The 144,179-nt window shown below is 45.7% G+C and overlaps 1 protein-coding gene across 1 annotated transcript; it reads right to left on the reverse strand.

The window, feature by feature from the left end:
* Positions 1 to 39,741: 39,741 nt before the first annotated feature.
* NGFR (nerve growth factor receptor) lies at positions 39,742 to 113,648 on the reverse strand. Its single transcript, XM_029573892.1, has 6 exons — positions 113,469 to 113,648; positions 109,990 to 110,131; positions 77,044 to 77,403; positions 47,176 to 47,419; positions 44,506 to 44,663; positions 39,742 to 42,689 (listed from the first exon to the last, which is right to left on the reverse strand). The coding sequence occupies exons 1-6, from the start codon at positions 113,520 to 113,522 to the stop codon at positions 42,388 to 42,390; spliced, it is 1,260 nt and encodes a 419-aa protein (XP_029429752.1). The 5' UTR covers positions 113,523 to 113,648; the 3' UTR covers positions 39,742 to 42,387.
* Positions 113,649 to 144,179: the final 30,531 nt, after the last annotated feature.

The following is a 144,179-nucleotide window of genomic DNA, read 5'->3' on the forward strand; positions in this document are numbered from 1 at the left end:
GGCCCCGAAGTGCTAAGGTGGCTCCTTGTGTCTGTTCTGCTATCCCTGGGGGTTACCCAGGGTATTTTTTTCCCCAACGTTTGCTGGTTTTGCCAAAAAGCAACTGGACTCACTATGTTGGTGCCCAAATAAATCTTTACTGATGAAAATGAGTCAAATGGCAAAAATCTGAATCCACATCAGCACAAGGATTTTCGCTTGTCCTAATTTCCTCCTCAGTCTGTACAGGAAGATTAAATGCCACCCAGGGGAATTCCTACTCTCCCGGATTTGGGAAAATATGGGCCCCGGGTGGGCAGGGTGTCCTTTAGCTGGGCAGAGCCACTCCTTCCAACTGGCGATGCTACAATGTTGCAGTCTCTGCACTGAGAGATAAACTTTCTCTCTTCCCAGGGGTTTGGAAGCACCGAATGGATAATTTCACGGATGTTAGGCTTTGCATTTGCCTACAGTTTGTTGATTCAGAGTTTGTTATGGATGCAGTCCTTACTATTTCCTTTGGATCCCTGATGGGAGGGATCCCTTGGAGCAGGATTCTAGATGCTCCCGACAGGAAGGAAGGGCAGTCAGAACTTCCTCCTGGATTTATTTATTTATTTATTTTATTTATCGCGTTTTATATACCATCGTTCGGTTTCGCCATCACAACGGTTTACAAAGTTTCGATGATTAACAGAGTTTCCAAAAGGTTTAACATAGAAAGTATCTTTTTATAAACTTAGTTTATGGTTAATCTTAACATGTTTCAGTTCATTGTTGTAATATTCTCTTGTATCGCGTCTACCAGCTATGCTAGTGTTAATAGGATGGGAGTGGTGTTTTTAAGTCATTGGGTGAGTTGATATGCTTTGGTGAACATCCATGTTTTTAGTTCTTTTTTAAAAGTTTTTAAGTTTTCTTGTGTTCTTAGTTCAGTTGGGAGGCAGTTCCAGAGTTTAGGGCTTCCTAGAGAAATTGCTCTCTTTTTAGTTGAGGTGAGTTGTTTAGAACGAGCAGATGGAATCTTTAATAGTCCTCTATTTGCTGATCTGAGGTTTCTGTTTGGTGCATGCAATTTTATGGGTGAACTTAGCCAGTTTGTTTGTTCTTCATATATTATTGTGTGTAGTATGGATAATATTTTGTATTCCATCCTAAATTTTATTGGGAGCCAGTGCAGTGATATCAGTGTCGGAGTAATGTGATCATGTTTTTTAGATCCAGTTAGTATTCTTGCCGCTGCGTTTTGTAGGATTTTGAGTGGTCGTATGATGTTGAGGGGCAAGTTGGAGGGAGTTGCAGTAGTCCAGGTTGGAGAAGATGAGTAGTTGAAGGACTGATCTGAAGTCATTGTGGGAGAGGAAAGGTATTAATTGACGAAGTGTTAGGAGTTTATGATATCCGTTTTTGATTTTAGTTGTGATGTGGTTCTTGAAGGAAAGTTCCTAGTCAATTATGACTCCTAGATTGTGGGCATGATTGACCGGAGAGATAACCACTTTTTGGTTCATCAGGTTGAATGGTGGTAGTGTTCTTTCTGTCTAATATGATTATTTCAGTTTTATCAAAGTTAAGGATGAGTTTCATGCTGGTTAGTATTTGCTTTATTCTGTTTAGGTAAATGGCTGTTTTTTTTGTAGGATTCTTCCAGCGAGTTGTGTATTGGTATTAATATTTGTATGTCATCCGCATAGATGAAGTGGGTCAGATTAAGGGTTGATAGGAAGTGACATATTAGAAGCAGATAGATGTTGAAGAGTGTTGCTGATAGAGCGGAGCCTTGGGGAACTCCGGTGTCTAGGTTTATTTTTTTTTAAAGGGTGTCGTTGATCACACTTGGTAGGTTCTTTGTGATAGGTATGATGTGAACCATTGTAGGGTATTTTCTTTTGCACCAATTTCTAATAATAATCTATTTATTAAATTTTTCAAAATATACAGAACAAAAAGTTCAGAAATAATAACATTTAAAGATGAGGATTTTACATGAAAAACATTTTGAGATATAATAAAGAAAACAAACAATCCCCATTCTATACATATCATAATAATACAGGTAATTGAGAGGGGACAAAATGTCTTATAAGCAGAATAACAGGAAAATATATTTAAACTAATACAGAATATGCTTCGGAATAACTAGTGTTACTTGTTTTTATGTCAACATCCCCCTAAAGATCAATTAGAGTGGGAGGTGAGAGACAAACACAACTGTTCTGGCTCTCCAAATCTATATCTTGAATTTCTATATACTATAGTACAATAACATGGAAATCGCAATGTATACTTAGCTCCCTTTGCCATAGTTTCTTCCCTCATTTCTAGAAATTTTTTCCTTTTGATTTGGGTAGTCTTTGCAATACCAGGAAAAAGTTTTATCAGGTAGCCGTAGAATTTCAACGATTGGTTATGGAAGAATGTTCTTAGGATTAAATCTATTTCAGCAGATGTTGCTAATTGTACAAATAATGTCGCTCTATCTTCCACTACTAATTCGTAGGATTTTTCCAAGATGGATGATAAATCAAATGTGGCTGCTTCTTTCTCTTTCTCTTTCTCTTTCTGTTCTTCAGAATTTCTTGCTCCAGTTGATTTGGAGAAGTAGTACATTTTTTCAATCTTAGGTAGATCTTGTTCTGAGAATTTTAATAAATTAAGACTATAACTTCTAAAAAGTTCTCGGTGTGCAAGTAACCCCAAATTGGGAAAATTAAGAATTCTTATATTATTTCTTCTAGTTAAATTCTCAAGGTTTTCCATCTTCAATATTTGAATAGTCTCCAACTTTATCAAGTTTGCTTGAATTTTTCCCATTTCCACTATTTTCTTTTCCATACCATCCACGGAAGTTTCAATTTTTTCAATTCTTCCTTCCAAAAGTTGATTCTTGGAAATACTCTCTTTTACCATCGCTGTTAAGGATGTTATTGCATTTTCCATGGAAGAAATAGCCTTCAGGATATCCCCCAAATTACATTAGAAGACATAGATTCGGGGATACCACAAATCACTTGTATTTCTCCCTCTCCTCCTTCTTTCTTCAGGGGGTCAGCTTCCACGATAGCTCACTGCAGTGCTTCATTAGATAGGCCTCTGGAGCCTGATATCTCAAGGCTCACCAAGGGTAGTGCATAACATTCACTCCCTCTCTGAGATCCTACCTCTAGCGATATTGATGATTTTCCTTCCGACAGGGCAGATGTAATCGGGTCGAATTCTCTCCCCTCAAACGGGGGGGCTGGAACAGTTGGCGCGCCGGGGCTCAGCGATGTTTCCAAGGCCAGGAGGCTTAGCGTCTGCTCATCACCAACTCCTCCAGCGGCCCCTTCCTCCGGCATTGCCAACGCTAGTCCTGCAAACACTTCCTCAATCCAAGGTTGGCGGGATAATGAAACTGGAGTTGAAGTAATATCTTTTAGCTTTGCTTTCCATTTTGTATGTGGCATATCCACAGGAAAAATAGTAGAATTTCAGGCAATATCTAGCAAAGCAAGCAGTTAACCCCGGGAGCTCAGCATTTTACCGTCCTTCTTCGGCAGCCATTTTGTCCCCTTTTGCACCAATTTCTGATAGGCGGTCAATCATGATAGAATGGCTTACCGTGTCAAAGGCAGCTGATAGGTCGAGTAGGACTAGCAGGTAGTTGTGGCCCTTTTCGAAACCTTTGAGTACGGTGTCATTTAATGATAGTAGTAGAGTCTCTGTGTTCAGTTGTTTCCTGAAGCCAAATTGTATGGGTAGTAGGATGTTGTTTTCTTCAAGGTGGTCACTGAGATGGGAGTGGACGATTTTCTCAATGATTTTGGCAATGAAGGGTAGATTTGATATGGGTCGATAGTTCAGTGGGTTTTCTGGATCAAGATTGTTCTTTTTCATAATGGGTTTGATAATTGCAGATTTTAGGCATTCTGGGTAGTTTCCTTCAGTGAGGGATAGGTTTACAATGTCAGTCAGAGATTCATTGATGGTTCAATATTTTTGATCGTCGTAATGGGTATGGCATCAATAGGGTGTTTAGCTGGGTTCATTGTTTTGATGATCATTTGGATTTCCAGTGAAGATGCTGTCTCAAAGTTGGATCTTAAAATTAGGCATACAAAACTCAGAATAACACTGGGGTGGCTCCCAGCAGGTCACTGACACTTCCTTCCTCATTGAGGTTAATGGATTACATGTCTTCCCTAATCTGCCCAGGTCCAGATCCAGGGTTCCCTGTACCCTGAGTCCAGGAGCTGAACAGGCATCAGCAAAGCCCCTATTCTTAAAAGGTAAAAGTTCAAAAAATGTACCCAGAGGGAGCATCCCAACCAGACAGGTTGTGCACTGATTAGGGAAACCCTTCCTGACTCTGGCCTGGATCGTAAAACAACAAAAAGCTTAACTCTCTCTATCTCTGAACTCTGTCCTAAATTCAAAGGACCTCCTCCTACCACTGAGATTATCAATAACCTGAAACCATTGTCTAATCCCCTTAATCCCTACACTACTTAAACCGATTAAACTGGATATTGCTCCATTTATTACTAAGTTCATTAATTCATCACTTCAATGTGGTGTCATCCCTGACCCACTAAAACAAGATTCTGTCCGACCCATAATCAGAAAACCTTCAGCTGATCCTACTGTCATCTCCATTACTGCCCGATCTCCTCTCTATCTTTCATGGCCAAAAGCTTAGAAACAACAGTTCTTCACCAACTCAGCAACTTTATTTATCCTTAACCAATATCAGTTTGCATTCAGGAAGCACTACAACAAGGAATTACTGCTGCTCTCCAGTGAGACAGGGTTTTGACCAAAGCTCAGCGTTCTTTCTGTATTTCTTTGACATCTCTGCTACATTTGACACTGTTAATCATTCCATCTTACTTTCAAGATTGCACTCTGTAGGTATAACTGGTTCTGTTCTGGCCTGGTTCTCTTCATACTTCAACAACAGGACCCAACAAGTCCAAATCTACTCTTTTACCTTCTCTGTGGCGCCTCTGAAATCTGGGGAACCCCGAGGATCTGCTCTCTGCTGACTTATTTAACCTTTACTTTTATGCTGCACCCTTGCTGACCTTGGAGTTCAATATAAAATGTATGCCGACGATATTCAATTCTTTTACCCACTGAAAGAAACATGGGACCTTACAGAATCTTTCCTCATCCACTGTCTTACAACTATCCAAAAATAGCTCCACAGCAATAAATTAGCCCTCGACATCTCTAAAACAGAAATCATTATTTTATCACATTATCCTATCGATAGCACACTCAATAATTTTTCTTTTGAATCCCATTCCATCACCATCTCCCAATGTGTATGCAATCTGGGTGTCACAATTGACCCCTCTCTCTCTATGCGCAACCACATAAGAAATATTATCAACTCCTCCTACAAACTACGTTTACTCCGTCACCTTAAACCCTTCTTGAACACTCTGATTTCTGGTCTGTCCTTCAATCATTCTCTACTATTCTCCTCTTCAAAAAAGCATTCCCGAACCTAAACGATAACGGATTATCCCCAGTATGTCCCTCCTTGGAGAGAGCTGACTACTGACCACGCTACTGGCCCCCTGACTTGATAGAGTGAATTCTCTTGTGCCTATATGTTGTTCCCCTCTTACTGAAGAATTCTGTAATGTCCTGTTCTCTCCTGTTCATTTGACTGTGCATGTTCATATTGTACCCCGCTCTGAACGTAGGGAGCTATTTTATAGTATTACCAGTGGGCAGGCCATAGCAAGTCCCACAGAAGGAAGGGCTGCATCTGCATGGACCTCCCAAAATTCATCCTACACTGACTAGCTGACACAGTCACTAAATACCCAGGGCTTATTGGTAACCCGACAAGCACCCGGGTTACACATACCTGGAAACTTTTGTTTTCCAGATGCCCTGAAATTGTCATAGATTAGTTGGGGAAGATAGGGGAAGGCACTCACACACATCCTCTTTCTCTCTCTGTCTGTCTCTCTCTCTCTCACACACACACACACACACACACACAAACACACACACACACTTACAGCTTCCGTCTTACACATACTCCCCTTCTCACACACAGACACACACAGAATCCTCCTTCACACGCATACACAAAGCCTCCCCCCTAACATATTCCCCCTTTCACACACTAACACATATTCTCATACTCACACATTCTCCCCTCTCATATACATACACTCCCAACCTCATACACTCCCCCCTCTCTCACATACTCCCACCTCACACACTGTTACCTTTCACACAGATACATTCCCCCATACATATACAGTTTCTTTCTCTCTCTCTCTCTCACACACACACACACACACACACACTCACTCTCTCACTCGCACATAGCTTCTTACACCCGCACACAGACAGCCTCTCACACACCCAGTCGCAAAGCCTCTAGCATGTGCACCCACACACACAAATAAGCACACTTACACTCTCATGGCCCTCCCTGCTTTTCTGGGCCTCTTCATCAGCTGCCAGTGGAATGGGGTCTGCTGGTGTCTTGCCTGACTTCTCTCCCTCTCTTCAGCCACCAATAGGATGGGGTCTGCTGGCAGCAACTACTGTGAGGGAGGTTGTCCCGGGACCCGCTGTGGAATCATGAAGGTGAGCAGGCCCGTGCGTGGGATTACTGCACCCCAAATGCATGACTCTTCACTTCTTGGTATTGAATTCTAGTTGCCAATCCTTCGATCACTCCAAGTTTTCTTAGATTACTTCCAGGGGCGGATTGGAGCGTGGCCGTGAGCGTGGAGCGTGGCCGCTCGGCAGACCACTTGATGTGTCCTGGGCCGGCCTGGGCGGCGAATACCCGGGCCGGTCTGACGTCGTGAATCCGCCGCTGATTACTTCTCATTCTCTTTACTTTTTCAGGTGTATCTATCCACTCTTGCACAAAAAGGCAAATTTTGTCTTCTATCCCCTCTGCTATATCGCTTACAAAGATATTGAAGAGAATGACTCCCAGAACTTATCCTTGAGGCATTCCACTTATCACTATTCTCTCTTCAGAATAGGTTTCATTTACTATTATACACTGTCATCTGTTAGTCAGTTTGTAATCTATTGTATTTGTATTTTTGTTTTGTATTTATTTAATTTTATATTTGTTTTTCAGGAAGATCAAAGCAGATTACATTCAGGTACTATAGGTAGTTCTCTGTTCCCAGAGGGGCGGATTTTAAATGCCCTGCGCACGTAAATCCGGCCGGATTTACGTGCGCAGGGCCCTCGCGCGCTGGCGCACCTATTTTGCATAGGCTGCCGGCGCGCGCAGAGCCCTGGGACGCGCGTAAGTCCCGGGTTTTTTTAAAAGGGGCGGGAGGGGGCGTGTTGGGGGGCGTGGCAGAATGATGTGGCGTTTCGGGGGCGTGACGTGGCATTTTGGGGGTGACGACGCGAGCGTGGTTTCGGCCCGGGGGCGTTCCGGGGGCGTGGCCGCGGCCTCCGGACCAGCCCCCGGGACCAGAACATGGTGCGGGGCAGCCGGCCGGTGCGCATGCGCAGATTTACGTCTGCTTTTAGCAGGCGTAAATCATGAAACAAAGGTAAGGGGGGGGTTTAGATGGGGCCGGGGGGGTGGGTTAGGTAGGGGAAGGGAGGGGAGGGGAAGGTGGGGGTAGGGCGAAGGAAAGTTCCCTCCGAGGCCGCTCCGAAATTGGAGCGGCCTCGGAGGGAACAGGCAGCGCGCGCTGGGCTCGGCACGCGCAGGTTGCACAAATGTGCAACCTGCGCGCGCCGACCCCGGATTTTATAAGATACACGCGCCGACCTCGAATTTTATAAGATACGTGCGGCTACGCGCGTATCTTATAAAATCCAGCGAACTTTTGTTTGCGCCTGGTGCGCGAACAAAAGTACGCGATCGCGCAATTTTAGAAAATCTACCCTCCAGTGCTCACAATCTAACTGGGAGATGCATCTAACCACAGTAGGGCTCTAATGCACGTTAAACAGTGTATATTGCACAATATATGCAATATTTGTCATGGCCCTTCCCAGTTGCCATCCTTATTATAATGATCCTCTTTTCCTTTTATGAATAATGCAAATACATGTAAAGCAGCTCATTACTAGGCAATTTCATGTTAATATTTTATCGTGGCCTACCGAGAAAGTGTTCAACCATGATAAAATAACAACTCCTCCTGGGGATTCATTAAATGAATGTTAGAGCCATGGGACCCTAATCCTCCCATTTTACATTTAAAGGGCCATGTAAGTGGCCAAAATCCCATGGCAAAAAGACAATGTTGAGCAGGGTTCAGAGCTGTCCCCTGGCTCAACCTAGGGCTGCCACTTGAGGTGGCCGTAACACCCCAAAGTGTAAAAACTAGAGTACAGTCTGTGCACAGTGATGACCCCCCAACCTTCAACCCTGTCATAAAAAAAATTAAGTGTGTCACCCCTTTCCAAATACTTAAAGGGGGTATGTAATAGGGGCATAGTCAGGTTGGCACCATTTTGAAAAATGGCTCCGACCAGGTCAGAGGCTAGAGAGCGCCCCAGGCCCTATCACTGGAACCGCAGCAGATTTTTGAAGTTTTGGGGGTATGGGCAGGGGATCAGGGAATTCGGGGAGTGCTTGGTGATGCAGGGGGGTTCAGGATGGGGGTACCACTGAACCCCAATGATTTTTTAATTCATGTGGAGAATGGACTGAGGGAGGGGAGGGAGGCACTATACCCCCAATGTTTTTGGTTTCCTTTTGGGATGAGGGTGGGAGGAGGAGGGGCCATTGACAATCTTTAAGTATTTGGAAATGGGGGGGGGGGGGGGCACAGTTCAGTTTTTGATGACATTGTTGGGAGTTGGAGGCCATCGCCTGGGGTCTATCTAATCTCCCTTTTGTATCTAAGTTGCTGGAAAAAGTAGTTGTTTGTCAACTCAATGGTAAATTGCTGGATAAAAATATGATCTTGGGTGAGTCACAATTTGGGCTTTGTAAACAGTACTGAAGGTACTTTCATTGTACTATTTTATTCCCTTTATCGTTAATTAGATCAGGGGATTGAAACTGTGATGGACTTCACGTCAGCATTTTATACCATCGATCATTTGCTCTTGATTTACCATTTGTCATCTTTGGGGATCTTTGATACTTGTTTAGAGTAGTTTAGTTCTTACTAAGATGTTCGCATACAGCATGTGGTGCTAGGCAATTGTTTCTCTTCTGTGCCTGTGAAGAATGATGGTCCACAGGGTGCGATTATATCACCTATTTTATTCAATTTGTATCTTTTACCTTTAGCTATATTGTTGTGAGACCAGGGTATGTCTTTTTTAACATATGCCGACAACACACAGCTCTGTATTCCCATTGGGTAAAAATAGAGACGTTATGCTGGATAGATTGAATAATTTTAATCTTACTTGCTAGGTGGTTCAGATCAAATTAAAACTAAGCCCATTCAAATCTGAATTACTCTGGATAAGGAAACTTTCCCCTTTGTTAATGGCCCCTTTGGTTGTATTGGATGGTTCTAGTTTGACTTTCTCTAATATGCTATGTTTTGTTGGAGTATTTATATACTCTCATCTTGACATTATAGATCAGTCAGCAGCTGTTATTAAATATGCTTCTGTTTGTACAGTATGTGGCAAAGCAGATGCATCTTTTAATTTAAAAATCTGATTTGGTTACAATAATGCAAGCCTTTGGGTAGTCTGGGCTTAATTACTGTAAAAGTATATATTTGGATTTTCCTAATTATGCTGTACAGAGTCTTCAGATTATTCAAAATAATGCTGGTAGTCTGGCTAATGGCTGCCATAAATGGGATCATGACATGTAACACCTTTATTGGCCAATTTATATTTGGTACCTATTAGGGATATGCATACTAATTATTTTCATCCTCATTTTGTTTTTTGGAGATTTTTGTTCATTTTACGTTTTCAGGGTTTCAGGTTTTTACATTTTGTTTGTGTTTATTTCATTTTCGGCAATTAATGCATACTATTAGTGTTGTGGGTGTGGATCCTTGGACCAAGGTAGAGTTGGCGCAACCTAGGTTCCTCACCCTCGGCTGGTGGAGCTGGCTGTGGCAGAGTCCCAACTGGAGCTTCACCTGTACCAGTCCTCATTCCCCATAGATTGAGCCCTCGATTGCCCAGACCAGCAGGACTTAGGCGTGGGTCTCTATTCAGAAGGTCAAAGTCCATGAAAACGGGCGAGTCACAGGCTAGGGTCCGGGGCAGGATAGGTACAGGCGTGGTTGACAGTCTGGCAGTGGTCGGAGGCAGACAGAGTTCAATCATAGATGAGAATCAGGCAGTGGTCAGTGGCAGGCAGAGTTCAGTCATAGTCAAGGATTGAATAAGCCAAGGTCAAATTCAGAGATCTATCCGAAGGAAGATGGGACAGAAAGGCAAGCAGGGAGGGAAGGAACAGCACAGGTGGGCTGGAGAAAACACATTATCAAAGGTAAAGCATATGTGCATTTTCCCCTTTGAAGTTACCATGGGCACTGACAACTTGTGAACAGTTGCACCTGTTGTTTATGTGAATAGATTTCTCATGGAAAATAATGTGTGTAGATCTGAAAATCTTATTTACATGTGTTATTTTCTAATCTGATCCAAAGGTCACCCCTGGGAATGTTTCCCCTAAAAGCAGATTAAAGTATATGCATTTTGGCAAATTCCATGAGCTTTTAGATTGAGGGATGACAGGTTTCAGACAGCCAGTTTACAGGGATTAATCTCTGGTTACCCCTATAAATGACCCAAACTTATCACTAGTTCCCTCTGAGTGTAGCCCAACAAGGGTTTTGTGGAATGCTACATTTCTTTTCCTCTCCATACACATAATTGTTTCTCATATACACACACACAGGATTGGACAATGCAATCTGACACTGGGCAATCAAGGCTAGTTTATAGTTCATAATAACACCCTAATGCCATGCATGATTTGTTTACATGTTCACTGATCCATTAAGTATATAATTTACTCTATCATATGACTAGCCATAGAGCATAGTGTAAAAGCTGGAATCCAGCATTAGACTGCTTTGGTGTTGGTCTATTAGGTAACATTTGCTGTCTTGGATTACTAGCAATAGGAATACATCTGTGGGCTGCCTAATGAGCCTGGTAAAACTCTGTATAATCCTTGTGGAAATGAATGAATAGCTGCTATAGTGGCAACATATATCACATGACCCAAGACAATATTGAATGTCACTAGAATCTTGGCAATATCCTTTATATATTTTTTCCTGCTTCAAAATGTTTTCCATTTACCACTTCATGTATTACTTTGGCGACACGTACAAAATGATCTCAATATAAGTTCTTGAATCTGAATCTTAAACTGCATTCATAAACAGGGACCCAATTTATTGCAGGTCCCCTGCTGCTGACTTTGTTGAGGGAGGGGGCATATTTGTGATTTTTTTCATTTCATGTCCTCCACCTCTCTCTCTCAGTTTCCCCCTTTCCTCTTTCCCAGATCAGCCTCTGTCACCAGACCTCCTCGGCTGTGGTTACCTTGTGTCTGCCTCCTCTGCTGGAAAACTCCAGTCTGGGGATTTGAACTATGTGGGGACTCCATCATTTCCTGAGGTGAGCGTGCTCCTCTTGTGGGCCAGGGAGGGACGCTCAGTGACATGGGAATGTGGGGTAGCTTCTAGTGGGACCTCCTCTTCTACAGCAGCAGGGGAAGGTGGGTTTCTGCTGGAACTTCTGATGGCTGGGGGAACTGCCCTTAAATAGTACTTTGGGCATGCTCATGCTGCACCTGGCACTTTCAGCCATGATGGATGGGATTTCACAGTCTTAGGCAGCAATCTAAATTTCATCTTTAGCCATCATCTGTCTGAAATTTTGTGGAATTTGGGGATTTACTGCTGCCACAGTATAATCAGGTTCCCTGTCCCTCTGTGTCTTGCTTCATTTATTTTTAATGTAAATGGGTGGAAAATTATAAAATGTCGATTTTAAAAAACTGAAAAATGCTTAGAATTTGCTTGAGTTATTGTGCTCTTAATGCATCACTAAGAATTTATTCACATTAAACATGATTTTACAAGCCCACAATACCTGTTAAGTAAATGGAATACATCAAGAGAAACTAGGGGTGATCCACATAAAATATGAATATCAAGGACCAGATTTAAGTTTTAAGAAAAAATAGTGCAACTTAAACCTTGAAATAAATCTACCTTTTGCAGAAAGGATTTAATTTTCTAGCAACTTAAGGTAAATGAAAAAAAAAAAACTACTCAGAAAAATCTGTGCAAAAAAATCTGCAAGAAACATTGCAGGACATTGCCTGATTCTTAAATTTCGCCCCTAGGAGCAAACATTTCAGTCATATTTCCTGTGGAAAATGTTTCTATAGATGTTTCTCCTTGCCTCAATTTGTAGGGAATTGAAAGGGTAACTTTTGAAAGCCCTAGTCTGGATCTATGCAGGTAAACAAAAGGGGTTATGTATATAGCTTTTTTGAATCTGTGATGATCCATTGCCAAATTCACCTCCAGCCTGTAGGTGGTGCTGTGAATTACTTGGACTATCTATTTAGTCCTCCCAGCTTTTTGCCTTTCACATTCCCCCATTGGTCATCTTATTTCCTGCCTAGTTGTGTATTTATACTAAAGTTTGGAACTATTTTATCAGAATATTTTATTTGGAATCAGAGCTACTCCCGTTACCCATGCCTTGCTGGCTAACAGCACCTGAGAGTTGAACCCAAGGGTAATTTAGTTGGTAAAAGCAGAAGACACCTAGCTTCTCTGTCCTCACATTTTGTCCACTAGATTTGCCTCCTCAGACTTCCAGCTACTCATGTCTGTGGCAACCCACCAATGATTTTTTTTCACAGAATCTGACTAAGTAAATTGTAAGCAGTGTAAAAGTACGTGTACTTTCACAATGTGCAAACTTTCAACTGCATTAAAAGGAGGCCATCCAGGGAGTATTTTGGTTAAGAACTGCTAAGGGAAGTGCAGAGGCAAAAATGTTTTGGTTCACTTATTCATTTCATAGGTCACAATCATTCATTTGATTCATTCCAAATGAAAAAAACAATTTTGTGTATTAATTTTATTTGTTCATTTGTTTCCCATTACAGTCAATAGGGGAAGCAATGCAGCCCATTTTAGGCTCCCAAGTACAGACATCGTCAGAAGGGTAAAGACATTCTAACACATCAAGACTATATTAACATGGCACCAAAAGATGCATGGATAGCCTAAGGACTAGCAATGGTAACATCACTTCTCTAAGGTACCATCAGAGGAGTAATGTAGCAGCAGGAGTGGCCAAAACACCTCAAGGTTCCAATAATGGGACAAAGGGCAACAACAACAGTAACATAAACCTTTCAAGGCTGCACAAGAGGGATAAAGTGGTGCCAAATGTGGAATGGACAGCACAAGGCAAAGGGGAAAACAGGCATGAAATACCCCAAGATAGAGGGTCAAAACAACAAAAGGAATTGCATGAAGACCCAAAAGCATCATTAGAGGTACAGAACAGCCACCCACAATGGCAAGAACACTGAGACTCTGAATGAGGGGCAAAGAGTACCAACCAAATTGTTACAAACCCCTAGGCATGGAGAAGCCAAGAGAAATCCTTGGAGGAGACCACATCCTTTCTGTACTGCATCATTAGGGGATGGGTGGCAGTTCAGGTTTAAAGTTGGTCTTCCCCTTTGCTGTGTATAATCTTAACCTTTTCAGTATCATCTGCCTCCTCCACCTCCTCACTGGAGGCTAAGATGCTACTGACTAGTGGCTCCAAATTATCTTCAGCCAGAAATTGTTCAATATCCTGTAATTCAAGAAATCCAGGATTTGAATCTTCTTCTGAATCATTTTTTTCAAATACTGCTTCCATTACCTGAGCAGTAGTAATAAAGGAGGAGCATGGTCCTGGTTTTGGGTGCTGCACTTTTGCAGCCCCTGCCTTTTGCTATGGTATAATCAATTGAATGCTAAATACTGGATGAGACCAATAGTCATTAGAACCTTAAGGGGAAGAGAGTTTGAAGAAAAAGTCCAAGAGAGCATGAGACCATTTATGATAACTAGATAAGGTCTATATAAAACATTGGATTGGCAGGGCAAGACCAAAACTCATCTACTACCATACGGGAAGAGAAGTTTGAAAGAACATTGTAAACAGCCAGAGTAGAACGATGCAAAGATACCGAGTGAATTGGAGCAGTAGCAGCAACAGTGGCACTGGAAATTAAAATCACAAACAGTAGGTGCAGAATATTGCATCAAGAAGAGTGGCAACAAGGGCCCAAGATATACAGTGAAGGCTGAGGCAAGGAAAATAATTAGATCAAAAGCCCAAGGCACCAATAGGGGCAAAACAGTACCAGAGTGGAATGAAGGGCACTATGAGTGGTGCAGCAAGTGTACAAAGCATCAGATTGCTAGGACAAGATAAAAAGTTGGCGAGTACATAAGGGAAGGTAATTTGAAAAGAACCTCAAAAACAGCTGGAGCAGAGGAAGAACCACCCAAGGTACCAAGTGGCTTGGAGCACCAGAAATAGTAGCACTGGAGTTAGAGTGACATTGCTTAGCAAACAGAGCTAGAATGCTTAACAGCAGCACATACTGTCTATTGGCTAGCCTAAGAAGTATACTACTGTAGTACAGTACATTACTAAATCCAGCAGCTCTTACAGGGAATGCAAAAATGTCTGTCATACCCTGTGTATTTGTGCTTACTTCCTGTAAACACACAAACTGTGAGACAAAACTGCAGTCTGCTTTTGAAATTAAAATAAGGTGCAGATTAGAAGACAAAGTAAAAGCCAAGTCATACAGTGCGAAGAATCACTAACAGCATAGAGGCATAAAATCCCCAAGGCATAAAGTATGGACAAGATATCACATACAGCACAGATGCATCAAAATTCCCAAAGCATAGAGGTCAGAAGGGATATTGCAAACAGTACAGAGGCATCAAAACCCCAAGGTATAGTGTCAGGAGCATGGCAGCAAGACCTCCAAGATGTAGCATCAGGGCATAACAACTAGGCAGAGTGTCAGCAAGATCCCCAAGATTATAGCATCAAGTCAGAGTGGCAATAAGATCCCCAAAGTGTAGAATATGGAGTATTGCAGCAAGGCAGAATGGCATAAGCACCCTCCAAGGTGTAGCATCAGGGGAATGGCAACAAGTCAGGGGAGTGGCAGCAAGATCTCCAAGGTGTAGTATCAGAGGCATGGCAGCTAGGCAGAGTAGCATAGAAATGATGGACGAAGCGTTTCAGCTCATCTGTGCTCAGTGGGGCTCTCCAGCCATGGATCTGATGGCAACATTCCAGAATGCCAAGGTTCCATGATTTTTTCCTCGGCGCAGAGACACAAGAGCAGAGTGCATGGATGCCCTGGTTTTCCTCTGGCCGATGGACATTCTATTTTATGTGTTTCCTCCTTGGCCTCCTATAGGCCGGACGCTTTGCCACATAGAATTACACCCAGAAGAAGTGATTCTGGTAGTTCCCGAGTGACTGCGACGTCCCTGGTTTGCAGATCTAGTCAATCTGGCCATGGACGGTCCCTTGTGGTTTCCGGACAGGCCAAATTTACTTCATCAGGGACCTGTCTGTTTCGATCAGATAGAGCGCTTTTGTCTAGCAGCATAGCTTTTGAGAGGAAGAGATTGAAGTCCAGAGGCTACTTCGATGCTATGGTGACCACGTTGTTACATTCCCATAAGGAGTCCACATCCTTATCTTATGTCCGGGTCTGGAAAGTTTTTGAGGCGTGGTGTCTCGACAGGAGTATTATACCTCTCCGGGCGAATATACCAGACATTTTGACTTTTCTTCAAGCTGGGTTAACGAAGGGATTATTGTGTAGTTCCTTGCACGTACAAGTGGTGGCACTAGGTTCTTTGCGGGATACCATCCAAGGGTCGAGCTTGGCGCCATACCCCGCCGGTGATACAGCTGTGTCCATCTTGGAATCTGAATTTGGTGCTTAAAGCCTTGTGTTCGGCACCTTTTGAACCCTTGCGGAGAGCAACCTTGAAGGATCTCACGTTAAAAATTGTATTTTTGGTGGCTATCACTTCTGCACACCGGATATCGGAGCTTCAGGCCTTGTCCTGTAAGGAGCCCTTCTTGATGTTTTCGGATTCGGGGGTTTCCCTGCGCACGGTTCCTTCCTTTCTTCCCAAGGTGGTGTCATTTCATTTAAATCAGTCAGTCCTTCTCCGATTTGGACAGATCGGATCCGGGTGCAAAAGAATTGCGGAAACTGGACTTTCGTCGGGCCTTGCTTCACTACCTGGAGATTACTAATAGTTTCCGGGTGTCGGATCATCTTTTTGTGCTCTGGAGTGGTCCATGTAGAGGTAACATGGCTTCTAAGACCATGATAGCTCGCTGGGTGAAGGAGGCTATAAACTCTGCTTATTTGTTGAGTGGTCGGCCCTTACTGGCAGGCGACCGGGCTCACTCCACTTGATCTCAGGCTATATCTTGGGCGGAATGTCAGCAGGTTACTCCAGAGGAGATTTTCCGAGCAGCTACATGGAAGTCTTTGCATACCTTTGCTAAGCATTACCGTCTGGATGTTCGGGCATCCAGTACCGGTCAATTTGGAGAAGGAGTGCTGCGAGTGGGCCTCTCTGGATCCCATCCCAAGTAAGTAGAGCTCTGGTACATCCCAGGAGTCTGGACTGATCCGGGTACGTACAAGGAAAATAAAATTGGTTCTTACCTGATAATTTTCGTTCCTGTATTACCACGGATCAGTCCAGAGTCCCACCCTGCTTAGATACTCGAAGGTCATGGAGAGTCTGCACTGTTACCTACTTATTATTGTTCTTTTCGTTGATTGATCAATCACAGTTTGGTTCCAGATGGCACGGGTTCTGTTCTCTGTTGGGGGTCATTGAGCCTGTTCCTGTTGTTAGGTTACTGTATATAGTTAGTTTGGGTTTTTATTTCCATTCTGCTTTGACATTAAGTAATACTGCCAGACTGTAGGTGGCACCCTCCTAAATAAGGTGGAGTTTATTAGTAAACTTCTGTCTCCATCCTGCTAGAGGGGGGGCATAACCCAGGAGTCTGGTCTGATCCGTGGTACTACAGGAATGAAAATTATCAGGTAAGAACCAATTTTCTTTTTTACCCACAGAATTTTCAAAATTATCCCACCAAAAACCTGCACACATTTATATCTGCTAATGTGTGTGCATAATTTTTCAGGGAAAATGCCATTAATATTTTTGAAAATGCAAAAGTATACATCTAATTCCAAACAGCCTTGGCTTTGTCAATAGGCACCCATTATACAGATGCCTAGGTGGCAAACATTTAGGGGCAGCAGGCTGGCTATGATTTCCTGCCTTCCAGCTCTGCTTAATCTCATTCAGCAGAATCCAACCTTCTGTTACCCTGTAACAGACTCTTATAGGAGATGTAGGAGTAAAAGCACCAGAATTGCCTAGGAGTAGCAAAATCTTAAAACTGTCCCTGATTCCATGCCCTGATCCAAACCATATCCAAAGCATGCTTCTTCAAACTGCGTGTAAAAGTACGCACAGGCCCTGTGTATATACTTTTTTTGCCTACAGATTCTGTGGACAATTTTGTAAAACTCATTTTTGCAGGTAAATCACATTTTACTTAAGGAAATTGCTTTGAAAATTACCTTCCTAATTTAAAAAATGTACATGCGCAGCTAACCTGTGCACTTTTCACCTTCATTTGAACAACTTAAAGTATGTGGGAAATTTGTATCTGCATAGCAACCTGATCTTCAAACACAATCTGTATAGGTAATTTATGTTTGAAAATTAGGTTGGCTTTTGTGCAGGCTGAAAAGTATGGGGTAGATTTTTTTTAAAAACGAGCACGCGTCCATCCATGTGAGCGTGCTACATGGCACGTGCACATGGACGCGCAATTTTATAACATGCGTGCTCTGAATCCAGGTGGTACCCAGGGATCCCACAGGGCTCCTACCAGAAAAAGTGTAAGGGGCAGATTTTTAAAAAGTACGCCTCGGAGGGAACTTTCTTTCCGGCGCCCCCACCTTCCCTTTCCTTCCCCTAACTAACCCGCTTCCAGGCCCTAACTAATTCCCCCCCTACCTCTATTTCAAAAGTTACGCCTGCCTGAGGCAGGAGTAACTTATGTGCGCCGGCGCGCCATGTTCTGGTCCTGGGGCTGGTCCGGAGGCCACGGCCCCGGCCCCGGAACGCTCCCTGATGACCCGCTGACCACGACACGCCCCCCCCGACACGCTTTCCCCCCAGGAAAGCCCTGGGACTTTCGCGTGTCCCGGGGCTTGTGCAAGCCGCCGAGCCTATGCAACATAGGCTCGGCGCGTGCAGGGGGTGGAAGGGGCAGCTTTTTGGGGGTTACGCGCGTATCCCTTTGAAAATCTGCCCCTAACAGTTTACTTCTGTTATGGATCTCATATAAGTTAAAAAATAAAGAAAACTAGGTAGATCTGTGGGGTTTTAAGGGTTGGGGGGAGTGAAGGCTATCAAATTGGGGTGGGGTGTTGGAGGACCTCTCTCTTAACTGGGAAAACTGGAGACGAACTGGTAAAACTGGGAATGGTGTCGGTGCGTGCCTCTTTTAAAATTCCCCGATTTACACGGTAGAAATGGGATTTGCGCATCCACCCGCAGGCCCACTTAAAATTTGGTGTATATGCGCGTACAGCCAGGCCATTTTATAACACGCAGCCATAAACACACACAGGTTATAAAATTACTGTGTCTTTGGGTGCTGGCCAACGCGCGTGCATACATGAGCACCTGTACGCTGGTTTGTAAGTTACTGTCCCTGCTCCTCCTATCTCCTAATTTCAAGCAAACTTAAAGGGACTGCCCAGAGTCTCTGTGTAGAGAGCTGCTTGTAAAACCTATCCAGGAGGGATGGGGCCATTCCAGCACTCTCAAAGGGAGGGCTGCCCATGAATGGTACCTCTCCCCTCCCCTCACTTCCAGAACTCTCTAACCTTCACTGTCCCTAGCAAAAAGGACTTTTCCAGGGCCTTAATGGCAATGGACATTACACACAGACATTTCATACTGAAAATATGAACATACTGAAGATGGGCACTTGCATTGTTTTCATTTCATTTTCTACTTATTTCATTTTCATTTTCATTATGTATTTATTTCTGTATTTTGATTTAATTAGTTTCATTTTGTTTCTTTGAAATAAAATAAGGAACAATGCAAATGAAAAAACAAAAACAAAGTAAGACACCCTTCCCCCTGCTGAAAAAAAGGCAGTGCCTCAGAAATTTAAATATTCAAAGCCCCTCCCCACCCCCCAAATGCATCTTACCCCCACCATTGGTCTTTAAAGTCCAAACAGAGAAGGAGGGGTCCCCAGGTGCTCCTGGCCCTCCAGCTTGGGATTTCAGAATGGTGCCAGCAGGTCTTCAGGCCAGCGCCATTTTGTTGTGCATCTGTGCTAGCCTCAGAGCCAGCTGGTGCCATTTTGAAATACTGCTTCAGTGGGGCAGGAGCGACTGGGGATCGCTCCTGCCCCATTTAGACTTTAAAGACCAACAACAGGATAAGAGGCATCCAGGGGAGTGGGAGAGACAGTTCCAGAAGCCTTGATTTTTTTTAATTTTTTGCAGTGGAAGCAAGGAGTGGGGGTGGGTGGGGAGAAGCACTGGAGTGGGGCTGCTGCCTGCTCAGTGAGAAAATCAAAACTAAAAACGAATGAAATGCAATTTGCTTTATTTCTTTTGCAAAGGAAAATGAATTGAAGCATTTCCTGGTTTGTTTTTTTAAACAAAAGCCCGTCCCTTTCTCTTTGAAACAGTCTGCAAAGTCTACAGGTAAAATACCCACGGACATCATTCCAAGGCTGACAGTTTGAAAATTGACCCCATAGGGAGAATTTCAATAGGTTTTTGGAATCGGCCAAGTTCATTTCTTCCTTAATCTAGTAGGAGAAGTTCAAGGCCATGTCAAAATATCTTAATCCTCTCATTCTTTCTGTTCATCTCTCACTGGTGAATGACTCATTCTTTACATTTTTCTTCCTCCTGGGCAACTGGCATAGCATGCTGAGAACAGCAGCACCCTGGCTTCTGACTGGCATCTGCTTCTAGGTTACTTCTGCATGTGCTAAATGGATTTGTTTAAGAAGGCGTGAGAGAAGAAAGAATTTTGACATTTTTCTCACGTTTGCCAAACCAAACATCCATACGTTTCAGCAGGGTGGGTCTTTTGATGCACATACGAACAGTCAAGAGATGCCGCAGAGCAGAGGAATATTAGGCAGGGCTTGATTTGTAGACAAAAAAAGGAAGCGGGGCAAGGAAGAGGGGAGACAGAGTAGGACCAGGTGTGTGAGGGCCAGGGCTGGGTTTTAACTCCCTCTCTCCCAAACATACATACACAACTCTTTCTCTTCCTCCTTATCCCAGTGATCCTCCATCCTCAGCTCCCACCAGTGCTCAAACCCCCAACCATTCTTCACTTGACGAGCTCTGTTGGGAAAAGGATGGCTGGGGTTGAACACTGGAGGGCCAGGGGTTGGAGAATTACTGGGGTAAGGAGGAGGAGGATAGAGAAAATGGGGCACTTTCTCTCTGCTCTGGGAATCCTGGTGCTCCATTCCCAGCCCCCCCCCCCCCCCCTATGAATCCCCCAATGGTCCTTGTGGGTCTAGGACTCCCAGGTCTCACCCTTATCCCTGGAATTCTTCATGCCTACCCTTCTCCCCCAAAATTTCCCTCACCCTCTCCTTATCCTATAAGGCATATACCTCATCTTTGAGCTAGAATCAGTTGCTTTAGGGGACAAGGGCAGACTAGTATGTGCCGTCTGCTCTCTGCAGCCTCCTCAGACTGGAGTGGGGGAGGGCGAGGATGTCTAGAATTCAAAGGCATGGTCTACGCTTTGCCTCTTCTTGGGAAGAAGGAAGAGAGTACCACTTTGTGCTCACTTCACTTGCCCCCCCCCCCTTCTAACTCCTCCCCTCATTCACTCTTCTTTGACCCTCTAACCATCACACTCACACCTCAGTCCCTCAAATTCCCTCACTCATACCCACAGCACTTTGGATCCCCTCACTCACTCTCTCCCGGATCTCCTCCACACAACACACAGTCCCTCTTTTGTTTTCCCACGTCCCTCACTCACGCCCTCCCTGATCCTCTCACCTCTTGCCTTCTCTTATATCCCCTCACTCATTCTCATGCTTTTCCCCTTGCAGCCTAACATTCCTTTCCCTCTCTTTCATCTCTAACTTCCTCACCCCACCCTATCCCTAGATAAGAAAATATCAGCCCAGAGGATTTTATCAAAACCGACCCATGGGGTATCTTATTACCTTGTACACTTTCCCTGCAGTACATGTTTTAACAGCTCCCATAAGGATAAGCATACCAAGCCAACCCTTTAGAGATACATCTTGTGACCTGAAGCCTAGCAGAAGTGAGCCAAAAAAAATCTCCCTCTTCCATCCATATAATTGGTTGGATCCCCTACAAGTTTGGTTACATCTCTTTTATATATATATATATATATATATATATATATATATATATATATATATATATTATACTCAGACACAAAGGGCCAGATTTTTAAACTTATGCACGAGCGTAGATTTGTTCGCGCAACCCGGCGCGAACAAATCTAGGCCCGATTTTATAACATGCGTGCGCTGCTGCACTCATCTTATAAAATCCAGGGTCGGCGCGTGCAAGGGGGTGCACACGTGCACCTTGCGCACGCCAAGCCCGAGGGGAGCCCCAATGGTTTTCCCCATTCCCTCCAAGGCCGCTCCAAAATCGGAGCGGCCTTGGAGGGAACTTTTTTTCTGGCCCCCTCCACCTTTCCCTCCCTTCCCCTATCTAACCCACCCCCTAGCCCTACCTAAATCCCTCCCTACATTATCTCGTTGAGTTACGCCTGCCTTTGGCAGGTGTAACTTGCGCGCACCGGCTCGCCATCCCCGGCACAGGCCCCACCCCTGACTGCCCCCGAAATGTGTCCACGCCCCTGCCCCTGGACTGCCCCTGAACTGCTGCCACGCCCCCGGCCCTGCCCCAGGACCCCCCATTTTTGAAAGCCCCGGCACATACGCACGTCCCGGGGCTTGTGCGAGCCGCCGAGCCTATGCAAAATAGGCTCGGCGTGCGTAGGGGTAGGTTTTTGGGGGTTACGCGTGTAACCCTTTGAAAATCTACCCCAAAGTGTGTGGCTGGGCATCTCTTTCTCTTTGGCATAAAAACATACCCACACACACAAAGACACTCACATATATACACACACTCTCTCTCTCTCAATCTCTCTCTCATACACACTGCTGTTATGGTGCTGCTCCTTATGTGCTCACACAAGACCTGATTTTAAAAAGTATTTACCTGCTTAAAACTGGGTTTTACATCTGTAAATATTTATTTATTTATTTATTTAGATTTTTTTTTTTTTTTATATTCCGCCTTTCTTGCTTTTTCAGCACTTCAAAGGGGATTACATTCAGATACTATAGGTATTTCCCAATCCCCAGAGGGCTTACAATCTAACCGCATCATCCTTCAAAATGCATTATGGTACCATTATTCTAGGATGAGAGAACATAGTACAAAATTTCATCACACCAAATGATGTCAAATCTTCACCAAGGTGTACTGTGCTGTTCGTACGTCTTACTCTACATGCGAAACTGGGCCCTAAACCCGAAACCACCACTAACACCTCACCTCACTCTCTCTCTCCAGCACAGGATGTGAAAAGTAGGGTTTATCGCACAGCATGAAGCAGTAAGTTACCACGTGGTGTGGGTACCATGGGCGTTATCAAAACATTTTGATGAATCTAGGGGTAAGTTTGTACCTGAGGCAATGGAGGGTAAAGTGACTTGCCCAAGGTCACAAGGAGCAACAGTGGGACTTGAACTTTGGTCTCTCAGTTCATAGCCCACTACTCTAACCACTAGGCTACTCCTCCTCCCAAAATATATTTTGAAAATTGCTACAATATAGGCCCCAAAATACATTTTGAAAATTGCTACAATATAGGCCATTGTATTGTCCATAGGATTTACTCATTTTAGTGCGCTTTTGAAAATTGCTATGATAGTATGTTATATTTTCGAATATAACTCCTTTGAAAATTACATCCACAGTGAGTGCCCATCATTCCAGCACTACTGTATCATTATATAAAGCTCATCCTTGCTGCTAGCCCTTCCCAGTTTGCAGGAGCCCCCTCCTTTTCCTATACATAACTCTTCTCGGAAACCATACTTTCCAAGAGACTCACTGTTTATACCACCAGCTGCCTTTCTCAGCATTCAGCCCAGCCACCTCAAACAGAAGACTCACTAGCACTGCACAGGTACTTTGTATTGGTTCACCTTCTTTCTTTCTTTCTGTTCCTGTAGCTTGCTGCCACTCCTCTGCTCCCACACCCCAAAATCCTCAACTCCAGCACATTCCCATTGACTGTCTCTGCAGCCGTTTGGTCTTCTTCTGCCATCATTTCTATGTTTCTATGTTTCTTTGTTCATCATAACTACTCCAGGTGAGGGCTCTAAGGGAGGACAAAGCCATAGCGGAGAGATTAAATGAATTCTTTACTTCAGTCTTTACTGAGGAAGATGTAAGCCTGAAATACCCATGTCAGATGTGATATTTAAAATTGATGATTCAGAGGAACTGAAACAAATCTCAGTGAACTTGGAAATTGTACTAGGGCAAATTGATTAACTAAAGAATAGCAGATCACCTTGACCAGATGGTATACATCCCACAGTGCTGAAAGAACTGAAAAAAGAAATTGCAGACTTACTGTTAGTAATCTGTAAACTAGCTTTAAAATCAGCTATGGTCCACAAAATTGAAGGGTGGCCAATGTAACACTGGTTTTTAAAAAGGGTTCAAGGGGTGATCTGGGAAATTACAGACCAGTAAGCCTGATGCCAGTGCTGGTTAAAATGGTTGAAACTATTCTAACAAATAAAATTACTAAACATAATTTTAGGTGGTACAAAAATGTGGTTTGTAAGGTCCCTTCTTACAATATGTACAAAGATTATATAATCGACTTACTAGGAGGCGGCTGGTACAGCTGCCATTTGCTTGCTGGTGCGCGCAAATTACTACTGCTCTAGAGAAGCAGCATCTTCAAAAATAAAGAAAAAAAAGGTCCTTAATTGGAGCAGACTGGGAGGGAACTGGGGAAGGCTGGGATACTTCACCACACGAAATTTGCAGAACTGTACTCCCCCTTGTGCGAGTGGATTACTAAATGCGGCACATGTGTGTGCGCCGGGAAGCGAGCGTACCTTTCAAAATCTACCCGTAAGATTTTGTCTTAGAAATGTTAATTATGTAAAAATGATGTAATCCTTTTACATAAAATGTTAAAATATTTTCTTTGGAAGAACAAAAAATTACGGATACAGTTGTAGATGTTGTTTAGAAAGAAGAAATTGAGTGGTGTCAATCTGCCTGATGTTCATATGTATAATGCTGCTTGTTGGTTACGATTTTGGGAGACTGGGTACTGAATACTGAAAGATATATAAATTGTAGTTTAGAAATGGGATTTTTTATATTTTATTACCTTATTACCCCATTAATGTAGTGCAAATTGTTGGGAATTGTTTATCTAAACATGTAAAATATTATCCATAGATTGTTCAAGTATGTAATAAGAGCGTGCAGGTAAAAAAAATTAGTTTTCAATTTTTGGTTCGTTTTTGGGAGGTTTTTTCCTCATAGATTTCGGTTTGTGAAATATTTGATTTGTTTCATTCATGTGAAAAAAGCAAAGCAAACATTAAAAAAAAAAAGAACAAAAAAATGAAACAGGGCCTCCTAACATAGCTGAGTAAACCACAGAATCTCCCAAGGCTTTCTGTCCCTCCCTCCCACCCATTCATAAAAATGATGATGCCAGGATCCTCCCTGGATTCCACTTACTCATTCTGGTGGGGATCTGCCAGCAAGGCCTAGGCCCAGACTGAAGCCTAACCTTGCATAGACTAAGGATGTGGTACATCATTGCAACTTTGTCCTTAATCTACACAAGGCAGTTGCCTCAGCCTAGGCCAGAGCCTGGGACCAGGCACAATGCTGCTGCCTGGTCTGGAGGCCAGGTCCCAAAGCTGGGGCCTAGGCTAGAGCCCAGGCTCAGCTCTGACACCATGGCACAGACCAGAAGCTGGGTTTGAAAGCCAGGGCCTCAGCCTGGACCCAAGCTCAATCCCGGGTCCTGGCCCAGAGGCCAGATCTCAATTTCTAGGCCTCAGCCAGGTCATGGACACAGGCCCAACGCTGCAGCCTGGCTCGGAGACTGGGCCCTGGAATCAGGCCTGGTCTGGGCTGAGACCCCGTTGTCAGGTCTCGGTATTCTGGGCCAAGCCATGGTGCCGAGCCTGGGCCCTGGCCCTGGCCTAAGCTGAGGTCTAGGTGCCAGGACTCAGCCTCTGGGCCAGGCCCTGGTGTCAGGCCTGCATCTGGGTCGAGGCTACAGCATCAGGCCTGGGCCCAAACATCAGGATCTGGCCTGGCTGCTTCCACAGATACTCAGTGGATCAGGTGAGGGATTGTTAGGGAGGGGCTCAGGTCTGAGTCCAGGCCACAGAGTCAGCCTGGGTCTAGGCTAAGACCCCCAATGACGTGGTCGGGCCTAGGCTGCGGCCCCTCATTTTGGCTTTGGCCTATACCCTAGGTGAGGCCCTGGCTTTGAGCCTAGGATTAGGGCTAGGCCGAGGTGCTGGCATCGCGCTTGTGATAGGTGGCAGCCCCTGCTTTGGGCTGTGATCTATGTCCTAGGCAAGGCCCTGGTCTCGGGCCTAGGCTTAATCCTAATGCATTCATTTAAAGCAAGTGCAACGAATAAGGTTTGTTTCATTCGGGGGGGGGGGAGAATCTCGATTCATTTTGGTGCCCCCTGAATGAAATGAATTCCCTTATTCATCACATTTTGCACATTCATTTTAAACACATATCTCTAGAACATAAAGCCTGGGCAAAACTGAGTAGTAAATGATTGCTGTCTACCAAATTCTCTTTATTGGTCATGCTCAGTCACAGTCCTGAGTTGCTTGCTGCTGGAGAAGGATTTTTTGGCAGAGGGCTGTGTCTGGTCTCTTGTGTTGTTGATCTTAAGACTGCTAATCTTACAATTGAGTCATTTGAGAATCTGAAGAGAAAATATGGTCTTCATTCTCATCACTGGGTATGCAAACTTACAAGCAAGACATTCATATTCAACGGAAAGCAGAAAAACATTTTATTCAGGCTTATAAGAAAGTATTAAAGGGTAAAAACAACATAATAGGATGGTATAATTTTTGCAGGGATAATTTATCAGACGATATATTGTTTCCTCAGAGTAGATATTGGTGCGATTTGTTACAAACATCTGTGCAAGCAACAGATATGTCTTATTTTTATACATATCTATATGAAAAACGTTTAGATGTGCAACTGTGAGAAATGCAATTTAATCTATAACATTCTCCCTATATTGATAAATTTTGATTGTTTCATATGGGACTTACAGAATCTGATGTATGTGTTGTGTTGCTTTCTTTGATTGTCCTAAAATGTTATCTTTTTGGATGATGATTCTGCAGATTAATTATATTTTTCATGTAAATTTGACAATGAATAAACATTTTGTAGTTTTTGGCATTATAGAAATGGATGTTACCATTCCGGCTGAGCACCGCACTATGACTGAGATGCCCTTGTTAGTTGTCAGGAAATGTACCATATATTACTAAAGTGGATTAGCACAGAAGCTCCTGACGTAGAAATGTGGTTTAGACCAGTGGTTCTGAACAGGTGTCACGAGGTCACGGAAGATGTGTCGCAGACCCAGCAGAAGGCTGCTCTGTCCTCATCAGTCTGGACAGGAGCTGGCTGATTTCTCCTTTAGTGGGTATGACAGGAAGCTGCTCGTGCTTCCTTCTCCTCTTCCTGGCCCAGTAGGAGGTTTTTCCCTTCTCTTTCACCCACATCAGGGCGAGATATCACCAACTCCTCTTCATATGGGCCTGGCAGGACACCAACTTTATCTTCCTCTGCCTGGCCTGGCAGTGAGGCTGCTGCTGCTTTCTTCACCCCATGGGGCCTAGACAAGAAAGCAGGTGCATGAGAGAGAGGTGCGTGCTCTGTAGATCCACTTCCGCTGCTGCTGCCGCCTCATCTTCTTCCTCTCCTCACTGCTTCTTGCTCTCATCTGCTGCTGGTAAAGCGGGAGGGAGGCTATGGATTGGACTGAAGGCAGCTCCAGAACACTCTCAGAAATGATTCATGATGCTACTAGCTCTGCTCCATTTCCACGGGGGAGCCAGAACTGGGTTACTCTGTCAGCTCTACTCTGCATCCGTGGGTCCCAGAAAAAAAGGTGGCAGCTTGCTCTGCTGGGTCATTCCACCAGACGTTAAGTCCTAAGTAACAGACACAAAAAGAGGTGGAACTAATTTCGCACGAGTTTGAAACTTTTGAACAGTAATGCCATTCAGCAAGGCCAAGCTTGAAGTCTTGTCAATTAGCACTACTGTTCATAAGTTTCAAACTTGAAGTAATTCAACCTTTTTTCTTTGTGCCTGTCCTTAGCCCTGCAGTGTCTCGTTCAGGATCACCCCCTCCCCTCCTGTTCCCTGCAGAACAGGAGGGAAAGAGGGATGGGGAACGGGAGAGGGTAAGGAGATTAGGAAGAGTGGCCGTTCTATCCTCCGTCTGCTCCAAGTTCACCCCTCTCCTTTTCTTCTCTGCAAACTACCTGGATGCGAGGGGCCGAAGCAGTACAACTCTTAAGTCTGGAAAGAAGTGGAGGAGCTGTTCCAGGCTGCTTCCCAAGAAACTAAGCCTGATAGTAGGGGGAAGTTGGATTATGGTAGTAGTATGGAGGGTTGAGTACACATAAAAGTAATAATTGGTACAGATCAGAGTGAATGCAATGGCAGGTTTAGGCAGATGCCAACATTACACCATTAATGCCAGGGCCACGCTATTGCTGCCATCACTCATATCTTCTGGCAAATCTCCAACCTCTGCTGCGCCCCCTTTGCTCCCATCCCTAGGAAAACTCCAATCTCTGTCACACTCTTCTGCCCCAAAGCCTGAATTTTAAAAAGCCCGTGTGCGTAAAATCCAGGGGATACACGTGTGGCTGGGCCGTGCGCACGCTGAGCACATTTTAGAAACGGCCCGGCCACACGTGTATCTCTCGGTATGCACAGAAGTACCAGGCCATCAAAAAGGGGCAGAGTGGGGGGGGGGGGGGGGGCAGAGTCTGGACAGGGAGGGGCGAGACGGGGGCTGACCAGGACAATATACATTATGCCCTGTCCCAGGGAAGCGCGCGCCAGCAGCCTGCAGGCGCACCGAAGTTACTTCTGTTTGAAAGGAGCAGTAAGTAATAAAACAGAAAAATTGAGGCTAGCTAGGTAGGGTTAGGGGTCAGGGAGGAGAGGTGAAAAGGTAGGAAGGGAAGTTAGGGGGATAGGGAACTGGGAAAACCCTACTCGCATCACCACGCATACTTTTTAAAAATCCTCCCCCACTGCACGCGGGAAAGGCTACCCGCCCACACATGCGCGTGTGGACATTAAAATCTGGCATGCATATGCGTGGAGGAATCATATTTTATAACATGCGTGTGCCAATGTGCGCATGTTATAAAATAGCTGCATCCATGTATGCTCACTGGGAACCGCGCGCGTGCACGCACATGGACGCCTATGCACGTTTTTGAATATCGACCCCCAAATCTCCATTCAAACAATGCGATCCTCTCATACAGGGAGCACATGGACTAAGCCCGTGCTCACTGGATGAGTCCTCCCTACATGGAAGCCCAGAGGGGTCACGGTCTTGCGAGCAGGCTTAGCCTCACACTCACTGTATCAGAGGATTGAGTCACTGGAATGAAAGGGGAGAGCAGCGGAAGAGGCTTGTGGAGGTCCAGAGCAGGACATGATCTGGGGGATGGTGGGAGCTGGAAATGTCCTGCCTCCCAAATTTTACCACTGTAAGCGTAGGCCTGAAAGCATGTAGAGAGCAGTAAGAAGTTGGAACTTAAATTGGAGCAGAAGTATAGAGGCTGGTCAAGATAGGGGATACTATTAATCGCCTGAAGTACAGGGGATCAGTGGGGGAGTGACTGATGCAGAACACAGCTGGTATAGCATTGGAATCTGGGGTTGCAGATTGGGAAGCTAGGGTGCAGTAGGACATAGGCTGCTGCACATGGGGTCATATTAGTGGGAGTAGCATTGGGAAACTGGGGTGTAGGGTGAGCAGTAGAAGAAAGCTTGGTGCAGGCGGGAGTTGTATTGCGGGATTAGGACTGCAACAATGCAGAAAGAAATAGGGTTAATGCAGATGGGAGTGATATTGAGAGGCTGAGGTATACATGAGAGTAGAATTGTGAGAGTGGGGTACAGATGGGAGAATAGTTTTCAGATTGGGATGCAGATTAACATAAGAACATAAGAAATTGCCATGCTGGGTCAGACCAAGGGTCCATCAAGCCCAACATCCTGTTTCCACAGAGGCCGAACCAGGCCACAAGAACTGGCAATTACCCAAACACTAAGAAGATCCCATGTTACTGATAAAATTAATAGCAGTGGCTATTCCCTAAGTAAACTTGATTAATAGCCTTTAATGGACTTCTCCTCCAAGAACTTATCCAAACCTTTTTTGAACCCAGCTACACTAACTGCACTAACCACATCCTCTGGCAACAAATTCCAGAGCTTAATTGTGCGTTGAGACTAAGTAGTAAGAGAAAGATTGGTTGAAATTGGTGTAGTATTGGGGGTTGGAGGTTCACTGCTGAAGAAAGGAAGATAGTTTATGCACATACCTGGGAACTTTTGATTTCCAGTCACCCTGAGATTGTTGCAGATTAGTGGTGGGAAGGGGCGTGGCCAGTGGCAGCATGCAAACGTTCTCTCTCACACATACGTGCACACTAACAGACTTGCATGTTCACTCTCATGCTCTCTTTCACACACGACGTTCTTACACACACAGGCTCACTCCCCTCTCTTTCACACACTGTCACACACGTGCACATTTGCTCACTTCTCTCCCACTTGCACTTACTTCTCTGCCTTTCATATCCATGCTCAGTCATTCTGTCTCCTCATTCTTTCCAGGGATGCTGCCCCTCTTTTTTTTTTCCTCTGCGTGGGCCCAATGCTCCTCCTCCTTCCTGCCTTTTTCTTTCAGGGTTTGCTTCTGCAGCCGCACCCAGAGCTCGTTGGCTGTTGGTCCGAGGCCCTTCAGAATTCCGGAGTCTCTGGGCCAAATGCAAAGAGTCCCAGTTGCGTTTATGCAAATGGGAGAGGTATTGGGGTGAAGAATGCGGGAATCGTATTGCGAGATTTGGGTGCATGTGAATGTGGTAGGATGTGGTTGATGATCAGTCGAGAGCAGTAGGTAAAGGATGTGAAAAGATAGCAACAGGAAGAGGTTTCGTGTAAAGTAGAACAGCAAGATGGCGAGCACAAGGGACGAGACTGGGTGTGTGCTTGCCTTGGACATGGTCTGGGTGCCGAGAGTTGCAGTGGAATCAGTTTAAGGTGCAGAACAGAGTTATTGGAACAGGCTGTCTGCAGATAAAAATAGCAAAATGAAAAGCACTGGTACTGAAAACGTTTGGGCTTGAAAGCATGGGGGAAACCCTGGAGTAAATTAAGTACAAGGGACTGTAGCACTGATAATGGAAACCTGCCCCTGGTCCATCTGTACCACTTGGTATAACCTCTATGGGTCACTCTTCACGAACCTCTTTGCTACCCAGTGTCTGATTTAAAGAAAAATGGAATTTCTTTTCCATATTTTATTTTCTTTATAGTGTAGCAGCTCAATTTTAAAAAGGTTTGCCCAGATAACTTTGGAAGGCGGCAGGGTAAACATCTGACTTTGGAAATTCCCTCTCCCCACTTCCCCCAACTGACTAAATGTGTTTGTTCAAATTCACAGAGCACACAAATGTAGCCGGCATGGATTTTCAGCATTAACCAGTTAAATTTTAGCCAGACATCTCTGACTGTACAAACAGCTGCCCTAAATTTTATCCGGCTATAGATTTCATCCATTAACCTAGCAGATTAGCTTTGACTAAATATTTGGCTAAACATAACTCCATAAAATTACCCAATTGCCTTTGCTGCTTACTCCTTTAACCGCCCATCCCTGGTAAAATCTATGGGAAAACCTCACCCCCTCTATGCCTAATCCCATGCCTGGACCTTAGTGCCAGGACTTGACCTCCGACCTGGGCCTAGGCTTGGGCCTTGCCAACAGAACCTGGCCTCGGAACAAGCCCCAGCATCGGGCCTAGGACTAGGCCCAAGTCCAATTTTCGACAAGGGGACCCAGCCTTGATCACGCCCCAGGATCAGACCTGTGCCTAAGCTGAGGGCCTAGGCTTGGGCTTCAATGACAGGACCTCGCCTCAGGCCAGTCCCTAGTGACGGGACTAGGATGAAGCTTGGTCCTGCTGGGGCTCATTCATCACATTTTTCATTTTTGTTTCAAAGAAATCCTTGGACAGAGGCATTGCCAGGCACTGAAAAGACCTGTAAGCATGGGCTCATTAGGTCCTCATTTCTCCTTCCCACTCTGAGATTTTGATAAAATGAGCAAACACTACACTAGAAGCTATTAAGACCCCCCCCTATTTTAACCACCCAATTAAACTTTATTCTTCATCCAATTCTATATGAAAGTGAAGTCGGTGGTTTGAACAGTATGGGACAGAATCTCAATATAAACCAAGCACACCCAGTTCTGTAAACACTGTGCATCCACAAAAACTCTCTAACAATAAACATAAATAAGACTTTTCCCCTTAAAGTTTACCCTACACAATATTTTTCAGATTCTGGTACAGTAATCTATTCTCAAAATGTACCTAAACAATTCTTAGGGTTTGTCACCACCAATAATTTGAATCCAATACAAAAGTCTAGGACTGATGGGTATATCCTACATAGAAAAGAGCTTATTATTATGCAACAAAAGAAGCCAAATTTGCCAACAATATCTTGCTGTTCCCAAATGTAAATTGTATGTAGGAGATCCATCCAAATTAGGGATTTTGAACTGGGTCCAGAGATATTTTACAGTGAGCTGTTATTAATATTCTCTGTCAAGCAATAAAGGGCTCCGACCCTTAGTGTCTCTGGCTTTATTTTCTGGCTCAGCATCTCTCTTCTCTCAATCTCCGGTTTTGTCGCTGTTCCTTTTTTTGTTTGTTTGTTTTTCCTATCTCTCTGGTGTCTTCCTTTTTACTTCTTTTATCAGGACTTTCTCTTCCTTTTCTTTTTCTGTCCCTTATCCCCTTACACTACTAATCTCCGTATTCCTCTTCTTGCTTATTGCCTCTTTCTATTCTTTCTGCCCTTCTTCTAGTTCTCCTCCTTTTTCTCTTATACACTCTCGTCCTATTCCTTCTCTTTCTCCTATGCTTTCTCTTTCTCTTCCTCATCTTATGTCCTTCCTCCTACATAATTGCTATAGATTCCTCCCTCCCCCCCAAATTATCCAGGGTCCTCCCATCTTCTGCTATCCCCAATCTTCTATCTCTTCATCTTCTTTCACCCAATACCTAGTCTTGTTCCCCTCACCTTTCCTACATTTAAGGTCTCCTCTCTTTCTCCCTCTATTCTTCTCTCTGTTTGCTGTCTCTGCTCTCCGTCCCAGGTTCAACATTTCCTCTCTTTGATCCCAGAGATGCTCCCAGTCCCTAGAAGGATCTCCCTACATTCCATGTCCCTCTCCATATTCCTGGAAAGCAATCCCTTCCCTTCAATTCGCCTGTCCCCATTCCTTGGAAAGCTCAGCTTTCCACACATTCTCTTCCAGGCCCTCCAGGTCTCTCTGCTCTGACCCCATTTTCTCCACCCCTGATGCACTCTCTCCCCACACCGTGGACTTCTTTCTCTATTCTGGAGACTACTCCTTTTCTCCTTACACTTCTCCCCTCGATCCGCCTTACTCTTCTCATCAACTCTCACCTCCAGCCCAGCATGTGGTGACACTTATCTTTTCCATGTGCTGCCCTCCCCCCCCCCCCCCCAAACACACACACATTGCCAGCAGAAGCAGCAATGCTTAATAGAGTGCCAGCTTCCTCTGCCATGCAGGGTCAGTTTCACTTAAGTGTAGCTGAGGTTAAAAAAGGTTTCGATAAGTTCTTTGAGGAGAAGTCCAAAAACTGCAATTTATGAATATGGAATAGCCACTGCTTGTTATCAGCATTAGTAGCATGGGATATACTTTAGGTACTTGCCAGGTACTTGTGACTTGGATTGGCCACTGTTGGAAACAGAATACTGGGCTTGATGGACCCTTGATCTGACCCAGTATGGCATATCTTATGTTCTTATGACACTTAATATTCATTTATTCATTTCACTCTGGCAAATAGAGCAGTTCCCATTCAGAACAGAACTGACTTCTCCTGCACCATCTCCCTTCTCTGCTAGTCTCAACCAACTCACCCACCTCGCTCCTCCTAGTTTTTTTCAGACCACTCACCTGCCAGTCATGCTCACCCCTCTCCCAGACTTACAACCTTACTGACCTGCTCCATTCAACATCAGGCACCTCCACTCTTGCAAGAAGCTAAACACAAAAGTACACAATGCACAGACTAACAAGCACAGAATAATAAACATGTCCTCACAACAGATTCTCTCACATACAGTAGACATAAACAAAAGAGCTAGGGATGGGATAAATCAAGGTTAAACACACAAATACCAGCAATCAGCAATCCCAAAAATTGCATGAGAATTCAAACGCCTATCAACTGCAATCCTCTAAGTAAGGCCTATAGGCAGAGCTCTGCCCAACAGACAAAATGGCCTCTTTCCAGTTAGGCTGCTCTTTTTATAGAACTCAAAGTTTTATAGCGCTCAGTTCACTTTACGACTATTTTTCTACACACATAGGGGCCAATGCAATACAGTGCGCTCAGCCGTGCGCAGTTTAACCTGAAGTTGGACGCAGGTTGTATAGGTGCTACCTAATCCCCTCATGCAATAAGGGGATTACTCTTGATATTCTTGGAACGGAGAGGAAGTGAGTGGAATGGCGGCTGGTAACGGCGATAAGTTCGTTTGGTAAAGAAAGTGAGAGGCCAGTATATGGTGGTGTAACATCCATACTTTTACACAGAAAGACTGAGTTCCTTGAAGTGCGTCCGGTCAGCCGGCTTTTCACTAATCGGGTAAGAGGAGTAAAAAGGAAGTGTTTTAGATGCACCTTATAAGCGTGGGCATTGTGGTCTGGATATGTGGTAACTATCATTAATAGGAAATATTCGCTCATCAAGAATGATGTTTGATTAGAATTAAGAAGTGATCCCCTGAAGAAGCCCGATTAGGGGTGAAACGAGGTGCCTTGTCGGGTGATTGGTGTTAAAATATTTGTTGATGAAGATTCGGGTGATCGGTGTAAGAAACTTCGTTTGTGAAAAACTGAGAAGCAGTATTGAAATGGGTGATCATTTGGAAACACTGTTGGATTGAACAAACTATTTGGCTCTGATTAGATAAATCCCTATGGAATATACGGAGAGTACTGTTTAATAATTGAAACAATAATTGAAGTATATCATTAGATGATACTGAATAAAATTATTTAAATGGGGTATGTAGTTTTTAAGTGAATGAATGATGAGTGAATGTGAGTATGTGTTATTAGGGGGTTAGGGTAGTGGCTATGGGTGATTAGTTCCAGTACATGTCCGGACTAGGTATATATTAAAATCATCATTAAAATTCATCATTAAAGTTATTATAATATACAGTGTGATGATATATGTCTATGTTGAGGAGTGATATGTACTAATGTATATGTACTGTTGAATATGGTGGTTTTTGAAATCATGTATTAAATTGCTGTCTATTTGTGATGCTAAAAATGATATAATAATATCCATGTGGTTTGATATGGAATAATAAAGTATATTAAAATGTATTAATTTAAGGTGATATTGAACATCAGTTTAAGGTGATATTGAATATTTATGTTAATAATCCTAGGATTCCCTAAGTGTGTTGGGTTGTATATTTATTGAGGGGATTGAATAGTTCTCCTTGAGTGATTGTGCCAGATGAGGCTATTAGGCAATCACCCGCAGTGGAAAAAAAAAAAAAAATGTGTATCTAAAGATGCACATTTTTATGCTCAAAAATGAACACCTGCCTAAGCAGGCGTTAATTGCTGAGCACTCTCAAAAGTTGTACAGAAAAGCCAAAAATACTGCTTTTCTGTACATCTTCCTACTTAATATCATTGCAATATTAAGAAGGAGGAACAAAATCTTAAAACAAATTAAAAAAAAAAAAAAGTGCCGCGGTCGAGTTCAGGAAACCGATGCTCAGTTAACATTCAGCATCCGTTTTCTAAACCAGCGGACAGCTGACCGCTCGCGAGCTCCCATTGTCAAGGAGGTGCTATGGGTGCGCAAGCGACCCTAACACTTCCTTGACAACACGACCCCTAATTTAAATATTGCATGGTGCCCCCAGGAGGGTGCGTTAAGAAAGAGGGCGCTGAGTGTCCAGCGCCCTCTTTCAGCGCATTTTAATTGCATCGACCCCATAAAGCATGATTTTCCAGTACAAACCATTACTTTTTTGTGCATAAAACGTAATAAACACAAAAAGCACATGGTTATAGGCATTCCATAATTGTAAGTCCACAGATTTTGGGTTTTTTTGTAGGCAATGGTGTTTTTTTATGCAACACTTATGCATACAAAAACCATAATTTGTGTGCATAAAATTATTAATGTGCATACAGTGCCTACTTTCCACTTTGTACAGAAAATGTTATGATTTAGGCGCACTCTGCCTGATGCAGAAAACTTGTGTGACCGTTATCACGGCCTTATGCTCACATTTTTGTGTCGGTGCCCCTGTTTAGGTAATTGATGTGCCATTAGTTTACTGCCTTGGGAGTTAAGTTTTTATTTTCCCACTATGGTGAGAGCACCTCTTCTTTTAAAAGTTTTTCATAAAGAGTGCATTAGGGCTTTCATAAATGTCTGCATTCATCGTTTCACCATCTGACCATACAGCGCTGCCCGTTCAAATACCCACAGTCCTAGCCGTGGATGCACAACCAATGCTAAACGTTCACCCAGAAAATTAATAAATCAAATCCTGTCTCACTCACCAAACTCCTCACCATATACATGCACTGACACAATCGTACATACTGCTGCTACCCTCAGAATAAATAACTGACAGGTTCTGTCACATGAATGTTTCTTCATTGCAAGAATTTCTAATAAACTGGCATTTGTATGACACAGAGCTCTTATTACTGAGTGACAATAACAGTTATTAACAGGAAGAAAAAACACTTTCATTGTAACAAAACCATTTAATAAAAAGGCAAACCAAAGCCTCAAACTTTGGCTGTTTTTTGGTTCTTTTTGCGGCTTTGAACATGGTGTGTGTGGCGGGCACTCACCCTCACAGTGGGAGGAGGCTGCAGGGTATAATGGGACATGAAAGTGAGAGGCACCATTTCTTCAGAATGGGAGATGTAAACACCGTATCAACAGGTTCTGGTATAAAGTCTCAGAGGGCACCCGATAGGTGTGCAGTCCATGCTTTGTGTCCGCTGCTATATTTACAGTTCCCATTGTGCGCCGCAGAATATTTCTGATACCCTCAGAGCCATGCGAGACGACAGGGTCACCAAGAGCCCAATGTTGGCAGTGTCACTACTCCAACTGTTGAGGGAGCGTTCCTGATCCCGTCAGAGCCATGAGAGCACAAGGTGGCATTGCTGCAGTTGTGCCATGAACAATCCTGAGCCATGTGAGACAATGGTGCACTGAATAATCCTGATGCCCTAGGAAAAGCTGCAGCTGCAAACATAATCGTATGTTTGGAAGCACACAAAAGCAGGGGATTCATAGCCCTCTGTACCCTTTTGCTGAGTGTTCTGTATTTAGTGGTTGTATCTTTAATCTTTTGCAGAGCTGTGGGAGCTATCCCTCAATCCCAGTATTATATGATGGGATTGACAATGCATGCCCATGAGCCCATGCCTTTAAAAGACTCCTTCTTCATTCCCTCCTTTCTTTCTGTCTATCTCTTCCCCTTGTCAGACATTGCCCACAGCTCAGCCATGGAGGAATTTCTCCGTCATCCCCATAATAAAGTTTCCAACATCTCCATATCCAGTCGTCCACCCGCTATAGGGCAGGGCACGGGTGCCAAAGACGGAAGAAGAGCTGATCAGGGGCTCTGGACTGCTCTGAGGTGAGAAACGTGGGCTGGGCTTCAAAGAACAGCAAGACCTCAATTCAGCCCCCTAGGAATTTGTAGAACTTTTCCCACTAACTACACTTAAAAGGGATTGGCCCTAGAGTTAAAAATGTAGACATTTAGCATTGAATACTTTGCGCAATTGATTTTGCAAAAGTGCAACTGAAATGTTCCTTAAATAAACTAAGGAGGGAGGAATTTGTAAACCCCAGAGGCACTGCTCCAAATTTTTAAAGGGAAACAGTGTGGGTACTTTTAGCCTACAGAGAGGGAGAATAACTCCCAACTACTTTTATCCACAGAGAGGGTATTTTCATAGGTAAACTGATACTTTACCCACGGAAATGACTTGTTATAAATCTGTCAATCATGTATCCGTGTCAGTTTACCTGGACCCATGCTTTACACTTGCAGCTGTGTGCGGGACCAGCGCTGAATCTATACATGCACGAAGGAGCAGCTGCTTGGAAGCAGGCATAGCTTTGTGCCTGTCTGTTTCAGGGCATACTTTCAAAAACTGAAAATATAGGTGTAAACTATTTCACCTCTGGAAGGCCTTTTGAGCGTGCTTTTACATGCACAGCCTCCACCCCTCCTCCAGGGTAATTCTTTTTAAAAATTACTTATGCTCATAAAACTGGGGTTTATGTGGATAAATCCTTTTGAAAATTAACCCATAAATCTCTCTTGAATAGGAAAAAAAAATTGAAAACCAAGATGAGCTGTATAACTGGGGCTCCTTCTATTACAGCAAATAAGAGAGAATGGAAATTCCATTTTCCCCTGTATTTTCATTTGAAAAAAAAATGGATAAGAAAATTACCAGAAACACTTAAGAAAAAGCTGCCATTATCCAGAACAGCCTCGTGGAATAGAAAAAGCTATATTAACCATCGATGGATGGACACAGCTTAGGAGGGTGGTGGTCACCATAATCTCCACTTCAATGAAGAGCATCACACAAAAGTATCAGCATCTCAGCAGCTTCAAAAATAGGAATATATTTATTCACAGTCCTCAAAAGGCCAATGTTTTGGGTAGTGTCTCTTGGAGAATTCGCTGTAAGTAGGTGCAGTAAAAGTACTTGCGTATTTTGTAACTTTACAGGCTATTTGAAAGCCACCTCCCAATTTTAAAAAAATAAAATAAATAAATATGGGAAAATATTGTTAGAAAAGCATAAAAAGTGAGCAGCATAAGACAAGAACCCCAGTTATATCAAGAGTTTTACAAGCATCTCAAACATGGCTGTGTAAAGAGCATAGGCCCCCAACTTTGTTTATCGACTAAGACTGCAACCTCTTACCCTGCTCCTAAAGTCTGACCCCTGACCTCCATTCTAAGATTATGACTCACATAGGACTCTGACCCCTGTCCTTCAAAACCAAGCCTGTGACCCAACCTCCTTCACTCAAGGCTGTGACCCTGGCCCCTAGATGAAACTGTGACACCCCCCTAAACCTACTGCAGCCCTTGCCTCCTCTCTGAGGCTCTCACTTTAGACCCCTCTATCATGAACTAATGCAAGCTTACAATGCAACACAAAATTATACAGTGGTTATTACACTGAACAGATTCGGGCCTATAGGGTTCAGTCTTCTGGTTATCTATCAGTCTTACAGTAATTACATCACCACATCTTTCAATAGAAAACATTATCCAATGATAAAAACATCTAATGATGGAACATACTTAACCTTAGTAGGCAGAATTCCCTATAACATGATCAAGAATCCGTTCTTATGGTAAATTATATTTTCCTTTTTTGTAGTTTTGAAGACTACACCCTCTTGTCTTTTTCTTGTTAAATGCAAATATACTGAGCATTATTTTCAACTGTTTTGCCAGAGTCATAAAATGGAATTTCTAGTAGCCACATTGATTCCAAAGAAAACTGGATTCTTGGCAGGCTGTGATACCTTTTTATTGGACTGATATATGGATAATTCAAAGATGATGTACATAAGTTTTCCAGACTACATTAGGTATGCTATCTGAAAAAGGGACATGTGTGATCTGAAAAAAATGTTTTAATTAATGTATGTGTCGTTTTTGCTTCTTATGTTTATTTATTGTAAACCGATATGATGGAACCCCGATATTTCAGTATATAAAGAATAATAAACTATAAACTATAAAAACCCATGATTACCATCATCTTGGGATAATTCTTATATCAGTCCAATAAACTATATCACAACCTAGAAGGAGCATAGGAGAAACGTTTGAAAAAACAAAACAGAGTTACATGTTCATTTCACGTATTGACCTTTAAAGTACTATATATATATAATTTAAAAAAAATTCAATGTCAGGCCATAGGATCACCTCTATAGGCACCAGTTCTATATATTCTAAAAATCTATTAATATGAAGGTGCACCATATCTAACAGAGGACTATATTTATATATATATATGTGTGTGTGTGTGTGTATGTATATATATATATATATATATATATATATATATATATATATAGTCCTCTGTTAGATATGGTGCACCTTTATATTAACAGATTTTTAGAATATATAGAACTGGTGCATATAGTGGTTATCCTATGGCCTGACATTGAATTTTTTTTAAATTAGCTCTTCTGGATATTTTGCCTGGTTTCTGAATTCAGAGACATAACGTATCAAGTTAGCTCAGACTTTCTTATATTTGTACTATGTAATCACCTTACAATCATATTATCTATAGAAATGAATGATGCAGAATAGCACTGGAGTGTTTCTTCTCTCCTTGTGAACTTGCATGTTTGCCCCTTTGGAGTTGAGTCCATTTTTAAATGAGTGTTGGATGTTTGAGCTTCAGTAGCATCACCAGTGAAAGCTTTACCTACTGTGTCTAACATTTGTGGCTTTTGGTCATCATAACACCATGATGCTTTTCATCACCATCACTAATCTATTTATTGGCCAGCTTATGCACAGCGTGCTAGTCACCATGACGAAACTCTTTTGCCATCTACTTGCCTAGGCCACCAAGCTATCCTAATCAGCGTGATTTGAAGCTATCCCCATAGGACCTGATTTGAAGATTCTCAGGAGAGGCACCAATGGTTTATTAGTGACAGTCTCATGGAGGAGATGCAGGTGCCCCTGGGTTGAGGTTTGGTGGTCCATTAATAGAGTAGTTCACACAGTGTCTCATACAGTGTGTCACGTAATATGAAGCCTGAAGATATGACCCAGGCTGCTCCTGAGAAATGTTCTACAGCTGGAGGTCCCTGCAGGGTCCTCCATGGCAATGTAGTAGATCTACCTGAAGTGTCTTCCTGGAGGAGCCAGGTATAACACAGTGATGATTGTGCTTTACTCATTCACTGATTCACTAGTACTAGGTGTAACAGTGATTGCTCCCTCACTGGTGTAAGGTTTAACAAACACAATGCTAGGTGCAACACAGGAGCTATGTGTTTGTCCTTTAACACTGAGGACTGCAGTTGTTTTTGTTATAATGTCTGGTTTTACTACCTGCTTTACTCTTGTACATAAAACACTGAGTGCTTGCTGTCTGCTCTCACATGCAGGACACTGGGGTATCTGCTTGTTCTGTCACCATTATGGCGGCTTACACAATGGCTATGAGAGAGGAAGGCCTTGCCTTTTTTCATCTAGCTGGCTAGTGCTAGGAGCCTGAGAAGAGAATGATTGTCATTTGGAGGTACTGACCGATCTGGCTACAAAGTCACAAACTGCCCAGATGTCACAGGTTATGAGGGCAAGGAAGGTGGATTAGTAGAATGTATACTAGAGGTGATAGGTTTGTGTTTACATATATGTTCATATTGTCCAGTAATTGCATGTTGATAACTGTATGGGTCTGTACATTATATGATATCTTGGCCTATAATCTGCGTTATGTACTCAGGGAAAACACAGTGCAGATAGGAAGACGACAAAAATTGGTTTGCCCACTGTATAGTAGTCAGGTAATGCTCCCTGCAGTCATTCTTATCACCTACACAATGGTGCAGTCGGATTTCCTTGCAGTGATGCTATAATATACTATGTGATAATGAAGTCAGTGCCCTGTCTGGTCACGCTGTTTCCCCAAGCGTGAAGGTGTAGGTATTGAAGCTTGCTGTCATACTGTAATATCTCCATTCAACAGTGTGTAGGAGTCTTTGCTTCAAAAATATTTTACCTTCTATACAATGGTGCAAGCTGTGATCCTTGTAGAGATGCTGTAACCTTCCCATAAGAGGGTGAAGCAAGGATTCCTGCAACAAAGCTGTAAACCCTCCCCACATGCAGTGGTACAAGCAATGATCCCTACAGTGATGCCGTAAACCCCCCCCCCCCCACCTTCTCCATGCGATAGTGCAAGCAGTGATCTCAGCATGGATACTCTACCCTCCCCATGCAATGTGCAGTGATCCCTGCAATTAAGGTGTAAACCCCATGCAATGGTACAAGCTGTGATCCCTGTGCCGATGCTATAACCTTCCCAGAGAGATATAAGGAGCACTCATTACAACAACATGGTTTCACTCGCGTGATGCCTTTTCTTCTCTTGATCAGGCAGTTTACCTAACATGCAAGGGAGCAGACAACTCTTCCTGTAACAATGGCACAAACCTCCATGCATTGTTCAAGGTTGTTTTTCCTGCAATGCCTCACATGCCCCCTCTGCCATAATACAGGAACTCTCTCTGCAGACACACAAGGGTGAACATTCTCTAATTAGAAAGGTGGCCTGGTGCCTGCACATCAGAGAGGAGGAGGAGCAGGATGGTGGAGGAGAGTGGGAGAAGGCAGAATGGTGGAAGGGGAAGTGAAGAAAGGATGAGAAGGGAGCAGAGAGAGGAAAAGACAGGAAGCAGTAAAAAGGGGAACTTGGTGAGATGACAGCCAAATACTCTCCTTTGGTACCGCTTGAGTGTCTAAGAGACAGTCTTCTACAACTAACATATTTCTTTCCTTATAGCATTTTTCCAGTCCTGAATGTTCAAGTGGGAGAAATGAGGGGGGTGAAAAACAAGACAACGCAACAGGAAGTAACAATACTGAACGTAATGGATCAGTGCATACAGGATTGTTGGTAAATACTGGGGTTCCAGTCCCCGTTTCCTTCACATCTTTTCTCCTTGGAGTTCCTCCCAAGGTCAAAGTTCCAAAAACCCAGGAGAGAGGCAGACAGTACGAGCACCCTCCCCTCCCCTCTCACACAGGAGACGTTGCGGTGGACTCGCTGTACAAGCTCTCCACAATGTCTTCACGCTGGATCTTACGTAGGGCGGAGCAGAGCACATCCATGGTGGCGCTGTCCTTGCTGGACCAATCGCTGAGCAAAGCTCGCACTGGACATTCTTCCTGCGTGAATGTGTCTATGAAGTCATCTTTGTACCCCAGCTCCCCTGCCAGGTTACGCCAGGTGTCTTCCATGGAGCCGTTCAAGAGTTTCTCCACCTCCTCCTGTTTAGTGGGTGACAGGTTGGTGTACAGTTGAGTGCCTCCCTTCAGAGCTGTGGGGAAAAAGGGGACACAGTCTTAAAGAAGAAAAAGAAATCACACTTTCCACTCAAACTCCTCTGTAAGGCCTCCCCTCCTTCCTTCCCTGGTGAAGCTTCTCTCCTCATGTCTTGTTCCCTGTAGGACCTCCTTCCTTATTCTTTTCTTCCCACTGAGAACTCTCTCCTGTGTGTCGCCTCGATTCTCACTAATTCCTTTTCTCCCTTGTAAGCCTTACCCAATTCTTTTCTTCCCTCTCCAGAAGGCTTTCTCCTCAATTCCTCGGTGAGGCCTCTGTGAGAGAAAGAGTAAGGAGACCCTCTCCTCAGTCCTTCCTTCCTTTCCCTGAGAAGCCTCTTATTTCACGCCTTGCCTCATCTTTGTAAACTGACTATCAAGGATTTGGGCAAATTCTAGGGTACTGGAGAGATTCAGATGGAACAATTGTATAATATTTTGTACGGAAGATGCCAATATTTGCATTCCTGCGCATATTAAAATATAGGACCTTCTGTCTGTGAAAGCACGTTACGAGGGCTAGAACAAGGGCCATTCAAAGTTCTCCAGGATGCCGCGGTCGAGTGGAGCTTTGAGCCAATGCACCATAACCCGACTTGGCCTGAAGGGGTAGGGATACAGAGGACAAGTTTCAAAGCGATCTACATACATCTAAACAGCCTTTAACCCACCTTAATCAGCTATCTGAACACCGTCCCTCCCTCAGTGTGGCTAAAAGTCTGCATGTTCTGGGCACCTGTAGCCACATGGAGAGAAGACGTTCCTGGGGGGGTGGGGGGGGGGGGGTGTATTTAGGTCAGGACAGGAAATGTTTTGCACTTAGATTGCATCTTCAACTCTAAGCACGCACTTTCCCAGCAAAATTTCTACCCAGCGGGAAAGCAGGCGCAAGTTGTCCTGGGTGAACGCATGCAGCAAGCTTCTAAGGGAATGTACCGGCAATACTTTCACTTGAAAACTGGTGCCGGTCTGCCAGTAGTGACATGATAATCATAATCAAAATGAAATTGTTTAGATCTAAATCATAAAAAAACAGTGAAACGGTCTCCAATTTGGACACAAGTCTTTGGACTGCAAGAGTTTAGGCTGATGCTTTTCTTTTCTGTTCTCTCTTTTACTTGATTGAATTTTCTTCCTGATAATTGTGAGGGATGGTAGAGGCAGGGCTATTGTGATAGAGGGAAATTGTTTTGACTGTTATTATCGATTTAAGGCTTGTTTATTTGTTGCTAACATCATTATAGATCCAATTAGGTTAACATTTAAAAGAGATATTTTCTCCAAATCCCATGATGTTTGTTTCTGTCTGTAGTGATAATGAGATATCATTAAGATGATAGTTTGATGATGTACAACTGCTGTTTTGATAGGGCCCAATATTCAAAGACATCTGGTTATCTAAATTATCCGGATCTAACTTATCTGGATATCTTAGGAGGGATATTCACAGCACGTGTTTCAGAGTATAGAATGTTCTAGAACAAGAAGTCAGAATATAAAGCTTTAGGGGAGTCAACTCAAAAGGTGGCAGAGGCAAAAAAAATAAAAAAGTAACAGAATTTAAGAAATCATGGAATAAACACAGAGGATTCCGAGTTGTGAAGGGAAAGCCAGAGAATCAACTGGAGTTTATGGTATTGCAGAGGAATAAAATTGGACAGACTGCTTGGGAATTACCGTCCTTCTGTGCTTGCAGGTCTGTGTTTTTGGGATTATTTCTGGGGCATGAATATCCAAACCCCTCTACTGATCCAGCTTTGGTCTCCTTCCTTCTCCCATGGGGGTCCCACCCTTGGCCTTTTTGCTTCTTACCTTGCATTTGTGGCTGAGTCTGTGGCTGCTGGTCATGCAAGCTCTGGCTGTCCACGGAGATGCCACTGTCACTGTGCAGCTTCTCACCCTCTGGAGATGGAGTCTGATTTACAGGTCGGTTATTGGCTCTGGGCTTATTTTGTTTGCAGCTATTCCACCTGGAGAAAAAAATAAAAAAATGGATAAAATATATAGCACATAACTACCTCTCAGCCACTTTACAACTGCACTTTGCCATTCTTATCTTCCCTCTCCCATACAGTAACAGCTGCAACCTCGTCACAACTGTACTCAGCCCCCATAGGGCTTATTTCTGTCTGCCCTTGTCTGCAGATATCTATGCCTGCCTCTTGGGTTCTGAGGCAATAACTACCTCAAAACTTCCTTTCCTCCCCCTCACTCAGCACCGGCCTTACCATTAGATGAGCAAGACAGTTAACTAGCCTGCCAAAACTGGGGAGGATGGCAAACGGGCCTAGCCAGTGGAAGATAAACAGAACCCACCGGGTGAAGCATGGTGGCCGGTGGGGAATTCCCAGATTCCACCAGCAGAAGTGCTGTGGGGTAAAGTAATATTACTGGTGAAATCCTTAGGCCTTGCCAGTTGATGGAACTAGCCAGCTGGAGCAAAAGAAGCCTATACCATGGCTCCACTAGGGGTGTGCATTCGTTTTGAACTTAAATGTAAAACGCTACTTATTTTTTTTTTTTTTAACTTAAAAAAAGTGATGAGGCGAAAACGATCGGATTTCCAACTTATTCAACATAGCTATGTTGAATACGTTGGAAATCGCGATTGTTGATCCAAAATAAAAATTTAAACCCCTCACCTTCCTTAATCCCCCCCCAAAGACTTACCACAACTCCCTGGTCTCTGGGGCCTCCTGACACCCCCAAGCTGGCCAAAAGTTCCTTTTGGGTCGAACGAGGGTCCCGGAGCGAACGCGCGGGGAATCACGTGACGCCGTGTCACTCCGACGTGACGCCGACGTCACGTGCTCCTTGCAAAGGAGTTCAGAAATGGCGTCCTGACCCCGCTGGACCACCAGGGAGTTTTGGTAAGTCTTGGGGGGGGGGGGGGATTAAGGAGGGTGAGGGGTTTAAATTTTTATTTGCACATATGGACATAGACTCAACTTATGGAATTCTCCATATGTCCATATTGACCGCAAATGACCCCCCCCCCCCTTTTGACTTATGGACTTATGAACTTAAACTTTTGGTCTGCACATCCCTAGGCTCCACCTCTTCTTCCATGCTTGCACCATGAGCATGTTCAAAACTCATGAGCCAGCAATGGCACCTCCTGATGCTGATCTTGTGCACTGTGAGATTTACATCGAGAAGTGCCACTGCTGACCCCAAAATTTGGAATATGCTCATAGTGCCAGTACTGAGGAGAAGATAAAGTGGTGGGGAGCCATAGGACAGGCCCCCGCCACTCGTTTAACATGAGGGAGGGAGAAAAAGAACCAAGAAACAGATGATGGGGGAGGGAGGCAGAGGCCAGATGCATGCTGGGGAAGAGGGAAAGGGAAGCAGGAGAGACAGGAAGCATGAATTCTGGGGAAGGGGGAAACGCAGGGCGGGTTAAGAGGCAATGTGTAGATGCTGATAGAGAAACAAAGGGTGGATGCTAGGGGAGGGGGAGAGAGGCAATGAGGAGATGCTGTGGGGGAGAGGCAGGGCAGATTTTAAGGGAGGGAGAAAAGTAGGGGCAGATATAGGGAAGGAGGAAGATGAGAGGCAGTGAACAGATGCTGGGGTGAGTATGGAGGATGGATGACGGAGGAGGAGTAAGAAACACAAATACTGGAAAAGAGAGAAATGGAGAATTGATGGAGGCAAAGGGATAAGAACAGAAAAAGAGGGGACCCTCTCCTCTTCCTCCACTCACGTGGAAAGGTTATGTGCAACGGATGGGGAGAGAGAGAGGGAGTTGCTGAGCAGAGGGAGGAGAGTGAATAGAGATGTGCATCGTTTTTTGTGTTCGTGTCGTTCTTCGTTTTTCGGCAGCCATGGAAAATGTCGTTTTTTTTCGGTTCGGGTCTTTTTTTTCTCGAAAAATCGATTTTTAGTTAGTGCGCGCTAAACTCCCCGTTAGTGCGCGCTAACAAAAACTAACAAAAAGTAAAAAATCTAACGGTTTTTGTTAGCGCGCACTGACTCCCGTTAGTGCGCACTAATCGGAAAAACAAATTTTGCGAAAATAATGGGAAAATCCTGACTTTTTCGGGCTCCCTGAAACATGCCGAATTGGACAATTTCGTTGCAATTTTCCAATTCGGCAAAAACGAATGCACATCTCTAGTGAATAAAGGAGTATACTATTAGCAGGAGGAGAGAGGGTTTGATGCTCAGGAGAGTAGGGGGGAGAGGGTAAGAAAGAAGGTACGCTGTTGGGCAAGGAGAGAGAGAGAGGGATGCTGGGATGAGAGGTGGAGGAGAGATGGGCAGTGCTGGAGGAAAGCCCTGTGCTAGAGCCACTGCTCCCACTGGGAGGATGGTGCTGGAACAGCTGCTACTAGGAAAAGCGGAGGTGGGGGGAGGGGAGGGCAGATGACAGGAGGCACAAGGCTTAATGTTCACCTAGGGCACCCAGGCCCCTTGCACCACTTCTGCCCTCCCTTTTGTCCTGTGTGTCAGTTCCTGATGTCAGTTTGTGCTCACCGTTTAAACACAATGAAGGCCACCAGCCCAACGACTACAGCTGCCAGAATGGAACAGTAAATGGGAATCAGGTTTTCGGCAATACCACGAGTCACTATGGGCTGTGAGCTGCCCATGATCGTGACCATCATGCCTGTGATAGTGCTGGATAGGCCATCAAGATCGGACGGATCCTTGGTGAAGGAAGCGGGGCTGTCAGACCCAATCAGGGATGGAGTCTGTTGTGTCGATTTTGGCTGAAAGACTGAAAACACAAAATAAACTCCATGAATTTTCTCCTCACTGCATCCTTATCCTATTACCTGTAGTACACAAAGGGGCACATTTTCAATAAGGTGCCTAAATGAAAGAGCACAGGCATACTTTTCAGCCAGCATGAATGAACCTGATTTTCAAATGCTAACTTCCTGCATCGTTTGTTCTTGAGGATCAGGTTGTTATGTGAATAAAAAGTACACACATGTGTTAAGCCATTTAAAATGAATGCATAAAGAATGTGTGCCTGGTATATGCATGCATTTTTGAAAATGCAATAGTTTTTAACTAATACCTCTGAAACATCCCCCAGAATGCAGTTAAAAATAAGATCATACTTTTCTAACCCTTTGAAAATGTACCCAAAAACGTCGCGCACACATCAAACGCATTGGGGCAGATTTTAAAACTTATGCACGGGCGTAGATTTGTTCGCACAACCTGACGCGAACAAATCTACGCCCAATTTTATAACATGCGCGCACGTTATAAAATCCAGGCTTGGCGCGCGCAAGGGGATGCACACATGTGCACCTTGCGCGCGCCGAGCCTGAGGGGAGCCCCGATGGCTGTCCCCCGTTCCCTCCAAGGCCGCTCCAAGCCCCGGGACTTATGCGCGTCCTGGGGCTTGCGCGTGCCACCGAGCCTATGCAAAATAGGCTAAGCACGCGCAGGGGCATATTTTCTCAGGTTACGCCCATAGCCTTTGAAAATCTGCCCCATTATGTACATACATCATAAATACATATACAACACCAGACTCTTATGCCTTTGTCACTCAGTGCTGCCATTAAACCAGTGCTTTTGATATTTGAGGGATCAATTGGTTTGGGTATAGCTCCAAAAAATTATTACAGGCCATCCCTCTGTCTCTCACCTCCCCCTCTTTCTCTCTCCCCTCACTCTTCACCACCCCCTCCCTCACCCACTCCTCCCCACCCTCCCTCTCCTATCACTCAGTCCCTCCCTCCCACTCAGTCTCACTCACTCCCTCCCCCCTCTCTCCCTCCCTCTCACTCAGTCCCACTCACTCTCACTCAGTCCCCACTCCCTCCGTCCTCTCCCTCAGTCCCACTCCCTCTCTCCTCTCCCTCAGTTCCACTCCCTCCCTCCCTCTCTCTCACTTAGTCCCACTCCCTCCCTCAGTCCCCCCCCTCACTCAATCCCTCCCTCCCACTCAGTCACCTCCCTCCCCCCTCCCTCTCACTCACTCGTCCCACTCACTCTCCCTCAAGTCCCACTCCCTCCCTCTCTCTCCCAGTCCCACTCCCTCCCCTCAGTCCCCCCTCTCCCTCTCACTCAGTCCCACTCCCTCCCTCTCACTCAGTCCCTCCCCCTCACTCAATCCCTCCCCCTCACTCAATCCCTCCCTCTCACTCAGTCACTCCCTCCCACTCTCTCTCTCCGTCCCTCCCTCCCACTCTCTCTCTCCGTCCCTCCCTCTCTCTCTCTTCTCCCTCCCTCGCTACCGCCCGCTGTCGCCGCTACTGCCGCCGCTCGCTACCGCCGTCGCCGCTACCGCCGCCGCCGCCCGCTGCTGCCACTGGACGCCGCCATTTTTTTTTCTTTCTGAAGCTGCCTCAGAGCGACGTGCTCGCCCGCACATGCGCGGTAGAGCTGGTCTCTACTGCGCATTTGCGGGCCGTCGGTCACAGGCCATTTATAAGGTAGATCATTCACCAAGTTTGTCAAACAGAATCTTGCCTTGTTTTAGTGATAGAGCCAGAATAACCAAAGGGTTTTTTCAGAGACATAGAATGGGAATGAACATTTGATAAACTTGGCCCTCAAAAAAGAACAATGTCGACCAATTTTCATTCAGCACCTGGGGAAATGTGAAATAATTGCCAAATGTATAAAGATGTAACACATGTGTTCAGTATTAGATCTTGGACTACTAATCCATTGTATTCTGCACATGTGGATTTGAATCCCATCCTCATCCGCATCCTTTATTCAATGACTCTTATGACTGGGTTATAGCCTTATCTGGTGGTAATCTTTTCAGGAAAGAAAGGGTAGGCAGAAACCGGGGAGGAAATGCACATTACGTAAACAGTTACATTAAAGTGACACAAAACCTAGGGGTGTGGGGAAAGCAGGAAAGTAGAGATGCACATCTGTTTACAGTGGAGTGACTTACAGACCTCCAGCATGACAGAAGATAGAGATCTACTCAGAGACATATAACATTACAATGAAGGGGGACGTGTGGCTGGTAGGAGATTTTTACTTTGTCAGATGTCGATAGGATTGTGTCATTGCAGATTCAGTCATCATCAGATGGCCAAAGCGTAGAGGGGTCATGAGAAAGTCAACTTCCTGAAGTTCAGCAGCCCCAGCTTTGTTGAAATGGGAGAGTATCTTAAAGAAGGGCTGGCAGGGTGGATAGTTCTTTGTAAAGTAGAATCACGCTAGGTAAAATTAAAAGGAGCAATGGTAGGGACTACAAATTATCATGAGGCCGTCGTTCAAAGCTACTTAGCTGGACAAGTAGCGACGACTTATCCGACTTAAGTGGCGGCCGCAGAATATCTGGCTACATTCAGTGGTTGCAACTTAGCTGATAAGTACTCAGCTGTATATCTTGTGGGCAAGCAATAGGCGGATTGGGGCAGGGCTACTTATCCAGTTAACTTAGCCAGAGAAGTGCCAATATTCAGACTTTTCTGGTTAAGTTAACCAGATAGGTTAGACCTACTTAATAGCTTCTCTGGCTAAGTGGTGAATTTTTACGTGGATATCCAACAGCACAGATGGATATTGTTTCAATACTGGCTCCCATGTTAGGAGAGTAAATAAAATAAAAAGGCAAAAAGCAACTAGCATAGTTTTCCAAAGAGGTGGTTGGCAGAGTAGTTTTCAAAAGCCTTTTCAATTTTAAAACAGTTTTACATGCAGAAATAGACGTTCTAAAAATTATCCACCAGATAATTATATATATAATTTATTTAAGAGGTTTTAATACATATTTACATTTGTCAGCTAAGGCAAATCAAGATATCTCATTGAATAACCTCACATCTGTAATGAATAAGTGCACCATATATAATGGGTTCCGTGCAAAATAAGAAAATACAAACATGAAATAATCAGATTCCTACCTACATCCTCATCTCACCTCTCATAACCCAATACCAGGAAGATTTTAAGTTGATGTATCTCTTTAAAAAGATTCTAGATTTAGGGTCCATAAAATCAAACTTACCCTTATTATGCATTTACAGGGAAGGGCCTAGAGGCAAACCTGAGCTTTTAACTGTAGGAATAATTTCCTCCTTGCCTGTGTCTCTCTAGATAGGTCTGGAAATACCTGGATTCGTTGACTACAAAATAGAGAGTCTTTATATTTGAAGTACTGACGAAGGAAAATCTCCCTCTCAGTCTCCAGAGCAAAAGACACCACAAAAATTGATCTAGTGGAAATATTATCGTTTTGAAGAAACCAAGAAAAGTCCGAGCTGGAGAAAGGGGCCAACATCAGTGGCTCCTTCTTCCAAGCCTGGAACTGTCCCCTTGTCTGGAAGGTAATAGCTATTAGATAACAGGAACTTCTTATCCAAGGGAAACTGTAAAATTTCAACCACATATTTCTTAAATAGCTCATCTCCTGAGAGAAAGCGAGAATAAGGAAAATTTAAGAAACGATTCCGAGATCTTAATCTATTCTCCAATAGTTCATTTTTAAAGTACAAACTCAGGTTACCTTTAATACCTGCTACCTGGTAACAGCATTATTCTGTGTTGCCACTTTTGATTCTAAAGTATTCAACCCATCAGTTCATGTACTAGATGCATTAGCTGTACATGTGCATAACTGTATAACTGTACTTATTAAATTAGAATCTATTCGAGAAACAGTTCTCCAAATGTAAATCACTTTGAAATTGCCCTCAAAATAATTACCTAGGGCCCGATATTCAAGGCGCGTTCAGCACTATTTAACTGGATAAGCAGGACTTATTTGGCTAAGGAGCGGCCGCTGAATATGCGCCTACACAGCTAAAAGTTACATGCACAAAATGTAGGTGTGTGCTGGGTGCAACGGGGGTGGAATGAGTTAGCCGTATAAGTTAATTCCAAATAGCTATTGGTAGTTGGCTGTATAAGTATTTGTGTAAGTTTAGACACCACATAGAGCAGGTCTAAACTTAGCCGGCTAGACTTATCTGGCTAAATGTGTATATATAAGTGTAAATTCAGCAGCTTTGTCCTGCCGCTGAATATACTCTGTAATTTAGCCAGATAAGTTCTAACCAACTAAGTTACTTACATGGCCAGCTTTGAATATCTACCTTCTGGTGTGCTCAGGGCCAGTGCAAGGGTATTGGGCGCCCCAGGCGACCCTTGCACTGCCCCTCCCCCCCAGTCGCACCCCCCACCTGTTTCGGTGCTGACTGGGTGCTTCTCAGGGCTGCGAGCAGTGCGCTGCTCGCAGCCCTGAGGACACAGTCTCTATTTCTCTTTGCCGTGAGCGGGATAGGCCCCGCTTGTGACACCAAGTGGCTGCTCTTCGACGCCCCCTACACCTTTAGCGCCCTAGGCGACCGCCGAAGTTCGCCTAATGGACGCACCGGCCCTGGGTGTACTACACTGAAGGAAGACCAGAAAGCCCTTGATCGCAGCTACCTAGTAATTACCAGAGAGCTGTATGTGGTAATCTAGAGGAAGATGAAAATACCATTATACAAATTAACTAATTCTGCCAGAGTAGTGAAATAACAGAGCCTTGAAGGGGGTCAGAGAAGCTGCAAAAGCAGAGGCAAGTGAAATAACAGAGCATGGGAAGGAAGAGGAAGCTGCAGGAAGGGGAGGCATGGAGAAGGAGGTGACCGTAAAGGCAATCTCAGTTTCAGGACCTGGGGAGAGAAGAGGGGATCCCAGTAACAGGATCTGGGAAACTGCAGTGGACAAGACAAAGGATCCAGCAGTCTCTAAGGGTTTGGGCCAAAGCAGCTTATAAATAATGGACTGGTAATAGGTTGCATCGTTTTTTTAGTTTTCCACTGTTCCTTGTTCCTTTCTCGGGTCTCTCACATTGCAGTCGCCCTGCGCTCTGTGCGTGTGAGGAACACACCCTGAGGCCACCGCGTGCCACTACTGCCAGATTCAGTGTCATGGGACCGGGGACAGGCCATCAGCTGAAGGCTCACTTCCCATTTACAAGATGATGTGCTGGCCCCACATCAAGTGAAAGCAGAGACATCAAAACCACAGACTGACAAAGGGAATGAGCTGCAAAAGATGCCAAAAAGAATACAAAGGGACAAGGGGAACACAGAAAGAGGCGCGAGGAACAAAACTGGCAAGTGATCAGGAGACCCCAAAGAAAACTGGGATTCTAGTTTAGTCTAGTTTATCATTAATATTTATTTTGATGTCTATCTATATTGTATTTAATGTATTGTTTTCGTTAACAGAGGAGCATGCTTCTTGAACTAAAATGTATTATAGTAAGCATTATATTTGCTGTTATAATCTGCCATGGTCTCCCGGGAGGGAGCAGGATGTAGCTGCTTTGTGCTTCCAGGAATACATCGGGGTCACCTGGGCAGACTGGATGAAACGTCCACTCTGCAGCTCCTCATTACCTCTCCTCTCTTACCCCACCTCTTGAACTATGCTCATCCTTGCCCGTCTCCTTCACCACCAGCTCCCGACGCCTTGCTGTACCATAGGCTTGCAATAGACTTCCTGAGTTGGTGTATCATGGGCCTTATTGAAATCCAGTCTAAAAGGCCACGTGTCTGAGGCTCCTTTTACATTTTAACCCCTGATTATTCCACTCACAGCCTTTATTGATTTTAACCATTTTCTTAATAAATGAAATTTCCAAAGTCTCTTTTGCCCCATATGTGTCTCTTAATTAGATTGTACACTTCACTGAGGCTGGCTCTTGTGTGATTTGTGCAGTGCTACATATGTGGCATAGTGCTATGAAAGTGACATAGTACTAGGAGGTGTCTTTATCTATTGTCAATTACTATGTTCTGTTCCTATAAAATCAGTTACATGAAATAAATAAATGCACTTTTGACATGGGGCATTGTGATTGCAAACGGAGCTCAAGAATAACAAATTCTTCCAGAGGGGCAGCCATGCTCATTCTGTCGTAGCAAAAATGACACAGGCTGGTAGCACCTTATAGACTAAAGGAGAACAAATAGCAATTTTCGTCTGACTGTCAGTGCTTAGGTATAGAGGGATTCCCCCTCCTCTGCCTCCTCTCTGGCTGTCAGTGCTGCTGTAGGCAGGGATCCCCCCCCCCTGGCCGTCAGTCCTGGTGCAGACAGGGATCCCCCCCCCCTGGCTGTCAGTCCTGGTGCAGACAGGGATCCCCCCCCCCTGGCTGTCAGTCCTGGTGCAGGCAGGGATCCCCCCCCCCTGGCTGTCAGTGTTGGTGCAGGCAGGGATCCCCCCCCCTGGCCGTCAGTCCTGGTGCAGACAGGGATCCCCCCCCCTGGCTGTCAGTCCTGGTGCAGACAGGGATCCCCCCCCCCCTGGCTGTCAGTCCTGGTGCAGACAGGGATCCCCCCCCCTGGCCGTCAGTCCTGGTGCAGGCAGGGATCCCCCCCCCCTGGCCGTCAGTCCTGGTGCAGGCAGGGATCCCCCCCCCCCCGGCCGTCAGTGCTGGTGCAGACAGGGATCCCCCCCCCTGGCCGTCAGTCCTGGTGCAGGCAGGGATCCCCCCCCCTGGCTGTCAGTCCTGGTGCAGGCAGGGATCCCCCCCCCTGGCTGTCAGTCCTGGTGCAGGCAGGGATCCCCCCCCCTGGCCGTCAGTCCTGGTGCAGGCAGGGATCCCCCCCCCCTGGCCGTCAGTGCTGGTGCAGACAGGGATCCCCCCCCCCTGGCCGTCAGTCCTGGTGCAGGCAGGGATCCCCCCCCCTGGCTGTCAGTCCTGGTGCAGGCAGGGATCCCCCCCCCCTGGCTGTCAGTGCTGGTGCAGGCAGGGATCCCCCCCCCCCTGGCTGTCAGTCCTGGTGCAGGCAGGGATCCCCCCCCCCTGGCTGTCAGTGTTGGTGCAGGCAGGGATCCCCCCCCCTGGCTGTCAGTGCTGGTGCAGGCAGGGATCCCCCCCCCCTGGCCGTCAGTCCTGGTGCAGGCAGGGATCCCCCCCCCTGGCCGTCAGTCCTGGTGCAGACAGGGATCCCCCCCCCTGGCTGTCAGTCCTGGTGCAGACAGGGATCCCCCCCCCCCCCCTGGCCGTCAGTCCTGGTGCAGGCAGGGATCCCCCCCCTGGCCGTCAGTCCTGGTGCAGGCAGGGATCCCCCCCCCTGGCTGTCAGTCCTGGTGCAGGCAGGGATCCCCCCCCCTGGCCGTCAGTCCTGGTGCAGGCAGGGATCCCCCCCCCTGGCCGTCAGTCCTGGTGCAGACAGGGATCCCCCCCCCTGGCCGTCAGTCCTGGTGCAGACAGGGATCCCCCCCCCCCTGGCTGTCAGTCCTGGTGCAGACAGGGATCCCCCCCCCCTGGCCGTCAGTCCTGGTGCAGACAGGGATCCCCCCCCCTGGCCGTCAGTCCTGGTGCAGGCAGGGATCCCCCCCCTGGCTGTCCTGGTGCAGACAGGGATCCCCCCCCCTGGCCGTCAGTCCTGGTGCAGGCAGGGATCCCCCCCTGGCTGTCAGTCCTGGTGCAGACAGGGATCCCCCCCCCCCCTGGCCGTCAGTCCTGGTGCAGACAGGGATCCCCCCCCCTGGCCGTCAGTCCTGGTGCAGGCAGGGATCCCCCCCCCCCTTGTCTGTCAGTCCTGGTGCAGGCAGGGATCCCCCCCCCCTGGCTGTCAGTCCTGGTGCAGACAGGGATCCCCCCCCCTGGCCGTCAGTCCTGGTGCAGGCAGGGATCCCCCCCCCTTGGCTGTCCTGGTGCAGACAGGGATCCCCCCCCCTGGCTGTCAGTCCTGGTGGCAGGCAGGGATCCCCCCCCCCTGGCTGTCCTGGTGCAGACAGGGATCCCCCCCCCTGGCTGTCAGTCCTGGTGCAGGCAGGGGATCCCCCCCCCCCTGGCTGTCAGTCCTGGTGCAGGCAGGGATCCCCCCCCCCCTGGCCGTCAGTCCTGGTGCAGACAGGGATCCCCCCCCCTGGCCGTCAGTCCTGGTGCAGGCAGGGATCCCCCCCCCTGGCTGTCCTGGTGCAGACAGGGAACCCCCCCCCTGGCCGTCAGTCCTGGTGCAGGCAGGGATCCCCCCCCCTGGCTGTCCTGGTGCAGACAGGGATCCCCCCCCCTGGCCGTCAGTCCTGGTGCAGACAGGGATCCCCCCCCCCCTGGCCGTCAGTCCTGGTGCAGGCAGGGATCCCCCCCCCCTGGCTGTCCTGGTGCAGACAGGGATCCCCCCCCCCTGGCCATCAGTCCTGGTGCAGACAGGGATCCCCCCCCCTGGCCGTCAGTCCTAGTGCAGACAGCGATCCCCCCCCCCCTGGCCGTCAGTCCTGGTGCAGGCAGGGATCCCCCCCCCTGGCTGTCCTGGTGCAGACAGGGATCCCCCCCCCTGGCCGTCAGTCCTAGTGCAGACAGGGATCCCCCCCCCCCTGGCCGTCAGTCCTAGTGCAGACAGGGATCCCCCCCCCTGGCCGTCAGTGCTGGTGCAGACAGGGAGCCCCCCCCCCCTGGCCGTCAGTCCTGGTGCAGGCAGGGATCCCCCCCCCTTGTCTGTCAGTCCTGGTGCAGGTAGGGATCCCCCCCCCTGGCTGTCAGTCCTGGTGCAGGCAGGGATCCCCCCCCCATGTCTGTCAGTCCTGGTGCAGGCAGGGATCCCCCCCCCATGTCTGTCAGTCCTGGTGCAGACAGGGATCCCCCCCCCCCTGGCCGTCAGTCCTGGTGCAGGCAGGGATCCCCCCCCCCTTGTCTGTCAGTCCTGGTGCAGGTAGGGATCCCCCCCCCTGGCTGTCAGTCCTGGTGCAGACAGGGATCCCCCCCCTGGCCGTCAGTCCTGGTGCAGGCAGGGATCCCCCCCCCTGGCCGTCAGTCCTGGTGCAGGCAGGGATCCCCCCCATGTCTGTCAGTCCTGGTGCAGGCAGGGATCCCCCCCATGTCTGTCAGTCCTGGTGCAGGCAGGGATCCCCCCCCCTGGCTGTCAGTCCTGGTGCAGGCAGGGATCCCCCCCCCTGGCCGTCAGTCCTGGTGCAGGCAGGGATCCCCCCCCCTGGCCGTCAGTCCTGGTGCAGGCAGGGATCCCCCCCCCTGGCTGTCAGTCCTGGTGCAGGCAGGGATCCCCCCCCCCTGGCTGTCAGTCCTGGTGCAGGCAGGGATCCCCCCCCCTGGCTGTCAGTCCTGGTGCAGGCAGGGATCCCCCCCCCTGGCTGTCAGTCCTGGTGCAGACAGGGATCCCCCCCCCTGGCTGTCAGTCCTGGTGCAGGCAGGGATCCCCCCCCCCCTGGCTGTCAGTCCTGGTGCAGGCAGGGATCCCCCCCCCCTGGCTGTCAGTCCTGGTGCAGGCAGGGATCCCCCCCCCTGGCTGTCAGTCCTGGTGCAGACAGGGATCCCCCCCCCCCTGGCTGTCAGTCCTGGTGCAGGCAGGGATCCCCCCCCCCCTGGCTGTCAGTCCTGGTGCAGACAGGGATCCCCCCCCCTGGCGGTCAGTCCTGGTGCAGGCAGGGATCCCCCCCCCTGGCCGTCAGTCCTGGTGCAGACAGGGATCCCCCCCCTGGCTGTCAGTCCTGGTGCAGACAGGGATCCCCCCCCCCTGGCTGTCAGTCCTGGGGCAGGCAGGGATCCCCCCCCCTGGCTGTCAGTCCTGGTGCAGACAGGGATCCCCCCCCCTGGCTGTCAGTCCTGGTGCAGACAGGGATCCCCCCCCCTGGCCGTCAGTCCTGGTGCAGGCAGGGATCCCCCCCCCTGGCTGTCAGTCCTGGTGCAGGCAGGGATCCCCTCCCATGTCTGTCAGTCCTGGTGCAGACAGGGATCCCCCCCCCCTGGCCGTCAGTCCTGGTGCAGCCAGGGATCCCCCCCCCCTGGCTGTCAGTCCTGGTGCAGGCAGGGATCCCCCCCCCTGGCTGTCAGTCCTGGTGCAGGCAGGGATCCCCTCCCATGTCTGTCAGTCCTGGTGCAGACAGGGATCCCCCCCCCTGGCCGTCAGTCCTGGTGCAGACAGGGATCCCCCCCCCTGGCCGTCAGTCCTGGTGCAGGCAGGGATCCCCCCCCCTGGCTGTCAGTCCTGGTGCAGGCAGGGATCCCCTCCCATGTCTGTCAGTCCTGGTGCAGACAGGGATCCCCCCCCTGGCCGTCAGTCCTGGTGCAGACAGGGATCCCCCCCCCTGGCCGTCAGTCCTGGTGCAGGCAGGGATCCCCCCCCCTGGCTGTCAGTCCTGGTGCAGGCAGGGATCCCCCCCCCTGGCTGTCAGTCCTGGTGCAGGCAGGGATCCCCTCCCATGTCTGTCAGTCCTGGTGCAGACAGGGATCCCCCCCCCTGGCCGTCAGTCCTGGTGCAGACAGGGATCCCCCCCCCTGGCCGTCAGTCCTGGTGCAGGCAGGGATCCCCCCCCCTGGCCGTCAGTCCTGGTGCAGGTAGGGATCCCCCCCCCTTGTCTGTCAGTCCTGGTGCAGACAGGGATCCCCCCCTGGCCGTCAGTCCTGGTGCAGGCAGGGATCCCCCCCCCCTGGCTGTCAGTCCTGGTGCAGGCAGGGATCCCCCCCCCTGGCCGTCAGTGCTGGTGCAGACAGGGATCCCCCCCCCTGGCCGTCAGTCCTGGTGCAGGTAGGGATCCCCCCCCTTGTCTGTCAGTCCTGGTGCAGGCAGGGATCCCCCCCCCCTTGTCTGTCAGTCCTGGTGCAGGCAGGGATCCCCCCCCCTTGTCTGTCAGTGCTGGTGCAGGTAGGGATCCCCCCCCCTGGCCGTCAGTGCTGGTGCAGGCAGGGATCCCCCCCCCTGGCCGTCAGTCCTGGTGCAGACAGGGATCCCCCCCCCTGGCTGTCAGTGCTTAGGTATAGAGGGATTCCCCCTCCTCTGCCTCCTCTCTGGCTGTCAGTGCTGCTGTAGGCAGGGATCCCCCCCCCTGGCTGTCAGTGTTGGTGCAGGCAGGGATCCCCCCCCCCTGGCCGTCAGTCCTGGTGCAGACAGGGATCCCCCCCCCCTGGCTGTCAGTCCTGGTGCAGACAGGGATCCCCCCCTGGCTGTCAGTCCTGGTGCAGGCAGGGATCCCCCCCCCCTGGCTGTCAGTCCTGGTGCAGACAGGGATCCCCCCCCTGGCTGTCAGTCCTGGTGCAGGCAGGGATCCCCCCCCCTGGCCGTCAGTCCTGGTGCAGACAGGGATCCCCCCCCCTGGCCGTCAGTCCTGGTGCTTGCAGGGATCCCCCCCCCTGGCTGTCAGTCCTGGTGCAGACAGGGATCCCCCCCCCTGGCTGTCAGTCCTGGTGCAGACAGGGATCCCCCCCCCTGGCTGTCAGTCCTGGTGCAGGCAGGGATCCCCCCCCCTGGCCGTCAGTGCTGGTGCAGACAGGGATCCCCCCCCCCTGGCCGTCAGTGCTGGTGCAGGCAGGGATCCCCCCCCCTGTCTGTCAGTCCTGGTGCAGGCAGGGATCCCCCCCCCTGGCCGTCAGTGCTGGTGCAGACAGGGATCCCCCCCCCTGGCTGTCAGTCCTGGTGCAGACAGGGATCCCCCCCCCCCTGGCTGTCAGTGCTGGTGCAGGTAGGGATCCCCCCCCCCCCCTGGCTGTCAGTGCTGGTGCAGGCAGGGATCCCCCCCCCTGGCTGTCAGTCCTGGTGCAGACAGGGATCCCCCCCCCCTGGCTGTCAGTGCTGGTGCAGGCAGGGATCCCCCCCCCCTGGCTGTCAGTGTTGGTGCAGGCAGGGATCCCCCCCCCCTGGCTGTCAGTGCTGGTGCAGGCAGGGATCCCCCCCCCCTGGCTGTCAGTGCTGGTGCAAGGCAGGGATCCCCCCCCCCTGGCTGTCAGTGCTGGTGCAGGCAGGGATCCCCCCCCCCCCCTGGCTGTCAGTGCTGGTGCAGGTAGGGATCCCCCCCCCCTGGCCGTCAGTGCTGGTGCAGACAGGGATCCCCTCCCCTGGCCGTCAGTCCTGGTGCTTGCAGGGATCCCCTCCCCTGGCCGTCAGTGCTGGTGCAGACAGGGATCCCCTCCCCTGGCCGTCAGTGCTGGTGCTTGCAGGGATCCCCCCCCCTGGCCGTCAGTGCTGGTGCAGACAGGGATCCCCCCCCCTGGCTGTCAGTGTTGGTGCAGGCAGGGATCCCCCCCCCTGGCTGTCAGTGCTGGTGCTTGCAGGGATCCCCCCCCTGGCTGTCAGTCCTGGTGCAGACAGGGATCCCCCCCCCCCTGGCTGTCAGTGTTGGTGCAGGCAGGGCTCCCCCCCCCTGGCTGTCAGTGCTGGTGCTTGCAGGGATCCCCCCCCCTGGCCGTCAGTGCTGGTGCAGGCAGGGATCCCCTCTTGTTTCCCCTCCTGCCATCTGTGAGTATTGCAGGGGGGATGCCTCTTCTTTATTTTCTCTCCTCACACTCACTATGTGGCCATAGGACTCCTGCACTGTCTCAGTCAAACTCCACTCTCAGCACAGTGCCTTCCACACGTAATGTCTCGATTCACAACATGGCCTTCCTCCCATACACTGAATCCCAGATTATCAAGGAAAAGAGAGAAAAATGCCAGCAGTGTGGTAGCTGCCATCCTGTGAGTGATTCTGGGTTAGTGATGGACAAACTGGACATTCTATAAGGACATATTTTCCGTAGGTGAAGAAGAAGAAAAATATATTAAGTTTAGTTAATTTGCTTGGTTAATCACTGTTTCTTGCACTAGTTAAGCAAAGTGATGTATAATAATATTAAAATATCCTGTCGCACTGTGGATGTTTTTGAGAGAAGGTCCTATTAGAGATGCGGGGTAGAGGTATAATGTCCTGTAAGTAGTGTCCAGCTGTACGAATACCCTCCTCTTCCAACATCAGTCTTACAAGGACTTCAGCTCCTACAGTAGGAAAACTGGAATTTAATGCAACCCTGGCACATTTTCTGTCAGGTTATAAGGCAGTAAGGCACGTCTCAGGGAGAGGAGTCAGTGTGATAGAATCTGTTCTGCCACAATGTGTAGCTCTCATCCAGGGGCCCAATTAACCTCGTTTCCAGGTTGCAGTAATACAGAATCTGCCTTTCGGCAGTGGTAAAGCCCCTCCCAAACCTGTCTAGCAAGAGAAATCCTTGCTGCCACGGGCACATTCACTGCTTCCTGACCCCACCCGCATGTTTATGCCACCAACAATGGACACACCTCACTATTCCTCCACACCAGCCCTATTACCCTCAACTCCCAACTGCAGACACATATCATTTATTCCAACACCATCCCAATACCGCCACCCTTGCCACAGATATAGTCCCTGCTCCTAAAATCCATTTGCATGCCCATGCCCACAACTGTGGACACGCCTCACTGCTCTTCCTCCTCCCCAATCTCATCCCAGACCCTCCAGTCACTGTTCCCTCACCCAAAGTCGATTCCTACTTCATCTAACCACAAATATAATCACTACACCCCCACCAAATACCATCCCTACCTCACCTAACTGAAAATATAGGCACTCTTCCTCTCACCCCTAAACTACAGACATCTCTCTGCTCTCAGTTATGGAGTTTGGATTTAGACTTCCTTAGGTATTGTTGGCACTGCTTCTCTTTCTTCCCCCCCACTTTTCTATTTTCCTTGAACTTATTATCTTTTATTTTATTCTATTAATCATGTATTTTTTATTCTCTGTTTAATTTGTTATTATTATACTCTGTTATCTTTACTATTTATAGTCAAACTCTATAAACCGTTGTGATGGTTCCCGAACGAAGGTATATAAAAGTTATTAAATAAATAAAATAAAAAAATAAATAAGAGCAAAAACCTATGGGGGCATTTCAGTGACCTGGCTCTGAAGAATTGGAGCTCAGACAGATTTCTCCTACCACCAAGAACTCCCCCAGCCTTATGTGAACTGTCGGAGCTATGAAACTCTGCTTCTCTTAATGGGAATGCAGAGTCTAACAAGGTAGATGATAGAATTTTGCCACTCTAGACTCAGGTCTAATAGGCCTGTGCAAAAATCTAGGCCTAACTGCTCCCTAGTTTCACTTGTATCCCTAAACCCCTAAATGCAGACATACTTCTATCCCAACCCCAATCCCAATCCCATCCCCATCACCTCCAACCACAGACTCTTCTTGCTTCTCCCCAACCCATGCCTATCCCCACCTCAGCTAGCTACATAACAACATGAGAACATAAGAAGTGCCATGCTGGGTCAGATCAAGATCCACTGAACCCAGCATTCTGTCTCCGATAGCTGCCAGTGCAGGTCAGAAGTACTTGGCAGATCACCATGATTGGATCTATTTCTTGTATCACTCCCAAGGATAAGCATTGGTTTTCCCAAGTCTACCTGGATAATAATGGTTTATGGACTTTTCCTTCAAGAACTTAACCAATCCTCTTTTGAACACCACTTGATCATGACCTCTGGCAACAGATTCTATAACTTAATTTTGCACTGTAAAAAATACTTCCCATTATTTGTTTTAAATCTGATGGAGTGTCCCATAGTCCTAGTGTTATTTGAAAGGGTAAATAACCACACTCTATTTACCTGTTCCACCCCACTCATGATTTTAGAAATTTTAATCATATCTTCTCTCAGTCATCTTTTTTCCAAGCTAAAGAGCCCTAATCTATTTAGCTTTTCTCCATAAGGAAGCTTTTCCATTCCCTTTATCATTTTTGTCATCCTCTGCACCTTTTCTATGTCTGCTATGTATTTTGTGAGATGGGGATGACCAGAACTGCACACAATACTCAAGATGGATCTATACAGAGCTGTAGCCAGGCCATTTGGCATCTATGGCCAAGTAAAAATGTGCGCCTCCCCCTGAACACAACATACAACATCACAAGCTGGGAGACTATGTTAAAAGGAGAGGGCTTTAATTTTCATGTTTATTTTATTCCAGCAGTTACCTCCTGCTTCTTTGGGCTTCCAGCTCAACTAGAACCAGTACAGGGATCCTAGCAACATAAGCCTTCATTTGACAACTGAACTGGAAACCTCCAAAAGCAAGACTCTGAATGGCATGCAACGCTAAAGAAACAGAAACACTAAATAGAATTTAAAATGCTTTTTTCTACCCCTGCCGTCTGGACATTTTATTTTTCTAATCACTTTGCTCCTTATCTCTTTATACTGCTTTCCTCTTCTTGATCTCTTACCTCCTGTTCATTTCCCGTTTCATCTCTCTCCTCCTATCTTCTTCAGTTCCTCCCGTACACCTCTCTCTAATGTTGATCATACCCCTTTTCTTCTCCTTTTTCTTCATTCTCTTTATCTCTCTCTATCCACTCATCTAGATTTCAACCCCCTTCTCTCCTTCTAGTTCTCTGTGCCCAACCCTACACTTTGCCAACTCTCTCCTCTATTGCCTCTTCTCAGTCCTCCATCTCTCCTTCATTGAGTTGCTTTTTTTTAGCATTTCCAGTTGCTGTCCCCCTTGTCTTTTCCCTCAACAGCTGCATCCCTTCTTGTTCTTTTGAAACCCCATCACTCCCAAATTCTCCTTCCCTTTCCCCCCTCTCATCTTTCATGGTCATCTTCCAACCAATCATACCTTCCACTCTTCCCTAGGACCAGTGCAGACCTGAAGCCTATGGCCAAGTTAAAAACTGCGCCCTCACCCATTACACAGCACATGACACCAGGAGTTGGGAGACTTTGTTAAATGTTTGTGCATCAATGCCCATGGCTGGTGCAAGAGTATTAGGTGCCCTAGGAAAACATAACAGCCTTGCACTCCCCCCACCCCATCACACTCTCCTCACACACAATTAAAATGTATGCATTTATAACAGATTTTACATGAAAAAGGACATTCAAAGCAGTCTTCTGAGGTAAAAATATCACTTACAATATGTATATTATATTTACATGCACTGTTGAGATGCCAACCAGAAAACCCTGCAAAAAAGCAAGAGACACTTGGAACCCATATGGTATTAGATCTCCTGTAATGCGTCTTGGGCATGGGCGTGACACAGAGCCATGAGAAAACAGAATTACAATGCAATAAACTTTCTATTTCATTGCAACACTAACTGCCAGCAATCAAACAGCAACAACTCTACCTATGAAAGCTAACACTGCAAATATTACACCAGGCCTAAAACAGTAATATACCCCCTATTAGGAAATCAGAACAAATGTTAGAGGGATTGTCACACCAATCAAGCAATCCAGAATCTTACAATTCCTTAGAAATAAAGGCACCCAGGTGGCATTCCTTCAAGAAACACATTTGGTTGCTACAGAGCACAAAAAGCTAAAGAGATCCTGGTTGGGCCAAGTGTACACAGCATCCTTTTCCTCAAAATATCGGGGGTATGAATCCTTATACACCAAAAATCTTCCTTTCCAGGCTCTCAAAGTATGTTGTGATCCAGTGGGTGTTACATTATTTTAGAAGGTAATTTGTATGGTAAGACAATCACATTGGTCAACCTTTATGGGCCAAATGTGGGACAATCAGACTTTTATTTGAAATTGAGTGGGACTTTGGCAACATATGATACCAAAGATCTATGTATGGGTGGAGAGTGGAACTAATGTTTGGATCCTAGTTTGGCCAGTTCGGGGAGACCAGGACAGCAGATTGACATGGGGGGTGTCTTAAGCATCTGATTCAAAGGTACAACCGAACAGATGTGTGGAGGGAAAAAAAGTTAACATGTAAAAACTATATATATTTCTCTCCCAGATACCAGTCATACAGCTGAATAGATATTTTTTTAAATATAATTCAGCGATGGCAGCGGCTGTGGAGGAATCAGATATATTGACATGTATTATCTCAGAGCATCCTACTATCTCCTTGATGTTTGATTCTCATGGAGGACAAAGATCGAATAGGCCTTGAAGACTGAATGAATTCCTGCTAGGGCAAAAACAATTTAAAGAAAAAATAGCAGAGTAATAACAGACATTGATGCCTATAATCCTGCTACAGGGCAGGCTATAACCCAACATTGAGATGGGTGGCTCTGAAGGCGATGCTCTGAGGGCATAGGATATCTTATGCTAGCCATTAGAGTAGGCGGAGAAGAGCTAAGTAAGAGTTGCTGGAGTCAAAAATTATGTATTTAGAACAAAGGCATAAGCCAGAAGGTTCTGTAGCTTCCTGGATCACTTCCGGAGTCCTCTTTTTAAAAACTGCCGTCACATTTATTTATTTATTCATTGACTTATATGTTGCTTATCTTGGCCACCTTCCAATCTTCTGGTACTGTGGCTGTTTGAAATGATAAGTTGAAAATCACCTGAAACAGGACTGCAATTTCATGTTTGAGTTCCTTCAGAACTCTGGCCGAGTAGCATCCAGTCTCGGTGATTTGTTATTCTTTAGTCTGTCAATCTAAGTTATCACCTCCTCCAGTTTCAGAGTGACTCCATCTAGTGGCTCAGAGTAATGACCATCAAAACATGTTTCTGGTGGGAGTGTGAGCCCACCATCCTCAGTAAAGAGAGAGGCAAATCATTCATTTAATTTTTCTGCTATTTCCTTGTCCTCCCTGACAATCATTTTTTTACCCCTTGGTCATCTAACAGCCTTTTTGCTTGGAATGTACTTGAAAAAGTTTTTATTCTGGAACTTGTTTTTACCTCTATGGAAAGCTTATGTTGAAATTCTGTCTTAGCCTGCTTAATTATTTATATCTAACTTGCCAGTGCTTTATGCTCTTCCCTGTTTTCCTCATTTGGGTCTGCTTTCCATATTTTGAATGATGCCCTTTTGGCTTTAATTGCTTCTTTCACCTCACTATTAAATCAAACTGGCAATCATTTGGTTTTCCTTTGACCTTTCTTAATACATGGAATACATTTTGTGTTGGCTTTAAAGATGGTAATTTTAAAGAGGTCCATTTTCAAAAGCATTTAGCCAACCAACTGAGCAGTTAACCGGCTAAATGAAAATTTGGTCACTTTCCCCTAGATTCATCAAAATGCTATAATAACGCATGGTGGCTATTACTATTAGGGGAGACTGAGAGAGAGAGACTATTTATAAGGCTGTCATAGTAGTCAACTATTTACATTATAGGAGGGCCAGCTAATAGCTCGAGGTGAGGTGTTGGTGGTGGTTTAGGGTTTAGGGGCCAGTTTTATGTGCAGAGTGAGAAGTACACCTCGGTGAAGACAAAGTCATTTGGAGTGAGGAAAGAACATTGTCGAAATCTCATCTTTGTGAGACTTTCCTCACTCCTAATGACATCAAGTTGGCAGCATTGGGGTGAGAGTAACCGCTCGCAGGGTAATGCGTGACCAGTGAATGTAACAGTTGTCTTTTGAATGATTCTAAGCTCCTTACCAGATCTTTCCTGTTTTGCTTTGTTTCTCTGTCTGCTTTCTCTTGCCTGTTCTCATTGGTCCCTTGCTGCTATTAATGCCTGGGACAGTTTGCCTTCTTTGATTTTCTTCAGTTAGGCTCTCTGCAGACAAGGTGCATCTCCTACTCCTGTTTCAAGATATGCAGCAGCATTGCTTTTTACCATTCACATTCTACAGCTTCTATCTCAGCTCCAGTTGCCTCCTTCAGACGACTGAGTTTCAAGACAGAACAATTCACAACTGTGACAGTCTCCTTTCTGTGCGTCTACTTGTGATGCCTTCAGATTCCATGAGTGTTGAACTTTTCATCATGCAAATAAATGTTGTGTAGTATTCAAGACTGAGTTTTCTCTGAGCTGGGAAAAACTGACTGTCTAGGTACTCAAGCTAATACATCACGAGCTGAAGACAGTATAGCCTTCATTATCTCAGAAGCAGTAATCATGCAGAAGCAAGGTTCTGGTGGTTCTGGGTGCTGCATTTCTGCAGCCTTTGACTTTATAATCCATCAAAGTTTACATACTATATGAGACCAATAATTGCAAGAACCATAGTGGAATGGAGTTTGAAGAAAATGTCCAAGAAAGCATATAATTATTAACGATAAATGGGTGGATAAAGCCTACATAAGGCATTGGATGGTCCAGGCAAGAGCAAGAGTCAATAAATACCATAGAGTAAAGGAATATGAAAGGAATCTCGTAGTCATCAGAAGTAGTGGAGGAAACAACCTAAGCTATCAAAACTGGCTTGGAGCAGCAGTGGCAGCACTTATGCTGGCAATTATTAAAAATTGAAATATTAAGAGCAGAGCAACACAGTAAGAAGAGTAACCATAAAACTCGCAAGGTGTACCCAGAGCCAGATTTTAGCATAGGCAACATAGGCAAGTTCTTAGGGCACCAAATTCCGAAGGCACCCAAAAACTGAGACTGCCCCATTGCTCTTTCATTTCTGGGGGTGAAATTCCCCACTCCCATTATTCTGCCTATAGGCACCAAAATCTTAAATCCAGCCCTGGGTATACTTTGAAGGCTGAGGCAGTGGAAGAATGGTATCAAAAGCCAAGCAGTGGTGCAGCAGGCATGCAAAGAAATGGATGGCCAGGGAAAGATTAAGAGTCAGCAAGTACCATAAGGGACGGGGATTTGGACAGAAACTCCAAGACAGCTAGAGTAGAGGATAAATTTCCCAGTTGGAGATATGGCTACCAGACTGAGCCTACCAGTAGCATATACCTGTGTGAAACTGTGATGATTTAGCAGTACCTGAAGTGGCATGAAGGGTCCAAGGAGTGGTGCAGCAAGTTTGCAAAGCATTGGATGGCCAGGGCAAAACCAAAAGCCGGCAAATACTGTAAGGCAAGGGGATTTGAAAAGAATCTTGAAGACAGCCAGAGTGGTGAATGTCTCAGTAAGAGGAATATAGCTAGCTATGCTTCTGTCAAAATGTAAAGATTGAGCCATGTACATGTATGGCCAGTACAGTGATACTGTGAATGGCTTATTAAATCAGTTACAATCCCATCTGTTGCTTGTATAACTGTGGTGATAGTAGAGCCAATGCAATCTGATGAGCACTGACCACTAAGACAAAATGCTTGGAATCGCAAACAGTATAAAGGTATCAAAACCCCCATGACATACAGTGTAAGGAATAGCAAAATTCCTTGTAGTGTACAGTATGGGGAATCGCACACAGCACAAAGGTATCAAAACCACCAAGGCATACATGCCTCTGTGATCATCTTTTACTATTAGACATTCTACCACTAAGGATTTTATTAGCCAGATTTTAAGCATTTGTTCATAGTACTTTCCAAGGTTCCCTACTTGACTTCTTCTTTCTGTATCCCCATACATACCTTTTTTATCCTCTTGTCATTTTAGTTATACTTGTGAGTTTACAACTTTTATAGATTTCTCTACTGATATCATTCACTTATGGTGGGGCAGTTTGGTTCTTCTTGCTTCTGGTTGCCACTTTCTCAGCCAGTTTTAATTCTTATAGGTCTATTTTAACAGCATTGCTTGTGCAAAAATGCCCACATATGCGTGTATGTGCATTGTGTGCAAGCAGCATGTATTTTAAAAAGCCATGAAGTATGCATGTATATACCCTTTGCATGTCAAAAATAAGAGGGTAGAAAAGGGCAGAGCATGGGTAGAATATGGGTGTTCTAGGGCGGGTCCAACAGTTATGCGCGTAACTCCGTATTTTAAAACGGACGATCACAGCGCATGTCAGCTTGTTATCCATGTAACTTTACTGCTGCTCCAGATGAGGAATACATCTATAGATCTTGAGTTTTAGGGCTTACAGAACAAGGTGAGGGGTCTAGGTCAACTGGGGGGCATGTAGAACAGAATGAAAATCTCAATATTAACCGGGCAAACATGTATGTTTTAATGATTTTATGCATTTTTATTGTTTTAATACTATGATTTTATGAATGTTTGCCTGTAAGCTACCTAGATTTGTAGATAGTGTGGCATATAAATATTATAGATAAAGAAATATATGGTGTCCTTCACATGAGCTTGTTTTAAAATCATTCTACATATGCATGTAATAAAATCCAGCAAAGTCCTAGGAAAGATACACAAATTACATTTTCTTGAGCAGACTTACGCGTGGGAGCTATATTTTAAAACAAACGTGCATAACAGCGTATATGATTTAAAACTGCAGCACATCTCCGCTCGCACGCCGATACGCTTGTGTATGGGCACTTGCGTACTCGTTTTAAAATTTGCTGTTAGTGCTGCAAGATGGAAATAATTTTCAAGGACTTTTTTTACTCTCTTGTACAGATGCAAGTCATATCTCCTGCACAACTCTGCATCCTTATAGATGGAGCTCCATTCTCCACAGCAACTGAACCGATCCCTTTTGTACATTAGGGCTCTAGTGTGGAAGCTCTAGATAGGAAATGCCTCAGAATAAGGTCATTAATTGTGCCAGCTACCTAAGACCCTTCCCTAACTCCCAAAATTGTCCTAACTGTCCTAACTCTGGGGCCAATGCAATACCGTGCATTATCCACTGCACATGGCTTAACACGCAATTGGACACATGTCCATAACCCCCAATCCAATACCTGGATTAGCGTGTCCAAAACATACATCCAAATCACCATGTAGCTAATAGTGCTCATCACATGTAAATTCATGCAAATGAGGCTATAAACTAATCCCCTGGATCCAATACATTTTCCACGCAGCCAATGCACCTTTGCATTGCAGGAAAGTTTGTGCGTAAAGGTATGCCACACTCAAGGGCGAATTGAAAAAAAAGAAAAATCCTGTTTTCTGTGATTCCTCCTCATAGTATCATCGTGATTCTAAGTAGGAGCATCCAAATAAAGCAGTATTTATTTAAAATTTTCTTTTTCTTTTTTTTTTAAATTCTGGACATCCAATACACACACAAGATACATGGTCCAGGCTGTGTATCTTGTGTGTGTCTATGCCGGTAGCGGGCGCTCGGAGACTGAGTGACGTTTTCCCAACCCACTTGGCAGCCACCTGTCCTGTGCTCCTGATGCCAAGGATGCACTAGGAGTGCACAATTATCCCTAGCGCCTCCTTTTTTTAGCGCGGCCCCTCATTTAAATATTGAGTCGCGCGCCCAGAAGAGGTGGCTGGGCGCGCGTTAGGAAAACGGGTGCTGAACCCTGAGCACCCATTTTCTGCGCACAATTATTGCATCGGCCCCCCCTTGTTGCTGATTAAGTCATTTGTCTCCAAGTGAACAATGAAATTAGAATGTGCTTTGTATCCTTCTGTGTCATGGTGCCTGCTAACACCATTTTTGCCTCCTCACCTCCAGGCAAAGCTTCATTCTCCTTCTGCCACCTTCCCTATGAACCCCATATATTCTTCTTACTTTTCTTATGGAGAATCCCTTCCTATCGAAGCCATGACGGTGTTGTATTATGCACATGTTGTGGAGAAAGGACATGGCTCTGGTTTACTCTTCCATTGCTTCCCAAATCCTCCATGATACATTTGATGTCCTTGATGGCAGGAAAAATAAGCTTGGTTGGACTCTTGGTAAAGCGGGATGCCTGCTGAGCCCCAGCCATGTTAATTTCCACTCTTGTTCAGAGAAATGAGCACAGATAGGGCAACACTGCAGATTCCACAAAGCTATTCTGAAGACCACTGCCTCTCAGCCACTGTACCATTCCCAGCAGGTCTCCTACTGTCATGGTAGACAGGGCGCTTTATCCTTAGGATGCTTTTTTACTTACTCTAATCCTCTTTTCTGCAAGATCTTTGTTGACTAAGCCCCCCCAAGCCCCTTTGAAGCTCTTCTGCTTATCTCTCCCTTCCTCAGAATTGGCTTTACACCTGTTCCACTAATCTTCTAAATTTCTAAGGTTAATTTACGTGAGACCTGCAGCTCACTGTCAGTAAGAGAAATGTGGGACTTCAGACCAAGGCTAAACAAGACCCATATGCTCAGATAAGCAGAAGAAGGAAAAGCCAGTTGTTTAACAATACAAAGTACACCATGCATAATCCGGTGAAAATGTAATGATAAGGTGATTTATTGGGAGCAGAGATGACCAAGTTATAAAGGCTAACAAGTCAACTACAGAAACTCCTCAAACAGCTGAAAAATGATAGCCTGACTCCTTGAGATCTCCTTGTTGGGCGTATTGTACCTATCTATATGCTGTTTCTCCCTGCAGCTGGTCTGAAGACAGACATGTCCATTTATACAATACCACAGCTCAAAACATCCCCTGCACTTGTCAACATTTCCACTCACAGCACTCTTTCCACAAGACTCCCCTTAATTCACAACATCCTATCTTCCTCCCCAACCCACTCACCCCCAAACAGCTCATAACACTCACTGCAAAGAGCAACTCCAATGTTCCCTCTACAAAACACCAGCTTGCATCTGTAAGCAGCAGAACCTCAGCTTACAGCATTCCCCCCCCCCCCCCCAAATACATCAGTATACGACATCCCTTGAAAAATGGCCACACACATATTATACAAACTCATGTCATGTTAGGCCGAAGACTAGTGGTGTGCGTTTTCCAAAAAATAATTCATTTGTGGGTGGAGAGAGAGGGTGGGATTCAAAATGTCTGTGAGCTTTGCTCCAAATTATGAAGTGAAAGTACGTGCCTTTGTACCTGCATTTTATGTGGGTACATTATGGGCCTGATCTTAAAAAGCATTTACATGCTTAAAATTGGGTTTTACACTTATAAATGCACGTTACCCGTGTAAGTGGGTTTTGAAAATTGATAAATATATGCCACTGAATTGTCCTTAGGATAATCATGTGTTAAGTGCACTTTCCGCACGTAAATGACTTTTTAAAATTGCTATGATAGTATGTTGCATTTGCACGTGTAACTCCTTTGAAAATTCATCTGTTTGAGAGGAAAATAAAACACATAGGGATGAATTTTCAGAGTTACGCGGGTAATAATTAGCTTACGTGCGAGTAAGTAGCTTGTACTCACATAATAGCTATTTTCTTTATGTCTCATGCACACATCCCCACGATCTACGGGCGTTCCAAGGCAGGGCCAACAGTTATGCACTTAACTTGCTATTTTAAAAAAACTCTTACATGTGGACATTTGGCAGCTTACGTGCGTAATGTTACACCTGCTATTTATCTTGCTAGCAGACTTGTTTATTGTGATTATTGGTGGGGGGGGGGGGGGGGGGTCTGGGTGAACTGGGGGAGTTCAGGCTGAAGAACCAAGAAGGTCTCGATGACCCGGAGTAGAGAAATTGGTAAATTGCTTCATTTCAATCACATGCGCATGTTTTTAAATATTCCAACTTGCGTGTGTAAATTGGGCTTTACGTTAGGAAAGCGCTGAATGCATTGCGTGTATTTGTGCAGAGGCATGCATACGCGTGTACGTGCCAGGGCATTTTATAGTACACGCGTACATGCTGCGTGTGAGATGTAAATGCTACCGTAGATCTAGGCATGGCCATATGCGCACGTATATGCTGCTGCGCGTAGTTGTTTGAAAGTTCTCCTCATAGATTTGAAAATGTAATCTGAACATTTTCCTCTTTTGACCAAAATACTCCCCCAAAAGGCCTCCTCTGATTGCAGCAAAAATATGCACATTGCAGGGATTTGCCAAAGTTATTTTTTTTTGTAAATCTCTGTTGGGGATTTCTGCCAATCGTTGAAGCCACACTCAATTTCAGCAAATTTTCTAGTTTTGCTGCCTGGGAGAACTTTAAACATAACTCCCTGACCAATCAGGGGGAAAATTTGGTCAAACTCAAAATGCCTGAAATTCAGCTGGTTGGAGCCTGACCTCCCCTTATTCCCTCAGCAGGGCAGTGAGGGTCATCTTTGCACTGAATTCAGGCCTCACATCCCACTATTGCTGTGGTTTGCCTTGAGCACAGATTCAGACCTCAGCAGGGTTTCCCCTGAGTCCTTGTCTGATAATCCAACAGATGTGAGGGAGATCAGAGCTGTCAGAGGTGGGAGGTTAATGGCACCCAGAGACCCAGGGACCCTGCTGAGCTCTTGCCATATTTTTCTGCTGCACCTGACAGCTCCGCGCTGCAATACTCCTGAGTTATAGAGGCTCAGTCACCCAGGGATTCTGGAAGGAAACTACCTGTCAGCAAGGATCCGGCTCTGTGTGATGGAAATGGAGGAGGTCTGGCCAGGAATGGGCATGGAGTTACATCACCAGACAAAGCTCGGCCTGTGTGTAACTAAATGAAATGCCAGGGAGTGGGCTGGTGACATCAGGAAGGATCACACGAGCACAGTCTGTACAGAAATAAAACAGCTGCAGCCAGCATAGGCAGGAAAATGGACATAGAAAAACTGCATTTCCCGGTGCACACAAGACCGGCATGGGTGGGGAAGGGTCTGTGTCCATCCCGTAAAGAGAATGGCTAGTGGTGGGTCTGCCTTTATTTGCCCATTGCAAAGCCCTAAAACTTCTTCAGGGTAATTTCCGGCTCCATCCTGCGTTTGTTTCTTTGACATCAGAGCTAACAAAGGCCCCCTGTGCACTGTTGCTGCTGTGACTTATCATTGTGCATTAGGAGTGCTGGACAGAAGGGTTTGGGATTAGCTGAGAGGCCCAAGTCACAGGACCCTGCACAATGAGCTTCTTATTCCAGCCTCACCCATCTTCTGCTCATGGGCAGGAGTGTGCCCTGCTGCTATCAGCAAGGGCCCCTCACCCTCCTCCTAGAAGCCCCTATCCAGTAAGATCCGAAGGAAGGCACTTTAAGGTCATTCAGAGCCCAGGGTTCTGTACACTGTCACTGGTTAATTTATGGAATTTGCTGCCGGGTGAATCCGTTCCAGCCACGCCACTAAATGCATTTAGAATTCCACTGGATGGGTTCCAGTTAATGGTGTTGTTGGGTATTCAAAGCTCGTCAAATTCCCACTGAAGGGGCTCAATCAGAGATGTGCACTAATCACCTTTCCGGGATGAAGGAGAAATTCTGATAGCCATAGTTAGTAGGCTGGTGAGTGGCCAAGGTAAGCAAATAAAGCTACCTAGATAACTTTAGCCGAATATTCAGTACTTCAAATCTCCTGCTGAATATACTTTACTAAAATGATCTGAGTAACTTTATCTGGATAACTTTCAACCTAACCGGCTGTATTCTGAATATAGTTGATAAAATGCAAAAAAAAAATTAAATAAAATCTCCCATTCCCTAAAATAATTAAAAAAAAATATCAGCACTTAGCCCTCAATCCCTCCCGTCCATCTCCCAAAGTAATTAAAAGCCAGACAACTACTTTTGAATATGGACCTCTATGTGCCTAGCTGAAATGTGTACAGATTCCCCCTCTCCCACCAACTCACCACCAACAAATAATATCCCAAATGTGAATGTTTGGAAGGAGGATGAACTTAGTACACTATCGTAGCAATTTTCAAAAGCCCATTAACCCACATTAAGAGCCTGATTTTCAAAAGCTTTTACACGCGTAAAACTGGATTTTACATGTGTAAATGCACTTTACCCATGTAAGTAGGCTTTTGAAAATTGCTACAATATATGCCATTGAATTGTCCATAGGATCTATTGATGTACGTGCACTTTACATGTGTAAATGGCTTTTAAAAATTGTTAGATAGCATGTTACATTTATGTGTATCTTCTCTAAAATTCACCTGAAAGTGCACTTAACCCAGGTGAAACATATGGACAATTCAATAGCATATATTGTAGTAATTTTCAGAGGTTTTTGAAAATTGCTACAGTACAGGGCTGAAGTAGGTTTTCAAACAAAAGTAAAAAAAAAAAAGAAAAAGGTAGGGGGAAAGGGCGAGGGGGTAGGGGAAGGGAAGGTGGGGTGGGGGGTTAGGGAACGGAGGAAGGCAGCACGGCTCGGCGCACACAAAGGGGCGGATTTTCAGAGCCCTGCTTGCGTAAATCCGCCCAAAACCGGGCGGATTTACGCGAGCAGGGCCCTGAGCGCCGGGAAGCCTATTTTACATAGGCCTCCCGGCGCGCGCAGAGCCCCGGGACTCGCGTAAGTCCCGGGGTTCTCGGAGGGGGGCGTGTCGGGGGGCGGGCCCAGTCGTCGCGGCGTTCCGGGGGCGTGTCGGCAGCGTTTTGGGGGCGGGTACGGGGGGCGTGGCTACGGCCCGGGGGCGTGGCCGCGCCCTCCGTACCCGCCCCCAGGTCGCGGCCCGGCGCACAGCAGGCCCGCTGGCGCACGGGGATTTACGTCTCCCTCCGGGAGGCGTAAATCCCCCGACAAAGGTAAGGGGGGGGTGTAGACAGGGCCGGGTGGGTGGGTTAGGTAGGGGAAGGGAGGGTAAGGTGAGGGGAGGGCAAAGGAAAGTTCCCTCCGAGGCCGCTCCGATTTCGGAGCGGCCTTGGAGGGAACGGGGGGAGGCAGCGCGGCTCGGCGCGCGCAGGCTATACAAAATCGATAGCCTTGCGTGCGCCGATCCAGGATTTTAGTGGATACGCGCGGCTCCGCGCGTATCTACTAAAATCCAGCGTACTTTTGCTTGAGTCTGATGCGCAAGCAAAAGTAGGCTGATCGCGCTTCTTTTAAAATCTACCCCAAAGTGCACATTTGTGCACCCCCTTGCGCGCGTGCCGATCCCCGATTTTATAACGTGCGCACGCGCACGTTATAAAACCGGGCGTACATGTGTGCGTGCCGGGTAGCGCGCACACACCGTGCGCTGAGCCCTAGAGGAGCCCTGATGGCTTTCCCCATTCCCTCCGAGGCCGCTCCGAAATTGGAGCGGCCTCGGAGGGAACTTTTTTTCTGCTCCCCCCCACCTTTCCCTCCCTTCCCCTATCTAACCCACCTAAGTCCCCCCACTTAAGTCTCCCATTTTGTTTTTTATTTATTTCTGTTTTATTTAATTAATATAGTTCATTATTTTAAAATTTAAGTATCTATATCGAAAGCGGACTAATTTGATAAAAAAAAGAAAGAAAAATTGTATTTTTTTTTTTTGTCATTTCATATAAAAAAAACCAGCATGAAACAATATAGGCAATGTCGATGATACTGTCTATGTTATTTCAGATAAAGGCAAAGCCCTACACCCTGTGCACCAAAGCATCTTTCTGGGTTTTGCTGTCATCTTATCCACCTGTTTGGCCACTTTAATATCATCAGATATGATCATCCCCAGATTCCGCTCTTGTTTTGTGCATAGAATTTCACCCTCTAAACTGTACCACTCCCTCATGTTTATGCAGTCCAGATGCCTGTACTTGTAGCTTTAAATCTTAGCTGCCAGACTCTAGACCATTCCTCAGACTTTGCTAGATCTCCCCTCATGTTTTCTTCACCATCCTATGGGGCAGATTTTCAAAGGGGTACGCGCGTACTCCCCGAAAACCTGCCCCAAGCTCCCCCTGCGTGCGCCGAGCCTATGTTGAATAGGCTCGGCGGCGCGCAAGCCCCGGGACGTGCGTAAGTCCCGGGGTTTTGCTAGGGGGGGCGTGTCAGGGGGCATGTTAGGGGTGGTGCGACGTTCGGGGGCGTTCCGGGGGGCGTGTTGGGGGGCATGGTGCCGGCCCGGGGGCATTCTGGGGGCGTGGCTGAGACCTCCGGACCAGCCCCCGGGTCGGGTGATGGCGCACCAGCAGCCCACCGGCGCGTGCGAGTTACGCTTGCCTCGGGCAGGCATAACTTTTCAAACAGGTGGGGGGGTTTATATAGGGCTGGGGGGGTGGGTTAGGTAGGGGAAGGGAGGGGAAGGTGTGGGGGGGTGAAAGGAAAGTTCCCCCCCGAGGCCGCTCCGATTTCGGAGCGGCCTCGGAGGGAACGGAGGCAGGCTGTGCGGCTCGGCGCGCGCAGGCTGCCGATTTTGCGCAGCGTTGCACGCGCCGACCCCGGATTTTAAAATCCGGCATACTCTTGTTTGCGCCAGTCGCGCGATCAAAAGTACGCGTGGGCGTACTTTTTAAAAATCTGCCCCAAGGTGTCTACCTTGTGCAAAGTTTGGTATCATCTGCAAAGACAAACCTTTCTGGATAGTCCTTCCTCAAATTTACTTACAAAAAGGTTGAAAAAAACCTGTCCAAGGACCGATGCCTATGGCGCACACACTCATATATATATATATACACACACATAAACACACATCATGCACATATACACAGATATATACACACATGTACACACATATACATACATGTACACACATGTACATACACATCATACACACACATGCATACACATACATATACACACACATATACACATATGTGCAGGGCACATATAAGCATGAAAAGGCATGCATATATTTGAAAGTCAAATGCAAGTCCAGATTTTCCCTCCCTCCACTCATCTCTGCTCCTGGAATGTCACTTATGTTTTTCATGGGTAAATATACTCACCTAGTAAAACTAAGTGAGTATATTTACCTACTCTGAGAGGTGTGATTTTCACCCCCCATTGATCTAGCCAGGCAGCTCTTCACTTATCTGGTTAGACCCTTTCAAAACGGAACTCTTTCTTTTTACTATGGTGCTTAAGTGCCATGAAATCATCTAAAAAGTGATATTTTAACTCATGTTGAGCTGTTTTGGAAACTCGAGTATCAACTAAAATAAATAAATAAATAAATAGTACAATGAAATAATACTGAATACAACATAGAACTGAGAAACTCTGCTCCCACAGACCTGAAGAGCCCCCTTCTCTGTCCCATAGCATCAGGGACCCCCTTCCCACTCCCCCAAAGAAGCGGCGCACTCTTAGAGCCCAGACCCTCTCACTACATGAAGGACTCACTGGAGCAGATGGTGTCAGAGACGGGCGTGCATTCTTCCAGCAGGGTCTCGCCTTCTTCGCAGAACTTGCAGGGCATGCAGGGGTCAATGATGTTGTCCATGTCAGAAAAGGTGCCCGGGGGGCACGACTCACACACCGTGTCCTGCTCGTTCTTACAGGGTAACATCATCCCAAAGCCCAGGTTGCAGCTCCGGCAGGGCTCACACTCGTTACTGTTCTTGCTCAGGTAATATCCATAGGTGCAGCCGCATTCCGCGTCGTCTGTGTCCACGCAGGGCGTCACCATGCGCTTCAGGCCCGAGCACACCGTGCATGGCTTGCATGGCTCCGTGTGGCTCAGGGTGTCTGAATACGTTGAGCCTAGAATTCAGAAAAAAAACAAAAAACAGGCTAAGAGGCAGGTCCAGCAAAGAGAGGAAGGATGGACGGGTGGTAAGAAATTAAAGGGAAATCTCCAAGTTAGGCGCCCTGGAAACAATCTCCTTCTAGTACCAATTTATATAAAATCTTAGCATCACTGCCACAGTGTGGGAGTCTGGGTAACAGAGCTAAAATTCATGATTGCTGTACTAATCAGTGGTTAGCACAGAGCGAGAGTTTCATCAAAACTGGTTAACTACCAGGGGAATTATATCATTTGCATTTGCTCCTAAAGCCGTCCTCCATTTTGTGTGCTATCTACATGGAAATGTTCCAACCAGCACAGCCCCTGAATTTGATCATTTTCAGTTGGCAATGAATTCAAATTTGTTAAAGCTACGGAGCCCAGTTTAGAAAGGATCCAAGGGAACTGGCTGAGTGCAGAAAGAGAGAAGCCCAGCGGCAGGAGCCTCTCTGCAGATGGCAGGGTTGAACTCCTCAGCACTACAGTCATTTGTGAGGGCAGGACTGACCTTAGTGGGAAGCGGGGCCCTGTATAAATTAGCTGTCGTGGGACCCCGGAACGCTGGCACGTGTGGCTTTACCCCCATGCTGACATTAAGTGATGTGGCTGGGGGCAAGGACTACTGTAGTACTGGGGAGCCCTGAAGGGCCAACCTCCTATGGTTGATCCTTCAGGGCTCCCCACTACAGTCAAGTGTGGAGGACCCACATTCCCCAGAACATTCCCCAGAAGTACTCCAGCCCCATGAGGGTCCAGTGCTATTTACAGCTTTCTCCTGTACTACAGCCAAATGGAGGTGTCTGGCGTATGAGAGAGCCTGCGATTGAAAGCATCCAGTATGGACGTGTCCCAGGTTTGAGAGAGCCCTAGGACTGAGAGCATTCAGAATGGAAGTGTCTCAGCCCTAAGACTGAAAGCATCCAGACTAGACGTGCCCCTCAGCTGCTGGACAGAGAGAGCATAAAGCAAGGCTGTGCCTTCAGTAGTGTTGTCAGCTGGGAAAGTTCCAGCAATTTTTCCCTTGCACTCTGAACATGCAGAGGGCATTATGCTAAGATATTTTAGGAAGCAAGATTAATTATTCAGCAAAAAATGCTTTTCTATTGAAACAGAATAGGGCAGATAATATTGCTAGCAGAGATGTGGCTTCCTCTGTCTACATATATTTATAAAGACTGAAGTACTTATCCCCTTACAGCTATTAAATGCTTTGGGAGCATAAGAGATGTGATGTGCCATTCATACTTCAAACGTTATATGGAGTGCTCGTTTCTCACAGTCTGGTCACCTATCTCACCAGTGACATTCCTTGCCTACCCCCAGCCTGCTGAGAGCAACCCTTGCTGGTATCACAGCGATCTCACTCCTCTGCACTCTCAGTCTTTCTCAATGCAGTGATAGTGATCCCCAGCCTATGAAAAGTGTCTCCTGCTGTTACTACAGAGACCGCCATGCTCTGATTTCTCAGTCCCTCTCACTAAAGGGTCAAAGCAAGCCTAGCAGTATAATTAACCCCAACCCTCTCCATTCTAAGAAAAGCAATCATGCTGGTACTACAGAAACCTCCATCTCCTACATTCTCAGGGGCAGATTATATAACCAGTGCGCGTGGCCTACATTTGTGCGCGCTACCCGGCGTGCACAAATGTACGCCCGATTTTATAACATGCGCGCTTGTGCACCTTGTGCGCGCCGAGCCCTAGGGGAGCCCCAATGGCTTTCCCCGTTCCCTCCGAGGCCGCTCCGAAATTGGAGCGACCTTGGAGGGAACTTTCCTTCCGCTCCCCCTCACCTTCCCCTATCTAACCCACCCCCCAGCCCTACCTAAATCCCCCCCTAACTTTATTTCAGGAGTTATGCCTGGCTCTGGCGCGCCATCCCCTGGCACGGCCGCTATGCCGGAGGACTCGGGACCGCCCCCATAATGCCACCCCTCCCCCGTCCCTGCCCCCTTCCCGCCCCTTTTGCAAAGCACCGGGACATACACACGACCTGGGGCTTGCACGCATCGCCGAGCCTATGCAAAATAGGCTCGGCGTGCACAGGAGCAGGTTTTCGGGGTTACGCGTGTAAACCTTTGAAAATCTGCCCCTCAGCCTCTCTTAATGCACTGTCTGTGACCTCCTGCCCTTGCCTAGTATTTATTTATTTATTAGCTGATTTTGTATACTGTTGTTCAATGGGACCATCACAACTGTTTACAACATGGTAAAAGAAATATACAATACGTAAGAACATAAATATAATGCATAATAGATAAAAGAATAATAAAAGTAGTAGTAGTCAGTAATAATAAATAAAATAGTAAAAACATAGTAAAAGAATTACATCATTAGAAACATACCCTAAGAAGATAAGACAGGGTAAAGTAGACGTGATAGGGTACGTAGAGTGTTATTTGGGGTCTTGGTATGCCTTTATAAATAGCCAGGTCTTAACTTCCTTTTTAAAGATTTTTAAACTCAGTTGTAATCGTATTTCTGCTGGGAGAGAATTCCATATCTTTAGGGCCACTAATGAAATCGCACGATCTCTTACTTGACAGAGATGTGCAGATCGAACAGCGGGGATCGTTAATAAGCCTTTGTTTGCAGATTGTAGGTTTCATTGGGGTGTGTGAAGTTTTATAGCTGCATTTAGCCAGTCAGTCTGATCCTCATGGATGATCTTGTGTAAAATGCATAAAACCTTATACTCGATTCGAAACTTTACAGGCAGCCAATGCAAGGATATTAAAATTAGGGTGATGTGTTCCTGTTTCTTAGTGCCAGTTTGAATTCTAGCTTCTGAATTCTGTAAAATCTGTAGGGGGCGAATTGTAGATAGAGGAAGGCCAAATAAAAGCGAATTACAGTAGTCTGCGTTAGCGAATATCAGCAGATGAAGTACTGTTCTAAAATCGGAAGTATTTAGAAGAGGCTTTAGTCATCTCAGTGTTAAAAGTTTATGATAACCCTCTTTAATTTTGGATGAGATATGAGTTTTAAGGTTCAATTCGCTGTCTATAATTATTCTGAGGTCACATGCACGTGTGACAGGGAAAATTTCAGTTTGTTAATTTTCAAGTTTCAATGGTGGCAAGGATGTAAAGTTAATTTTTCTGTCCAGCATTATAATTTCTGTTTTATCAACATTTAATATGAGTCTCATATGTGTCAGAAACTGTTTGATGATTGATAAATACATGGAAATTTTTTTTATAGGTTGCATCAAGAGAGTTGTGTATTGGAATTAATATCTGTATATCATTAGCGTAGATGTAATGGGTGAGACTGAGACCAACAAGTAGATGACAGAGGGGAAGCATTAAATGTTAAATAATGTGGCAGAGAGTGAGAAGCCCTGTGGAACACCAGTTTTAAGATTGATTTTATCCGAAATGGAGTTGTAGATTTTTACCTGAAAACTATGATTCGAAAGGTAGGACGAGAACCATTGAAGTGTGTTGCGAGCCCGATTTCTGTTAAGCGGTCAAGAAGACTAGAATGGTTTACTGTGTCGAAGGCAGCAGATAGATCTAAAAGGACCAGTAGATAGCTTTGCCCAATATCAAAGCCTCTTAGCACTGTATTGGTTAATGCGAAAAGAAGGGCTTCAGTGTTGAAGTGTTTTCTAAATCCAAACTGTGATGGGAATAGTATATTATTGTTGTCTAGATGTTTGGTCAGTTGTTTTTCTACAACTTTCTCAAGCAATTTTGCTAGAAAAGATAGATTAGAGATAGGTCAATAATTGTTAAGAATATCTGAGTCCAGGTTGTCTTTTTTAAAGATAGATTTGATTATTGCTAATTTCCTCACTATGTCACAGAGGCCGACCGTCGGTACCTGTGACATAGTGAGGGCAAAGACGATCTGCTGCCAGTATTCAAAATGGCGCCGATCGCCTTTGCCCTCACTATGTCACAGGGGCCGACCTCGGTACCTGTGACATAGTGAGGGCAAAGGCGATCGGCGCCATTTTGAGTACTGGCATCAGACGGCTGGCATGCAAGAGGTTGCTCCCGGACCCCCGCTGGACTTTTGGCAAGTCTTGTGGGGGTCAAGAGGCCCCCCCAAGCTGGCCAAAAGTCCCTGGGGGTCCAACGGGGGTCCCGGAGCGACCTCCTGCACTCCGGCCATCCAATGCCAGTACTCAAAATGGCGCCGATAGCCTTTGCCCATACTATGTCACAGGGGCTACCGGTGCCATTGGTCAGCCCCTGTCACATGGTAGGAGCACAAGATGGCGCCGATGGCCATGTGACAGGGGTTGACCAATGGCACCGGTAGCCCCTGTGACAAAGGCTATCGGCGCCATGATGAAACCGGCACTGAGGCTGTGAGTGCAGGGGATGGTTCCCGGTCCCCTCGCTGGACCACCAGGGAGTTTTGGTAAGTCTTGGGGGGGTTCAGGAGGGTGGGGGGTTTGTTTAAATTTTTATTTAGGTGGCCGTATAATTCGGGGGAAGATTCGTGTATTCGTGGGGAATCGCGATACATTTCGCTTCCCCACGAATACTACAAATAGTACAATATACGTTGCGGATCGCCAATACGGCGAAAATGAATGCACACCCCTAGTGGTGGCCTGCCTCACCCTACACCCACATTAATGATGCGGGCAGCATGGGATGATGACATGTTCACAGGGTTCCCCTACTCTGTGAGTAGAAAGAAGACCCCAGCGGTGGAGGCAATGCTGAGGGATGATGATGCTCCCCTCCAGGATCCTAGACCTAGAGAGTGGGAAGAAAACCTTGCGACCATGCAGGATGATGACAAGCCGCAGGTGTTTCCAGGCTTGCAGGTGGGAAGATGACCTGTGGCTCTGGATGATGGACTGCCTGTAGAGATACCAGGCCTTGTGGGCAGGAAGACAATCCCTTGGCAGTGCTGGTTGATGAACTGTTGGTGGGGATCCCATGTCTCACAGCCAGGAAGAAAAATAAGATCAAGTAGGGAGAGGTGTGAGGAAAGAGAAGAGGTGAGTGAAAGAATGAAATGGAAGAAAGTGAAAAGGGAGAAAATAAATGAGTGAGTAAGTGGTGAAGGGGTGAGTGAAAAGGCTGAGGAGGAATGGGAAGGGAAAGGGAAAGGGTAAATGAGTGAAAGGGAAGGTGAGAGAAAGGAAGGGGTGAGTGACAAGGGAGGGAAGAAAAGGGAAAAGAAGGAGGTGAGTGAATGAGAGGGGATGGCAGAGAAGGGAAAGTGGTGAGAGAGAAGGGATGGGAGGGAAGGGGTGAATGTGAATGAAGAAAGTAGGTGAGTTAGAATGGGGGTGACTGAGAATGGAGCAAATGGAAAGGGGAAGGGTTGAGTGAAAAGGGAGAGTGAGACAGAAAGGGATATATGAGAGGGAAAGCAAAAGTGGGGTAATTGAGAGGGGATGGAAGGGAAGGGGGTGGAAGTGAGAAGAAAAGAGGAGATCAGGATTCCAAGATGGCCGCACGTTAGTGTCAGGAGATCCGGTCTTTTCTCAGTTCAAAAACTGAATTGCTATTGCTAAGAAGTTTCCTTAAATTACTATGGGAAAAAGGAAGGATAAGGCAAGAACTTACCCCAAATTAAGTGAAATGTTGCCTGTTACTGGCCCTAATGGACCAACATATCGTCCGGAATCCCAACAGCAGCTCCGAAATGAAGTCCTTGGACAGAGAGGCGGATGGTGTTCCAACGCAGCCTGGTCTGGACCTTGAATCATCTCTATCACCAGAGCCGAGTCGGGCCCCTCCTCAACCTGCCCCCCCCCCTGTGGAGAATGCTGACGTGATCAGCCTATTCCTGTCACGCAGTGAAGATCATAGGCAGTTGGCTGCCTCAGCATCTGGTGGAGCCGTGATGGATGGGCTTGCCGTTGGAGCAGTTAGCTGGCCAGCTAACGGAAAGAATGCTGGGCTTGATATTGCATTGATTGTGGAAGGATCATCTCTAAAGCCTGAATCAGAGGTAACTTTTGGTAATCTTGTGAAGCCTTCACAAATTACCTTAGAAAATATATGGGAAGCAATTGCTAATTTAACGGCTCAGTTCTCTTGTTTTGTAATTCAAGAACAAGAACTAACTAGTCAAGGAAATTAGGTTAAATCTCAAATTCTGGAAATAAAAGGTCAAAAAGAGGCTCAAGAAATTAAAGAAATGCAAAAATCTGTGGATGCAGTCGTAACTGGCCATTCATTTTTACAAAATAAATTGGAAAATCTGGAAAACAGTGTTCGTCGCTGTAACCTTAGGATTTTGAACTTTCCTAAGAAAAAGTTTGTCACACCGACAGAGATGCTCCTTAAATATTTTCTTGAAACTCTTTTGACAAAAGTAGAAATGAGTCCACCAATTTCTAAAGCTTATTATTTACCAGTAAAGTCAACTGTACAACCGAATGTAAGACCGGCAGTATCTCTGATATTAGATACATCTCACCAATCTTCGTCACTGGAATCCTCTATGGAAGAAGAGGTAAAAACTTCAACTATGATAGCCTTGGACTCAGATAGGGAGTTTGTCCTTAAAATGTTTTTCAGGAATAGAGACGCAATTTTTATGGGAAAAAAATGTGTATATTTCCAGATGTTGCTAAAATAACACAGGCAAAAAGAAAGCGTTTCCTTTTGATGCGCCTGGCAGTAATTAAGAACATAAGAACATGCCATACTGGGTCAGACCAAGGGTCCATCAAGCACAGCATTCTGTTTCCAACAGTGGCCAATCCAGGCCATAAGAACCTGGCAAGTACCCAAAAACTAAGTCTATTTCATGCTACTGTTGCTAGTAATAGCGGTGGTTATTATCTAAGTCAACGTAATTAATAGCAGGTAATGGACTTCTCCTCCAAGAACTTATCCAATCCTTTTTTAAACACAGCTATACTAACTGCACTAACCACATCTTCTGGCAACAAATTCCACAGTTTAATTGTGTGTTGAGTGAAAAAGAACTTTCTCCGATTAGTTTTAAATGTGCCACATGCTAACTTCATGGAGTGTCCCTTAGTCCTTCTATTATCCGAAAGAGTAAAAAATCGATTCATATCTACCCGTTCTAGACCTCTCATGATTTTAAACACCTCTATCATATCCCCCCTCAGCCATCTCTTCTCCAAGCTGAAAAGTCCTAACCTCTTTAGTCTTTCCTCATAGGGGAGCTGTTCCATTCCCTTTATCATTTTGGTAGCCCTTCTCTGTACCTTCTCCATCGCAACTATATCTTTTTTGAGATGCAGCGACCAGAATTGTACACAGTATTGAAGGTGTGGTCTCACCATGGAGCGATACAGGGGCATTATGACATTTTCCGTTTTATTCACCATTCCCTTTCTAATAATTCCCAATTAGTTTGGGTGCCTCTTTTTGGTTGTATTTTCCATGCAAATGTGTTATTAAGCATGATGGGATTAAATATGTTTACTTTGACCCTATACAGTTAAATTCCTTTTTAAATAGCAAAGTCAACCCAGACTCTCAAATAGCTAGAACAAGCTCTGAGTAATCTGTTCCGACCATAGGAAAGTTAAGTAACACTAGCAGTATGTGGTGTATCTATTTTTGTTGATAAATTGTCATATATTTCCTTCATATTTATTGGATCCTCCTCATAATGTGGTCTGACAGGACAAAACAGCGAATTAATGTTTATAGGTGTTAATTATGATTAATATCTATTGAAATTATCAGTGTATTCTTTTTAATTTGCTTTTCCTTTCTCTGTATATCATTACTTGTCAAGTATATGCTTGTTAACTGTATAAAAACCATAAATAAAGAGTTAAAAAAGAAAAAAGAAAAGAGGGGAAAATGATAGGAAATAGAGCGGGAGCCTAATGCCTCCTACCAGCCCTGGTCAGATGGGTTTATGCCATTAGGAAGAAGGAGGAGTAATCGCCAGAGCCAAAAGAAGCAGGACAGCACTGGCCAGCACAGCCAGAAGAAAGTATGTGAATGTGTGAGAGAGCCTTTGTGCATGTGTGAGTATGTGTGGTGTGCGTGAGAGGCTTTGTGCGTATGTGAGTGTGTGTGAGAGAGAGAGAGCTTGTGTATGTAAGAGCATCGATGTATGTATGTGAGAGGGAGTTTGCAAGTTTTGCTGTGTGTGTGTGAATCAAGATAAAGTTTGTGTGGCCCCCTCCCCCAATCCATGACAATCTTATGGTGACTGAAAATCAAAAGATCACAAGTATGGAGAACGAGAGATTTTAAAAATTCATATTAGATTTAACTGATGGGCATTATTTGATGTGTCTGTTGGTTTGAAATATTTTATTGGTTTTTGAGAACTTAACATTTTTTTTTATTTAATTATTCGATGACCTGTTTCTCAGCTGTTTTGAAATATTTATTCTATTAGTCTAGTTTTACTATTATGGTTATTGTGTTACATTTCATGATTTTTTTATGATGTTTTATGATGAATGATGGTGTTTCTGTTTTTCCATTGTTGCAATGTATACAGAGTTTGGATTTTTGCGGTTTCCAGTTCAGTTTTTGTTTGTGCATTTCTGTTTATACTTTACTCTGTATTTGGTGGTCAGACTGTCTGTGTTCTGCATGTATGATTGAAGAGAGACAAACAAGAATTATAGAGATGAGCTTTTATGGCCAAGCTTGTTCACAACAGCTGATCTTGAATATGTTCACAAATAGTACCGGGGGGGGGGGGGGGGGGGGGGGGGGGGGGGGGGTTAGGAAAAAGGAGAACAAAACCAGCCAACATTTCTTCTCACTTAACAAGCTAGGAGAAAAAGTGGCTGGTTCTAAAGGGAAGATGGGAAGGTTGTAAAGAAATGGAGATCTTTTAGGTAAAATGCCCAGATTTGGTTTCACTTTTTCCCCTCTGATATTGACTCTGCTAGCATGTAGTTTCTGTGTAGGGTTCTATAGCTCCCTGGCTTATTCTGTCCTATTTGGAAGTGCCTTGGCGTTTTAGGCCTGGTATAATATTTGTAGTGTTGCCGTTTCATAGGTAGGGTTATTACTGTTTGAGTGTTTGCATTTAGTGCTGTCTTGGTATGGGAGATTTACTATATTGTAATTATTTACTCATGGCCTTCTGAGGTCCAAACCAATTCAAACAGACTTTATAATAGGCCTAATACTATATGGCAGGGTTGGCCAATTCTGGTCCTCGAGAGCCACAAACAGGTCGGGTTGTCATGATATCCATAATGAATGAGAGATCTGCATACAATGGAGGCAGAGCATGCAAATCTATCTCATGCATATTCATTGTGGATATCCTGAAAACCTGGCCTGTTTGTGGCTCTTGAAGACCAGAGTTGGCTACCCCTGCCATATGAGTTCCAAGTGTCTTTTTTGCAGGGTTTTCTGGTTGTCACCACAGCACCACATATAAAATAATATGCATATTTTTACTTCAGAAGACTATGAGTGTTCGTTTTCAGTTAAAATTTGTTATTATAAATGCACTGCTTTTAATTATGTGTAGTAGGGACTCAAAGCTGTAAAGTTTGCTTAGTGTGCCTAATCATTCACCTATCTCTTATTTCTCCTGGAGAAACATGGGAGATAGGTGGTAGGGCTCCTGGGAGTGTGGCAGGTTTGCCAGCTTCCTATAAATATTATCACTGACAGTCTATCTATCTGCCATGCCTCTGGGAACTCTGACCTCTGCTTTCTCCCTGCAGCATTTTAAATCACCCAAAGGGTCAGACTCCAAAGAGACCTCCCCCTTGACCCTCTCACTGACTTGACCTGTGCCATTGCTTGAGGGGTGGGGCATCATCTTATCCCCTCGCTTCAGGCATCAGAATCACTCATTCAAGTGAGCCTCCATAAACGCATGAGGGGGTCATTGACTGGCAGTGATTCCGGACCCTCTAACTACTGCCTCTTTAAGAGGCGTAACTCTTCTAGGTTATGCATATTTAGGCCTCAGGTCTTATCTCATGGTTTTTGGTGCTGAATGCAGATCCCACATCATTTTGGTTGCCAGTCTCTGGATTGCTTCTATTCTGACTTTATTCTTTTTGAGATATTAATCCATTTCAACACAGCTAGACCACTCTGAAAATTGCCCTTCCCGTACATATTGTAATGGGTCAATTTTAAAAGCATTGCTCGCGCAAAAACAGCCGCATGTGCGCATATGCATGCCTCGCCCTAGCAGCGTGCTTTTTAAAAATCTGCGAAGTACACGCGTATGCACCCGTGCATGCGTCGAAAGGAAGGGGGGCAGAAAAGGGGCGGGGCCTGGGCATTCCGGGGCGGGGCCAAGACTTACGCACGGAAATCGGCATTTAAAAAATACCGACCATGGCGCGCGTCGCCTTGCTAGCTGCGTAGCTTTACTTCCGGTCCTGATGAGGTCTCGCGTTTGAAGGCCTTTAGCACAGTGCGAAGGTTCGGGGTCAAGTGGGGAGGGTCTTGCAGGATGAAGAACCAGAAGGGTCTTGAAGAAAAGACCTCGATATGAACTGGGCAAACTGGTGGGTTACTTGGAAAAACTGTCTTTTCCCTCCCGCGAGCACGTTTTGAAATCCGCCTGCATATAAATATGAAAGCTACTGAAGCCCTAGCGGAAATGCGCACGGGAGGGGTATTAAGTGATACGCGTGTACTTGCGAGCACAATTTAAAATTGCAGCGTCTCTCCAATCGCGGGCCAATACGTGCGTTTACGGGTGCATGCGTGTTCCTTTTAAAATTACCCTGTCGGTATCCCACATTTTGGAAATGAACTCTTTATGATGTCTAAATTTTATACATCTAAATGAGGGAGTTTTCAGCATGAAGACTGAGCATCCTGGGATCTTTGAAAACCCAGTCCACTTTAAACAGAGGGAGAGCAATACTCAAAGTACCTCCTGAGGTAAAAGAGTGTTTTACCCACAGAAACAGGCTCTTTGATTATTGTCCACCCTGTATATGGGTTAAAAAAACAAACAAACAAGTGTTTCTCAACAATACACCCTCTTTTATCCACGTACTGCAGAAGTGTTCCCGGAGGATGGGACAGGGAAGAGACTGGAACTATCGGCAAGGTTTGTTGCAAAACATTAGCCACGGAGAAAGCAGATACAAATCTGTGCAGGTAATTTTTCATTCGGCAATAATCAAGCCAAAAACACTGGAGCAGTGTTGCTTTAATTATTGCTGCAAATCCAACCATTAGAAGTACTTACGGAGTTTGCAGCAATGTGGGCACTTCGAATTATTGCCCCTAAGCAAACCAGTTCACGCTTTCTGTAAGTGAGAATTAAAGCATTTCTCTTCCTACGCCCTTCACCCCCCCCCCCCCCAGCCCTCCCCCCCTCCCTGTAGGGCCTATGCCTTACATTATCCTGCATTATTGATGAGCCATTAGGAGGCCGGCAGGACAGGAAGAGACATCTGGCTGAGTGGACACATTTCTGTGGTAGGTGGGTACAGGAGCAGAGCAATTATGGCTGAGTCCCACAATACAGTGACAATGATAGATGCACAGGCACAAAAGATATAAATCACAAGGCAGGGAACGCCTGGAAAGCCTGGGGAAATGCGTTCAGCACCCAAGGACTCAAGGCCGTCCTGACCAACACTGAACCCATTGCCAAATGATCCTGGGAAATATGAGATCTGCTAACCCCAGCGTGTTTCTAGGAAAGCCACTGAGTTTTGTGATAAGGCAAACATTTCTCCCACCTCTCTGACCTGTCAGGTGACTTAGAATCCTGTCTCCAGCGTCTTACACCCTCCTTCCTCAAGAATCCTCAGCCTATGAAGCAACTGTGAAGTTTCTCCCATGTTGCATCCATGGAAAAAGTACTTAGTAAATAAATATAGGCCTATGTTTGTAGAAACTGTGAAACAAGTCAGTTGATGAAAGAGGGCTCAAGATAACCCTTGGTTTTCTTCAGTCTTGTACAAGCTACTTGCCTTTGGTGAATCTGCACCTTTTCAGCTTTGTTATTTTCATACTGAAAGGATGAGGCAATAAGACGTGCGTTAAAACAAGTGCTCGCATTGAGGTCCCGTTTTTCCTAACGCGCGCATAGCCACCTTCCCTGGGCTCCCGATGCTATATCTTAATGAGCTGCTGCGTTAAAATGGACACACTAGGGAAGAATTACGCATCCCTAGCGCTCAAATGCATCAGGCGCCCACAATTGCAACTGGCGCTCAATGGGCCAGGTTTTCTAACATGCGCACGGGCGTAGATTTGTGCACTCAACCCGGCGCACACAAATCTACGTCCGATAGGCTCAGCTCGCAGGGACAGGTAAGTTACAGTTACGCACATAACCCTTTGAAAATCTGCCCCAATATGAGCATCTGTTTTATCCCGCCTCAGGTCAATTTTTGGATGCCAAATATACACGCACAATGGCAAGGGGTGAAACCGTCCTGGAGCGAGTCTAGTTTGCATGTATATTATGCATCCAGAATTCTTTTTTCATCAAGCCGTTAGGTTATACCTTTATTCTTAAAACCTGCAAGCAGTAGGTGTTTAAGAATAAAGGTAAGAAGTTACCACGCAGGACACTATTTTTTAAATTTCTCCTCCGCACTTGTTGTGTGGATGGATTTAACGCCAGTTCTGGCGTTGGGCTAGGCTGTGTGCTAGGCTGAGCTCACTTTATTGCATCAGCCTGTCAAATAGCTATTACATTTAGCTCTGACAGTACCTTCACACTAGACCTTGCTGCTGGAGCAAGGAACAACTTTATTGAAATCACGCAGACATAAAATTCCGGGCAGGGCTGCAGGATGAGAACATAGCACGTCTGTGTCCCGGCAGGGCTAGGACGTTTAGAGAAAGCAAATCAATGTAATCTCAGAGCCTTCTGAAAAACAGATGACATTTAAAACTAAAGCGAAAATGCTAAAGATTTCAGAATGATTCAAAATCATCATGCTGAACCCTCAAGAAACAAAAGGTATAATAATACTGTACAAACACTTGTAAAGAGTAAGGGAATCTAATAGTCCTGTAAAGTTGTTTATTAAGAGAATGAGGGATATAATTAGAAACGGAGAAGTAATGCATCAGTTCATGTCAAAATAATCTGATAAGGTGCATGCAAATATTTATTCCTTGATTTTCTCACATCTTTTCTCCGCAGTTTCTGGTTACAATCCAAGATAAGAACATAAGAAGTTACCATACTGGGCCAGAACAAGGGTCCATCAAGCCCAGCATCCTGTTTCCAACAGTGGCCAATCCAGGTTACCCAAACATTAATGCTACTAATGCCAATAGCATTAATGTTTGGGTAACCTGGATTGGCCACTGTTGGGAGGGGTATTAAGTGATACGCGTGTACTTGCGAGCACAATTTAAAATTGCAGCGTCTCTCCAATCGCGGACCAATACGTGCGTTTACGGGTGCATGCGTGTTCCTTTTAAAATTACCCTGTCGGTATCCCACATTTTGGAGATGAACTCTTTATGATGTCTAAATTTTATACATCTAAATGAGGGCTGTTCCTTAAGTCAACTTGATTAAGAGCAGTTTATGGACTTCTCTTCCAAGAACTTATCCAAACCTTTTTTAATCCCAGCTGCACTAACTGCACTAACCACATCCTTCGGCAATGAATTCCAGAGCTTAATTGTTCATCTAATCCCACCTACATGGATTTTGGGGGGAGTTTTACATTTCCTACATGACACCCTACTAACCCAAATGAAAAGCAATATGCAACTGAATAAAAGTGAGTAAACCAGAGATAGAAGGCTCTGATAAACTGAGAGATTACATTTTGGAATTAACCCATTGAAAGCAGTGGGGTTTAAGTTTGGAGTGGATGAGGGCAATAGCTTGTTCCAGAGAGAAGTTGCAAGTAGGAAGAAGATATGAAAACAGAAGGTTGTCTGCTTCGCAGGGGTGCAAAGAAGCATGCAAAATTCCAAGTGTCTGGGAAAAGCATGATGCAACCCAGGGGAGAAGGGTGGCACTGAATAGTGAGGACTCAAAGCTTGAAGACAACAGGGCACCTAGTGCTGGGAGCAACATGGGAGATGACAGAGGATCAGTGCATGGTCCAGTACTGCCATGGACTTACTACCTCTAAATATAGTAATGCTGCACAGAAGGGACATATACAGCAGAAAAGCCATACAGATGTGAAAAAAGACCATAGGAAGATTTAGCATAGAAACTAATAGGGGTATGATGTATGTGCTGGGTTACACCAGCTAGCAACCATGCAAATTAAAGAATGAGGGCAGTAAGAGCTGCTGTTATGGTAGACGCAGTTCAGTTACTGTACAAGTTTTGCATGCCTGGATTATGTTAACTGCTAGGACAGAGAGAGGAACAGGGATATCTGAGCAGCAGAATCAAAGAACATAAGACTTGCCATACTGGGTCAGACCAAAGGCAAGTCAGGAGGGTCCCTCAAGACTTGCCAAAAGCCCCTGGTGGTCCAGCGGGGGTCCGGGAGCGATCTCCTGCAATCGGGCCATCAGCTGCCAGTAATCAAAATGGCACCGATAGCCTTTGCCCTTACTATGTCACAGGGGCTACCAGTGCCATTGGTCAGCCCCTGTCACATGGTAGGAGCACAAGTTAGCGCGGGCCATCCAGTGCTCCTACCATGTGACAGGGTCCGGCCAATGGCACTGATACCCTGTCACATGGTAAGGGCAAAGGGCCATCGGCGCCATTTTGATTAGTGGCAGCCGACGGCCCGGGAGTGGGAGATCGCTCCAGGGACTCCCACTGGACCACCAGGTACCTGTAAAATGTTTTTGGGGGGGTTGGGAGGGTGGGGGAAACTAAGGTATTAGTTTTAAAGGGTCGGGGTGGGTTTTTTGTTTATCGGCTCGGGCGCAGCCGATAAACAAAACCGCGATCAGGCCCGATGAAAAAAAACCACATGTGAATCAGAACTGGAATCCGAACCGATTCCGGTTCCGATTCACATCTCTAATGGTTAATAAAACGGAAAATGTCATAATGCCTCTATATCGCTCCATAGTGAGACCGCATCTTGAATACTGTGTAAAATTCTGGTCACCGCATCTCAAAAAAGATATAGTTGCGATTGAAAAGGTACAGAGAAGGGCGACCAAAATGATAAAGGGGATGGTACAGCTTCCCTCCTGAGGAAAGGCTGAAGAGATTAGGGCTATTCAGCTTGGAGAAGAGATGACTGAGGAGGGATATGATAGAGGTCTTTAAGATCATGAGAGGTCTTGAACAAGTAGATGTGAATCAGTTATTTACACTTTTGAATAATAGAAGGACTAGGGGGGCATTCCATAAAGTTAGCAAGTAGCACATTTAAGACTAATCAGAGAAAATTCTTTTTCACTCAATGCACAATAAAGCTCTGGAATTTGTTGCCAGAGGATGTGATCAGTGCAGTTAGTGTAGCTGGGTTCAAAAAAGGTTTGGATAAGTTCTTGGAGGAGAAGTCCGTTAACTGCTATTAATCAAGTTTACTTAGGGAATAGCCACTGCTATTAATTGCATCAGTAGCATGGGATCTTCTTAGTGTTTGGGTAATTGCCAGGTTCTTGTGGCCTGGTTTGGCCTCTGTTGGAAACAGGATGCTGGGCTTGATGGACCCTTGGTCTGACCCAGCATGGCAATTTCTTATGTTCTTAAGTTTTATACCTAGCTGTTGTTTTTTTTTACTGAATATCAAGTCCTCGTTATTTTTAAATGTATCACTTAGTAATTTCATTGTGTGTCCCAGGAATAAACATCAGCAGCAGACAATGGCATATCAAGGAGGGGGTATTTTTAACCAGATTGTCCTAGTGGCATACATAGAACAGCACAGTAGTTATCTAAGTATAATAAAGGGGAAAGTTGCCCTGCGCCTGCATATTGAGCTCCGCCCCTCTCTCTCACTGTACTAACCAGCTCAGAATTGTTTAATCCACTCTCTACCAGGTCCCCTGGAGGGATTGGGAGGGGGAGAAGGGAGTGAATCAGAGGAAGCAGGGGAGCGAGTGAGTGAATTGGGGATGGGGTAAGGGATTTGTGAAGTGAGTGAAGGAATGAACCAGGGTGAATGAGGGGTTTGGGGGGGGGGGGGGGGTGCAGGGTTGTGAACCAGGGGGAGTGAAGGGTTTGGGAGTGGAGAATAAACCAGAATGAATGAGGGGTTGGCGGGGGAACCTGAGTGACTGAAGGGTTCATGAGAGGTGGGAGGAATTTGTGTGTGTGGGGGGCGGGGGGGAGGATCCAGGGTGAGTAAGGAGATCGGGTTGGGGGAGGAAAGAGAAAAAGAGAGAGTGAAGAGATCAAAGGGGGCTTGGAAGGGAGGCTAAGGGAAAGAGGAGGATGGGGGTGTGATCCCACTACCACACAGCTCAATTTTACATTTCCAACACTTCACAGTGTTTCTCTGTTCTTGGATGGGCTTTCACTATTAGTAGATTTGTAATGTTTGCTAAACAGTTTAGTTCTCAGCATCTGCCTGGCAGGACACTAATACCCTAGTCATACCCCCAGGCTATTTACACCCTGCTGGGATATTGCTTGCATTTGCTTTCTGAAGAGAAATGAAGGCAGCCCTCAAACACTTTTCAGGTTATAACAGCAAGAATACTTTCTGAGTAAGGCCTGGACCCTCTGCAGCCTTCCCATTTCTGTTCCTCTCTCCAGGATCTCCTCTCCCTGACTCTCTCTCTCTCTCCCGGAACCCCATTCCTTTTTCTCCCATTCACATATCCTGACTTACCTCGCTCCTCTTTCTCTGATTCACCTATTGTCTGTTCCTCTCTGCTTTCTATTAGGATGTGCAGTAACTTGCTCAGGGCCCCACTTGAATTGCTGCCTTAAATCCTTTTCTTCCTGTGCTCACATTGCGTGTTTAGTGGTAAATCTAACTTGTTTTGCAGGCAGTGCTGCCTGGATTGCAGATCTACACTTGAGGGCTTGATATTCAGTAAAAAAACAAAACAGCTAGGTATAAAACTTAAGAACATAAGAAATTGCCATGCTGGGTCAGACCAAGGGTCCATCAAGCCCAGCATCCTGTTTCCAACAGAGGCCAAACCAGGCCACAAGAACCTGGCAAATACCCAAAAACTAAGAAGATCCCATGCTACTGATGCAATTAATAGCAGTGGCTATTCCCTAAGTAAACTTGATTAATAGCAGGTAATGGACTTCTTCTCCAAGAGGGGAGTGGAGGAGTAGACTAGTGGTTAGAGCAGTGGGCTATGAACCAGGAGACCAGGGTTTGAGTCCTGCTGTCCCTTCTTGTGACCTTGGGCAATTCACTACCCTCTATTGCCTCAGGTACAAACGTAGGCCTAGATTTATCAAAATGTGGTAAGTATTGCAAAAGGGGTGTGGTTTATGCAAATATTCATTTCAGGTTCTTATGGCCTGGATTGGCCACTGTTGGAAACAGGATGCTGGGCTTGATGGACCCTTGGTCTGACCCAGTATGGGATGTTCTTAACTTATCCAAACCTTTTTTGAACCCAGCTACACTAACTGCACTAATTACATCCTCTGGCAACAAATTCCAGAGCTTTATTGCGCGCTGAGTGAAAAACAATTTTCTCTGATTAGTCTTAAATGTGCTACTTGCTAACTTTATGGAATGCCCCCTAGTCCTTCTATTATTCAAAAGTGTAAATAACCAATTCACATCTACTCGTTCAAGACCTCTCATGATTTTAAACATCTCTATCATATCCCCCCTCAGTCGTCTCTTCTCCCAGCTGAACAGCCCTAACCTCTTCAGCCTTTCCTCATAGGGGAGCTGTTCCATCCCCTTTATCATTTTGGTTGCCCTTCTCTGTACCTTCTCCATCGCAACTATATCTTTTTTGAGATGCGGCGACCAGAATTGTACACAGTATGCAAGGTGCGGTCTCACCATGGAGCGATACAGAGGCATTATGACATTTTCCGTTCTATTAACCATTCCCTTCCTAATAATTCTTAACATTCTATTGCTTTTTTGACTGCTGCAGCACACTGAGCTGACGATTTTAAAGTATTATCCACTATGATGCCTAGATCTTTTTCCTGGGTGGTAGCTCCTAATATGGAATCTAACATTGTGTAACTACAGCAAGGGTTATTTTTCCCTATATGCAACACCTTGCACTTGTCCACATTAAATTTCATCTGCCATTTGGATGCCCAATCTTCCAGTCTTGCAAGGTCCTCCTGTAATGTATCACAGTCTGCTTGTGATTTAACTACTCTGAATAATTTTGTATCGTCCGTAAATTTGATAACCTCACTCATTGTATTCCTTTCCAGCTTTGCTGCTGAATATGCCCATATTTGGCACTATTTAGCCAGATAAGTTATATCTGGCTAAATTAGACCTTCTCTATGGCAAGTCTAAGTTTTCCAATTAACTTACGAATAACGCTATTTATCTGGCTATGTAAGTCAGATAAGTAGCACTTCTCCCATTCTTCCCACTGCCCGCCCATTGGATATCTAGCGAACAATTTAGTTAGACAAGTGACTTATCCAGCTAAGCGGCAGCCACCGCATGTAGTTGGATATTCAGTAGCCACCACTTAGTCAGATATAGCTATTATCTGGATAAATAGCACTGAATATTGGCCTCGCTGACTGCAACTCCTGTTCTAGATGCCTGAGGGTGTCCAAAACGATAAAGGGGATGGAACAGCTCCCCTATGAGAAAAGACTAAAGAGGTTAGGGTGTTCAGCTTGGAGAAGAGACGGCTGAGGGGGGTTATGTTAGAGGTCTTTAAAATCATGAGAGGTCTAGAATGGGTAGATTTAAATCGGTTATTTACTCTTTTGGATAGTAGAAGGACTAGGGGGCACTCCATGAAGTTAGCATGTAGCACATTTAAAACTAATCGGAGAAAATTCTTTTTCACTCAACGCACAATTAAGCTCTGGGATTTGTTTCAGAGGATGTGGTTAGTGCAGTTAGTGTAACTGGGTTTTAAAAAGGTTTGGATAAGTTCTTGGAGGAGATGTCCATTAATGGCTATTAATCAAGTTGACTTAGAAAATAGCCACTGCTATTACTGGCCACAGTAACATGGGATAGAATTAGTTTTTGGGTAATTGCCAGGTACTTATGGCCTGGATTGGCCACTGTTGGAAACAGGATGCTGGGCTTGATGGACCCTTGGTCTGACCCAGCATGGCAATTTCTTATATTCTTATGAGAACTTAAGTTTCCAAGTTCAGCTGAAAATAAGCGCCTAACTTAGGTATCTAAATGTAGGTATGGCGTTTTTGAATATTGAACAGTCTCAAGGCTTTGTGTGCATAGAGAGACCCTTAGGGGTTTGTAGACCCAAGAACTGTAGTTTCAGTTCTGCAGGAGGTAGCTAAAGAGAAAACATCTTACCAGGCTAGCTTCAGTGCTAGCATGGAGATTTCTAGCTTTCCAGCTAGACGTTGTTGTCCCTAGGATGAAAGTTGCAATAGCTTCTGTAGGATCTTTTTTTTTCAAGCTTCCTTTTTGGCATGCCCATCTAGTGACTCTGAGTAATAACTTCTATGAAATTGGGTACTCACAGGTAGTCGGGTCCCTGCAGCTAGAATCTCCTTGCATTTCTAGGATTTGCAAAGTTTTTGTGCTAGCAGTTGACTGAAGGTGTCAGGACTCAGCCTACAGCTTGTGGCTGCCAGTGAACTGTTTGTGAATTTTCACTGTTCTTGTTCTAGCCCTACCCAGAAAGAGTGCCTCAGGGGTTGCAATTTGTTTTCCCCTTGTCACTGCCTAGCTCAGAAATGTATTTCATTTGCCTGTAAAGTAATTGTGAATGGGACTTGAAAATATCATCTTGTAAATAAACCAACTTGTTTTGTGGAGCCACAAATTTAAAGATTGTTCTGGATTTCGTATGCCTGGCTCAGCCTACCTAAAGAAGTTGTGTAATATAGTCAGTACTATTCAGAAGAGAATACCACCATCCTCACATAGGTCTGGTTAACCCTACTCAGCCCTTGTTTCATTCACTACACCATACGATCAACCACTGACATTAATAACCATGAAGTCGGCGAGACCCAACATCCCTGAATTATCTATCTATCTATTTTAAATTGTCTGGCATTGCTCAGCTTGTCAGGTTCATAACTGATTTAAATTTTAAAATCAAACCAAAGTGAAAAAGATAAATATTGTTCTATTTTATTAAGTAATTAACTGAAAGCATATAGAAACTTAGAGCACAGATGCTCAAACTGGTCCTCGAGCCCTGCCAGCCAGCTTGGGTTTTCAGGATAGTCCTAATGAATATGCATGAGAAATATTTGCATGCATGGGAAGTAGTACTTGCAAGTGAATCTCATGCATATTCATTAGAGGTATCCTGAAAACTCAACTAGCTGGGAGGGGGACGCAAGGACCAATTTGAGCACCCCTGACTTAGAGAACTGGTGGACTGTGAACTAGTTAAAGGAAACAGAGAGTGGGAGTACATGGTCAGTTTCTTCAGGGGAGGATGGTAAATGGTGGAGAGACCCAGTGATCTGTACTGGAACCAGTGCTTTTTAATCGTCTTCTATAACAATCCTATGTATGTAGTGCTCTCTAGAGAGTTGGGCAATAAGATATAAACTACACTGACAGTTTATTAGACTTCTCCTATTGCCCAGCTCTAGAGAGCGCTATATAGCAATTGTTATAGAAGATTAAAATGCCCCGGTTCCAGTACAAATCACTGGGGCATTCCACATTTACCATCCTCCCCTGAAAAAAATGATATTTGCTCCCATTCTCTTTCCTGTCTTTTAACCAGTTCACAATCCACCCACTTTGGGCTCAGGCCCACACAATCAGGACTTCCTGACACCGGAAGAAGAGGCTTTCAGTATGGTTGCTCTGGTTCCCATTCCATAGTGGCCAAAGAAGGAGAAGGCCACCTTGGGACCTCATCCTGTGACAGCCGAAAAAGGAGAGGGCCACCTTGGCCCCATCCTGCGGTGGCTGAAGAAGAGGCCCTATGTGTGCATAATTGTGAGTGGGAACCTGTATGTGTATATGTGTGAACTGGAGCCTATGTGTGTGTGTGTGCGTGTGTAAGCCTGAGATGGTGAGAACCTGTATGTGTGTGAGTGAGGGCCTGTGTGTAAGCATGTGTGAGTGGGAGCCTGAGAGAGCAAGAGCCTATCTGTGTGGGAGCCTGAGAGAGTAGAAGCCTGTGTGTTTGTGTGTGTGTGTGTCTGAGAGAGTGAGAGCCTGTGTAGGGGGTATGTGTGAAGGGGAACCTGTGTGTGGGTGGGAAGCCTGAGAGAATGAGAGACCATGTGTATGTGTGTGTGGTGGGGGAGGAGCCTGGGAGTGAAATTCTTTGTGTGTGTGTGTGTGTGTGTGTGTGCACGCAAGTGTGTGAATCAGAAAGTAAGAACCTATGTTTTTTGGAGCCTAACAGAGTGAATGCTTGAGTGTTAGTGAAAGGGTGGGGGGGAACCTGAGGAGTGAGGCGAGTGTGTGTACGAGAGTGAGCCTGTGTGTGTATGAGTGGGAGCCTGAGAGAGTGAGAGTCTGTATGTGTTTGGGATCCTGAAAGAGTGAGAGCTTGATTATTGATGGTGGTGGGGGCCTGAGAGAGTGAGAACCAATGTGTTTATGAGTGAGAGCCTGTGCAGGGTGGAGCCGGAGAGAGTGAGAGCTTGTATGTGTGTGGGAGGGAGTGAGAGCCTGAGTGTATATGTGTATGTGTCTGTGTGTATGTGAGTCTGAGAGAGAGTGAGAGCCTATGAGTGTGTGTATGAGCCTGAGTTGTGAGAGCCTGTGTATGTTTGTGTTTGTTTGTGTGTGTGTGTGAGTCCAGAGCTTTGCAGATAGAGCATATTGTCTTTGCACAGAGCACAACCCACTGCTCAGAGTGCCCTCTGTTGCCCACAGAGAAACACAACAGACCAACCGACTGTCACAAGACTTTTTTATATATAGATATAGATACACACACTTTCTTCAAAAACTGACATGTTCAATATACATATAAATCTACTCAGGGACAGGAGTCCCTGGGGGGAGGGGGCAGCTGGTGCAGCTACACAGGGGCTCTGCAGTGAAGGGGACCACTCTGTGGGAACCTGCTTGCATGCAGGGGCCCTGGCAGAAGAAAGAAGAAGCCAGTTAAGAGACTGCTTAGCAGGCAGGAAGAACTAGATGATCCCCCTATCCCCCATTTCTTCTATGCCCCTTCCTACCACCTGTCTTGTCATTTCTAGCAGGAGCCGGTAATGGTAGGTGGGGGAAAAAAGTCCAGCTGAGCTGTGCTGCTGCTCTGCCTCCTGTGGCTGATTGGTTCTTGTGAGCAAAATGAGCCAATCAGCTGTGAGGAGCCTTGGGTTCATAAGGACTTCTTCCCACTCCTGGTGCAGAGGTCTGCAGCAAGGTAAGAGGGAGGGAGAGAGGGAGGAAGGCAAGAGGTGAGAGCACTGGGAGGGGGAGGTGTGATAGCATTTGGAGGGAGCCAGAGGGGAGAAGGGTGAGAGCACTGGGCAGGAGGCACTGGTGAGAGCACTGGAAGAGAATGCAGGGTGAACACAATGGGAAGAAAGGGAGCATAGGATGAGAGCACTGGGTATGGGAAGGGGGGTAAGAGAAATGGGCGCAGGGTCAAGGCTGGGAGGTGGGAGAAGGAGCTAAGGACACTGGGCGGAAAATGGGGAGAGAGGTGAAGGTACTGGGCAGAGGGGAAAGGTGTGAGAATACTAAGAGGAGGGGGAGAATAAGACTGAAAGCACTGGGCAGGGACAGGGGTACAGTGTGTGTCCTTGTGGCGGGGATCCCAAAATGAAAACTTGCATGGCGGCCGAAGTGATCGTTGCTCCACCACTGAATGTACTGACATCTCCAGTACATACTTTCATACACCAGGATCTCATGTAATGTATACACACATCTTCTCTCAACACACACAGACTGCATACAGACACGTAGATACCCCCCACACAAGCTGACATCTCTCTGGCACACGCACAAAAAATATTCTCCCCAAAAAAACGGACATTCTCCCCAGTACACATCTTTCACAGCACACACATTCCCCCAAAACTGACTACTGCCCCATTCACTTTCCCTTCAGGTATCTGTCCTTCTTTCCCACCCTCAGTACATCTTAGCCGCAGTGGAAGTCCTCTCGGTAGCTAGCAGATTCTGTATCTACCACCTCCTCCTCCCCCCCTCCCCCCCCTCCACCAGGCTGGCTCCCAATGCAGGAGATTTCCATGAAATCCAGGAGGCTTGGGGGGCAACGCAATTGTAAAATGGTTCTAGTGAGCAGCATAGTGCCCAGTTTAGCTTGCCTTATCTTAAGAGGATAAAGCAGAGCAGAAAATATTGCAGTGAAAAGCAACTGATTTAATTAGGAGACTAAAACATTTCCCATCAGAGAAAAGACTTGGGCAGCTAGGAACACTTACCAGAGCAGACCAAGGTGATATTATCACCATCTATAAATACTTGACAAGTCAATATGTGGCTCAGTCATATAATATATGTACATTTGGCAATATGGAAAAGACAAGATGACATACTTTGGAGCTATAAAAAAGGGATTTAATTAGATTTAAAAGAAAAACTATTTTACTGTTAGGGTAATCAGGTTATGGCATCTACTGCCTACTGAGGTTATGTAAGCACACACCATCATTAGATATTTTAAGAGACAATTGGATTATTTAATGACCTTCTTGGGCATTATGAGATACTATTGAGTAATGCATGCAGTGGAAAGGATTGGTTGTGATAGACATCACAAAAACTCTAATAGGTGCAAGGCTCTTCTCGGTCTAAAGCCTCTGAAACTATAAAAGCATTCAATTAGAAATCTTCCTTCAGTTATGAATATTGAATTCTGATGATAGGGCAATGGGCTCCTGACTTGCAGAGACATTTCAGGATGTTCCTGGCCCATGGCCATGGTGATGCTGCATTTGATGGACGCTGGCCCCACAAATCAGCAGCTATTTTACTAATGCCTCAGTCTTGTGGTCTTCATGCAGATAAGTTTGCATTGGTGGCCATATCACAGTTAGTGGCTAGTGCTGTCCTGTACCAGCAAGGATCAACACCTGTCCCCATTTCTCGCTGAAGATTGACACGGAGCTAGAAATAATCACCAGACAAATTTTCTAAGGGAGGACTTCCCAAATCTATCCTAGTGAGTGACCCCACAATCAGTCAGGTTTTCAGGATATCCACAATGAAAATGCATGAGATCAATTTGCATAAATTAGAGACCCAGTATATGCAGATTCACCTCATGTATATTTGTTTGTGGCTATCCTGAAAACCCAAAGGGATGTGGGATCACCGGGATAGGAATATGATGTCCTGTTCTAAAAAGAAGATTCTATCTTGTGTCTATAAATGTTTATTACATCTGCCACAAACTCTCTCTTTTTATAGCAGTACCGCATCAGAAATTTTGCTCTCCATGCTGATGTACTGAACATAAGGTCATAAGATATGCTATACTGGGTCAGACCAAGGGTTCATCAAGCCCAGTATCCTGCTTCCAAAAATGGCCAATTCAAGTCACAAGTTCCTGGCAGTACCCAAACATTAAATAGATCCCAAGCTACTATTCCTTATTGATTAATAGCAGTTTATGGATTTTTCCTCTAGGAACTTATCCAAACATTTTTTAAACCCAGCTATACTAACTGTCATAACCACATCCTCTGGCAATGAATTCCAGAGCTTAACTATGCACTGAGTGAAAAAGAATTTTCTTCAATTTGTTTTAAATGAGCTACTTGCTAACTTCATGGAGTGCCCCTAGTCCTTCTATTATCTGAGAGAATAAATAACCAATTTACATTAACCTGTTAATGTAAATTGGTTAAAGTCCTTTCGTGATTTTGTAGACCTCTATCATATCCCCCCAGTCATCTCTTCTCCAAACTGAACAGCCCTAATTTCTTTAGCCTTTCCTCATAGCGGAGTTGTTCCATGCCCCTTGTCATTTTGGTCGCCCTTCTCTTCACTTTCTCCAGTGCATCTATATCTTTTTTGAGATGTGGTGACCAGAATTGTACACAGTATTCAAGGTGCAGTCTCACCATGGAGCGATACAGAGGAATTATGACATCCACTGTTTTATTTGCCATTCCCTTCTTAATAATTCCTAACATTCTGTTTGCTTTTTTGACTGCCACCACACACTGAGCAGAGGATTTCAACATATTATTGATGAGCCATTTCCTGGAACCTTGCATTGTGCAACTATAATTTGGGTTGCTTTTCCCTTTATACATCACTTTGCACTTGTCCACATTGAATGTCATATGTCATTTGGATACCCAATCTTCTAGTTTTGCAAGGTCCTCTTGCAATTTCTCACAATCCTCTTGTGATTTAACAACTTTGAATAATTTTGTATTAGCAGGAAATCTGATCATCTAGCTCATTGTTCCCATCTCCAGGTCCTTCATAAATATGTTAAAAAGAAGCTGACCTAGGACAGATCCCTGCAGCACTCTATTATCACATTTCTCCATTGAGAAAATGACCATTTAGTCCTATACTCTGTTTACTATCTTTTGGAATGGCAGCTCAGGCTTGCCCTAGGATGCCTAAGATAATTTTGACCCCTGGCTGGCCCATGGTGGGAAAACACAGCGGCACCCTCAGATGATGTCATCTCCTTCTAGCTCTATAAATGGGTCCCTCAGTCAGTTCTTCATTGCCTTCACAATGGTTTGCTAGCTCCTTCAAGGTCCTCTATGTTTCTTGTTCTATGCTACTGGCCTCCAGGGCTCCATTGGTCTCATTGTCTTGTTCCTGAATCCATGTCTTTGCCTTTGTTCCTGAATCTAAGTCTTCATCTTGTTCCAGGTATCCAAGTCTTCGCCTTGTTCTGGAATCCATGTCTTCATTCCTAATCTTATCATGTTCCTGGTTTCTGAGGCTCCTGAGTCCTGTTCCTGATCTGTCTCCTATCTATAGTCTTCATTGCTGGTTAAAGCCTTTAGAAGTCCTTCTTTGTTTTTAAAATCTGACCCTGAATCTGAGTTCCAAGTTCCTGAGTCTGAGTTCCTGAATCCAAAGCCTGAGTTCCCAAGTTTGAGTTTCTAGTTCCTGAGTCCAGTCCCTTCTCTTTGGAGTCTTGTTCCAGTTTCTGCCTTGTTCCTGAGTCTAGTGCCTGTTCTGCTATTTTCATGGCTTGCAACCAGCCCATGGGTTGTGTAGGGAGCACAGCAGTGCTGGACCTCCTCAGAGCCTTTGTCTTGTCCAAGTCTTCAGAGCCTTCATCTTGTCCATGCCTTCAGAGCCTTTGTCTTGTCTCCTCATGCACAAACCACTTCCAAGCAGCAGTCAGGTTTTCAAATGGCCGCAGGGCTATCCCAGAGACCAGCATTGCTTTGCTGGGTCTCAGTTCCTGGTGCATTTTGGAGGTCCAAGAGTTCCTGGTTCCAAGTCTTGGTGTTCCTATGCCAAGCCAAGAGTCTTCCTGTTTCAGCTAGCCCATGCCCAGATGCATTCGCCTGCCAGTGGCATGGACCATGGCCAGCCCTGAGGTTGCACAGGTCACACAGTGGCACAGGAGCTCACCCTCTTGAGCATCTATCCATGCTCGCAACAGATTGTGAAGGACATGAGCTCAGTGAACGTGTCCCCATGATGGGCCTTCTATGCTTTGATTCTTGTTCGATCCTGAGGTTTTTTTTCTTTTGCCTACAACCCAAGGAGGCACCTGCACCTAGATTGTATTAAGGTTCTTCAACCATGGTTCTAGCCATCAGTGGGTCCAAGCTATGTCTTCATTCAAGAACTACAACCATGGCTTCATCTAAGCCTGCAGTCATGTCTTCATCCAAGTACTGCAGCCATGTCTGTCCAGTTTGTCCTGCATGGTTCCCCACTTCAGTTTCTGAAATCAAGTATCTCCGGATTCTGTATCTGCCCCCTCCAAAGCCGAAGAGTAAAGGCTGAGGGAGGGGCTTTGCGGAAGGAGTACTGTTGTGATTCCACTTCCAGGATAGGCTCACCTGCCTCCCAACTTCCTGGATGCTGCCAACTCCTGATGCCAGCGGGTGCACTTCTGTCTCCCAGCCTGGCCTTTTGCTGCTGCTGCTGCTTTGCCTCCCTTGCGGCCTGAAATGCCACCACCATGGCTCCTGCTCCTGCTGGAATGCTTAAGCGCATGCGCATCTCTTCAAGATTTAAAGGGCCCACAATGGGAAAAGCCCATGGTGCCCTCAGATGATGTCATCTCCTGCTAGCTCTATAAATGGGCCCCTCAGTCAGTTCTTTGTTGCCTTCACAATAGTTTGCTAGCACTTTCAAGATCCACTATTGTCGTCGTCCATAACCAGTCCACAGGTTGTATGTACAAAGGTGCTGGACATCCTCAGAGACTTTGTCTTGTCACAGTCTTCAGAGCCTTCATCTTGTCCCAGTCTTCAGAACCTTCATCTTGTCCAAGTCTTCAGAACCTTCGTCTTGTGTCCTCTTGCACAAACAGCTTCCAAGCGCCAGTCCAAAAGGGTTTTCAAGTGGCCAGAGGGCTATTCCAGAGACCAGCATTGTGTTGCTGGGTCTCAGTTCCTGGTGCATGTTGGACATCCAAGAGTTTCTGGTTCCAAGTTCGGATGTTCCTATGCCTGTTCCTATGCCAAGCCAAGAGTCTTCCAATTCCAAGCCAGCCCGTGCCCGGATGCGTTTACACGCCAGTAGCATGGACCACAGCCAGCCCTGGGATTGTGCACATCATGCCATAGCACAGGGGCTCACACTCTTGAGTGTCCATCCGTGCTCGCAACATTATACCAATTGTGTACCCCCACCAACCTTGCCAACATTCCCTCCTCTCTTTTCTCCTGCATGATGAAATTTGTTGAAGTGCACTGCCTACTGGAGATTTGGATATTACAAATGAATGTATTTATTCAAACTGTAACTGAAACCCCACTCACACTACCATTCGCATGGAGAACTGTCTGTCTCACACACACGCAGACACGTAACCAGTATTTGTTTGCTATGCTGTATGCACTAAAGTTCACAGACTCCATACACAAAAATATTGTTAAACAATAACAGAACCAAAAAGACTGGCAGCCTGATAAAACTCTTCTCTTCAGTCTCTGAGAATGCAATGCTCACCTCACTTGATGTCCACATAGACACAGACAAAAAAATCACTAGCACTGCTGCAACTGCAATCTCCACACTGTTTCCCACTCTGACCCTCCTCCAGTGAAGAGAAAAATCAAAATCAATAGCAGCGTACAATGAAAGAAGATCAGAAGTAGCCATTTACCAGTGCCAATTACAAAAGTTTCTAAGCTTTTTTAAACTTTGACAGAGCACAGGAATTTTCCTAACAACTTCTAGAGAAATACAGAGCTTCTTGCACATGCTCAATCCTTTCAGTGAGAAGATGTCAGCATCACTTGATCTAGATAGCAGCTATAGGCTAGTTTAGAAATATGTTTCACTGTTATTTGTCTTCTGTGGGGTTTCCTTACCAACTAGTCCTGCCTTGGGTCTGACAAGACTCTGACAAAGCTGTGAGGTCACACAGGTAAAAGTTAGTTGTTATAGTTACCAGTTCATTTTTTGCTCAGTAGCAAACAGCTGTAGACCTCAATGGGCCATAGAATTGAAAGGGGAAACATAAACAAATGCGATGAACATTTGTATTCATGAGGCCCCTCAATTTTCAGGGGATCACCAAAGAAACAAATATGGACTCATTTGTCATCTTTTAGCCATTTGTTTCAAATGAATGCAAATCCTTAGACAGCAAGATGGAAAGGAGGATTAGAAAGAGTTTAGCAAGTGAAAGAGAAGGAGAAATGACCTAACTTAAAGGACAGTGATTGGAGAAGGAAAAGGAGGAGATGGGATCTGACATGAGGAAGATGATGGAAGATAAAGGAGGACTTATGAACCGGGAAGGAGAGAAAACTAAGTACAGCAGGGAATAGACAGGGATAGGACTCTGGACTGGGGGGGATGAGAGAAAGGAAGAGAGAAATTTTGCTCAGTTCCCCCTCACCAATCCCAAGCGGGCCGACGGAGCGCACTGTTAACCCTCTATTGGACGTGCGTTTTCGATGCACTAGCGATACCCCTTATTCAGTAAGGGGCCGAAAATGCGCTTCCAACCCCCTGAACCTAATAGCGCCCACAACATGCAAATGCATGTTGATGGCCCTATTAGGTATTCCCAAGCAATTCACGCCTACCCAAAAGTAGGCGCTAATTTCTTCGGGCACCGGGAAAGTGCACAGAAAAGCAGTAAAAACTGCTTTTCTGTGCACCCTCCGACTTAATATCATGGCAATATTAAGTCAGAGGTCCCGAAAGTTACCAAAAGTAAAAAAAAAAAAAATTGAAGTCTGCCCACGGCTCACGGATCGAAAACCAGACGCTCAATTTTGCCGGCGTCCGGTTTCCGAACCCGTGGCTGTCAGCGGGCTCGAGAACCGATGCTGGCAAAATTGAGTGGCGGCTGTCAAACCCGCTGACAGCCGCCACTCCGGTCCAAAAGGAGGCGCTAGGGACGCGCTAGTGTCCCTAGCACCTCCTTTTGCCTGTTTTTACTGCTGGGCCTAATTTGCATAGTGAATCGCACGCACAGGTGAGTGGCCTGTGTGCGCGCCGGGAGAGCGGGCATTCACCCGCTCTCCCATGGACTTTACTGTATTGGTCCGAAGGTGAATAGAACTCTAAAGCTCCCAGATATGCTCACCTCTACTTCAGGTATCTAACTGTGGGTAGAGTTTATAGGGAATAAGTGAGAAAGATCCCAATTCAATATGGGGTCATTATGAATGATGAAATTGCAGCCCGTCTGTGAAGACGACATACTTTGAAAGTACATAAAGAGAAACCAGTCTTGATCCTTTGAAACATTGCTCCTGTTGGGAATTTTCTGCTCAGCATACTTTTGCATCATTGTAACATAACGTAATATGTTATAGATCTTCTTAACTGTTATTTTTCCTAAACAAACAAACAATGCATAGTGTTTCTCAAGGTCAAGGCTATGGATATCATCAACAATTCAAAAACAGTCCAACAACTTGTACTGCATCCCATGTATGGTCTCCAAAACAACTGTTTCACAAAGTTACAGGCATTCAGGATCTCAGAATCAGAATGCTAACCTGTTGAATTTTGAAGACACCAAGTTTCCTGACCTACATATAATGACTTTAGGATGAATGGTCACTCAATGACATTAAATGAAAAACAAACAAACTGTAATTAGGGCAGGATATTCGCCTCCTCTCTTTCTCCCAAAAATCAAAACAGTAAGGGGGGGGGGGGGGGGGGAGAGGGAGCATATTCAAAGCGCATTCAGCACTTGATAGCTGGATGTGTAGGACTTACCTGGCTATCTAGCAGGCCGCTGAAAATCAGGGTACATTCAGTGGCAGCTAGATAGCCAGTTAAGTGACTTACCTGGCTATCTTTTAACTACATAAAAAGTGGACGGAGAGTGGGCGGATCAGGCATAGCCGTGCCCTTAGCCAGATACAGCTGAATATATTTTATTTATTTATTTATTTATTAACTTTTATTTACCGACATTCGTGAAACACATCATGCCGGTTTACAAAAAACTCAAAGGAGGAAAGTTACAATATAACAATAACACAGTAAAACTGATAAATAGGTAAAACAATAGCGTAGTAGAGCAATAGTGGAGGGGAGGGGAGTGGGAAAGGGAGGATACCAGGGAGTGGGAGAGGGGAGTGGGAGAGGGGAGGCTAAGGGAAGGGCAAAGGCTGGACAGAAAGGAGTGAAAGAACACAAATAGCTGCAACTATATACAGTTGATGATAAGTACAGTCATACTCAAAATTGTAGAGCTAAGGAGGTAATGAGAGACATTTACTTAAAGTATTCACTTAAATATGAAATAAGAAGGGGGTTAGGATGATTTAAGGGCGGTATAGAAGGGAAAAGGGGTTATATGGTCCAAGGTTAGTAAAGTGTCGTTATTTTTTTAAGTTGCAGATGATCCACCCCTTGCGTTTCATTTTGCCTGCACATCAGTTTCGAATGGTGGTTCAAGCCACTGTATTCAGTAATTTAGACAACTGTAATTCCCTTTATTTAGGGTTATCTAAAAATATTTTACAAGTTTTGGACTTGGTTCAAAATGCAGCAGTCCAGGTAGTGTTTGACATCATATAAAAATAAACTGTACTGGTTACCAATGAGACAATTCAGTTTAAGGTATTAGTGCTGGTGCAGAAGGCAATATATTTTGAAGCATTTTGTCTTTTAGATCAGTTGTCATGTTCCACACCGCTATGGGATTTGCAATCATCATCCATGAGACTTGCTCTCTGTTCTGTCTGTTTCGGAATTCTGATTACGGACAACTAGGCATGGAGCATTTTTGTTAGCAGTGCCTGTTTTAGATTGCGAGCCCTCTTCTAGGGACAGGGAATAATCTACAGTACTACTTTGAAGTGTCTGAAAGGCAAAATATAAATCAAAATGAAAAATAAATCCCCTGCCCCCAGATATTCGCAATGAGCATGGTTACTTGGGGTTTTGTAAGAAAGTTAAAGCAGTTTTTTTTGCTCAGGCACACTCAGGTCCAATCGGTTAAAGTTACAGAGAACGCTGTTGTTGGATGACTATAAGGGCTTTTATTTTCTGTATTATATGTTAATGTATTTTGTGTTAAGTGTCTTATTGTGGACAGTTTTATCATATTTTTAACGGATTTAATTGTGTTGTTGTGATATATGTGTTTTTATTTTATTTTTATGTATTTGACAATTGTAATCCATGTTGAACATGTAGGAAATAGCCGAACAGAAGGTGGTTTTAATAAATAAGTAAGAGCCCTCTGAAGCCCCCCTCCAGGACCTCGCTGACTCTGCCATTTCCTTCTTAAAAGAGGGAAACCAAAATTCCTGACCCTAGTCCTGGTGTGGACTCTCCGGGCTCTTGTCCAGACACATTGGGATTTTCACACTATCTGCCCTGGGCAAAGCCAGCACAAAGGGCCAGATTTTAGTACCTACGCGCGGGCATAAGGCTTTTAAAATTTGCCCCATACTTTTTACCTAGGGGCTTTGCACTCATTTTCAAAGGGAATGAACACTCCTGCATTCCCTTTGAAAACTGCCAGAGGGACAGCGCACACAGGGTCACTTTCACCTGCTTTTACTGCAGGTGGACTTTTCCTGGAAAAATGAATGGGCAGATTTGAAAATGCTGTCTTGCTTGCTCACTTTTAATTCCCTGGCCTGAACATGCCCCAGGAATGCCTCCTCTTCATCTTCACAGGGAACTTGCGCTACACTAAGGTAGGGCACTCTTCAGAGAGACGATTAACACACATAAATTGCTTTGAAAATTGCCCTCATAATTCCTCTTTTGAACCCACCCCCCCCCCCCCCCCCGAGGTACTTGACATCTTGCTCGCTGCAGTTGGACTGTGAGTTAACCTTCTCAGTTAGTCATCCACAAGGGTATTTTTCAGGACAATGACTTATTTCCTCACCATTCAGCTCGATCGTGTTACGTTCGCGCCCACTGCCAAGACCTGATATTGGTCGAGATTGAAGCTAGTCTGCCACCTAGAGTGCCCACATCAACATGTCGAAGACCACTATGAGATGCAATAGGCAAGGCAGGGCAGAGGCCGCGCCTGACCGTACTGAAATCGCTGCGTGCAATGCCCACGCTGAGGACTCCCCCCAGGAACTTTGAGGTCCGCGGAAGGTACTTACTGTCTATGCATGATTCGCACACCGTCTGGTTGATTCCGCAGGGCTGGCTCACCCCTTCCCCAGCGCCGCAGGCCTTACAGCACTCCCCTTTGGCCGTGAACTGCCCTGTGGTGCACTGCTCTGCTGCACTCCATACTGACACCTGGCATGGAAAAAGCAAAACACAAGCAGCTTTAAATGCTGTGCTGAAGGATGACACAGAAAAGAGAAATTCTTGTTCCAGCTCCACTGGTGGAGGTAGCGGCCGTTCCTCGCCCTCCCCCCAACGATTTATTCTATTAGAAGCACCTGGGCTTAGAGTGATCTCATTCACCAACTATTATTCACATCAAAGCAGATATATAACAAGACCAGAGAGGTGGAGGCCATGCACGGCAGTGTCAGGGAAGAGGGGCTTATTCCCTCACCGGGACAATGACCAAGGAAGGGCCCAGGGCTCAATCCCAGAGTGGAAAACCAGAGTTCGGTTATACGATGGCTCTGGAGCAGTGATTGGAAGCAGCAGCTCCATCCCCAGTAGGTTAGGTTCTTGTAGTGATGACTGGAGATAAAGATTCAGCAGATGTGAACTCTCCCGTAGCCTTCCACATTTCTTTGATTGCTTCCCGATATGTAAGGCTGGAGCCAAAGAAATCATAAGGTGCTGTCCTACATTCCCCATCCTGAGTGCTCCTCAGTACTTCCTGGAAGCAGAGGCTGTGAGCTGCCTCATTGCTAGCAGTCCTACTTTATGCCCTACAGCACCTCCTGCTGGGAGAATCTGGGACTGCAGGAACTGTGAGGTAATGCCTTTCCCTAGAGTGCCTTCTGCTGGGGGAGAGGCTGAGATTGCAAGAGCTGTAAGCACCTCAGAGCCAGGGCTTCTGCACCATTTTCCACAGCATCTCTTGCTGGAAGAATGCGAATGATCCCTTGATACTTTCTCAACTCAGTGCTTCTAAACTGTGCAGAAAATATAGTGGTTGACATTCAAAGAGTTTGTCCAGCTAACTTTTGGAGTTAGCCAGACAAAACCCAGCATTTGAATATTTTCCCCCAGCTCTGCAATTAAATTTTGTCTAGGCAACCAAAATGTATCAGGTAACGGGAAGCAGCATTGGGGGGGGGGGGGGGGTCCTGGGGCATGGTTATCTGAGCAGACTTACCTGGTTAAACACCTGTCCTAAAGTTATGCGATAATTATTTCAGTGTATTCAATGGAATACTTATCCAGGTAAGTGCTGCTGAATATCTGGTTACATTTATCTGGGTAACCTTAACATTTCCTCTCGCTGGCTTGCTCAGTATGGACCTCATACATTTTTATGTCCCCTTTCTTCAGGAGGGAGAGGAATAGGTGAGGGGATGGAGCTGGTTAAGATCTTGTGCTCTTTGGAGAAGGGATACTAAGCCAGGACAGCCTGCTCAGTATTTGTGCTCTGCAAGTACTTCTGGGCACAAGCCATGTTCACTACACTCATTCATCAGTTTCCGAGCCCTTAGTAGCTTGGATCTAACACATGCGTGCACTTGGAGCTCAGTCTCATCAGGACACATGTTTGAAATTAGCTGAGGAAAATGTGCATGTTATTAAGCCCTCTTAACAAAGCCACAGGTATTTCAATCCAAACAGTACACAGAACACAGGAAAACGTAGGACCCCACTGCGTACAGGAGGAGATGCACACAGCACAGGAGACCAAGTTCAAAAAATAGATTCACAGCGGATGGGTCATTTAGGGCAAGTAAAACTCAAGAGATACACACAGATAGGCGTGTGCACACACATCCACCACCATTTCCAATGTATCCACTGACAGTAAGAAATGCCAACATTCAATCTCACCTTGTCAGAATTGGGGCAACTTCTGTTGCCGTGCCAAGGTGCACAAACAGAGTGACATTTTATTTCGAATACGATACAGAAGCTGCGGAGAGGCTGTAAGGGGCTGTAGAGACTTTAAACTCTTATCCCTTTTTGCAAAAACTTTCATGTTACATTATTCCAATCAGACAAGTGGCAAAAAAGGTAACCCTGTCTGTGGGGTGTGCAGGATACAGGAAGATGGCAGCTGGTCTACATTTGTGCCTGCTTGTGGTGAGCTTGCTATAGTTTATTTAACAAGTCAGATCTGGAACTTCACAATTCCCACTATCTCCCCATCTATTCTATTTCTGACAGATATGAAGACAAAACCTACTACATGTAAGTTGCATGGGAAAAGATCACACATGGTCATTTATGGCTTTTATTACAATGCAATTGGAAAGTATTCCTTGTTTGCATGTGTATGAAAACACTTAAAGTGATGTGCCCAAGAAATCGACCATGCCTTCTCAGCCATAGTTTATTCGAATTGACCCTTTTAGTGCCTACATCTGGAGATTGGCTGCACAGTAACTCTCAGAAGGATCAGTGAGCGGCCGGGGCACTCAGTTTAGGGTTGCCGGTGGCTTGATTGGACCAGACACTCCTAAAAAGCCTTTGGGGAAGTCAGGCCAGCAGAAAGGCTGCCTGGCACTAGAGAAAGGGCTGTCCAGGTCTGGGGAGTTTCTGTGCCTGAATCTGCAGGATCTCTCGGAGGAGTCGTGCACTGTGCAGGGCTGTTGGGTGGAGCTGCAAAGAGCAGGGTTTAGGAATGCGCTCTCAGGCTTATTTTGAGTTGCCTGCTCTGCTGTCTCCACCTTCCTTCCACTCCTTACCTGCCAGGGAAGAGAGGAACCTCGGGAGGGAGAAGCTCCCACATAATCCCCAGCAGAAACAGACAGCTCAGGACCCACCTGCCTCCGCTTCAGCAACCTCAAGGTCCCCACCAGCAGCCGCTGGGGTGGGGAATAGGGTTCTTCGTGTGCATTAGCCTTGAAGGTTTGAACCAGGCTGCGGCTGCAGAAGGCGCACGAATTCCTTCGCTACAGTTTATCCTGGGCAGAGGGTCAAGCTGCAGCCTAAGGAAGGGATTTAGGGGACGAGAGGAAGACCTTCAGTGTATTCCTCTTGTGCTGGAAATGTCCGAGGCTGGTAACACATCCCAGGTCCCCAGCACACACACAGACACCTCTACATACAAGTCTGCAACCTCCCGAGGTTCCGGTGTCCCTAACTGCCCCAAAGCGGTCCTGGGCTGACCCCCCGGGTTCTCTGGGCACCCACAAGTTTAGGCAGAATCGCCCCCGAGTGCCTCCCTGTTCACCTGCGGGCGGACAAGGTTTGGGGGTCCCAAACGCGGAGACCCTTGTCCCTGCCACCCGGACCGGTCTCTAGGGATGCTCGGTCCCCAGCCCTAGCCTCACCTCTGCCGGACCCTGACCCCCCTCCCAAGGAGGTCTCGGTCCCTTCCCTGCCTGCAGAGGATCCCTGCCTCTGCCCCACAGCTAACGAGGAATGAAGCCGACCCCCGAGAGCCAGCTCTGATCCCGGTGCAAAACCCACCCCGCCCGCATCCCGGGGGGGGGGGGGGGGGAGAGAGCGCGCGCGCGCGGGTGCCCCGGGTCTCACTCACCGCACACAGCAGCAGCAGCGGCAGCGGCAGCGCCGCCTTCAGGCTGCCCTCCATCTCCGCGCGGGGCTGGCTCTAGGCGAGGCGGCCGGGGTGCGGGGGCAGCGGGGGCGCCGCGCTCACCCCCTCCTGCCTGGGGTCTGCTGCGGGCGCAGGAAAGCGATGCAGTGGCTGCGGCGGAGCTGCCAGCACCTGCCTCCCCGGCTCCGGCTCAGCCCTTTTTCTACGAAGGCGATCAATGCCCTCCTCCCACTGGCTGCAGGGCCCCTTCCACCCCTCCCCAGCGCCCAGTCATCCGCTGGCACGGCAGGGAAGCTCTGGAACCGAGCCCCGGAGACACTTAAGCTGCTAATTATCCACAAAAAAAAAATAAAACAATAAAACAAAACACACAATGAACCCGAACTGAAATGCTATTGTGTCTCCTGCTGCCCACGTTCAAGCGCTGTTCCTCTTTGCACAGCCTGCATCTGAGCACAGATCAGCAGGGTTTCCTGGGACAGGACCGCCAGGGTATCCCCCCTTTTTCTATAGCATCGGCCGGCTAGAGCTCTGGGAGCAGCAATTTCTTTGCTGAATGGCTCTGCTACTTGTGGGGGGGGGGGGGGGGGGGGGGGCTGCGATGCCTTGAATTGCTCCAAGCACGGGTTTCTTATGCACACGTGCAATGCTTTTTCAACTTTTCTGGCTCACCCACACCCCTGGGACCAATGGGGGTAGCTGGCTGCCAGCCGGGACTCCTGTGAGGACGGGTCACAAGGCGTCCTGGGTGGCAGGGTGTGGTCTCAGCCTGAAGGTAGGTCACCGGGGACGCTGAGGGGGGAGGGGCTTACACTGCAGCAAGCCTGAGGGCATGTCTGGCGCGCGCGGGAAGGCAGTACACGGAGCTTAGGTTGTCCTCCTTTTCCTAAGGTCTCAAAGTCAATAAGAGGTCTTTACTGTGGAATGTCCTTTCTTTTCATTAATTATAAGGTTTGCCATACTGGGTCAAGCCAAAGGTCCATCAAGCTGAGTATCTTATTTCTAACAGGGGCCAATCCAGGTCACAGGTACCTGGCAGGATCCAATACTGCTTATCCCAAGGATAAAAAGTGGATTTCTGCAACTGCACCTTAATAATAGTTTAAGGACTTTCCCTCCAGGAGCTTGTCTAAACCGTTTTTTAAATGCAGCTGCACTAATAGCTTTCACCACATCCTCGGGCAATGAATTCCAGAGCTTAATTATGAGTTGAGCAAAAAAATATTTTCTCTTATTAGTTTAAATGTATCACTTAGTAACTTCAGTGTGTTTCCCCTGGTCTTTATTATCTTGGAAAGAGTAAACAATTGATTAATGTTTACTCATTCCACTCCTATATTTCCTATATTTATTTGACAACCATTACCCAAGGCACCTTACAAAACTTACATCTGTCGAAGTGGACTCTGCCTTTGAATGTTCTTGCCTCAATAAATTGGTTAGTTTATAAGGTGCCACGTGCCTCTTGTCATTTTTGTTGCAAAACATTGTAGTTCAAAATTAATAGATCAAGGTCCCAGAGGGTTCTGGGAAATAGAGTCTAAGTGATGGAGATGGGAGCACAAGCAACTGGTATTATCAGCTGTACAGAGGAGGACACCTTGGATGTAGTTCCTTTCTGCTCAACATTCTTGTTTTTCTCCAATTGTTTCCTTTAAAAAATGTCTTTATTGCTTATAGGATTAAATAAATATTACACATGACCAAGCAATGCTTGACCAACATTTCATTATCAATGAAACCCTAAACACAACCAAGAATTTGTAAGGCCAGTGAGGCTCTAATGGCATAATAACATTCAGCGCTGAGTTCTCAAGTGAGAATACCCAATTAACAGCCTACGGGGATCTCATAGGTTTACCCATGTTCCAGACGTCCTTATAGCTTTTTGCTTCTAGCCTACTACTATAACTGCTAACACTGCATTCATAAGTACACCACAATGCCATAGTGCAATCTCCAGAGCTAAAGGGTTACTGTCCTCCTTCACAAATGGACTATCTGTCAACCAGCTAGTGCAAAGAGTTTCATGAAGCAGAAAAGCAAAAGTTAGTGGCGGGGGGGGAAGGGGGTGTGTGGAGGAATGGGTTATTGACTCTGCAGTTTTCTTCTCTTTTGTACATCCAGCTCAATTGGAACCAGGCCTGGGATCTGGCGCCATAAACCCTCATTCACAACTACCCAGGGAATTGTTCCCCATTTTATAGCCCTCTTCCCCCTGGACTTCCTACCTGGACTTCTTCTGGAACCCTGCAATCATGAGCCCTGAATTTGGCCACTAGATGTCACTCAGCGTAAAGCAATGATCATGACTGCATCCTTCCATTTCCCCCCCAAGTATCCCCAGCCCTAGTCAACCCTGGGAGTGGAAGACCCAACTCTGGAATCCAACTAGGGATCATCTGCATGGTGGTGCACAGCACTGCCACTGTGCCTTCCAGGCTGGCCCTACTGTTGGAGTGTTTTAAACTACATATGCCTAATAGATCTATCAACTGAGCTATCAGGTGTCTGAGATCTTCAAGGGCAAGAAGCCATCTGAAAAGTGATTTTTTAAGTGTCCAGATGTACTAAGCATTTTATGATAGACACAAAATAAGATAATCCCCTTAGTACAGCTTGCCTGCATGTCATATATTATCTCTTTGTGGGCCAGCCAACAAGTCATCTTGCCAGGAAATGTTACGGTTCACATAAGGGCGCTTTCAGGACATTTCAGGGGTGGGGGGCTTGAGGACTCTGACAGGAGTGGGGAGTTTGTATCCATGCATATGCACACACTTCTTTAATTCTGCGTGGAACATAACTTGTGTAATATATCTGCTTTGTAGATTATACAATTAACATGTCACCACAAATACTTGCATAGAGTTCTCCTTGCCTTATATTATTTTTTTTTATCATAAACCAGCATGTGCCAGAGCAAACTAAAATCTACTAGAAGCAAACCAGGAAGCCCATTGTCCAACCTGGAAATGGCTTCCAGTTATATAGGATATAGTCCACATATTATTTAGAGGTTGATATTCCAAGGCTTTGTCTGGGGAGCATTTGGAGTTCAATTCAGAAAAAGGTGGAGTTACCTAGACAAAAACCAAGATTTCAAAATTCCTCCCCACTCCCCAGCCAAATTTTATCTGGGAAAGACATTTCCCACACAAAATGAAGTAAGGTAAAAAATGGTGGTACTGGGGGGCATTCTGCAGCCGGGCTAAACTATTGCCAGTGAGCATGATATGCAGCACTACCAAGCTAGAGTCTGGTTGGAAAAATAACTGTCCTAAAGTTACCTGGGTAGCTTGAGCTGAGTGTGTTGAGTAGAACACTTACCTGTTTCATCGAATACCCAGGTAACTTTCCCACGCACTGGACTACTGAATATCTCTTCTCAAGAATAAGCAAAGTGAGGTTGATATTCAGCGCCATTGGTTAGGCTAGGTTCAGACAAATGGAGGATTTGAAAATTCCATCTAGTGGACCACCTCCGAGTTATCTAGTTAAGTAGTTAGGGGGTGTTCCTGGGCAGAGTTAATTTAGCCAGATAAATGATCTGGTTAGCACTGACATTCAGAGTTAGCTGGATAAGTTATGCGATTAACTCTGGTCATGCTATAGGGCAGTGCTTCTCAGCCCAGTTCTCAGGGCACACCTAACCAGTCACATTTTCAGGATATCCACAATGAAATATGCACGAGATAGATTTGCATATGATGGAAGCAGTGCATGCACACCTATCTTGTGCATATTTCATTGTGGATATCCTGAAAATCTGATTGGTTAGGTGTGCCCTGTGGACTGGGTTGAGAAGCACTGCTGGTGTTTCCTAACCCTCTCCTGGAAGCACACCTATCCACTCGGGTTTTCAGGATTGCTATAATGAATATGCATGAAATAGATTTGCATACCCGGGGTCTCCAATGTACGCAAATCTATCTCCTGCATATTCATTATGGCAATCCTGAAAACCCGACCAGTTAGGTGTGCCTCCAGGAGAGAGCTGGGAAATACTGCTATAGAGCTGTCTTAAAGTTAGCTGGATAAACTTGTTTGGCTAACTTTAAGATAGCTGAGTATATTCAACAGTGTGGTCATTATCTGGCTAACTTTGCCCGCCACCTTGCAGGTAAATATGGAACTTTTTATGTATTTTCTTTGAGCCAAGTCACTTATCTCTGATAATAGAAACATAGAACATGATGGCCAGTAGGCCAATAAACCCATCTAGTTTATCCCAAAATGTGCCTAACAGACTAACAACCACTTTTGCACCTTTACTATATGGAAGTTTCACATCTGGTTTAATTAATGTCTTTAATGAACATTACATGAAATTTAGTGGATCTTCCCCCGTTAGTAACAGCTCCGCCTTCTCTTCCGCATAAGGAATGTCAGTTTCCATTGCAGTACTGGAATAGACCTCAGCAGTACCAAAGCTTGTTCCCCAAAACATTTCTTTGCCTAACATCTTCACCCAGCTACTTGGTTGGTATATAAAATTGTCACTCATCTGTCCTTTTTGTTCAAGAGCAATTAAACTGCCAAATTTAGCTAAGAAATAAAGTCAAACTTTAACTTCCATGCAGACGACCTCTTTGACCCTTAAGCTTCAAAGCTCCGTATCTTAACCTTCTCATTTGACCTCCAGTTATGATCCTGCAACCCACTCTGCAGAGTGTCTCTGAATAAAATCCCATTCCCATGGCAACTTCTTACATTTCAGATTCACGCTCATCTCTTTGTAGCCTGCTACTGCACTTACAAGCAAGTTTACTAGTCCAACCTTGCCTTCATTTCCCTTCTGAAACTGCCACTGGGATCTCTGCCCAGACTATGGCTGAATGCTTTCAAGGCTGACAGGATTAATCTCGTGTTCTCCACTAGGCCACCAGTGTCTCCCTTACATCATTACTCTCCCCTTCCCTTAGAAGTTTTACCCATGTCCCTTTTCTGAAATCACAGATCAGGAAACTGCCCATCTTCTGTCCTCCTCCAAACTTGTTCCTCCGATCCTATTCCTGCTCCTCTCCTCAGTTTTATCTCTCCTGCTGTCATCTCTTCCATCTGTCAAATTCTGAAGCTATCACTTTCCATCATTTCTGCTGCCTTCAAGTAGGCCATTATCACACCACTCCTCAAAACCTTTTCCTGTCCCCAACCTGACCTGTCGATTATCATCCCATCTCCTTCCTTTCCTTCACACCTTGACTTTTTTGCATCTTGATGTTGCGTTTGTGGACCCTTGGGCCGAGTCAGGATTGTTGCTACCTGCAGGGAGCAGCCCTGCAGGGTTTTCACCATTGGCAGACAGATCCAGACGGAGCAGAGACTCAGTGGGAGCTTCGCCTATACCAGCCTTCATTCTCTGCGGGTTGAGCCTTTGGGTGCCAGAGCCGGCAGGACATAGGTGGGGTTCTCTGCTGATGGCACAAGAGGAGGTCCTAGGGTTGCTTGGATCATATACAGGTGGAGGTCAAGCGAGTCCAAAGGTCAGAGCAGGCAGCAATCTGGCATATCCATGGTCAGAGGCAGGCAGTGGTCAGGCATATCCAGGATCAAGCAGAGGTCAAACCAGGGAATCTGTCTGAAAGGAAAGGAGGGATGGATAGGCAGGACAGGTAGGTGAGGAGAACAGGTGGGCAATGAGGAAGAAGATGAAGAATGGAAGGCAAGGACGCTGGGACTGAAGAACTGGACGCTGGTAGCAACACGCTCCATTGAGGAGTAGGTGGATCTGTTGCTGAGGCGTTTGTAACTAAACACCCTTGGACACCAAACTATCTCGGGCACTGTCACGTGTGTAGCCAGAAGGTAAGGCCATTGGGGTTTCTGCTTTTAAAGAAGGTATGGAAATAGTTTGCAACCCAGAGTATCTTCACCAGAAAATAAATCAAAATAGAAAAATGATTTCAGAGACACTTTTATAATTAAAGTATTTTATTTTGCTGGCAAATGGATAATTTTCTAGGTTCTTCGCCTCTAGAAACAGGTATAATTATTGAACAAACAAACCTTTCAATAATGTCAGTAATTTCAAGGAGAAATAATTTTCTTCTGGTGCACGAAAACAATTTTCCATATGCAGCTCTCAATCTAATTCTTAACACAGTTTGGAATAGAAACCGGTTCCTGTACTTCTTACCAAGAAACCTTCACTAAGTATTTTCTAGTTAGTTACTTCTTAATGGGAACAAATGTTGAATTTCAACTTTAATTAAATAAATCTGATTCTTTGGAATTCTCCAGGTAAGTATGAACAACTTTTATCTTTAACCTGATTTAACTCAATGACTTTGACCTCTTGTGTGTCCATGTGTGTTGCACTAGTGCAATTTACCAAAATTGTTTCACAGTTCATTGGTGCACACTTACTTTGATTGCTGGTTGATAATTTTTGAGAGTACTGCTTGTGAACCCAGGGTAGAGAGCATTGACCCAGGAATGATGTGAAGCTTTGATGGCTTGTGATTGAGGAATAGCTCACGCTGCTTGAGGGTGCAGACTGGACCTGCTCTTCCACTCTTGACCACAAAGTCTCAGGATACAGTGGTTCACCTATCTTAAACCATATCTGTAATAAAGACTGACTGCATCACACCGATAATCTTCCACCTTCTGCAATGTTGCTAGCGTGTGTGTCTAAATGAGACTGGAGTTCTTGCTAATAGAAATAAAAAAATAATTATTTCAATCCTATCTCAGGATGCTTGCTTTGAGAGAGCTCATAAAGTAAATAAAAGATTTAATCACTCTCTCTCTCTCTCTCACATACATTCCACACTTATTTGCCAATAAAGATAGGAGCAAGTTGTAGGACTTCTATATTCCAAGTTATTTAAAAGATTTTTCTTTCCTGTAAGGAAACAACACAAAGATATCTTTATCTACAGATCCTGTGATTAAACTCTGTAGCACCTTTATCTACAGATGAAGTGTACACAATCGGAAATCTGTGGGACTTAATGAAAAAGTTTCTTTCTGAGGTTATATGAACTTCAATTAAATCAGCTCAGAATCAGACCATCAATCATCCACTTTTCTCACAGCCACTTATCTATCAAAGCTGGCAAAAACACTGCAGACCAGCAATAGAAAGTTAGCCTCAATTTTAACTAATTTCTTACCTTAGATAGGATTAGAATTACAATAAGCACCACTTTCGCACACTGTTACCCACACAGCTAGTGTTTTTTAGGGTACTTGGGTGCTCTTCCACTTAGTCTAGTCTTCTGTGATGGGAACCTACAACCAGGTCTCTCCCCTGCAGTCTCTAGCACATCTGTGCCTCAGTCTCTAACACAGCTCTGTCTCAGATTCCAACACAGCTTTCTCTGCCTCCAACATAGCTCTCTGCATTTTCCACGTGCTTTCTGAAAAAAATCCTCAAAAAAGATCCTTATTCCTCTGAAATATTTTTAAGAAATAGTTCTCATCTACTTTTAAAAGAAAAATTCTTATCCACCAAGAAACCATTTAAAAACTCCTTGACTAAGGAACACAGCTTTCAAAAGAATTTTTAGTATGTTCAAAACATTTTTTTAAGGCAAATTTCTTCTCCAATCTTTCTGTGCTTTGCCTCAACTTGATATTGCTATGCAGACCTGATCACCCAACTGCTTTGTATAGACACTGAAGTGGGCTACCGTTAATATGGTGTTACCATGGCATTGTCTATGGGATGGCAAAGAGGTTTTTTTCTTTCTCTGAGAGCAACACAGAACTTGTTTTTATCACTTTTTAGATTGCCCATTAAAATGGATGGGAAAATAAAACCAATAAAAAAAACTCTACTTGCGCAGTTCAAAATTACACCAAACTTTCAGGTTAGCTTCTAAATAAATATAATAGTAGTCCTGTGTCTTTTCATTACCATATTAGCTATTTTAACATTTTTTACAGCTAATTATATTTTTAACTTACATAATAAACATTTTTCCCCAAACCAAGGGTTAAATCCATATTTATATGATCTCATCTGGTGACCACCACCACCAAACCCAAGTTTATGACAGGTTTTAATCACTTTTCAATCACACGGACCCCCTGGGAAAATAGGTGGGTTAACTGAATTAATATTCACTTCTGACCACAAACTCCAGATGCGATCAGGTCACAAGCACCCCCAATCCATACCAACACTTGCAAAATGTTAATTTTTATTAATAGGGAAAAGTTTATTAAATTTATTGGCACCGGGTTCTCCAGGGTGCTTCCCTGGGGCTGACACTCAGGTGGGAGCCTCTCTACATGCTCCCCTTTTGAAACGTCACCTTTTTATACTTCTAAGCTCATTAGTTTAAGTTTTATTAACTTTTAAACTTTATTTTTCTTACAGGCACTATGTAGGCAGCCTCTCGTTGACGTCACTGCCCCAGGTCTGTGAGGCCCCCTTGGCCTGCACTGTAATCACGCCGGGGCTCTGATTATAGCCCTGACACTGTAAGCTGGCAGCGGAGGCATTCCCAGCACTGCTGCTGCTGCCAAGTGGCACCAGCTTCATTGACTGGCATTTATCTATTATTTAAAAAGCTCATCGCAGCACTTCTGGCTGCCAGAAGCTCCCCAGGCTCCCGTGGCCCCAGCAATAATCGGGCAGGTATTTATTTTAATTTTATTTACCCCATTTACATGTTGAAGGCAGGAGCGAGTGAGCCCTTCATAGGGCTTCTGCAGTGACATCATCATCATCTAGTGCTGCGGGTCTTATCTCAGCACTGGTCCTTTAAGTTGACAGAGGTCCGGCGCACGTGCCTAGGGAGGTATGCGTTAGCTGAGGCCGGCGGCATCTGGCCACATGGAGAGTTGGTGGCATCTTGACGCAATGGAGCATGGCAGGCCACCACTTGAGGCATGGGCAGTGCGTCGGGAGTTGGCAGGGTGTCCCCAGCCAAGGAGGTGAGTGCGGCGGACCCTGGGAGCAGCCCACAGACCACTAAACATAAACCTCGAGCAATGCTTAATCCTTTCCAATCTGAATTTCACATTTTACATTTCATAGAGCCAGCCCTTGTCAGTCATTATCTGATTATAATTTAACCGAATAAAAGAGGCATTCTGGGAGCATTTTGGGGCATGACGGTGAGTTTTTTAAAATGATGTTTTAATATTTTTATATGATTGATTGTATATTGTTTTTTATTATGTTGTAAACTACTCTGACCAGTTTTTTTTTTCTGTTGTGCAGTATAGAAAAGCTGAGAAATAAATACATGACTTATCTGGCTAATTTAGTCAATTTTCAATTGTAACTGGCTAAGTTTAAAGCAGTCAACAATCATGAGATAAAACTCAATCGCTGGAATGAAATACTTTTATAGGTGTTTATGCGATTTTAAATTTTTTTTTTTTTTTTTTGACACCTACACTATGGAACGCTTTGTGTGAAATAAATTTATATTACTCTATAATAAAATTATGGTAATGGAATTGGAGGAAAGTTTCATATAAACAAGTAGGTGTCTCCACACCACTGCTTTGTGGTATTATAATCATTAACTGTCCTCCTCCTCCTTTAGTTTTTTTGTTATTTATGTGACTCTTCCGGAGATGGAGTCAGAGTGATACCAACATGAGGCATCCAGCCCAGATCATCCGAGGAATTTTTCGAATGGAGTCACTCAGATCCTTTAAAAGTTGGTCGAACAGCAGCAATTTACATCCCTGAGGAAAGACAATACGTCTGAAACACGGATCGTTCGTGTCGGGACCACCGTCAGAAATTGGACAGCACACACCAACATCCAACGGGGAAGTCTGAATTTCATTCCTTGTAGTTTATAGTAGAGACTTTATAGTCCTTTAAAATTATGTGCCGTTTTGTACACAAAATCGACTGACGTTCACATCACGGAAGACTTTTAGGTTCACAGAGGTGAAAGAATCTTCACATAAATAACAAAAAAACTAAAGGAGGAGGAGGACAGTTAATGATTATAATACCACAAAGCAGTGGTGTGGAGACACCTACTTGTTTATATGAAACTTTCCTCCAATTCCATTACCATAATTTTATTATAGAGTAATATAAATTTATTTATTTATTTATTTATTTATTTAGGGATTTTATATACCGATTTTCTTGATACAGATCAAATCAACTCGGTTTACATAGAACGATAGTACATTAACAGTAATTAGTCAAACCTCCAAAGAGGAGACAGATTGTGAGCAGAAGGTAAAAAGTTACATTATAACAAGGGTGAGTAACTAGGAATTGGAAATGAAGAGACAGATAATCAAAGTAGAGAGATATAACAGAGAGAAAGGGCTTGACGCCAACCTCGGGAGAATAACTCTAGCATTATAACATGATTATATGACATTTTGCTAGTTATTGAAGTACAGCTGATTGAAAAATATCTTAGTAGGATATAGTCTAGGAGACAGGAAAGGCTCTACCGAAAAGCCAAGTCTTCAGTTTCTTTTTAAAATTTATGAGGCAGGTTTCCTGTCGGAGGTCTGGGGGTAGTGTATTCCAAATAGTGGGGCCTGCTGTTGAAAAGGCCCGGTCCCTGATAGATAATCTTTGTACCAATTTGATTGGGGGAACATGAAGGGATCCCTTATAGGCATCTCTCAAAGGTCTAGCTGAAGAGTGAAATTTGAGAGGGTGTAGTAGGTCTAGTGGAGTCTGGTGGTGGATGTTTTTATGAATAATGGTGAGGAATTTGTGAACAATTCTAAAATTAACTGGAAGCCAATGTAGGTCTTTTAAAATGGGCGTGATGTGATCTCTGCGCTTAGTGTTGGTCAAAATCCTTGCAGCTGCGTTTTGGAGTAGTTGCAGAGGTTTTAATGTAACAGCTGGTAGACCTTGTAGGATCGAGTTACAATAATCGACCTTAGAGAACAGGATTGCTTGGAGTACAGTCCTGAAGTCATGGTGATATAGGAGAGGCTTGAGTTTTTTAAGCACCTGTAACTTGTAGAAGCATTCTTTTATAGTATAATTTATAAATTTCTTTAAGCTCAGATGGTTGTCAATAATAACTCCAAGATCTCCAGCATGAGTGATGTGGGAGATAGTGTGCAATTGTTGTAAGTGTAGACTATTTTCAGGGGTGATAAGCAGGATTTCAGTCTTAGCAGTATTTAACACCAGGTTGAGGCTAGTAAGGAGATGGTTAATAGTTTGAAGGTGAGATTCCCATAATTTGATTGCTGAGTCCAAAGAGCCTGTTATAGGAATCAAAACTTGGACATCGTCTGCGTATACGTAGAATTTCAAATTTAGTGACGAGAGGAAATGGCAAAGAGGGAGGAGATAAATATTAAATAGAGTGGGAGATAGAGAGGAGCCCTGGGGGACTCCATGTGGGGAATTAGTATAAGGAGATTCCATATTATTGATTTTAACCTTATAACCTCGATTACTGAGGAATGAGTCGAACCATCTGAAGACAGATCCTGAGATTCCTATGTCGGATAGCACAAAGCGTTCCATAGTGTAGGTGTCAAAAAAAAAAAAAAAAAATAAATTTAAAATCGCATAAACACCTATAAAAGTATTTCATTCCAGCGATTGAGTTTTATCTCATGATTGTTGACTATTATAGTTTTAATCGTTGAAGCAGTGGTGTATTTCATTGATATTTTAAGTTTAAAGCAGGCCTAACATGATCTGGCCTTGTGGGGCTGGATAACTTTCTACTTAACAGGATATCTATAAAGACATATGGTAAAGTAGCACTATCCAAAATTTTAAAAAGTCATTTGTGGGTCAGCGTCCTGATTCCCACCCCCAATTCCACTATGTTTAAAATGGCCCTGATGGGCCAAGCAGTGCCAATCCCCTCCCCAAAGCCTAAAATGAGTTGTGGGAGGGAGGGTTGCAGATTGTCCCCACGCCCTTCTTTCCCATGTTGCTTACATTTTGAAATGGCACCCCTGCCATCCTCCCTCCCCACCCCTCTACCCCCTGTCAGTGATGTCCCCGTCTGGAGCAGGGGAACCCTTGCTGTCTTTCAGAACTGCACGGGAAGTGCTGGGAGCAGATAAGATGTTAACCTCACTCCCAGCAGGGGGGAGGGGGTCTGCTCCTGGTGAGGAGGGGGTATCACTGACAGATAGTGGGGATGGGGATGGAGAGCAGCAGGGTGCCATTTCAAAATGTAAGCAACATGGGGAAGGAGGGGGGGGGGGAGATCTGTGACCCTACCCGCAATTAATTTTACTCTTCAGGTGGTGGGGTTTTTGGGGGGAGGGGGAGGTTACCGCTGCTTGATTTTTCGGAGCCATTTTGAACATGTTGGGGGTGAAAATTGATCTGCTGGCCCACAACTGTCTTTTTTTTTTTTTACATTTTTTATTTATCAATTTACTCAAATTTACAAAGAATAAACTTTGTGTGAAATACATTTCATGAGATATAAGGAAAAAAGAAAATTTCAAGACAGATAATATATGAGTATACATAATTCCAGGGTACATTTAAACATGGCCCTGGATCATTAACATTTCTCAGAAATTTACAACAGAAACATTAAGGGGGGGGGGGGGCGTATTTTCTATAACTTGAGAAGAAATAATTAAATCAACTAAAGACAAATATTAGACGATTCACTGCACTTCAATTTACTATTGATCTTCATTTATGGAAGGTCGTTTTCTGCTAAGAAGGAACTCCTTCAAATTATCAGGGTTGAAAAATATGAAGGTATTATTGGAAAATTTCAACACACATCTGCATGGGTAGCAAAGTTAGAAATTTTCTCCCAAAACCTGCGCCTCAGGTCTCATAGATAGGAACACTTTATGACGTAGTTGTGTCGGTCTAGATAAATCAGGATATATTTGGACAACTTGACCCTGATATAACACTTTGATATTCTTAAAGTAAGCTTTCATTATTAAACTAAAGTCTTGTTCCGGATATAAAGATACAAATAGTACCGCTCTCTCAATTACTTCCAGCTCAGAATTTTCCAAATATTGGGTAAGATTTAGGAAATCAGGCCTGTTCCCTTCAGCTAAAGGCATATTTCCAGCTCTTTGAACCAAAAAGCTGATCTTTTTCACAGCAGGTATTTCTTCCATTGGGATCTTCAAGACCTCTTGAAGGTATCTTTTGAAGGTAACGATAGGTATTTCACCCATAATCCTTGGAAAATTTAAGAGTCTGATATTCAAATGTCTAAGGTAATTTTTGACTGCTTCAAGCCTTCTAGAAGAAATTTGAGTGTCCCGGACCAAGCTTGCTGATGTGTCCTGTAATTTCCTTACATCAGATTTTAAAGACTCTGTAACCTGCACTTGTTCTTGCTGTGCTTGTTGATTATCCTTAGTTATAGAGTCTAATTTCTTCCCCAGCTCTACTATTTGAAGTGTTTGCTCCTTAATTAGCTTAGACATACCTGCCATCATTCCCCAAAGGGAATCCATCGAGACAACCTCGGGTTTGTTAAAATCCTCTGTCTCCAAGATGTTTAATCCATTTTCTCTTGTCGAGCCTCTCCCTTCTCCCCCGGAGACAGTCACTCCTCCAACCACTCCTCTCTCCGAGGAGTCCGGAGCTCTCGACAGAGCACTGGGTTGAAGCTCTTCCGGGTCACCACCGACACTCCCGGCAAGCAAAGATCGTCTGATGAAATCCTCATCCTTCGTCGATGCAGGAACGGTGGGACACGGTGAGGAAGCTATAATGGGTTGTCTGAGATCTGGCGGGCTTAGAGTGACTTCCCCGGGTGAAATCTGACTTTTTCCCCCAGATACGCCAATGGGGCTTGAAGCCTGCTGAGTCAGTGCAGGGGCGGTGTACTGCGTTATTAATCGCTGCTCCGTTACAAAATCTGGGTCTGCCGGGAATACCCTGATTTTTGCTTTACCCTTATGAGGCATTTTAATAAAAAATCCCTGTTTAGATAACAAGTATCTATTCGGTTTAAATTTATTTTTCCCATTTCCAGGTCATTTATAAATATATTAAAAATCAGTCATCCCAGAACAGATCCCTGGGGCACTCCACTATTCATCTTTTTCCATTGGGCAAATTTACCAATTAGCCCTACTCTCTGTTTTCTATCTTTTAACCACTTGGCAAGCCACAATAGAACACTGCCTCATATCCCATGACATTTTAATTTCCTAAGTAGTCTCTCATGAAGGACCCTGTCAAATGCTTTCTGAAAATCCAGATACACTATGAGCCAGATTTTCAAAAGGTTACGTGCACCGGGCCTATTTTAAAAGGGCCCAGCGGTGTGCATAAAGCCCCGGGATGCGTGTAAGTACCGGAGCTTTACAAAAGGGGTATGGGAGGGTGGTCCAGGGGTGTGAGCGGGGCCAGAGGCCTGCAACACAGTGGCCATTGCCGCTGTGTCGAGGGATCGCATGCCGGCAGCCTGCTGGCGCTCACAGTTTGCGCCTGCCCGGAGAAGATCACATTGCTTTTATCGATCCATGGTGTGACCACACCTTGAACACTGTGTGCCTCATCTCAAAAAAGACATAACAGAACTAGAAAAGGTGCAGAGAAGGGTGACAAAATGATAAAGGGGATTGGATGGCTTCCCTATTAAGAAAGGCTGCACGGTTTAGGTCTCCTCAGCTTGGAAAAGAGATAGGGACAGGAGAGAAGTGTATAAAATCACGAGTGGGGTGGAATCAGTAAATAAAGGATGGTTATTTACCCTTTCAAATAATACTAAAACTGGGCATTCCATGGAACTAACAACCAGCAGATTAAAGCAAATCATAGAAAGTGCTTTTTCACCTCTCCAGCTGTGGAATCTGTTAGCAGGGGATATAAGTGGTCACGGCGACTGGAATAGCAGGGTTTAAAAAAGGTTTGGACGAGTTCCTGGAAGAAAGATCCATAAAGCATTAGTAGCCCAGTAGACCAGGGAAATCCATCACTATCCCTGGGAATGAGTGCCTATACTTTTTGGGATCTGCTGAGCTCTTGTGACCTGGGGCTGGCCATTGTCAGAGAGAGAGGATGCTGGGTTTGATGGCCCTTAGTCTGCCTCAGCACGGCACATCTTCTGTTCTGTTCTGACCCTATAAGCGTAAGAGCATGGGTGTAATTTAATGTGGCTCCTGGGCACAGAATCTTCTAAAGGGCCATTTCCGTGAGTTAAAGACCGTTTGAAAAGTCCCCTTCTGCCCTATGTACCCTCTGGTGGATTCTACTTTGTCAGGATTCTGTTATCGGCCTTTTTCCTTTCACTTTTCTCTCTGTATTCTTTCTTCCAGTTCCAATGAATCAGAATAGGGAAAGACTGAAGTGTAAAAAAAAAAAAAAAGCCCATGAGCCGATCTACTGGTGCAATTTTGAAGTATTGCATGTTTTGGCCAAGGATTCAATGTCTTACAACTTCTGGAAAGGAAAAGCAAATCCCCCACCACAAGCATCTTTTGAAATCTCTACAGGGCTTTCACCTCATTCTTAAATTTTTGGATTTTCCTTTCCGAAAGCTGCAACAGGAAATTAAATCCTTAGCCAGAAATGTGGTGGTTCAAAATGATGTGAGCAAAGTGACCTGCAGGCTTTCTTTCTTTTTGGCTGGAAACTTAAATTTGGCTCGAAACATGCGGCCTAAGCTGATGGCGCCAGGTTTTCTCAGCTCTGCTAAATCTTATTTCAGTCATCTTATTGCAACTTCGACACATAGAACAACATCCCACGTTTCCCTGAAGCTCTGGGACTGGACCGTCCCAACTCAAAGTGGACTTTGTGCCAAAGTATGCGAAAGAAAATAGGAAGGTCCCAGAGGTAATGTTTAATAACACAGATTCAAGTGTGCCTGAGCTGGGAAGCAAAAGTAAACGATGTGCACAAGATTAATGAGATGGAAAAACTGGAAATTTTCCTTTGAAAATAAGAGTTAAAGTTATAGAGACATTTTTTTTTTTTTTGTTTCACGTCTTTATTTGAGTATTTCTAACCCTCCTGAAAAAATAATCAGAGCCCTCAGCAGTTTATTTTCCCAGCTACTATGGGGAAATTGTCTTGATTTATTGACAAGAAATATAGCTTACATACTTAGGGTGACCTTGGAATGCTAAACTCAAAATTAATCTCTAATTTGATATATTTATGTTTTAATTTGGTGGAGAGAAGCGTATGTAATCCTCAGTCAATCGTTTTCACTTTTATTATCAAAAAGGCAGAAGGATAGGTAAGAAAACTCCCATCTAGTGTAAGTAGTGCAGTCAGACAAAAAAAAAAAATTAATGGGGAAAATAGATAGTCAAACAGATTAAGCTAGGAGATTTTTCAAGGAAGCAATTTGCCTGAGCTGTAGCACAGAGGAGATATTCAAAACAGCTGGTGTGAAATTCCCTGCACAGAAAGTAACCCAGAAGCTTTACAGCAAGCTCGGCGTGCAGGGTCTGGGCCTGAGTGCAGACACTGTCTAGTGCAAGGATCAGGGCTCATTTTCTCATGAAATGATCAGGCTCTGGGAAACATTACTGCATGATTTGAAAGTCGCTGTTGGGAAATCAAGTCAATGTGGCCAGAGAGTATCTTGCCTCCCTTGCAACTTATTAAGAGTAGCTATAATCGAACACACACGCTAGTAAGTGTGCCAGCATTGTACACTGTGTGCCATGGCAATCAGAGTTGTCTACTGACTGTTAATAACAAATATGTGTGTATTTTCAGCAGCGCTATGTTAACGCACATGAGCACGTTTGTCTGCCTGAACTCTTCCGAGCAGGATCCATTTAGAAAGAATGAATGAATGAACTAGAGAATGGAAAAGACAGTTAGTTACCTGTGAATCAGAAACTAAATTCCAGCAGAACTAGTAAACAGCAGCTCACTGCAGACTTCTCATACTACACCCAGCCTCACCACAGAACAGGTACTGCAGTGCACAGGCAGCAGCAGGGCAAGCTTCCCTCCCACACACATTGCCCCATCACAGCACTGAAACAACATGGGCAGCAACAATGCAAGTTTCCCCTCACATGCATGACTATACACCAGAACATGTACCGCGCACATACACACACATACATGTGCACACAGGTGGGTGGCAGCAGTACAAGCTTCTCTCACGTACAAGCACGCGCACTCACACACAGTCCCCCACCACACTACTGGAAGAGCATGCGCAGCAGACGTACAAACCTCTTCTGTCTTATAATGTTTCTCAATAACATTGTAGATGCTGGCAGAAACATTGTAATTGCTCCATCCAGTGTGCCCAGTTATTCTGATCTATATTGCTGATATCCCAGCTGCCAACTCTAAAAGCTTGAACACTTTTGGGATATCAGGCCTTATCCAAGTTTCTATAGAGATCTTGCAGATAATTTTTTTTTTTAAATTTTGGGAGCATCAAACAAAACAGACATTATGGGAGGAGCATTTATTAAGAAGTAGGAGATAGGGGATCAGTGCTGCTGTGGGGACTTAAATTTGTGACAGTGTTGGGAAGGACATTTGTTTTTTTCAGTGCTGCAAGATTGTCGAGTTTTTTTTAGCTGGAGAAAACTGTTAAGGAATCAGAAGATGATTGGACTTAGATCTCTGGTTCAAATTAAATTTAATGCACAGTGGGATCTAGCTACTTAACTAGGGAGGTTGGCAATTAGATCCTGCAAGGGTAAAATTTCCTCCCTTTTAGCCTCCAGAAAAATGAGTGGCCCTTGAGGGTGGGAGGATGATTTAGCCACCTAATTCTGGCCAGCAAAGGGCAGGTCTAAATCTCAGAGGCTCAGTTTAGCTGCTCAGATTTAGGGCTCATTTTCATCGACAAGCTGTTGTGGCTGACAGTGTACCTAAGATTGCCGAATATGTTTAACTGACCGCAATCTTAAGCACTGAAAAGGTGGCTAAAATGCATCCCAATGAAACTATGTAGTCATAAAGGCTATCGTTACCATCGGTCCTGGGAATTATGGAGTACCAGTGGCTCAGAGAATATTTTCTAACAGTGGGATACACTGGGATCCTTCTGCGTTAGTCCTGCAGAATAACAGTGGCACGGATCAATGAACCAGTAATGATGAATGACCAGGGAGACCGTCATTTCCTCTCAACCCAGGGCAGACTCAGTTCTTCAGGTCAAATGACTGAAGTCCGGCATCCAGCAAGGAGGAAGCTTGTAACTGAATAGATGTTCAGACAAAAGTGAGATGAAGAATACTTAAAAATAAAGAGAGACTATTGTTGACACTGAGCGATTAGCACGCAGGTTGTGCAAGTTAACTGTAAGTTCAAGGAATTCTTTTAACAAGACCTTTTTATATACATTCACATTCCATTTACTCTCAGTCCTTGAGAAATGCATTCACTCCTCAGCACCTCATGTCCTATCTTCTTTCCTCTCTCCGAGTCCCTACATCCTTCCTTGTGAACTCTGTTCATCGAGCAGTTGCTCTTACCTGTACCCTTCTCCTCCATTGCCAACTCCCAAGTCTGCACTTTCCACCTGGCTGCACCGTATGCCTGGAACAGACTCCCTGAATTGGTGAGGCATGCTCCCTCTCAAGCTATATTTAAATGTGTTAAAATCTTGCCCACTTTTCTATAATAAATGCATTTCCCATAGACTCTTGTTTGTCATGTTTGTCTTGTCTTGTTTGACTAGATAATAAGCTTCATGGAGTAGGGAATGCATATGTTCAATAGGAGAAGAGGAGGAGGAGTAACAGTCACAATTCAGATAATAAACTGTAATGATCCAGAATTTCTGTAAGATAGTGAGGGAGTGAAGGCTGCCCTTTTGTTTCTTCATTTCAACAGGAGATGAAATGCCTAGCAGGATCCTCAGCTGTCAAGTAGGCTACAACTATTATTTGTATAACAGGGCAGAAAGAAGAGAAAATCAACTGGGGCCATGCACTGAAGACAGTGAACTTGGATTTCTACATTGGTTTTGATACTGTCCCACATAGGAGGCTCATAAATAAATTGACCAGCCTTGGATGGCACCCCAAAAGGATGGATTGCCCCTGTACGGATCATTGGTAAGGCTTCATCTTGAATACTGTGTTTAGTTCTGGGAACCGTATCTGAAATACTTTAGAGACAGGATTGAAGTGGTCCAAAGAAAGATAATCAAAATGGTGAGAAGTCTCCATCCAAAGCCATATAAGATGAGACTGAAGGACCTAAATCTGTATACCCTGGAGGAGAGAAGGAGTGGGCAGGGATATGATACAGACATTTAAATACTTGAAGGGTATAAATGATGCATGGGAATTGAGCCTTTTTAATGGAAAGAAAACTGTAGAACTAGGGGTCATTATATGAAGCTCCAAGGGGGAAAACTCAGGAATAATGTCAGAAAATATTTCTTCATGAAAAGGGTGGTGGATGCATGAAATGCCCCTCCCGGAAGAGGTAGTTAAGATGAGAACTGTAATGAAATTCAAAAGAGCTTGGGATAAACTCAGAGGATCCCTAGTGGCTAAAAGATGGAAATGAGGATGAGGGGCTGCTTGCTGCCCTGAACAGAGGGCATGGGGGTAACCTGCATGGAGCAGCAGTCACTACCCTTAACAGAATAACAATGAATTAAATACATTAAAAGAATAAATAAATAAAGATTGCTGGGCAGACTGGATGGACTACTTGGGTCTTTTTCTGCCGTTATTTAGAATATGTAGAAACGGATTGAGTGACAGACTACAGAAGAAGATTGCTGTAAATGGAGTTCGCTCTGAGGGAGAAAAAGGGGGGGGGGGGGGGGGGTTAGTGGACGGCCTCAGGGACCCGACCTTGGACCTTTTTTGTTCAATATCTTTGTGAGCAATACCGCAAAGTGATTCGAAGGAAAAGTCTGTCTTTTGTAGATGATTCTAATATCTGCAATAGCATGGACGCCCCTGAATGAATAGACAGGATGAGAAATTATCTAAGAGAGCCTGAATTCATGGTTGAGTGCTTGGCAAGAAAAAAAAAAAGTGCAGCATCCTGCAGTACACGATGGGGGAGGGAAGGAGTGTTGGGGCAAGGCGCTGATGCACCTGAAGCAGGAGAGAGATATCCCGGGGATCATGTCTGAGTTATTCATTTATTTCACAAATTTATATGCCCCCAAAATCCACAGCTTTAGGAGGCGTAGAAGATAAGAACAGCCACAAATAATAATACACAAAATACACAGCATAGATGCATAACTACAAGCCAAGATGATCTCCAAGTATCGAAACTGTGTGATAAGGTGGTAGCAAAAACCAGAGGGATGTTAGGGTATACAGGGAAAGGCATTAACCAGTAGAAAAGGAAAAAAGAGACAATAATACAGGTCACTGGAGAGACCTCACCTAGTTGTGTCCAACTACTCTGAGGCTTTGTCTCAACAGTGTAAATGGTCCGGAAAGATGCCTGCAAATTGGCACAGGATCTGCTCTATATGCCATAAAGAATAAGGACCTAAATATGTCTACCTTATAAGAGGGGGGAATATGATAGAGATAGTCAAATATCTCAAAGGTTTAAATGCAAGAGAAGTCAACTTTTTTTTTCAGAGAAAAGAATGCTCTAGAATAAGTGGCCAGAGTATGAGACTTCTAGGAGGTAGACTCAGCAATTGCCATCACTTCCTTCCTCTCTTATATTTAGGTCCTTAAAGGGTGGGGAATACGTGCAATGTCCGACCAGAGGACGTGGTGGAGACAAAACCAGTAACAGAATTCAATAAAGCATGGCGTAAGCAGAGAGGATCCCTACCTGCAAAGAAATAAGAGGAAAGCATGGCATAGCATCGGCCGTGAACGCGAGCAGACTAGATGGGGTCATTCTGGCGTCACATTCAGTCGTTCCATGTAACAGCATGTACGGACCAGAGCGGCAATTTGTCGACTTATCTTTAGAGACCTTCGTTTTTATTTTATTTTCCCTGGGTGTTTCTCAGCAAATATACGAGAAAAATCAGTGGGAAAAATGAATCAAGCCCTAAAAGTTTATAGATTATTGCGTCTTCTTAAGATGTCTCACAAGTGTGCTCCTGAGCCGGGGCAGAGGGTGGGATGGAAGGCGCCTAGGGCTGAGCACACATGGAAACCTAATTCTCTGTTAACCCCAGGAGAGGACGTCGCATTCTTTGACCCATAGCAGTGCAGACCTTCTTTCAACATGAACTGCCTTTCTGGCTCTGCTCATGAAACCCCTGTTATGTGTCCCGGATAAAGGAGTTAAGTTGGAAACACGTTCTCCCATCACGTTCTCCCTTTCTCTGATTGCCTGATTCTTTTTTAAAATCCCTCTTGCTTTCCCCTTTGTTTGTTTCTCTGGCAGGCTCTCACTAGCTCTTCTTTTCCTTTCCCGTCTCCTGTTTCTTGCTTTTCACTCCTCTAACTCTCCCTTTTCGGCTTTCCTCTCTCTGCAGCCCTCCCTCTCCCTCTCATAGCTTAGCTGTGGGCCCTGTCTGCGGAGCTGAAAATGTCCCTCCGCATTCTGGGTCTCAGAAGCCCTGCCTGCCCGGAGTGGGACGAGGGAAACCACGTGCAAGCCACAAGAGCCTCCTGACTCTGGCTGACGGCGCTCTCAGCACAGGGCATTATTCACAGGAATTAATGGACTTTATTGTGGTTTTAGTAATGGATGTCATTTAGAAAACTATACACAACCACGCAGGGCTGCTTGCTCTCTCCTAAACATTTCCGGAAAGCCCAGGAGAGAGTAGGCTCTAAGTGATGGCTCAAGCGATAGAGGGGGAGTGTTAGGGAAGTGCAGGCAAGAAGAAGTGCAGATACTGAGCCGTGGGGATGGGAGAAGATCCTGGCCAGGGCAGGGATTAGGGCCTCTTCGTACAAGCAAAGCGCAAAAAGCAGGGAGACTGGATTTCCCTACTCACCTCTTGAGAAAAGAGGGTCATTTCTCAAGAGTACATTTTGGGGTTCTTCATTGGAAAACTAAACAATGGAACAGGAATTATTAGATGCGCTCAGAGCCGGGCCCTAGGCTAGGGTGGGAAATGGGTGATGTCCAGGGCACAGCATGCTCCATTTCCCACCTTCACTGTAGTGAGTTCTACAGACAGACAGACAGACACACACACACACACACACACACACACAGCAGCACCTACACAGTGATCCTGACACGTGCCAGCTCCTGCAAGCAGGAGACTCAAACAGAGCCTCATTCAAGAAACTTTGTTGGCATGGTAATTTGCACTGTGTTGCCACAGTAATAGATAAAGTGATTAAAGGAAAGAAATACTGAAGAGTAATAACAAAGAAAAATGTCTTGGTTCTCGGGATGTTCAGCATTGTTTCGGGTCATATTGGGATAACGTTTCAAAGGCTTCAGTCAGGAGCGATGTGTGAAAATTGGAGCGTGTGCGGGTAAAATGGCAGAACCAACCTGGCAGAGATGAAGATGGGTTGGAGACCAAAACAGCAGCAAACCAAGGCAGTTTGTGTGCCACATCAGCAGCAGCTCTCACCTTTTCCAGTACTGGCACAGTGCTGGGGCAAAAGGAAGCAAAGGTGCAGCCTGGCTGGGAAGAGCGGTGTGGGCAGTAGGGCATCAGCACTTCCTATCTCATTCTGAGCAGTTCTACTTGGCAGAGAAGCTCTATGAAGCTCAGGATTCAGATGAATCAGATATGGGACTGAAAGAATTAGTGAAAGGGAATATTTCCTGGCTGGTAACTGAATAAGATTCAGAGGGTCCCGTGACCCAGTAACCCATGCTGCTGGGGCCAAGAGAGTCCCCCAGCAGAAGAACCTCTCCCGTGTGGTGGACAAGAGAATGAGAGATACCCCTGACTCTTTGCCATCTCATCTACAGCAAAAGATTGCCCAGCAGTACTCAAGGATTCAGAGATAGGGCTCAAAAAAGAAATCATAGGTGGGGAGGCTCTTCCACATCCTGCAGAATCTGGTTTGTTGAACACCTTCACTATACAAAGAGTGTCAACTAGAGAAAAATACTGGGACAGCTTTCCAGGACTTCAGTGCAATAGCAAACACCTGATCATGTTACTTGCCGGGGAGGCTAAGGATCCCATCTTTCTCTAAAAGCAGCAGGAAAGGGGAGTCAACCTCTCAACGTCACTCCCTGGGCACTTTCTTCTGGGAAGATTATTCCCCTGGATGAGCAGCCTCTGCAAGTTGTGCAGAATATGGGTTTAAATGGCTTCTCCACTTGTTAGCCCCCAACTACAAAGTCCCCTGCAGCACCACATTTAGTAGGTGTGTCATACACATCCAGTACACTCAGAGCCATGCCCAGATTCAGGCACCTTTGGCCACGGTAGCATGGAGTAGCATCCATTTCATCAATGACATTTAGACCAGCCAAGATGCCACACATGCTTACCTTCCCTACAGCACCTGATGGCAGCTAGGGGACTGGCAGCAGCTCTAATGGGGCTGCACCAGCAGGGCAAAGGTGAATTATGCTGCACACTCAGCCCATTTCATGGTCACGCTGGCTAATCTGATGATACCTTCAAGGCGGGAGAATGCAGGAATCAGGGAGCAGGCAGGTCAGGCATGAAGTCTTCTGCCTGATCAAGCACCTTCCCTTTGGGTTGAGCCCTCTGATTTCTGGTGGTTTGCAGCTCTTATGGAGGGCAGTACACAGAGTCAGGGACAAGACACCCACTGGACTGGCAGGAAATGTGAAGCAAACGATAAGAGGATGCCCTGGCCACACTGAACACAAGCAGGGTGTACACTGATAAGACAGGGACGTACAGGTAAGCACAGGACAACATAAGATAACAGACAGACAAACAAGGACTAGACAGTGCAGGAACAACAGCAGGTGGCACAAGGGAAACATACAGACAAGGTGGCCACTGGCAGGCCAGGACAGGACAGGAGCACCACTAGGAACATGTGGGCAAGAAAGGGCACTGGGAAGCCCAACCACAGAACAAAGGAAAGCTAGAAACACACTGATGAGGTGGGCCACTGGGAGGCCCAAACCACAACAAGAACAAGGCTGGAAACACACAGGTATGGAATACATAGACAAGAAAAGCCACTGGGAGGCCTAAACAGAGCGAGAACAAGACAAGGAGCATGCAGACAAAGAATGATACTGGGAGGCCTAACAGAGCGAGAACAAGGCAAGGAGCATGGAGGCAAAGAATGATACTGGGAGGCCTAAACAGAGCGAAGAACAAGACAAGGAGTATGCAGGCAAAGAATGATACTGGGAGGCCTAAACAGAGCGAGAACAAGACAAGGAGCATGCAGGCAAGGAAGGTCACTGGGAGGCCTAAACAGAGCGAGAACAAGACAAGGAGCATGCAGGCAAAGAATGTCACTGGGAGGCCTAAACAGAGCGAGAACAAGACAAGGAGCATGCAGGCAAAGAATGATACTGGGAGGCCTAAACAGAGCGAGAACAAGACAAGGAGCATGCAGGCAAAGAATGATACTGGGAGGCCTAAACAGAGCGAGAACAAGACAAGGAGCATGCAGGCAAAGAATGATACTGGGAGGCCTAACAGAGCGAGAACAAGACAAGGAGCATGCAGGCAAAGAATGATACTGGGAGGCCTAAACAGAGCGAGAACAAGACAAGGAGCATGCAGGCAAAGAATGATACTGGGAGGCCTAAACAGAGCGAGAACAAGACAAGGAGCATGCAGGCAAAGAATGCTACTGGGAGGCCTAAACAGAGCGAGAACAAGACAAGGAGCATGCAGGCAAAGAATGATACTGGGAGGCCTAAACAGAGCGAGAACAAGACAAGGAGCATGCAGGCAAAGAATGATACTGGGAGGCCTAAACAGAGCGAGAACAAGACAAGGAACATGCAGGCAAAGAAGGACACTGGGAGGCCTAAACAGAGCGAGAACAAGACAAGGAGCATGCAGGCAAAGAATGATACTGGGAGGCCTAAACAGAGCGAGAACAAGACAAGGAGCATGCAGGCAAAGAATGATACTGGGAGGCCTAAACAGAGCGAGAACAAGACAAGGAAGCATGCAGGCAAAGAATGATACTGGGAGGCCTAAACAGAGCGAGAACAAGACAAGGAGCATGCAGGCAAAGAATGATACTGGGAGGCCTAAACAGAGCGAGAACAAGACAAGGAGCATGCAGGCAAAGGAATGATACTGGGAGGCCTAAACAGAGCGAGAACAAGACAAGGAGCATGCAGGCAAAGAATGATACTGGGAGGCCTAAACAGAGCGAGAACAAGACAAGGAGCATGCAGGCAAAGAATGCCACTGGGAGGCCTAAACAGAGCGAGAACAAGACAAGGAGCATGCAGGCAAGGAATGATACTGGGAGGCCTGAACAGAGCGAGAACAAGACAAGGAGCATGCAGGCAAAGAATGATACTGGGAGGCCTAAACAGAGCGAGAACAAGACAAGGAACATGCAGGCAAGGAATGATACGGGAGGCCTAAACAGAGAGAGAACAAGACAAGGAGCATGCAGGCAAAGAATGATACTGGGAGGCCTAAACAGAGCGAGAACAAGACAAGGAGCATGCAGGCAAAGAATGATACTGGGAGGCCTAAACAGAGCGAGAACAAGACAAGGAGCATGCAGGCAAGGAAGGTCACTGGGAGGCCTAAACAGAGCGAGAACAAGACAAGGAGCATGGCAGGCAAAGGAAGGATCACTGGGAGGCCTAAACAGAGCGAGAACAAGACAAGAGCATGCAGGCAAGGAAGAGTCACTGGGAGGCCTAACACAGAGCGAGAACAAGACAAGGAGCATGGAGGCAAAGAATGATACTGGGAGGCCTAAACAGAGCGAGAACAAGGCAAGGAGCATGCAGGCAAGGAAGGTCACTGGGAGGCCTAAACAGAGCGAGAACAAGACAAGGAGCATGGAGGCAAAGAATGATACTGGGAGGCCTAAACAGAGCGAGAACAAGGCAAGGAGCATGCAGGCAAGGAAGGTCACTGGGAGGCCTAAACAGAGCGAGAACAAGACAAGGAGCATGCAGGCAAGGAAGGTCACTGGGAGGCCTAAACAGAGCGAGAACAAGACAAGGAGCATGCAGGCAAGGAAGGTCACTGGGAGGCCTAAACAGAGTGAGAACAAGGCAAGGAGCATGCAGGCAAAGAATGATACTGGGAGGCCTAAACAGAGCGAGAACAAGACAAGGAGCATGCAGGCAAAGAATGATACTGGGAGGCCTAAACAGAGCGAGCGAACAAGACAAGGAGCATGCAGGCAAAGAATGATACTGGGAGGCCTAAACAGAGCGAGAACAAGACAAGGAGCATGCAGGCAAAGAATGATACTGGGAGGCCTAAACAGAGCGAGAACAAGACAAGGAGCATGCAGGCAAGGAATGATACTGGGAGGCCTAAACAGAGCGAGAACAAGACAAGGAGCATGCAGGCAAAGAATGATACTGGGAGGCCTAAACAGAGCGAGAACAAGACAAGGAGCATGCAGGCAAAGAATGCCACTGGGAGGCCTAAACAGAGCGAGAACAAGACAAGGAGCATGCAGGCAAAGAATGATACTGGGAGGCCTAAACAGAGCGAGAACAAGGCAAGGAGCATGCAGGCAAAGAATGATACTGGGAGGCCTAAACAGAGCGAGAACAAGACAAGGAGCATGCAGGCAAAGAATGATACTGGGAGGCCTGAACAGAGCGAGAACAAGACAAGGAGCATGCAGGCAAGAATGATACTGGGAGGCCTAAACAGAGCGAGAACAAGACAAGGAGCATGCAGGCAAAGAATGATACTGGGAGGCCTAAACAGAGAGAGAACAAGACAAGGAGCATGCAGGCAAAAGAATGCATACTGGGAGGGCCTAAACAGAGCGAGAACAAGACAAGGAGCATGGCAGGCAAAGAATGATACTGGGAGGCCTAAACAGAGTGAGAACAAGGCAAGGAGCATGCAGGCAAAGAATGATACTGGGAGGCCTAAACAGAGCGAGAACAAGACAAGGAGCATGCAGGCAAAGAATGATACTGGGAGGCCTAAACAGAGCGAGAACAAGACAAGGAGCATGCAGGCAAAGAATGATACTGGGAGGCCTAAACAGAGCGAGAACAAGACAAGGAACATGCAGGACAAAGAATGATACTGGGAGCCTAAACAGAGTCGAGAACAAGACAAGGAGCATGCAGGCAAAGGAATGTCACTGGGAGGCCTAAACAGAGCGAGAACAAGACAAGGAGCATGCAGGTCAAGAAGGTCACTGGGAGGCCTAACAGAGCGAGAACAGACAGGAGGCAATGCAGGCAAGGAAGTCACTGGGAGGCCTAACAGAGCGAGAACAAGCAAGGAACATGCAGGCAAGGAAGGTCACTGGGAGGCCTAAACAGAGCGAGAACAAGGCAAGGAGCATGCAGGCAAGGAAGTCACTGGGAGGCCTAAACAGAGAGAGAACAAGACAAGGAGCATGCAGGCAAGGAAGGTCACTGGGAGGCCTAAACAGAGAGAGAACAAGACAAGGAGCATGCAGGCAAGGAAGGTCACTGGGAGGCCTAAACAGAGAGAGAACAAGGCAAGGAGCATGCAGGCAAGGAAGGTCACTGGGAGGCCTAAACAGAGAGAAACAAGACAAGGAGCATGCAGGCAAGGAAGGTCACTGGGAGGCCTAAACAGAGCGAGAACAAGACAAGGAAAATACAGGCAAAGAATGATACTGGGAGGCCTAAACAGAGTGAGAACAAGACAAGGAGCATGCAGGCAAAGAATGCCACTGGGAGGCCTAAACAGAACGAGAACAAGACAAGGAGCATGCAGGCAAGGAAGGTCACTGGGAGGCCTAAACAGAGCGAGAACAAGACAAGGAGCATGCAGGCAAAGAATGATACTGGGAGGCCTAAACAGAGCGAGAACAAGACAAGGAGCATGCATACAAAGAATGTACTGGGAGGCCTAAACAGAGCGAGAACAAGACAAGGAGCATGCAGGCAAGAATGATACTGGGAGGCCTAAACAAGAGCGAGAACAGGACAAGTAGCATGCAGGCAAGAATGATACTGGGAGGCCTAAACAGAGCGAGAACAAGAGCAAGGAGGCATGCAGGCAAGAAGTATACTGGGAGGCCTAAACAGAGAGAGAACAAGACCAAGGAGCATGCAGGCAAAGAATGATACTCGGGAGGCCTAAACAGGACGAGAACAAGACAAGGTAGACATGCAGGCAAAGAAATGATACTGGGAGGCCTAACAGAGAGAGAACAAGACAAGGAAATGCAGGCAAGGAGTCACTGGGAGGCCAAACAGAGCGAGAACAAGACAAGGAAGCATGCAGGCAAAGAATGAGTCACTGGGAGGCCTAAACAGAGCGAGAACAAGACAAGGAGCATGCAGGCAAAGAATGATACTGGGAGGCCTAAACAGAGCGAGAACAAGACAAGGAGCATGCAGGCAAAGAAGGATACTGGGAGGCCTAAACAGAGCGAGAACAAGACAAGGAGCATGCAGACAAAGAATGATACTGGGAGGCCTAAACAGAGCGAGAACAAGCAGGAGGCATGCAGGCAAGAATGATACTGGGAGGCCTGAAACAGAGCGAGAACAAGACAAGGAACATGCAGGCAAAGAATGATACTGGGAGGCCTAAACAGAGCGAAGAACAAGACAGAAGTGAGCATGCAGGCAAAGAATGATACTGGGAGGCCTAAACAGAGCCGAGAACAAGACAAGGAACATGCAGGCAAAGAATGATACTGGGAGGCCTAAACAGAGCGAGAATAAGACAAGGAGCATGCAGGCAAGAATGGCCACTGGGAGGCCTACACAGAGCGAGAACAAGAAAGGAGCATTGCAGGCAAAGAATGATACTGGGAGGCCTAACAGAGCGAGGAGAACAAGACAAGGAGCATGCAGGCAAAGAATGATACTGGGAGGCCTAACACAGAGCGAGAACAAGACAAGGAGCATGCAGGCAAGGAAGGTCACTGGGAGGGCCTAAACAGAGCGAGAACAAGACAAGGAGCATGCAGGCAAAGAATGATACTGGGAGGCCTAAACAGAGAGAGAACAAGACAAGGAGCATGCAGGCAAGGAAGGTCACTGGGAGGCCTGAACAGAGCGAGAACAAGACAAGGAGCATGCAGGCAAGGAAGGTCACTGGGAGGCCTAAACAGAGCGAGAAACAAGGACAAGGAGCATGCAGGCAAAGAATGATCACTGGGAGGCCTAAACAGAGCGAGAACAAGACAAGGAGCATGCAGGCAAGGAAGGTCACTGGGATGGCCTAAACAGAGCGAGAACAAGACAAGGAGCATGCAGGCAAAGAATGATACTGGGAGGCCTAAACAGAGCGAGAACAAGACAAGGAGCATGCAGGCAAAGAATGATACTGGGAGGCCTAAACAGAGCGAGAACAAGACAAGGAGCATGCAGGCAAGGAATGTCACTGGGAGGCCTAAACAGAGCGAGAACAAGACAAGGAGCATGCAGGCAAAGAATGCCACTGGGAGGCCTGAACAGAGCGAGAACAAGACAAGGAGCATGCAGGCAAAGAATGATCACTGGGAGGCCTGAACAGAGCGGAGAACAAGGACAGGAGCATGCAGGCAAAGAATGATACTGGGAGGCCTAAACAGAGCGGAGAAACAAGACAAGGAGCATGCAGGCAAGGAATGTCCACTGGGAGGCCTAAACAGAACGAGAACAAGGACAAGGAGCATGCAGGCAAAGAATGATACTGGGAGGCCTAAACAGAGAGAGAACAAGACAAGGAGCATGCAGGCAAGGAAGGTCACTGGGAGGCCTAAACAGAGCGAGAACAAGACAAGGAGCATGCAGGCAAGGAAGGTCACTGGGAGGCCTAAACAGAGTGAGAACAAGACAAGGAACATGCAGACAAAGAATGATACTGGGAGGCCTAAACAGAGCGAGAACAAGACAAGGAGCATGCAGGCAAGGAAGGTCACTGGGAGGCCTAAACAGAGTGAGAACAAGACAAGGAGCATGCAGGCAAAGAATGATACTGGGAGGCCTAAACAGAGCGAGAACAAGACAAGGAGCATGGAGGCAAGGAAGGTCACTGGGAGGCCTAAACAGAGCGAGAACAAGGCAAGGAGCATGCAGGCAAGGAAGGTCCTGAGGCCTAAAGAGTGAGAAAAAGACAAGGAGCATGCAGGCAAGGAAGGTCAATGGAGGCCTAAACAGAGTGAGAACAAGCAAGGATGCAGGCAAGAATGATACTGGGAGGCCTAAACAGAGCGAGAACAAGACAAGGAGCATGCAGGCAAGGAAGGTCACTGGGAGGCCTAAACAGAGTGAGAACAAGACAAGGAGCATGCAGGCAAGGAAGGTCACTGGGAGGCCTAAACAGAGTGAGAACAAGACAAGGAGCATGCAGGCAAGGAAGGTCACTGGGAGCCTAAACAGAACGAGAAACAAGACAAGGAGCATGCAGGCAAGGAAGGTCACTGGAGGCCTAAACAGAGTGAGAACAAGCAAGGAGCATGCAGGCAAGGAAGGTCACTGGGAGGCCTAAACAGAGTGAGAACAAGACAAGGAGCATGCAGGCAAGGAAGGTCACTGGGAGGCCTAAAACAGAGTGAGAACAAGACAAGGAGCATGCAGGCAAAGAATGATACTGGGAGGCCTAAACAGAGCGAGAAAAGACAAGGAGCATGCAGGCAAGAATGATACTGGGAGGCCTAAACAGAGCGAGAACAAGAGAAGGAGCATGCAGGCAAGGAAGGTCACTGGGAGGCCTAAACAGAGCGAGAACAAGAGAAGGAGCATGCAGGCAAGGAATGCCACTGGGAGGCCTAAACCACAACAAGAACAAGGCTGGAAACACACAGGTATGGAATACATAGACAAGAAAAGCCACTGGGAGGCCTAAACAGAGCGAGAACAAGAGAAGGAGCATGCAG

This window comes from Rhinatrema bivittatum, chromosome 12 (assembly GCF_901001135.1).
Source record: "Rhinatrema bivittatum chromosome 12, aRhiBiv1.1, whole genome shotgun sequence".
Taxonomy (NCBI): domain Eukaryota; kingdom Metazoa; phylum Chordata; class Amphibia; order Gymnophiona; family Rhinatrematidae; genus Rhinatrema; species Rhinatrema bivittatum.

What these genes read in the sequence shown, in the direction of transcription:
- NGFR (XM_029573892.1), bottom strand. Translation starts at nt 113,522, where the DNA reads ATGGAGGGCAGCCTGAAGGCGGCGCTGCCGCTGCCGCTGCTGCTGCTG. An exon ending in CGCTGCTGCTGCTGTGTGCG is followed by an intron (nt 110,132 to 113,468) that starts GTGAGTGAGACC and finishes TTTCCATGCCAG; the next exon opens with GTGTCAGTATGGAGTGCAGC. An exon ending in CTCTGACACCATCTGCTCCA is followed by an intron (nt 47,420 to 77,043) that starts GTGAGTCCTTCA and finishes TTGTGTTTTCAG; the next exon opens with TCTTTCAGCCAAAATCGACA.